The sequence below is a fragment of the Gasterosteus aculeatus genome, chromosome 2 (genome assembly GCF_964276395.1).
Source record: "Gasterosteus aculeatus chromosome 2, fGasAcu3.hap1.1, whole genome shotgun sequence".
NCBI classification, from domain to species: domain Eukaryota; kingdom Metazoa; phylum Chordata; class Actinopteri; order Perciformes; family Gasterosteidae; genus Gasterosteus; species Gasterosteus aculeatus.
Window position 1 is genome coordinate 8,429,433 of NC_135689.1, and position 101,693 is coordinate 8,531,125.

General features: G+C 41.7%; 4 protein-coding genes across 9 annotated transcripts; 1 reads left to right on the forward strand and 3 right to left on the reverse strand.

Moving 5' to 3' along the window:
* The first annotated feature begins 4,426 nt into the window (after positions 1-4,426).
* On the forward strand, positions 4,427-8,126 carry LOC144388737 (uncharacterized). 3 transcript variants are annotated; one of them, XM_078090229.1, is made up of 6 exons: positions 4,427-4,552; positions 5,748-6,101; positions 6,467-6,637; positions 6,711-6,855; positions 6,949-6,986; positions 7,068-8,126. In XM_078090229.1, the coding sequence occupies exons 1-5, from the start codon at positions 4,513-4,515 to the stop codon at positions 6,965-6,967; spliced, it is 729 nt and encodes a 242-aa protein (XP_077946355.1). In that variant the 5' UTR covers positions 4,427-4,512; the 3' UTR covers positions 6,968-6,986; positions 7,068-8,126. The 3 variants fall into 3 exon arrangements, with proteins under 3 accessions (XP_077946355.1, XP_077946354.1, XP_077946360.1); XM_078090228.1 differs by having other exon boundaries at positions 4,437-4,552; positions 6,763-6,855; XM_078090234.1 differs by having other exon boundaries at positions 4,437-4,552; positions 5,748-5,867; positions 6,763-6,855.
* Positions 8,127-9,785: 1,659 nt separating this feature from the next.
* Positions 9,786-29,298, reverse strand: cables2b (Cdk5 and Abl enzyme substrate 2b). Its single transcript, XM_040193564.2, has 10 exons — positions 27,688-29,298; positions 19,514-19,609; positions 15,224-15,301; positions 14,492-14,600; positions 14,236-14,404; positions 12,900-12,997; positions 12,059-12,165; positions 11,794-11,913; positions 11,357-11,441; positions 9,786-11,175 (listed from the first exon to the last, which is right to left on the reverse strand). The coding sequence occupies exons 1-10, from the start codon at positions 28,260-28,262 to the stop codon at positions 11,023-11,025; spliced, it is 1,590 nt and encodes a 529-aa protein (XP_040049498.1). The 5' UTR covers positions 28,263-29,298; the 3' UTR covers positions 9,786-11,022.
* Positions 29,299-31,440: 2,142 nt separating this feature from the next.
* On the reverse strand, positions 31,441-39,518 carry ccm2l (CCM2 like scaffold protein). 4 transcript variants are annotated; one of them, XM_040193563.2, is made up of 11 exons: positions 39,251-39,518; positions 37,407-37,574; positions 37,226-37,309; positions 35,973-36,156; positions 35,032-35,672; positions 34,474-34,603; positions 34,132-34,195; positions 33,627-33,783; positions 33,108-33,246; positions 32,219-32,366; positions 31,441-31,846 (listed from the first exon to the last, which is right to left on the reverse strand). In XM_040193563.2, the coding sequence occupies exons 1-11, from the start codon at positions 39,278-39,280 to the stop codon at positions 31,714-31,716; spliced, it is 1,878 nt and encodes a 625-aa protein (XP_040049497.2). In that variant the 5' UTR covers positions 39,281-39,518; the 3' UTR covers positions 31,441-31,713. The 4 variants fall into 4 exon arrangements, with proteins under 4 accessions (XP_040049497.2, XP_077946275.1, XP_077946277.1 ...); XM_078090149.1 differs by having other exon boundaries at positions 31,441-31,849; XM_078090151.1 differs by having other exon boundaries at positions 35,973-36,159.
* Positions 39,519-43,357: 3,839 nt separating this feature from the next.
* Positions 43,358-85,074, reverse strand: xkr7b (XK, Kell blood group complex subunit-related family, member 7b). Its single transcript, XM_040193871.2, has 4 exons — positions 83,493-85,074; positions 52,056-52,255; positions 48,834-49,053; positions 43,358-48,281 (listed from the first exon to the last, which is right to left on the reverse strand). Exons 1-4 carry the CDS (start codon positions 84,092-84,094, stop codon positions 47,474-47,476), a joined length of 1,830 nt encoding a protein of 609 aa, XP_040049805.2. The 5' UTR covers positions 84,095-85,074; the 3' UTR covers positions 43,358-47,473.
* Positions 85,075-101,693: the final 16,619 nt, after the last annotated feature.

Below are 101,693 nucleotides of genomic sequence, written 5' to 3' on the forward strand. Positions count from 1 at the left end.
TACCAAAACAGTAGAATTAGTGAAATGTAATGCTAATTTATGACAGTAATAAACAGCATAAATGTAAGATACACTTCACACTTCTGAAAATTGGTGATATGCCATCTTGTTTTTCATTCAAACAAAGGGAACAAAAAGACAGAACAACTTTGCATTTCTTCGATTTCAGTCTGAATACTCCTGATCTGTGCATTAGATCCACTTTATTTCTCATGGTATGCTTCAAAGCATTGCTGGTTTGCATTCAAACACAGGAAAATGTTGCATTTCTGACATTTCCATCTCGACACACCCTTTGGACACAGGTTGCACCTCCCACGCTTGTCACATTGAAGAGGCCAATGTCCACAATTGTCGTAACGCACATCTGGTTGTGGTTGTGAGGGTCTTGGGGTGTAGCGTTTCTTCTGAGGTGGTGGAGAGCATGGACGAGGGGCGGCCAACTTTGGGTGGTGGCTTGTTGAATCTCATCAAACTGTGGGCAACTGCCAGGCGGAATCTTTCGAGAGGCATTGGGTTCTCATTCAGTAGACCACAATCGCTCTTGTAGACCAGCCAGGAATTTGTGATGCACAGGTCAAGGATGTATCCAAAGAGGGGAATGTACCATCGTCTTGACTTGGCGGGGGTCTTGTACAGGTGTACCAGCATGTCAGAAATATCAATGCCTCCCATATGCTGATTGTAGGCAGGGATGAGTGATGGCCACGGGACATTTATCTTTGCATGGGCCTCTTTGCTCCACCGTTTGACAGTTGAAATAGGCATTGCTCAGAAGGTTGACGCATTTGTTGTCTTACCATTTCACTGCGATCACCCCTTCAGCAGACCTGTAATCAAAAGCTCCACGTCCTTTCTTCATCAGCTGTTTGTCTACCATCAAGGTATCTCCACCAATGCGGTTTGGTCGTACAACAGCAACATTGAAGAATGTGGATGCCCCTTGATAAAGCAGAAGGTCATGGATGATTCCAGATGAACTGGCTCGGCAGAACAATTTAAAGCCCCATTTGTCTGGCTTGTTGGCAATATATTGGCGGAGAGTGCCAGCCCTTGTGCCCTTATATCCCACCATGACCTCATCCACACTGTGCTTGTAAGTGGATGGAATCAGGAGACACTTCACGAAGCATATCAAAGAGGGGGCGGATTTTGTCGTATCTGTCTGGAGTGTTGTTGCACTGCTGATTATCATTAAAATGAATCATTCGGCGTAACAGCTGGAATCTCTTCTTCGACATGATATCAGGTATCAGATCAAAATGTGACTCGTGGTGCCAGTAGTCTTCCAGGGCTGGGAAGTTAAACACACCCATAAAGAGTAGTATTGAGAGGAAATCTTCAATCTCTTCAGGGCTTGTCTTGATTGGATCCCCCAACTCATGGGCAGAGTACAGATTGGTATGATGAGCAATATGTTCAATCATCTGATCAGTGAAGAACATTTTGAAGTACTGGAAGGGTGTCTTTACAGCCTCAGGGGGTTCAAATCTTGATTCAGGAACCTGGAATTCCTCAATGTCTTCATGCTTCCAGATTCTCCTTGTGCATTTCTTTGGCCCAGGTGGGTCCTCTGCCTCCTCCAAGGAAACAGTTTTTAGGACGTTCTTCCCTTTTCTGCTCTTCTTGCAAGGAGGAAGTGCAGAAGATGTGCTTGTTGAGGCAACCTCTTCCTCATCCATGGATTCAAAAGAAGTGTCCCCAGTCTCTTCTGCTTGTGTGGGCTGATAATCAGGATCCTCAATTTGATCATCGTCATCACTCAGATCAGAGTCTTGAGGATTTTCTGGTACAAGTGCCAAAACATTGCGTTGCCTTGTAATAATAATAAAAAGTAATAATTTTAGCATATATAAGATGAAATAACATTAACTATATCATATTTACAAAAATGTATAATCAGATGTGTTTTATTTCAACGCAAATACTGATTTTCATGTACAACTCGCTACCATCGCTACCTTTAGTATGAACTGACAATTCAACCGTTTGGTAAAGCATGTTTTTAGGAAATTATTTTACCCTTATTCATTCTTTTTTTTTATATCTAGTTACATAATTCTGTTCAGTTAGACCTCAAGTGCTGTAATATTTCAAAAAGATTCACTTACCGTTGAGTTTTTCCCCAAATAATGTCCACATGTCCGGAGGAAAATTTGTCATGCTAACTTCCTGTGAAGAGGTTAGCTGACAAGGCCTTCTTCTAACAGTGACATCAGGTGGATTCTTTTACAATTACAGTCCTCAATCAAGTGGTAGAGATGGCTCAATAAGGTTAAGTTATTTTCAATATATCTTTCAATAAGATATAGTGACTCCAAATGTGCTCTACCAAAAGGTGGAGCAGGCAGTTAAAGGGTAGCAGTAGAAAAACTAGTAGTAGTAATGATAGTAATATTATCATTTGTAGTAGTACTACTAGTTGTAGCAGTAAAATGAGTAGTTGTTAGCGCTATGCTAGCTAGCACCATGTTAGCGCTATGCTGGCTAGCGCCGTGTTAGCTAAAGCTTGCATGTGTGTCTGTCAGACTACATAGGGGAGGGAGAGTGAGTGTTGTCAACGAGGCTGTGTAGTCGTCATGGAGACGGCGCAGCTGCTGTTTTCGCGGGCTGATCACAGACGTGCAGAGTAAACGGATTTTATCATATCTGGAACCACAAGCTTCTGTTGATTAAAGGAAGACGTCATGACATGTGAGAACTGCTCTGCGGAACTTGAGTTCAAAACATCTGAAGTTTAAATGCTGCTACGGTTTTCATGATACGAGGAAACACACACGCTGCAATGATGCATATGTGACCATAACGACCAAAGTGATGAACTTTGACCCCCCGTTGTGTCATCGCAGGCTGAAGACGCTTCTAATAAACTGATCTACTCTGAGGTGCACTTTGACGAGGCCTCGCTCAGCTCTGCCGCTTGTGGTGAGACAGATAACGTGATCTACTCGGTGCGTGGAGCTGAGGGGCCGCCGCGCTGAAGACTCACTTCCTCCGTACGTTAATTGTTACTCCACATCAGCAGCAGCAGAAGAGGCCGCCGACGCCCCGTTCTCCACCAACATTCAAACGAAGGGTTTGAATGAGTAACAATCAGGCCACGATCCGTTTTTATCAAGTCAGAGGACTTAACACGTTATTTTGAGAACTTTTATATTTGTTAACTGTTTTACAGTATGATTAGAAATGTGACACCGAGCAGCAACGGCTGCTGGAATTGAGAGATAATATATATTGTGATTGCAGTCAGACACTGTATTTATTCTTGTATTCTTTGTTCTGTGTTTTTTAGATTATAGTTGGTTTTGTTGAGTGCATTTATTTAACATGAGGACAATATCGGGGGAATTGAAAGATAATATATAGTAATTGCAGTCAGACACTGTAGGAACAATCAGTTTGGCAGATGCTGAGAGCTTGTATTTTGTTTACAGAATTGTCTCATATCAATTGTCATCCGTTTTTATTGTACTGGACCAAAAACACATTTAGACACAAATAGATTAGTATGTGTAGGGGTCGTCGTGGGGCAGGGGTTGGAGAAGGGGTGCTGGGAAGCACAAGGTTGGTCGTTCGAGTCCAGGCTGCCACATGTTCCATGTCGAAGTGTCCCTGAGCAAGACACCTAACCCCTAATTGCTCCCTGGGCAAAAATGATAAAAAACCCATGGGTTTAAAGTAATGTAAGTCGCTTTGGATAGAAGCGTCTGTCAAATGACCTGTAATGAAATGTGTCAATGCTGTAGACACGATTTGAATAAAAATATGTTTTTGAGCAGGTAGATACTGTAATCCTTTGTTTTCCTAAAAATGAAAGTCTCATCATGACTTCCTATTAGTTAATGCCATTTGAATTTGCAAACAAATGCATTTTCAAAGTAAAAATATACATACTATCAGATAATGGCATTAAAACTATAATGAGTTTGCACAAGAGGCTCCATCGTGTAGAGAAGCAGAAAAAAACACGGTTAAACCATCAAATCCTCAAACTTGAAGAGCGTTTGACTTTGATCTGCTTCTTCCTTTGCGGAGAATTCAATCACTTTATATTTTTATTTTTCATTCATCTTATTTATTTAAAATGAATACAAAATAAATTAACTAAACTTTGCAAAGGATAGTGCATATTTTTTCATGATTGAACTTTCTTTTATTTCCTATCATTTCAGTCCAAAACATTTGGTTGGTATCTGTAGTTCAACGGTTAAAGTTAGTCTTTTTGTTTAAATAACACACAAGAAATGCCATCTGTACATAAATGACCGTGGATTCATGAGAATGATTGTATTTATTTTTCTTGTTGCATATTTTATAGACAAAACATTACATTACTGCACAAGTTACAGACGTATTTCTGACGAACAATCATACATAAAAAAAAGTACAAGGACATAAAGTAGAGAATGTGACGTGTTTGGAGGAGGGGCTCCATCATGTAGAGAAGTGAACACTTCCTGTTTTGTTAGTGAAGCCTGAAGAGAGGCTCCGTTAACCATCAGAACCTTTAACATGAACGTTTTAGACACTTCGATCTGCTTCTTCTTTTTCTGTGAGTACGCTGACTTTCTGTTTCTCCCATTCTCTTATTTACATGCACATACACCTGTCACTTTCACTTGTCTCTTTCTGTTCGCTGGTGCACTTTTTAACTTTTATTCCTTTATTTTTACACTAACCCATAGCCTTCTATTTTATTTTATTCCTCCTGCACTATGTTGTCTTATCTGTCTTGTTGTCCTTTGTCTAACTGTCTGCTGTTATGCACCAACCGCCAATTCAAATTCCTTGTATGTCTGACATATTTTGGTAATAAATATTCCTGGTTGAAATGCTATTACTAAAGGGTCAGTTGAGCTTTGCAATATAAACTGTTTCTCACGAGTAGAGTTTCATATCTCAAACTGGTTAGAGTAATACTTTCTGTGGTTAAACAGGATGTGCAGAGTTGGTATGAGTCACTCAGTGGGGGGAGAAGTACTGAGTTCTTGAAATACTATGAATAACTTTTAAAACATTCTGTTCCAAATAAAAGTTCAAAGTACAAAAAGTACTTACTATTACTATTCACTATTCTTTCCACATTGTTGTCCAAATCTTGTCAGAATAACTACAAGTATGAAATGAATGCAGTTGAATATAAAACACTGCTTGACTACTTGTAAATGTACTTTCAATTTAGCAAATACAAATAAGACAAAAGTCTTGAATCAAGAATGAATTAAAGGGTCAAACTCACGAGTAAATCCGACTACAGCTGCAGATTTGTGAGAAGAAGATCTATCTGGGAAAACACGCTGCATGCATTGGATGAGTTGTATAATTTAATTTTATCAGCATAAGTTCTCTATTCTGTGTGTTCAGAAGAGAGATGTAACTCATATTTCCGTTGTATCATTTTTACTAGTTTGACTGTGTTGATTCTCACTAGTAAATAAACCAACTGAACAGGCTTTATAGCTACAAGCTACCAACAGATATTAATATTACGTTTTATTTGTTTTTAATACTGACCTTGGTGATGAAGTGAAATCTTAAATGAAATTGTTTATAAATGAACAAAACAATTTTTCAAATTTTAGTGATCTGAAAGCTTTTTTAATTTGAATTTGAATTTATCTTTTCGATCTAACCTCAGACAATATTTCTTCACATACACAATCACAGACTAGTGTAACTGGGTAGTTTAATCCAGGGGAAGAAAGGAAGTCCAGATAATAACTATTGATTGATCATCCTTTCAACAGCACTGGGGAGCAGAAACACTGGTCTCATCAATGCAGAGATTCTCGTCCAAACAGGAAAGGAAGGAGGAAACATCACAGTTGCATGCAAATTCAAACTCTCTGGAAAAACAAAGATCTTCTGTAAGGAACCGTGTGAACAAGGAGACATTCTCATTAAAACCACTGATGTCACAGCTGAGAGTGGCAGATACAGCATTGAATATAAAGAAGGAAGGTATCCAGTAAGATCTACACGTCTGTATGTGAGCATCACAAAGCTGAATAAGTCTGATGCAGGAAAGTACAGATGTGGTTTGGATAGATCTCTTACTGTCTCACCATCATACAGGGGGATTGAGATCACAGTTGAAGAAGGTGAGTTTCTACTGAGAGAATTAACTGTTCACTGGCAGCTGTTGATGTTTCAAATACCTGCATGTGTTTAGTCTAATGATTAACGTTAGAGCTGCATATTTCCATCATGGTTTCATCATCACTTAAAACAACAGTTTAACTGTAAATATCTGATACATTCAGACTGTCACTCACTGCAGCTGATTTGAGTATTTTGTTGCACGAAACGCATTGATTACCTTCACTGTGTGATCAGAAATACATTGATACATTTGCAGATGATTCAGGTTATTTAAGTGAGATGTTACCACAGATATATGTGTATCTGTACAATCAGTATGGTGTTGTGTAATTGTGTCTTTGTTGTTTCGTTGTGTGTTTCTCAGCTCCGATCTCTTCTCAACCAACAACGACTGTCCAACCTCTATCAGCATCAGTCCCATCAGCCTCCACAGAGACTACGACACAGAGTGTGAGCTCCAGCACAGGAAGCTGCAGTCCTCCATCAGCCCCACCTGAACCTACCAAGACCACTCAGAAGACACAGACAACAGCAGGTTAGACTTTTTTTTTGTGATAAAGAATTTATTTCATCATTTAAATATTAAATTGATATTATTATCTTGGCAGTTATGCAGGCTCTCAGATATTTCTCATCATCAACCTGCTCAAACAACCACAGGTGTGCTGCTGTATGTGCGTCTGCCTCTGGTCGTCATGGTGATCGTTCTATCAGCGTCAGTGCTGATAATCTGCAGCAAGAGGTGCAGCAGAGGTGAAGCCACAAGAAACACACACACAGCAAAAGGAACTGAACATCCAAAATACTCTTTTATTTTTCATGTTAATCCTCTGCACTTTTTTTCAGAACCTCCTGTAGAAAGTGATTCCGTTAATGTCTCGCAGGTGAGTTTGAGTAAATTTTGAACAGTGAGCATCATTAATATTGACGCCAGCTGATATTAACACAAACCGTTTCTCCTGCAGGCCAACGAGGCGTCTGATGAGATCTCAGAGGAAGAAGCATCTCCTGGTTTAGAAATGTCTGCTGTTCAAACTTTCCACTGAAGCCACTTCTCAGGAGAAAGTAAGAATACATGTTTGAATTTAGCTTTGGGTTCAGCACGCAGTGTCTTTAATACGATACTATTTAATAATAGAGCTGGGACACATTTAGTCATGGCAGGTTCTATAAAGAAGATGTGAACAGGTAGAAGTTTAAGTTTCGTTGTGCACATTTGCTCACAAACGGTATTTTGTTTATTGTGAACAGCTGCTTACTTTGTGTGTTGAAATGAATGTTGACGTTTGAACGGTGTTTGTTTGACGGTGGATTGATGCCGGTTGCGTTGATTGAGATGTAAGACGAATAAATCTGTAAATCTCTAAAGTTCTCAATTTGAGAAATATATACCACAATGTGTAGCGACAAAAGAGAAGTACAGATACGCTGTTTAATACCAAGAAATAGTTAACAGTTCCCATGAGGTAGCACACATACTGAAATCATACTCATGTGACAAACAAGCAAGTTTACTCAGAGTGCTGCATCATTTATGCCTGTTTGCTAAATGAATCATCCATCAATGCAGCACTCCAGCAAGCAGTCTCTATATTTCAGATTCAATATGAACAAACAGCTATAAACACAGTCCATGGGTATTTATAAATAAGTGTGACCATTATTTAACTGAGTGATACATTAAAACATAATAAACTTGTCAGTGCTCTCTGGTGGACGAACGTTTTTAGCACTTCCTGGATTGTACTTAGCAAAAATACGCTCAAGAAACGCTAAATAGTAAAATACATATTCAGGCTTGGAGAAAAACATTTGTAGGAAAGCCGCCTCATTGCAGCCGCTGATACTGATTAAAGGTGTGAGATGTTTCGTACATACCTGCACTAATTGTGTTTGTTTTGTACAGGTTGCATATCGTTGTTGTTTTGAAAGGATATGCAGTGTGAAACTCTTGTTATTATCTTGAAAAGATGTACAGCACAAAACAGGTTAATTACAGTGAAAATAAACTATTTTTTGCCAAATATTTGTTGTGTTGCAGGGATGAAACTTTGGTCATTTTATTCGTTTCTGTGGAGTAATCTAGTTTTTTGGTATTCCACTTTTTTAAAAGCATAGATGGAGGAGTCACAAAACGTTATTTCAATAAAAATGTAACATTTCATACAACATTTTTGTTGGGACGGTGTGGCATGAACATCTGTCTTCCTCCAAAGTGGGTCGTGACAGAAAACGTTTGAGAACTGCTGCCTTAGATTCAGCATAAATGTCCCTTTAGGTTTCCATAGTAACGTTAATTGTAACTAAACTGTCTCTTTGACTTACTTTGATAAAATAATACTGGACTAGAACAGAAGTAGTAATTCATATTTTATTAAGGAAAATAAACGTGACATGACATTGGCAGTTTAAACAGTATATGGTCATTATTCTTTGCCAAATATTTGTATAAATATTTTCATTCAGCTTCAGTTTTGTGTCCAGTACCTTACTGTTGAGTTGAGACACAGCAGCTGTCACTCCAAACACGCTAAAAAAAATCTGAATGGCTCCAACCAAAATTTATTGTGCCTCACCTTTGTTGTTTTCATCAGTATTAATATGCAACAAGGACCAAAAACAATATAAATAATTCCCCATTAATAACATCATTTAAAGCCAAAAAGGCAATGCTGCCAAACTGCTGCATGGCTGCATTGTCAATAAACTTAAAAGAAATGTAAAATGATTGTACTTGAACAATAATCATGAATGGAAGATAAACACATTTCCCCCCACAGCTTTACATTACTTTAAAGAACAACACAAATAGTAGTTACTTGATAAAAAAACAAAATAAATACAACACGTAAGGTCAAAATAAAATAGGTGAAAATAAACGCACTCAGTGTCACAGTGCAAACAATGAGGCATGGATTCTTCTTTACTTAAAACAGCAGGAGAGAAAACTGCAACCAAAACCTCCGTCTTTAACAGGAACATCTCTTCATGCTACAACATGTTTTAGCTGCTTAACTACAAATGATTCATTTAAATTTCAGCAGAGCCGTTTTCAATGTATAAAAAACAAAATACATTATTTTTAATGATAATAGTTTTAGTCCAAATTCATTTACAAACTTTGTACTGCTGTACTGTAATGTTCCTCACAACAGTCATTTCACTGAAGAGAAGGAGATTTTACTATAATCGCTGCATGGTTTACTGATGACAATGAGTGGCTGCATAGAAGGAAACACAAACACGGTCTCTCCCTCTTCTGACTCGGCAGTTTTTGCATGATTGTCCCACTCAGAGAAGGAGAGGACACGTTTGAAGAAACATACAAAACTTAAAGCCTGAGCTTCAAAACAATCTGATACCATGTGACCCATCGACTCTTCTAGTCAACATCATCAGCTCCCCTGCTCCAAAATACAACAAATTACTGTCAACACATTAGATCAGTGAAAGACCATTTAACACATTCCATGGAAAAAAAATATTATCGTCCTTGATACTTAGTGATTAAATAAAGAGTCAGGATTGTGAAACAAAAAAGAAAAGTGCAAAAACCAGACAGGAAGTATTTGTGCTTTATTCTCTCATCCAACATGGCCGCCGTTAATAAAAGCTGACCACTTCTAAAAGAACTCATTTCGGTTTTGGACAAAGCAGATTTTACCTGGTTAAATATTTTTCCCTTTTATGACACAGTAAAATAATAAATAACAGAATAAATAAGGGGAGTTTTCTAAAGTAGTTAAAGAGCAGGAAGGTACTTTTGGTACTTGGTGTTGCCTCAGGAAGTCTGCAGCTACAGCGAGCTGCCTCCAACAAACACGAACACCGTCGTTGTCCAACTCAAGAAGCCGTCCTCTCCCAAAAACACGATGACATGAAAGCGTTTTGCTGCAGCAGAGACGGTGCCGGTTGCAGTGTGATCGGAACAACGCTTCTCGTCACCATGGCAGCATCTTTGTGTAGATGCAGCGCTTCTCTGCGACCACCAGAGGGCGCAGCAGTCTGCTGCTGGAGACACAGAGGTCCAAACACAGAAGACAGGTGGAGACAAAGATGCCCGCTTGAACCTCTGGATCCACGGACGGACGAGATAGAAACAACTGATATCCGAGTGCCCTTAAGCAAGGCACTTAAACGTGTAAATATGTGTTACAGTAAAGCGGCTTCTGTGAACCAGTGAACCCTCCCGCGACAGTTTAAAGTCAGAGCTGCACACAGAAAGGTACTGACGCTACGTCATCAATGCGAGGGAGAGACCCAACCAGAATCCTGACCAGTGAAACCAGTTTAAGCTTAAATGGAAATGAAAAATATACAATGAAAAGGGAATGTTGTTCAAAATGTTGCTACTTTTGCTGAAATCACTCAGAAGTTCAGATTAAAGATGCTTTGAAATGCAGTGATTGTCAAATGCAAACAACGTCTTGTTTAATGATTGGACACATTTACACTAAAATACGTTATCTTTGGCCTTTATCGCTAATTTCTCTGTTATCACAGTCTCTGCGTCTTCTTCTTCAACTCTTGAGTTATCAAAATATTTGGAAACCCAAGGTAGGAACGAACAGGAATATGAAAGTTTATTTAGCTTCTATTCCTAAACCCTCTGCAAAGAAGATAGTAAGAAAACAAAACATAATTTTGTTTACGGAAGACATGATTTTGAGCCTCATGAGGAATTTGACCAGGAGTGATTCCCACGGTGCCGTTGAGCCAGGCATCGGCGTGCTGCTGAACCATCAATCACAGTGTGCCGTCGCTTTGGTTTGAGAGGGAGGGACGCCGATGTGCTCTGTGCTGTCGCGCCATTGAGGGGTCGTACACACACACACACACACACACACACACACACACACCTGTCCATCGTGGGTTGGAGGTGAAGGTTGCAGAGAGTTCCTGGAGGGAGGGATCAATGTGTCACTGCTTCGACTGCTGCAGCTGCACCAGCTTTCTGTAATGTGGCATGACTTTGCTCTCAGGGAGGTAGAGCGCCATCTCCAGGGCGACCAGGATGGTGAACTCAAACGATATCAGCTCCCTCCTGCTGATCCTGAAACGCTCCTCCAGCTTCTACAGAGACACAACGCAGACTGAAGCACTAAACCACTACTAAGCTTGATTGTTCTCTAATGTGTGTGAGGACGGCTGAGAAGGACAGAAAGTGTTGTTTTACATCTGCTCATGTAGATCTCTTATACAGTCAGAGGTAACTTCTGTGATCATATAATGTATGTGTGTGTGAGTGACTCACATCAATGAGATGTTTGACCTCCTGTTTCTTGAGGTCACTGCTGATCTTGGCAGCCAGCAGGATACAGGCAGCCGACACCAACTTCCTGTGAAACCACAACAGAGCGGAGGAGCTCATGAGGGAAGATTTTTACTAATGGACCTGAAACAGGTCAGATTCACGCGCATGTGTTCATTCACAGCCCTCTGCTCCTAATACGTTAGAAATGAGTGCAATGCAGAGGGAACGCCTACTTAATGTAAAATGATGATTGCAATACATTTGAGGTTGTTTAACGTTTATACCAAACACGATCAATATGAAGGAAACAATGAAGCCGCTGTGAACAGAGATGGGTGAATAGCCTATATGTCTTGAATAAATAATTCAAACGGTAGTAGAGAAGTTATACGTTGATCATTGGAGCAGTCTGACATGAGGATCATATGTTAAAGGACCTGTTTTGTTTATTGAGTCGACCCTGCAGCACCAGCTTCTCAAAGTAGACCAGCGCCATCGCGATGGTGACGGGCTGCATCCCGCAATCCTCCCCGACTACTCTCATCTCCCTCTTCAGACTGGGAGACAAACAGCATGAAAGTCACAGACAGTTATTAAGTTTCAGCCTTTCTGAATGTAAAACAAATTGGGCATCCGATTGGAATGATAGTATAAACTTAAAATACATTTTAATGTTTTTTGTCAATTTATCTCAAATACTACCTGCGTATCTTGCTGAGAGTGAGTTTGATGTGAGGAAACTTCTCCTTAAAAGTCTCGTTCATGTCTTTCTTCAGATCAGATGGTTTGACGTATTCTATTACTGTTGTCTGGACGATAAAAGATGGGAGGAGAAGATTTGATTAAAATAAAGAAAGGATGGAAAGAGTGGTGGAAGAGAAGAATGCAACAACAGGTGCAAAAAACTATAATGTGATACTAATGTCTGCCACAAGAGGCTGAAGTGCACCAGTACCCAATGACTTTCAGTCGAAAGCATTCATGATTTCCCAAATAGCAAATTAGCACCTATTCAGATATATTTCAATCCATGAAAGATGTGACTTTACATAACTGGTAAGAAATGATTCCACTAGGAATGAAACATAAATGCTTTAAATCGTATTTAGAATGTTGCAGAGGTGGACGTCAGCCTCTGGTGCCCAGAAATGTGTATTACAACAACAAAGACCGATGATCATGACAAAGAACATTTTTACATTGATGTGTAAACACAGGAGAGAAAAGATCTTATCACAATAAATACAGACTTTTCTAAATTAAATTTTTTAGATTATATTTGTGGCTTATTTTTAAATTACTGTGTTGTGAACCAGGCTTACGTTGCGGTTAATTCAGTGACTAATCATACACATATAAAATGTGTAACACAAATTCAGAAAAGAGAGAGACAAAGCTACCAAACAGTGGTGTCGCCACACATAAATACTCACTGAACATTTACTGCTGTTTCAAAAATATAGTGGCAAATGTCAAGTATATTTAATTGTAGAATGATTTGTGATGCCGCAGATTGTTGACGTCACAATAAGTGTCTCTTTACCATGTAAGAGGCGAAGATCAGAACCCGTTTGTGTTTCCCACAAGGCCACTGGGGGTCACTGAGGAGGTTCGGGTCGTAGTCCGTCACATCTTCAAGACCTTAACACACACACACACACACACACACACACACACACACACACACACACACACACACACACACACACACACACACACACACACACACACACACACACAATAAATAGCTCATTCATATGATACTCAGAAATGACCCATTTTGTCAATATCTATTTTTTAACTCATGACAAATCAGACATCTAAGCATTATTACTAAATCACATTAATTATTATTCTGGTGTACGGTGTTTATATCTGCTGCTATTAATCGCACTTGTTACTCTACCATGAAATGTTCTCTCGTATAGTTTCTACATTTACCTCTAAACATCTCTTTACATCGCAATGCATTGCAATTCCCTTCTGGGTATCAATAAAGATTAATCTCCTTTTATCTGAAGAGCCTGACAATGTAATAAGTGAAAAGATAAATCAGCAGAAAGATGTCATGCAGGGAGAAATGATCCCCGCTGAGAGCTATAAAAAAGAACCAGAACAATCTGTGATGCGTTACACTCAGAACTAAAGGAACTGCTGGCCCGCCTCCACTTCAACTCTTAAATTCAGGCTGTATTAATTATACTATTGCTATTTAACCACGTGCATATGTTGACGTTGAACCAAACCACCTGATCGCTAAATGCTTCTGTGATTAGTTCTCCAAGCAACATAAGACGTGTGAATACGGCCGCTTTGGGAGAGACACTTAACAAGAAGACTATAAATTTAAACCTGCCATCAATGTGCGCACACACACACACACACACACACACACACAGCTGTGATGTTTTAATGAAAGGTTCCATATTAGAAAAGGACGTTTAGGGGCTAATACGGGGCTCTGTCACTGTGGGTGGGTGTTTGTAGATTGTACGTACACACACGTGTTTAAACTATAACAAGAACTCCAGTAAATCTCTCTTCATTCAAACCCGAATCTCATCCCTCTATCATGTGTTTATTCTCTTTCCCTCTGCAGCCACAATCACATATATTCTCAACAATATTATCAGGCCGACTCCAAAAGCAGGGACACGTCCACTATCAATATTACATTCATTTGGTATGATCCAATATGTAGCGGTATGACGTCAATAGTGTTGAAATTAGAAGCACACTTTCAAATGTATTTCCAAGTCCGATGAACATCAGCCATGCTGTTTTTCCACAATCCTGCGGACAAACGGAACCAACAACGCGTGTGTGTGTGACGTGTGTGTGTGTGAGTGTGACGTGTGTGCGACGTGTGTGCGCATTACCCAGGTCCAGTCCCACAGTGCTGTTCAGCCTGCTGGGCGGGCAGCTCCTGCCCGGCATGCTGAGCGTACTCCTGGAAACTGGAATCTGCAGCGTCAGGTCGCAGGTCGACGACGGTTTGTGCCTCACCAGGGCGTTGGTCGGGTACAGGAACTGGGCGTACGACACAGACTGAAAGACGGAGAAAGAGATGAATTGATGAGATCCAAATCCAAAAACATCATCTCCCTGAGCGCCCGGGAATGTGTGTTAATCTACCCGGCCGTAGGTGTCCAGTTGAAAACCCTCCAGGCCCGGGAGCATCTCCAGGGTGGTGGAGATGTTACCAGACGAGTGCCTCCTCCTGGTGTGGTTTAACGTCGGGTCACTGGCGAGACAGAGGCAGTGCAGGTTAAGAGGGACGTGAGAACGGTCGCTCCCGGCGGCCCGTCTGCTATCTGGAACTTAAACTAAGGACGACTTAGAGAAGAAGGATTCACAACACGATACACAAGTTTCTGTAACAAATAAGTGCCCGGCACACCGCTGCAGAAAACTGATGTCATTTCCATGTGTACTGATACTTCCTCCAGCGTGCACGAGTGTGACGTGTGTGCAGATCGGTGTTTGTGTGTGCGACGTGATAGAGGGAAAGGGATTAGGAGAAGTTTACATAACTGCAATAACATCTGCGCTTCAGCTGTGTTTATACAGTATCTGCGGTGTATGTGCTGGAGTCAGAGAGAAGAGCAGAACATGATAAATGTGCACCATGTTTGTCAGTGTGTCTGAAGGTTTAAGAGTTTATCCATGGGAAAGTTTGTGTAAAAAAGTCCTCAGGTCAAGTCAAGAGGCTCATGGGAAAACGTGTTTTTTTTCTTTTCACTTTCCCTCCTTCCTCTTCTTCGTCTCTCAGTGGCCAGCGCGGGCTGTTCTCCCACGCTCCTCTCTTACATTCAGCTGATTGTGCGTGTGCAGGTGTGTTTGTGCATGTGCAGGTGTGTTTATTACCTAAGGTAGAAGCTTTCTCCGTAGGGCAGAATGGAGAAGGCCGCACACAGAGACCTCTTTGCACAGATCAGCACGATTCTGAAAGACAAACAAACGGGTGTTCTTCGTTACGCAGTTACGTCTGTCCGGTTGTCTGTAAATAAGAGAAACTGCAGCAATCAGCATCGTCAAGGTGAACAGCAACTCCCCGTATGACACATTTTCAGCGGAATGAAAACACAGAAAACAAACGTTGTGGCACAGATTTTCAAAAATATTCGTTTGTGATGATGAATTGTTTCTTTCAAACCGGCGGCTTTCTTCCCCTTTAAGCAAACCAAAAACCTGGATCTACCATCGAATAAATAAAATTAAAATAACTTTTAACTGTAAATAGGAGTTCCTCTGTTTTAACTGTTACAGAGATGAATGTGACAACAATCATGTTTAATCGTATTGTTTTTAGGTTTTATTGCCCTTGTTCAGAGATACGTGTGGATATTAATGTTTTCTAACTAACTGAACCCAATTATATGCCTTGACTGATCTAATATTACATTTACCAATGTTATTCTTTTGAATGGGTATTTCTTTTCACGATTGATGATGTAATCATTTTGCCAGGAAATGGAGAAAAAAAATGTAATAAAAGTACTGAAATTTAAACAGATGGTAAGCAGTACTTTGTTATCAAGCAATTATCGATATATTATTGCTATTGTTTTACGACTGATTTTAATAACATTTTGGATCATGTTAAGCACACATTTACAATATTACACTTCCAGGAAATTACTCAGCTCAAACAAACCGTAACCCATTTATTTTTTGCCATAACAACATGATATTTTATCTTATCCTTGTTCTACTTTGATGTAGATGTACTGCATGAATAGCATTCACCGTGTTATTTACCTTCTTGTTGCGGAACAATGAATATCGGAACTAAACCGAAAAGATTTTCTTTTTTAATCAAACTCAAACGTTCTTTTTGGATTCACAGTCATTAAAACACAAAGACCTTATAACGTGATCACCTTTCCAGTTGGTGGAAACAGAACCTGTGGATGTGCTCAGCTCCAACATGAAGACAAAATACAACCACATGTTGAAAAAAAAATAGTCTGATAGAAAGTTTGATCAGGAGGATTATATCTCTCACTCAACCCTCAGATGATAATAGAACAATATAATAATAATAATACAAATAATAATAGAAGTGTTTCACCTACACCTGCTTACCAGAGCTCATTAACAACTTGTTTAAATGGGGTTTCGATGGAACAGAGTGTGTGTGTGTGTGTGTGTGTGTGTGTGTGTGTGTGTATTTCGTTGCAGATCCTCTGAGTATGAATCCCGATGGAGCAGAAACTGCACATCCATCGCCTGGTTTGTTTCTCAGAGGAAAATGTTTACAGTCATTATCTTTGGCTCAGGCACCAAAGAGACTGGAAGAGGATTCACAGTGTGTGAAAACATAAACACACTCATCTTTGAGAGTATGAAGCTTACACACACACACACACACACACACACACGGCCAATAGATCTCCAACCACTAACCGTGACTATTTCAGACAGCCTTAAACATTAAAAACAGGCTGCAGAGTGTTTAAGCTGCAGCTCCACTGAGAACTGAGGACCAAAGAAATAACATCAGGTCGATCCTGACACTGTCAGAGGGAACGGCTCCAGAGGCAAATGCAGCCAAATCAAAACTAAGACACCACTGCACAATCCTGGCAGCGAGCAGCAGATCTACCGAAGTAGTTACATAACCTGGATTAAACAATTTGAGCAAATAAAATACAAGCTTTGAAAAGGAGCAAATCCGGATCTCATAACTTGAGGAGCCAGCAGGCTGAAGGCCTTTACACAGCGGAGGCGTGACTAATAAGACTTCACAAAATTCTAGTTTCATCTCTTTGTACCTCAGTACCTGTGACAGCGTCGTAGTGAAACTGAAGTGGGCGCGTCTTTAGCTTCTGTACCGTGAAGCATTCCCCATCGGGATGAAATTTGAGCGGAGCAGAGTTACGTCGGTTTTAATTTAAATCCTTCACATTCGATCGGGCCTTTGAAAAGCGGGTGAGCTCAGAATGTAGCATGACAGAGCAACAGAGGAGGTCATGGCCGCTCTGCACACCCCCCTCTTGTCTCCTTGTCACTGAAAGGTTGCAGCAGAATGATGAATGGATGCCATGATATCATTGGATGGAAGCACACTAGCAAAGCAACATTTAATTAAATTATGAGCCATTTTATCCACTTCATTTCCAAAGAGATTTTATCTCAGTTCGCAGGAACCATCAACATCAAATCAAATGATGGGATCTTTTGAAAAGATTCAAATAAGCAGCTTCCTTTTTTATGTAGTGGAGTCCTGTTTTATATTGAAGTTTGATTAGAAAGTCACATTGAGAAGTCAATTCTCTGTGGATATTCTGCCAAACATGACATGATCCTGAAGAGAACAGATGCTGAGAAGAGAATTCTGCATACTTTAATCCTAGAATGAAAAGAGGCGTTTACATCGTTCATGTTGTGGCTGTAATTCATCGTCCCAGGAGGAGGTTCTACGGTTTCATGAAGTGACTACCATTCAAATGGAGGAAGTAGTAGGTCAAAGTTGACTAACAAGAGCTAACTAAATACGTCCTGGGCTTCTGGAAAATGATCAATGTTGGATTTCACCGTTATTTTCCATAATTCCTAATTTAACTTTATAACCTGGGAACCTCCTCCTCTATCCATCCCTAGGGACGGATGGGTTTGGGTGTGAGGCTGCAGTTGGTTGCGTGGGCCACTGAGACGCAGCTCGTTCCCTGTGACTCATGTGAAACGTGAAGAGCAGGAAGAAGCCGGGAAGCTTGGCGGAAACAGCAGAAGCCTCAAAACAGGCCCGCTGGAAATGAGGCTCTGCTGGGAATTCTGTCCCCTCCACACATCCATTTATCGCCACACATTTCGGAACCCCGGGGGCAAAGTATTCCATGATCACACTGAAGAAAAACTGTACTAATCCCACTGGGACAGGACCCTTGGACCGGGGTTTGTAACCTGCACAAAGAACTGCACACAAATCAAACCAAGTCAACATCCGAACGGAATTCAAGGAAAATTGTTTTTAAAAAGTCGATTTTACTAAACTTGGTGATGCAGACAAATCTCAAGTGTGAGGTAATTGAGTTATGCCTTATAAACGTGTAACCCGTTATTGACTTTAATTTATCCGGGTGGAGGTCATCATCACACAAGTGTGCCCTGGCAGTATTTTCTTTATTGCGTGCTGTTTCTATTCAGTTATCCCCCTGTTATTTACAGTTTTATGAGTCACAGTCACAACCTTTGTATATTTGGAATCGTTTCTTATAGTTAGTAAATCCTAACGAAAAAGACACGGCAGTTTATAGAGAAAAGTGAATATCATGAGTCTGAAGCAGGAGGGCTTTTCAGTCTTAACCGGGAGATTTTAAATGGAGGGGGCCAGTACGAACGTGTACAAGCTTGCTGCTCCCTGCGGGGCTACAATTCTTCTAGTGTAATAGTCAAAGTACTATAGACACAATCATTAATAAGATTATTTGATCTGAACTGATCTTACATGGAGACTTGGCAGATCCACAAACAACAGCTCTGCTCTTAGCTGAATCTATTCTAAAACAATCAGCCCTCAGTCTATTATTATCTGACGTGTGTGTCTGTGTTCAGATGACACAGACGTCAGATTTATACACTCAGCAAGGAAGGACAAGAATAGAATACAGGAAGAAATGGACGGAAAGACATTGTCCGGCCTGCAGCTCCGTTCTTCTCCACTTGTGGAGGACAGGCTGCACACTTCAGCCTGGCAGCCTGGTTGGTGAAGGCTAAAAGTTAGAGACCAAGAAATGATGGAACACTCCAACATAAAAGATATGACAGATTATATTTCATGTTTTTTTGTGGCGTAAAACATTCTTATGGTTTTTCTTCCAGTTGGAAGTGTTCAGAATAACTCCACAGGGGTTTAGAGGAAGTGCAGTCTAGTTGGACAACAGCGTTCACTGATTGGATTGAAAATAGCTCCAGAAACAGCTGTGACTTTCTTTGAATAGTTCACAAGACCTCGTACCCCCCCTGCATGCATGACCGTGTTGTGCAGGGATCAACGCGCTGCTCAGGCCTGTGTAAACTGGCACAATGTGGCTGTGATGGTTTAAAACTTTCATAAAAGTGATAAAAACCCACCACTAAATTAGTGGACCGTTCCCAGGATTCCAGCTCTTTCCGTCTTTCACCCTGTGAAGCTGAATAACGTGTCCTTCTTACCGGCTGCCTCTCGTGTCGTACTGTTTCATGTTTTTGATGAAGTGGATCTTCTTGGTGTGTCGAGGTCTTGGAGAGCCACCAGAGAGGTTACGAGTCCTACGGTGAGACAGAATGGAGATAAACACAACAGATCAGAGAGGCTAGTGCTAGGCTAGCTAGGAGTGGAGAAAAAAAAAAAAAAAAGATGTGATTGTGATTTTTACTAAAAGATGAATTCATTAATTTACTCTTGTAAATAATGTGTCTCAGGGAGCAGCGGCGGCGCTGCCTCGTCCTGCGTGAAAGGTCCAGGAAGCAGAGATGTGTTTTTGTTGACACGGTTGGAGTAATAAAGCCAGGCTGGGTCAGACCACCGAACCGCAACGTTATTATTTCAGAACCTCCATTAGGAATCAGCACAATAGAACACTCTGCTGCACAAGCCAAAACACATGCTGGCTGTGGCAGTATCTTGAAAACTGGAAAGTCTTGTAAACCTCACGGCCCTTCTCCTTCACATCAGAGGGACCGATGCCGCTGTTCCTCTTTCTATAGGAATATGATTTTAAGCATTAATAATAATAAAAATAAGTCATACATGTAAGAAATAAAAAAACATTTAGTGATTTTCTGTTTTACATTTACTCTGTTTCTGAGCTTAACCTACTAAGAACGAGCTGTGTCACCACGATGAGTCTGATGACGTGTGTGTGTGTGTGTGTGTGTGTATCTGCTGAAGGTCAGGGGATGAGCCACGGATTGTGATTGTGTCGACCTTGTGGATTAAAACCATGGACCTCAACGAGGAAGCAGGCCAAGAAGGTCAGCTCTCTGACATCACAGCAGTTACATAACATTAAGATAGCAGCATGGACATGGACACACACACACACACACACACACACAAAAGGTTATCAGTTTGGTTTAAACAAAGTTCAATATATCAAAATATTGATACTTCAATATGTTGTCCAGTTATGTTTAAAGGACCATATGAAAAGATAATAATAAAGGTTTCAACATTGAAATATACACACTCAAAAACAGAGCTGTTACACAACCGAACACAATGCTGCTCGCACACGTTTAAAAAGACACAGAGAGAGAGGGAGAGAGAGAGAGAGAGAGAGAGAGAGAGAGAGAGAGATCTGCATCTGTTTCAGTTTTTCGATGGCTGACCGGGTCCAATACCACATGGGGAATAAACACACACACACACACACACACACACGTGTGAAGCTGGTGTGTGTGTGCGTGAGTGTGTGATACAGCAGTCACATCTGGGTAGCTTAATGGTCCTTAAATGTTCCCCCACCAAAACAACCCCCTTGTTTGTTTTGTTCATGATGTAGGAGAAGCGTCACTCTGCAAAACCTCTCATGAAGTGTGAGAAAAGTCACAGTCATGATGCTCATCTTCAACCGTTCTTCAACCATGATGCTCATCTTCAACCGTTCATCTAAAAAATGTCTTCTTTTCCAGATGAAAATAAAGTTCAAATGTATGAACAGTCTGAGCTGTCACTTCTTTAGTAACATTAAACCATGGGTCTATACATAACAATTCTACTTTTATTCTATCCACTGTAACCACGGTCACATGACACAATCCTCTTGGCATTCGTCATTCCGGAGCATTCCGGAACGTTCTGGAATGTTTCCATTGTGTGGGAATGCAAAGAGCCCAACGGCCCGACACTCCTTGTAGAGGATGACGATGGTGATGAAGAACAACGTGGCCACGCGAGGTCGACGCACATTCAGCGCTCCAGGTTTGATCCCACAGTCAACGCATCTGCTAAAGTACCTTTGAGCAACCCGAGCCTCCACAAAACCCCTTCAAAAAACCGCCAACATGTTTCTCTAGAAACATCTGCCAGAAGGAAATGCAGAACTATGTCATGAAATAAACAACAACCGGCCCCGCACACACCTGGCTGTCGCTTACTCGTCTCACAATCTGTTGCTACAAACAACCGTCAGGACTTAATTTAACAAGTTTGGAGGAACCAAACAAACAAAGCCTGACACGCTGCGAGGATCACGAGGTTCTTCAACGGAGACTAAAAACAAGGCTCCTCGCGGTAGTTAATAGTCAATAAAAATCTGTTATCTTTAAATCATTTCTCTCAGCTTGGGGGCTTCCGTTAGGAAAACGCCGTGATCATAAACACCCACCGTCTGCAGAGAAGAGTGTGATAGCTGTCAGCGTTGCTCTCACGGCCTTTCTAAATCTGTCCCAGTATCTGAGCTTTGCATCTGTAGACCAGTGGCCCAGTTCCATGAAAACCAGACGGCTATTTCTCCCTGGGATGTTATGGAAAGTTTCCCTTCTGTGGGAATGGAAAGATCCAGTCTGCAGTTCCCTCGCTGCAGAGGATGATGATGATGACGATGATGATGAATGTAGATACTTTTTTTTTTTTTTTATATTTTCATCCATGGCCCATTAAGCGGAGATCAACGAGCCAAAACAAAAACAGTGACATTCGGTTCTTCAAAAACAGCTCACAGGTGTTTGAGCAGGAAAGCGCTTCAGGTCTATTGTTGCAGAGTGTGAATTAACGCATGACTATATGAAAGGAAACAACGGATCATATTTACTTTAAAAAATATATAATTTTGGTGGCTGAATCTGCTTATTGTTCAGTTCAACATTAGCATAGTGGGGGCTGCTTTATGTCTCCAGTTATAAACTACGGGTGCCTTTTCATCAGAACATGTATAATTCACTAGGAAGTCAAATTCAAATTACTGCCAGTTGTGTTACACTTCACTTTATGTCATCACTTTCCATTTTTGCATATTGTGAAGTCACAATGACGTTTAGCCTGGAGTCCAGGAGGACATTTTTTAGCTTTACATAATTTCCTTTAGTTCCCCTCTGATGTCATTTGGAGACGACTCAGCAGACAGAATCTAAAGATCTTCCATTTAACTGCTAATAAACCTTTAGACTAATAAACGTTATTGATTGAATGCGGTTAAAAGAAATAAAAAAGCATAAGAATAACAACAGTATTTATTCACAAACGAAGAAAATATAACCACCCGGCAATGCAACGTTCACAGCGATCTCTCTCCCTCGCTGGCAGAACCCCAGGCGGAGGCTGCCGGCCAGAGGCCAAACTAATTGATGCGCTGGAGACTTACTGGGGACTTGGTGCACGTGTCCATGACGATGCATGCAGGAGGGACTCCTGCATGATATTATATAGTTTCACTGGCAGTAGGATTACTGGCAGTGAGTCACTGCCAGTAATCGGTTTCGCTTTGTTGTCATTGCCGGGTCGGTTATCGAAGTCAGCGTACGTAACATTCACGTGACGCACATTCACGTGACGCACCCAGAAGTACTACACTCAACTAAAGGACATTTTACTAAAATGATTACATTTTATGCTGCACGACATCTGGAGGTTAAACATGTTCTTCACAAAAGCTTTTAGGAATTATACTACAACCAATGCTACTTTAAAATGTGTGTATATAAAATGTGGGCCCCAACTATAGTGTTTGAGAAAAATTCAAGGTAAATGAATTCCCTTCAAACACTAACAAGAGCTCCATTAAATCAAATAGGAAGCACTGACTTTGCATTTGTCACTTAGAACCAACTGCAGGCTGTTCGGGGGACTTTTGTTTAGCTGACGAGTCATTTTTTTCAGTTCAAAACTCATGTACAACACCAGTGTCTCAGTAATAATAGCTGGTGTTGTTTCATCTTAGAATCATTTCTTTATCTCATCTACATCCCATTTTTTTTCCTTGTGTCACCGTCCATCCCTCCTTTCGTCACTCTAAAAATACCTGCTTTCATCCTCAAATTAAGATTATTTTAGGCATCACACTTTTGAACAAACACCGGAACCACACCGACTTGATTAGTGATCTGACAGTTCCTTCCATCTCACATAGAGCTTTGCTAAGCAGAGGCAGTGGTTAAGCTCTACACACACACACACACACACACACGCACTCTCACACACACACCCGCCCACTGGCTTAATCAGTCTCTGCAGATGTCTTGCTGTTTTTGATCTGTAGGGACGACGATCCATTTGAACTCTCAAGGCCGTCTACAGAAGTGAGCGTGTCACTTCAATGTGGTTTTACTTTGACTAAAATGACAATAAACACAATTACACAGATTCTGGCCGGTGTGATTGGTCTTCCACGACTGACCCTCAGAATAGTCCCTTCCAAATGTTAATAACATTTATGGTCTAAAAAGGATGCTTGTGCATAAATTCTTATCTTAAAGTAACGGTTTATTAAGTTACAGCCTCGATGTCACTTACTCGTGCGGGTTTCTTCCTGTTTATGCAAATACATTCATCACATGCGGTCCAATAAAACTAATAACACTCATGATTGCGTACAGGTCATCCTACTTCTAGTGAATGGTGATCAGTCCTTGACCTGAAATAGACTTTATTATCGCCACAGGGGTAACCACTGTGTGTGTGTGTGTGTGTGTGTGTGTGTGTGTGTCCACAGCCATTCACACATACAACGGGACCCATCAGCCTATATTTTCTGCTGTCATTCACGATGAGGAAACGTTTTATTGAGCGTTTAATACCATCACAGACTGCTCACTCCTCACTGCTCTTAACTGGCCGCAGGTGATCAATGTTTACTTCCGTGCTGAAAGGCATCCGTGGCATCCGGGTCGGCTAAGCAACAAGCTGCGCCACGTTTTTGCATTTTTCATGGTTCAAAAAGGGGGTCCATAAAAAAGGGTTGTCTCATTTTGAACCAGAGCATTTGCCGATTAACTCCACACGTATCTTAATAACGTGCAATATAATGTAGGTTTTGGAATTTCAGGATAAAGAACATATAAAGTTGCAGTTGAAGCAATATAGACTATTTTGTGTGAGTCAACCTAAATTAAATTTACACTTTCATTTCAGGTTGTAATACAAAAAACAGAAGAAAAAACCCAAGTTAAGACTCGTGTAAGAGCTCTAGGTTGGTGCTTCGCTAACTTTACTTGTAATAATTAATGAGTATAATCGCAGCCCTTCTGAAGGTGAAGGGTCTTATCAATCATCCACATTCATGAGCACATGTTCGAGGAAAAGGTGATGATAAAGAGAGTTGTGCATAATCTAGAAACGCACAACTAAAACTTACATGCATGCAGCCACTTTTTGTGTGTGTGTGAGAGAGAGAGAGAGTACACTAGTGCTTTACAAGATACACAATAAGAATTCATCAGTAATTTACATATAAGGCAAATAACAGTGCAGTTAACTATATTTCTGTATGATATTATATAGTTTGTTACATTACATTATTAGTGTAATTCAGGCTTTAAAACAAGAAGAACAAGACACACAGGGTTCAGTTACGTTATATTAAATTTGTCCCTTTTACGAAGACCTGCTAACCCAAAATATATCTTAACATGTTCATGTATTAAGACCATATTTCCATGAAATCCAAACAAACTATCATGTTAGTCCCGTTTAGTGACACATGTGGTGATTTGATTCTACTCTGAGACCAAGGAGTTCCCTCCAATCGGTGGTCATTTTGGTGTTTTATAAATTAGTATCTATGCATTGCCATTACTGAAACAATATTTAAAAAAACAATATCCTCTTAAATTTGTCTCCCGAAGGACGTTTCAATGCACCAGTCTTGGTTTTCTGCAGCCAGCTAACTGCACAGTACATTCTGTTCACCATTCGGAGTTATATGGCTGTGTGTTGAAGGACCTCTCAAGGTCTTAAAAAGAAAACGTTTCAAATAAGAACATTTGCTCTCATGAGGAGGAAACTCTACCTGATTCAAACCAGGAACAACCCTCATCATTGTCGAGCCGTCGACTAAACTGGTCACTGAATCCATGATGTCATCGTGGGAGGACTTGACCACAGAGGCGCGTCACAGACCACGAGCGCGGCTCATGATCGTATCTGACGGCGTCACACCAGGAAGTGTGTGGCTGAGGATAAGGGTGCTTGTTAAGTCACCAACAGTCTCAGCCAAGGCTTGTACTTGCCTTTCACAAATATATTGTTGTGCGATGCGTTTGCCATCAGCAGGTCGGAGAATATGAGGCTTTTCTCCTGTTTTACATAATTGTAAATATAGGCCTTTTGCAAAAGAACCTTCTTTTAAAACCTTCCATTGCAAAGGCCTTGTCACAAACCAATACTATACTTAGTGGGTGAGTTGCACGCATTTGTAACACCGACAACAACCATCTGGCCATGCGATGCAACACTGTCTTATGCACCAGCGCACAAAATGAAGTCAACGCATCTGCTGTTTTGGGAGCCGGTGCGGCGGTCGGATGAACTGTTAACCGTCGCTAATTTCCCGGCCCGGTTGTTAGGTGTAAATAGGTTAAGCTGTCATTATCCCAGCGCGGCGGATTGTCGGGGTTTGATACGCTGCCAACGCGATGACAAAGCTCATCCATCAGCACTCACACCGGTGCTGCAAGTCTCCAACCGCGGCTACCGTGTGCCACACATCCCCAAGAACGCACAACTCTTCACAGTTCATCTCTCACCCCTTTTCCACTTTCTGATCTAAGCTAAATCTTTCCCCCCCGTCAGGAAACTAATCCAAACTAATCCTCAATGACTGTAGTAAACGCTGAAATGAAAAGGATTCTGGGTTACTGGGCCACTGAAAACGCTTTGACTTCATCACGTTGTCTGTTGGTGGTTCTTAACCGTCACCAGGTTCGCTTCCGCTCTGCAAAACCACAAGCTACTCTCTTCAGTGACGTCTCCTGTAGGCTATTCAGGCTGAGGGTAACGTTATTGATATTCTTGCATTACGTTTGATCTGCTGTATCAAGATCAAAATGGGAAGTCCGTGGGTGTTTTATAAAAAGAGGAACTCTCGGCCTGCTGTTCAGTCCCACGTTAATAACGAGATGAGATAAGCTGCAATTTTTTTTTTAAATAGACTCCCAGATGCTCGTAAATTAAGAGCGGCACAAGAAAACGATGATTAAAGTGAAGATCCTTCCATCCATCATCTTGGGAACATTTATCCTGTTCAGGGTCGCGGGGAGCTGGAGACGGTCACAGCTGGCCTCGGCCGAACAAAGAGTTCTTCCTGGACAGGTCAGGATTGGTCAGGATTTTTGGAGGACCGACGTGTTTAGACAGTCAACCGCTCACGCTCAAGCTCACGTTCACGGCCAACTTGGATTCATCAACCAAGGCCGCATGTGTTTGGAGTGTGGGAGGATGCCTGAGAACCCGGACAGAGCCGACACAAGGAATACACGTACTCCTAAACAGAAGGGCCGTCCCGCCCGGGAATCTAACCCGCGCTGCGAGTCGGTAAAGCGACTACACCCGACAAAAGTACAGGCCAAAAAGGATAAAACATTGTTGGTTTACAATGAAGAAAATACCCAAAGTTGGGTGGCTGAAATGAATGCGGTGCATTCACGTTTGTGATTAATTGGTAGAAATACAGAAGAACACTTTAGATTCAACCCATACTTACGCAAAACCTAAAAACGATGGCCATGTTGCAATATTATTCACTGTCTTATTAAAGACACAGATGCAAAATTAAAAAGAGACTAAGAGCATTTAGAGCCAACTTTAAATACCTGCTAGTAGTTGTGAAACAAAAGACAAATTGATTGGTCAGTCGAGGGAAAAATTATCCCCATTTTGATAATTCAGTTAAAAAGCTGGCTCTGAAAATTGGCTTTGCGGGTTAATTTCAATGTGTCTACAGTTATAAATATGATGCAGACGAGAAGCTTTAACAATCCACTGCAGCACCAGGCTGCTCCCATCAGGACGATGAAGATGCATCGGAAAGACCTCGTTTCCTACTCTAAATGTTATCTTACCTTTTCCACATGCAGCAAGTCCGATTACTAGAGAAAAGTTGCATCACCGCTACACACACACACACACACACACACACACACACACACACACACACACACACACACACACACACACGCACACACACAATAAAGGGCATTCACAGCCTCATACAAGTGTCAACCAGCCCGTGAAGTGCGGACGGCAGTGTAAACACTCTCAACTCCACCAGCCCCCCACCCACCCCCCACAAATGACGTCATCGTCTCCCCATACCTGAAACTTTCAGGTAACGGGTCGGAGCTTAGGGGGGGGGGAAAGAGCACGCGCGCTCACCCGGCAGTAGAACCCACGCGCCCGGAGCTGCTCTCACCTTTGCCGCGGCTCTGAGGACACGGAGTTGCAGCTCTGGACCGACAGCAGCGTGGAGGACTTCCGCGGTCCCAGAGGCGACGGCAGCATGCTGACGCTGGACGGGGACGGCAAGAGCAGGTTGAGGTTCCCGGGCGACGGGAGCGAGTCCCGGCGGCACCGCAGCAGGACCTCCGCGCTGCCCGCGCCCCCGAAGCCCGCGTCCGACGGCAGGACGAGGATAGGCGGTATGCCGAGGAGACCGGTCCTCGGTGCCGGGGACGGATTCACGTCCCCGCAGCTCACGGCCGCCGTCAAGCCGGAGAATGTCCCGTAGCTTCCGGCGTTCGCGAGCTCCGGACACAGCTCGGCCAACACCTGAGAGCCGGTAACGGCTGCCTCCAAGTCGGTGTCTCCGTGCCGGAGGCTCCCGACGCGGTCGGTCGAATCACTCCGCACCGGCCGCCCGTCCAAAGAGATGTTGCTGAGAAACAAAAGAGCGGCTTGTCTCCGGCGCGAGTTCTCCCGGTTCCTCCGGCCGTGCTCCCTGTTACCGTGCGTTTTCTTGCCGCTAACGGCGGCGGTTATCGCCGCCATGCCGCCGTCCCGCTGAGGAAGTGCGCCGGTGGCTCGGCTGGAGACCCGCTGTCACATCGCTCCTCCTCCCCCATTGGCCCGGACGGGGCGCGCGAATAACGCCTCGCCACGCGCCGAGCGCTTCCCGCTGCCCAAGCATGTAAATAGACACAACACGAGGGTGAAGAGTGCACTTTAACCAATTATATTTATCTTTTTCATTAAAAAAACATTGATTCTCCTTTTTAAAGTAGGCTACTATTTAAAAAAAAAGATGAGAGCAATGTCACAAATACACAATATTATTTGTATCATAAGCAGATTGTCTTTCTACTACTTAGTATCAGAGAGTGTAACGTTTTAGGATTTACTTTACTTTAAAAAAAAGATAGCCCTTCAGCCAGCTAGCTCGCTATTAAACTAAGTCATATGCATGGTATTTAACAATTGCCCTGATGGTGACTGTTTGTAAAATTCTCATTCTGATGAAATGTTGATTTTTACTATAGGTCAACATTTGTGGCTTTCATCCTAGATGATGTCATGGCTTCAGTATCTGTTTTATAAACAATCTGATAATCACAATAGTAGTTATGCAACAATAGGTTCTATATAGTCTAAAGCTTGAGCTCCAAGCCGTGTTGCCCGCCTGTTACTGTTCACTGTCTGCGTAATTCCTCTGACATGTTCATCTCTGCAGTATCAGGTCTGCTGAGGCATTAAGCTCCACCTGACAGCGGCTTTGATTGGCTGTTGCCGGTTTGTTATGAAACCTCAGTGGATTTTCTCTACACTGATCCCTGCAGTCACACCAACACATGGGCTGAGTGGCACCTGGTCAGATCAGCAGGATGACCCCTCAGTGTTGTATGACTGTTAGCTTGCTAAATATAATCCGTAGGGCACGCCGCCATGTAATCCCTGCAGACTGGGAGTTTGTTTTTTTACACTCACGCCCTGATCCCCTTCATCTGCAGAGCAACAAATGAACAAACGACTGACCTTGCAGCTGGAACAAAAGCAGGATGGAAATCAATAAAATGACATCATTTATTTCTGTTTGATCTCACTGGAAAGTTTTTGTCATTTGCATGATGTCATGTTTTAACAGACTGTACAAAAGCTGGCCAAGGTTTCAACTACAACCCCCGCAATAGAGGTTGTAATAGAAAAAGCTTTGAAAGCCGCTACTTGTTGACATGCGGCCTGTTGAATTATGATAGCATTAAACTACAGTGCAAAGGGCTGAGCTGCACATGGTGTGCAAAAGACACATGAAGAAAACAGGTAAGCAACATTATTTTCCTGGGTGTAATTTTAATTAATATTTACGTATTAATAATTAAATATCATTGTTATTTTTTTTTTACAATAGTTCAGGTGAAATAAAACCGTATAATTTGTCGACTGTTTCCACAAGTCAAATTAGATTTCAGAATAAATATGACCTTATATTTAAATATGGATTAAAGTATTAATTCCAGTCGCATATGCAAGTCATAACAAATATGTGTTTTAAATAGCACTGTGTTGTAGCAGAACATATAATGGGTATTTCCCTAAAGGACTGATAGTGAAGCGACTATCCATGATGACGTGAGGCAGAGGAGATTCTGTTAATGTGTACGACAGTAAATAGCCACCACACAATGATGGCAGCGGTTACACAGCTGTAATCCGATGATGAGGATTAGGTTCATACAATGGGCCTGCACACACACACACACACACACACACACGTTGCTCTGAAACTACACTAAATGACCTCAGAGTTGATCTCTGATAATAGAACTGAACATTTTTTCAGCACCGTGTCGTATCATTTTTATTGTTATGGATTTGGATGACCTTTGACCTTTGACAGCAGTCCAAGATGTAGCTATAATATCATCTTCAATAAGCCCAACGTCCTCCAACCAAAAAGAAAGATTTTCATCATTTTCCATATACCTTCCGCTCTATCGCACTCTATTTTATTATCTCACCCAGTGCTCTTGTACAAGTCCCCCTGCATTTATCTTTAATATTTAATTTCTTTGGAACGTTCTGCGTTTGTTCCATCTATCCTGGTACATCTACCGTCATGTGTTTCACTGCTGCTCTTAAACAAAGTAACTTGGTGGTAAATGAGTCAAAAAGTGGTTGCGCACAGTGTGGGTCTATTACATAATGCGGGTGAGGAGACTAGCATGACTCGGGTGAGGCCCGTGGCTGTTCTGACTCTGCTGCTGTGATGCTCAGTCAGGCTGGCAGAGAACAGGACCGGGGGGGGGGGGGGGGGGGGGGGCAGGGGGGCACAGCAAAGCAGTGCACCATGGGAAGGTCGTGATGTTGCTGTCAGGATAACGGGTCAATGCAGTGTTAGTATCATAGACTACACGTTTGGGGGCGAGAGTGTGGAAGAGGGGGTGGATCTCATCGTACTATTACCGACACATTCACAAATATGATGTCAGCTTGTACTTTCTTTGATATTTCTATATAAATGCAGTTGCATTTACAAATGATATGGTACATCTATCCATCTATCAATCAATCTACCCGTCTGTCTCTTTTTTTGTCCATCTCTCTGTTATTTCTTTACCTCAGGCTTGAATTTCGCACTAATGGCCCATGCAGCCTTTGGCTCAGCAGCGAGGGAACCGAGCTCTCTCATCCTCAGTCGCCACCACGTGGTCACTAACCGGTATTACAGCTGCTACAGAAAAATATCAAACAGGAAAGAAGCTCCATGAATGATTTAGGTGCCCGATCTTGTGCGAATTTAGTGACATAGCCTCGATTTAAAATGGATCACGGGGTTCTACAGGATGACATATAAATATTAAATGTATTTAGATTGATCACAATTTGTTAGTTACATTCTCAGACTCTTATTATCGTGTAATTACTCATATTATTGAATACTTTTGAACCTCTACTACCAAATAAGCTGTGGGAACTAAGGTACCGCAATAACCGTATGATGTATAATTTTGATATCTTTAGCAGAACAAGATATTTAGATTAATTATATCTATTTTGGATAATTTTGTCTGATCCTAGAGAAAACTCTTTGGATTGTGAGATCATGATGATCACAACGACAAAACTGTACCGCCACCTTCTAAAAATGTCTGTTTTCCTTTCATGTTGTGTTGAGAAGATTAAATTAAAATTGAATTGATTTCCCACCTAAAAAATAGCCAGAGGATGAACATTCTGTTTCATTCAGATACATTTTTATAAAACTGAAATACTGATACACGTGAATACACAATCATTAGAGTTTTGATTTTCATTTGAAATGGCATTGCCAACATTTCAAAAGCTGCCTCTGTCAAGTTTTTATATTTACGGTTAAATGTCCAGTAATGAGCATGAAATGAACTGCGGATGCGCTGCTCTTGCTCAGGTGCACGGTGGCAGATTCAAAGTTCAAACGGAATTTGACAAGGATTCGATTGATCTCCCTTTTCCTTTCGTAGCTGCATCAAAGGTAATAGTCTTCCTCCAAAATGTCCCCATGCTTGTCCTGGAAGCCGAGGGCCTGGATGTCGTGGGTGATGTCAGTAATGCGTCGGTTGAATTCCTGAGATCCCGAAGCCAGAGAGCCGTTATCATACCTGCTGGGGGTAAAACAGCAGATTGTGTCATTTTTAATGCATCTCTCTGACTTCCGGCTCGCTCGAATCTTCAGTTTAGAACAAACAAGCTTTTACAAAAAGCAGGTCGAGCACGTAGAATCAAACCGGAGTGGTCTTGCATCAAAGTAAAACAAAACGTGACCATTATGTCAGGAAAAATAGGGCCTCTCTCCTACAAGGTTTTATACAATTTGAGTCGGATGACATTGGTGCTAAACAAAATGCATCATATCAATAAGACACGATGAAATGTAGCAGCAGGCTGGTACAACCTCACAGATCACGGCTGGGTTTCAAACCAAAGCCTCGAGAAGACCACAAATCGGACGCTACCCCTGCTGACCTACATACCCTCTCATGGCCGTGGCTGATGTGTTGCTCATGCTGCGTTTGATGCGTCCAAAGCTGTCAGTTAAAATACCCCCCTCACGGATCCCGATGCTCTCCAGGAAACTCTCAAACACCCCAACGTCCTTGTCCGGGATGAAAGGACGCATGCCTTGGGGAACAAAGATAACAAGTCTGTTTTTTAATAAATAAGTAGGACTCTGATCAGCAGCGTGATTGGGTTGTGTCCTCTCTTACTATGAGAGAGCAACAACAGAGCAAATTTATTAAAAGAAGGATAAAAACTGAAATCATTCCAGAGTTGTTTGGATCATTTCACCTCAGAGTGAATTTGAATGATTTTATATTTTAGTGGTGTGTTTGTTAAGCATTAAACATGTATGAATTGCGTCGAGGTTCAAACAAGGGATATTTGCTGTCAATGACAAATCACAATCACTTACAATTACAATAATATTTATAAAAGATCCCCTTTGCTTTAGAGTTTAAGGAGTTTTCAAGTTTCAAGAATTTTGTCAATGTGTTAAAGCTTCACTTTGAAACTTCTTGCTTTCAAACTGTCACTTTATTGTTTAAGAGACAAGATTTGTGATCCTAACGGCAACTGCAAGATTCCAAAAACAAATCAACAAATCAGAGCAACAACACAATATGTACACAGCTTTTGTTTTCCCCTAAATGCTGGATTTTACATTGTCTGGCAATGGCGGCTCCTATAATAGTGTTTGAACAATATCCTCACAGCAACACATGCTGCAAATGTTCCACACACTTCACTGACGCTATGAGGAAAATATCAATTTCCCTTGTAACCGATTTGATTGGTTAGTAATGAAGATGCCTCGTCCGAATCACCCAAACTGAGCGCCGTGGCTGTGAAGCTCTTTCTCACCCATCAGCAGGAACTTGCGGTTGTCTCCGTACAGATGCAGGAGCTCGGAGCAGAAGTGGTCAATGTTTGATGCAAGTCTGTATTCCCTCAGCAGCACCGCAAAGTGCTGCAACTCCACCGGACTCAGCTTGTTACGCAGCTACACGTGCACACAAAGAAAGACTCTAAAGAGCATCCAAGCACACCGAGCGATACTCTTTCCTTTTTTCTATTTTGTTTCCTAGTCCAACTAGTTGCACATTAATAAATGGATAATTGAATAGAACATTTTTTACAAAAATCAATGGAACGTATTCCTGTTTTAGCTTGCAGACGCACACCAAGAATCACTCTTCCTTTTGTTACTGCGACCTGTGTATTTGGAGTAAAGTTGAATTGCTCTTCTAATAAAGTAGCCTAGTTAATATTGAGCATTTCATACACCTCCAGGCTTCCGTTGGCAACTAAGAGACTTTGCTTTTACCGTTCATTCATTACACTTCTTCTGTAGGTAACACACACACGCACGCACATACTCACAGTAATCATGTACTCCTGCATCAGCACCAGGGCGGGGTTACTGTCTCCTCCTTCACTGGCCGAGGCCAGGCTGCGATGGGAGTCCTGCGGTGAGAGAGATGAACTCTCGCTGTACGTTTCGCTGTAGTAGAGCTCAAAAGCATCCTGGGATCCATCACTGAGAGCATCAATACAGAGTATCAATATCACGTACCGTTGATGGTGATCAAATGTCAACTACAAGAGTAGTAAACACTAAGCTTTTCTTCAAGGAAATTATTTACTGTGTTATTCTTTAAGAAAACTATAACATTTGGATCCATAATAAAATCAAATGCAAATAGATCTTCTGCTTTAAGGTTGTTAATACATTTATTTCATGCTGTAAAGATTTTCAAGGCTTTGTACTTTGCGTCTGTGCTAAAAGAAAAGTCTAAATATTTGAATATTCTGTGAACTGATAAAACAATGCATTTATTTGGAGACCTTGAAAGTTAAGAAAGACTTAAGAGAAAATGCTACTCACTATGAGCTGCAGCAGCTAAACTCCGGATCATAACCGTAGGACACGTCAGTCAGACAGCTGTCACCTGCACAGGGACAAAGCATTTCAAATAAACATTTTCATTAAAACTCTGCAAGATCTTGAAATATGAACCCAGGCTGGCTGTGTTTGGATCTCTGGTGTTAATACTAAGCATGACGGCAAAATGTGAAAGTAGTGAGTTCACACTGCGTCTATAAATGTATTATGAGACTGCATGTTTGCTACAGTAGGACGCGAGTTTACTGAAAATACACAACGGCTCCACAATTTTGAACACAAAATCCTTGAGGGACGGAGACAGAGCGCTCATGTGTCACTCACTCCTCTCCAGCCAATAGCGGTCTGGCATGGAGTGGTGGAATCCCGCTCTGTCGACACACTCGATGGTCTGATGGCCGTAAATGATCTGGAACATCTGGCAGATCAGAGAACAGTACTCCTCTGCAGCATCCTGAACACACACACACACACACACACACACACACACACACACCCACACACACACACACACACACACACAGATAAACACACTGAATCGGTTAACAAATCATTTTCTCTGACCTTATTTTTGTGACAGTAATCCAGCTTTTTTTCCCTTTAATTGTAGTGAGTGAACACTTTTCAGCGTTAGTGCCTTGCACGGTTACAAGATTTGCATCTGAAAATTACATTGTGTCCCCAATTCACTCCATAGGAAAGAAGTGAGAAAAACATGATATTCGGGGGACGCTGAATTCATTTTTCAACTTTGACTGGGGCGCTAAACATACTTTCCACATCACTTTGTGAACGGTGTAGATGTTCTCACGTGAGAATGAGCCATTGGTCGTACCAAATGAAGGTGATCATGACTTGTACTGATCTGACCCGGTGACCCACCCTGTTCTCCACAGCCAGCAGCACCAGGTTGCAGTAGGCGTCGGGGCAGGGCGTCGGCTCCAGGGGATTGTGGTTCCTCCTCTCCCAGCTGCCGTAGCTCTTCCCCCGCTCCCAGCTCCCGGTGCAGGCCTGCCGCCGCTCCCAGCTCCCACCGCCACTGCCTCCCCCCCTCCTCTCCCAGCTCCCACCGCCTCCCCCTCCATGCCTCTTCTCCCAGCTCCCTCCGCCAACGCCACCCACCCCCACCCCCACCCCCCAACTGCCGCTCATGGGTCGTGCCCTGCGGTTCTCCCAGCTGCCTCCGGTTTTGCGTGTTTGCTGCCTCTTCTCCCAGCTCCCTCCAACTCTCTTCCTCTCTAAACTCCCCCCGCCGCCTCCTCCTCCTGCTCCTCCTCCTCCTCCTCCTCCTCCTCCACCACCTCCTCCTCCTCCTCTCTCCACATTCTGGTTCTTGTCGTGGTTACTCCTGGACAGCGACGGCCTCCAGTCGACTCCACAGATGGTGTGCCGTCGTTCCATCGTGCCCCCCGCAGGCCGAGGGTCGGCGTTGTGGCTCATGGTTTGGCGTCGGCCATCCACGCCTGTCGGCTTTTTCCTGTCCAAGCTGTCGTCCCCGGCAACCACTGTATCCACGTTAAGGCCTGCGGGAGGAGGTTTCAAAATGTGTTAGGTAAAACAAACAAACAAAAAGCAAAAACATTGATAATCTGCTTCAAAATTCCCCCTCCGTGGAGGGATTGGTGTCTTTTCAGTAGAGAAAGAAAAAAAATGAAGGAATGGATTTGAATGTGTGTCTGTGTGCAAATATTAGCCTGCCAAGCCATTAAACCGTAACAGCCGCAAACCAACTTTACTTCAAAAGGAAATTTTCAGCTAACAATATATATTTATTTTACTCACTTTAGTGAGTGACACTGTCTCTCAATCAGGTGTGTCCTCACCTGTCTTGAGGACCAGCAGGTGCAGCGCATCGTCTCTCAGGTAGGAGGCAGCAGCGATCTCATGTGTGGGAATCCTCACCAGCAGCTTCTCGTTGTCCCTCCATGTGAGCAGCAGACAGCGAGCGGACAGACTCAGAATGCAGTCCTGATCCACGCTGGTCTTCAGCGGGAGCAGCTTCAGCTGCTGCTGACCAACACACAGGGACGTGTGACGACAGGTCGAGGATCAATGAGTATGATATGAATGACCAAAGTCAAAAGTAAAGTCAATTTACTGTTTGTTTACATTTGTGATGATTCAAAAATGTAATATGAATATTTATGACCTTCAAGGCTTTAAATAATCAGGCGTTTCATTATAAGAAAGGCCTTCTAACCCCTCACAGGCTGCTGCAGTTTTACATCAGGTGATATCGCTCTCAGAGCCCGACTGAGGATTAAGGGTTATTGGACTTTTGCAGTCCGGGTTCCCAATCTCTGGAACAATTCTCCAGCTGAAATTAGGTCTAAAGCCATCTCCCCTTTTAGGTCTATTCTTGAAACATTCTTCTTTTAAAAGCTTTTCTCTGTGTGAACAATTTTTTCCTTGCAATTTATTGTTCTATACTGTATTACAATGGCAGCCTGTGCATTTTCTACTTGGGCCTTCTGTGCCTGAAGTTGAATGACCTAATAACCTCCTCATGACGTTACAGTTGTAGGTTATTATTGGTTTTGCGTGAACACATCATATTTACATGACACTGTAACAAGTGAAATTAATATGAAGCTCAACACCAACAAAAGTCATGTTGGCCCACTGACCAATCACGGCGCACGTTAATGCAGACGTACCTGTGAGGGCACCTTGGTACTACTGGCACGTCAAAGAATACGGCCAACATGTCAAAGTAAAGATCTGATAGGTTGAAGATTATGACGATGAACCATATACTTTAATCTGCTAGAGGACCTCGGCCCCTCTTGTATGGGGGGTGAATGTGATAAAAGCTCTCTTTAAAACAAGCTGCGCTGGAGGTGGAGCAACAGTGGAAGACAGGAGCTGTGCAAAGAGAGAATAAGCTAATGTATTTCTAAAAACAAAATTGTATTATTGTTATTGTTGTTATAAATTTATGCAATAGTGATTCATCAATGACATATTGACTTTTTTTGTTATAGCGGTTGATTATCGGCTGTGTTTGTGTTTTAATACAGATATTTTATTGATAACCAAGCAGTAATAACTTTTAGAAAGGTTATTGATTACTAACCCTGGCTGTGTCCAGTAGTTGAAGCAGCTCGTCTCGGCTGGAGGGGTTCAGTGAAACCGACACCCACGTCAGGTGACCAAGGAACTAAGGTGAGAGGTTAAAAATCAAGCTGTCACTGTTGGCATATACTGTAAATATATATATATATATATATATATATGTGTGTATTTTGTTGTATCACCTTGACCTCCTTCTCCACATAGTCGAAGATGAGTCTCTCGGGGTGAATGAGGTAATCCGGGGGATAGAGAGGGACAGTGTGCAGCGGGCGCCGGTAAACGCTGCCTCGATCCACCGGCCTGCGACCAGATTTTGACCAGACGAGCCGCTTGATGGGCGAGACAAAACTCTGAAAAGAGATGGACGCATAAGCATTGGGGAAGACAAGACAATAAGACAAGAATGCACCAAAGAGAAAATAATGTGGCCAATTCAGCTGATTCAGATAAACTGACCTCTTCTGGGAACCCTCTCTGTTGTCAGTTTTGCACGCGTTAGGAGCGGCGTTCACCGTTCATTACTTACAAAGTGTACTTTCCAAATAAACTTCCAACGTACGTTTACTTTGTTTTTTGTTCCGTGGCAAGAAGGTCAGGTTTAGGCATCGGAGGAACGTGGTTCAGTCTGGGAAAAGATAGGTGTTTGGATTCAAATAACTATGTCTGTTACATAAGATAAGTCTGTAGCTTTATGCTAAAAAACTGATGAGTCTTTAAAAATTACTAAATCGTGAGTATAATGTTCAACACTAATATGGCTGTAATTATAACTGAAGTTCCTAGTCCCTAGGTGGGTGTTTTGGCTTTGCATTTTAACTACATTATCTCAGAAGACAGTTAATTTGTGTGAACACGCGTGCCCCTGTGCGTTTGTGCGTTTGATTTTGTGTTAATGCGGCACATCCCCCTGGCTGTCGGAGCTGTGATTGACAGGTAAGCAGTAATCTTTGACAGCTCCCTGCTGAGACTCACTGTCAACACAGCTCACACTGTTAGACACCCACTGTCACGCACACACAAGAACACACATGATTTAATTTGTCCAGAAGGTGTGAGTCGAATGGATGCAACACACACGCACACACACTGAATGGAGAGAGGAAATGAGCTTTTTCGGATTAAAAACCTGTCTGGGGAACAAGGACAGGTTTCTGTATATCTCAGGTCTGATGAACATCTCTGCACTCAGCCTGATTTCCTTCTAAGACACAGCAGTCTTATAATGTGTATTGTTCTTCCGTTTGCTCCAGTTTCTTTTTTTGGAGAAACATAAAAAGAGAAATAATTGGATTTTTTTTTCTTTTTCACAATGAATATGCTTAAAAAAAGTGCCTTAGAGCAAATTAATTACGAGGTGAGGAGGAGATTCTCCTAATCTAAGGTTTTTAATGAGTCGACTTTGGTGGAGGTGTCTTTTGATGGAGTCACATGTTGCATGAAGAAGTTTATCCATTAGGAAAATGCAGCTACTGAGCTAATGGCTAATAACAGAACTGCACGTCAGGGACGTGTATATGCATATTAGTCACAGTCTGTCATGTGCTATTGTTTACTCTCTATTGGTATTTTAGTCTCAGGAATCATTTCGTTCGACAAAGAGATTATTTAAGTATTTTGGATCATCGACGCCTCAGACCGTTCCTCCTCTGTGCAGCAGCTCCAGCATCACTGATAATATGTTGCCACTAATCTGAACTCTCCAGCTCTTGTTCCTCCAAAGGTTACTGATGTGAAACAAATTGCTCTCAGTCAACAGCGTAAATTTGGCTTTCAGAGTTGACCCAAACGGGCGCAAAAGCTTTCACACTGATTCACTTCCCTCCTACTACGCCGACAAGGTCGCTTTTCTCTCGATAGCAACTCATTGATTTTGCCTCACAATTTATGCCGTTTTAAACGCTGGCGTGAACAGGCCTCACGCTTTGGTTTGATTGAAACTCAAAGATCCAGGATCTCTGGAGAGAGACAATTTAAGAGACACTAAAGAGGCACTAAAGAGGCCGAGCACAAGGGATCGTAGGCCTACCTTCTTGGATTTCTTGGGTTCATAGTCCATTGCTATTCAGGAACCCCCCCAGAAAGGTCCTCTTCTGGGTCAGATGAGTCCTGGTTGCTGCCAAACTCTTCCTGAAAGTAATTCTTTCCTTTTGTTTCAATCTGTCTTTTGTTGACTTTGTATCTGTCTCTCAGTTGTTTTTTCCATCGTCCCCGACGTTGAGAACTTCTCTCTCTGTTGGAGTTATTTTTGCTTCTGTCTCGCCTGCTTCATTCTGGTTCTTTCTTGTCTCTACGCTGATTGTTCTTTTGGGGCCGTACACACGCTACCACACACAAACACACACCTACACACACACACGCGCGCGCAGGAAGCAGAGGAAGCCCATTTCCTGTCCAAGAGGAAACTCCACCAGAGGCTGATAAGGGCCATTCTCTCTGAAATGTATTGATGTATTTTCAAGTCTCTAAACCCAGAAATTGCCTCAATCCAACTAAGAAACAACTAAATCGAAATAAACCTTCAGCTTCCCAAAGACACAGAGAACGTCTCCTCAACTAAGTTCACCTGCCTCAGCAGAACATTGCAACATTTCTTTCATGAACACAAACAGCACGTAGATCCAGTTTCAACTTCTCTCCATTATTCTTGACGTACACAACATTTCGTGGTTAGGGGGTGTTTGGCCTTCTTCCAGTAAAAAAACGTGGAGAAAAATGAGACGTGGTAAACGCTGTGAAATGATTGGTTGCGCTTAGACGAGACAAAATACTTAAAACAGCAAAACATTGCATAACAAAGATATCCTGATTTAAAGGAACAGCCAACTTATTCACTGGTTTATCCCATTCTTACCGTCCTAGATGAAAAAAACTACTCCTCGGAACAAAACATTTGGGAGTGTATTTTAGGCTTGTTGGAGTCGTACGGTGCAACGAGCAGGTTTGGCCACAGAGAGGCAGAGCTGTGATGAAGGAGGGAGGAGGGGGGAGAGGGGGAGGAAGGAAGGAAATACATATTTCTTGATGGAAGCAGAGAGAGATGATATCAAACCGGTGACCTTTCTCACACACATGCATGCACGCACACTCACGCACACACTCACAGACAGAGACACACACACACACACACACCAACACACACACACACACATTATGTCAGTATGCAGCGGATGGAAATACAAAAAAATGCAGATTTGTGGAGAAAAACGGTAGCAAGCTGATAGTAAATACGACATAACTTCAAACACAAACACACACACACACACACACACACACACACACACACACACACACACACACACACATATTGTCGAGGTATTGTCAGGGTAACCACTCCATGGTGACCGGAGGGCTAACTGCTTAACGATTGCCCAGTTACCTAGACAACGAGAGGCAAAGATGGGGCATTTATCTTGAGTCGTTTTTTTCTTTATTCCATGTGCTCTCTCTCTCTCCCTCTCTCTCTCTGCCTCTCTCTCTCCCTCTCTCTCTGTCTCTCTCTCCCTCTCTCTGTCTGTCTGTCTTTCAGCAATGAGAAAGTTGCCCGGGGGCTTAAAGGTGTCAAAATGAAAGGCGGATAAAGTTCTGCACTGACCTTGGATCTTCCACCAGCTCAGTGTCAGATCAACCAACATTAAAATATGTCATTTCAAAATGTTATTTTGATGAAAAATGTCTTCGTCTTTGTAACTGTTTCCCAAAAGACGTAAACCGAGTCATGTGAGATGCAGTTAGTGACGTGCTTTGAGACCTATGACGTAGCCGATAGGCTAAGTGAGTGGAACGAAGATTCTGTTTGTGTGTACGTGTGTATCTGTGTTTGTGTGTATCAGTGATATGATAAAAGCAGAATCCTTCAAACACCTAAAAATCCCACATGACGTCTGACTCAAGAGGACAATAAGCATCACGGAGAAGACGAAGGTGGAAGAGGGAGGAGAGCAAACAAGATGGAGAGAGGGGAGGAAGAAGAGAAGGAAGTTGTAGGAATAAGAGAGGAGGGTTGATTGGAAGGTCAGATGAAGATCAAAGAAAGGGAAGCAAGAAGATGAATGGTGAGTAAGGAAGGAGGAGATGAAGTGGAAGGTAAAAGAGGGACTAAGACGGGAAAAAAGCGCGTAAGGAAGGAATTAAGAAGGTGGCATTGAACCTACACAATCTCCTCATCTCATCTCCTCATCTAGTCAAACAAAGCTTAATCGGGGTGTGTGAAAGTGTTTCAAAATCAAACATCCGGGAACATACAGTTTGTCACACGCATACCGCCTCCTCCTACATAGCGTCAATTTATTTTTAGACGTGACAAAAGGAAGGTGGCGTTGACTTGGTTTTAGAGGGACAGCGGTCTCAGCTCCTGCGTAAGTGGACTTTATCGTTCTTCACACTAGTTCAGGGACTCTGACCGTCGATTAATGAAGCGTGTGGGTTTACATTGGAGTTAGCAGAAAGCCCGGAGTGTCTCAAAGGTCTCAAAGGTTGGACGCTGGGAGGGGGGCACTGAGCAAGTGGGTGAGAACGGAGTTTTGAAAAACAAAAGGACAAAAAAAGAGGAGGACTACTCTGCCTTGAGTGGCTTCTTGTAATAAATTAAAACAGAGAAGAAGAACAGACTGAAAACAGAAAAAGCAAAGGGAAAAATAGGTGAAAAAGGGAAGGAGGGAAAGATTGTTGTTTACTTTCTAGATCTCTAGAGACGCCCTACCAAATAAACAACAACTGGAGGGACGAGGATGTGAGAAAGACATCAAAGAATGTTGGTTTGAGGGAGAGATTTGGTGCTGTTGCCTCGGGAGGAAAGACAGAAGAGATGGAAGAGGAAATGTGGGAAACGGGGCGGGAAGATTCAGCAAAAAGTGTTGGATGAGCTCCAGCTTCCCTTCCAGATCTGCCTCGCTCTGGTATCACGCCTGGGAGTCCTCAGTAGAGTCCAAACACACAACCAGGCGGCAAACAGCCAGTCAGAATGAGCCTCATCCCGTCCCAGGGACGCTAAGTTAAAGGTTTTGAAGAACTATTTGGATATTTTCGGTTATTGAAGTAAAAAACAAAATTGATCATCAGTGGTGCATTGATTTATGAAATACAGACCCTTGAGGTTCAGTGAAGAGTTGTATTTAGAGAGATTTGATAAAAAACTGACGTTCTTGATGGATTGTACAGAAGGACAAGAAAATGTGTGTCCTTCTTTGCTCCTTTGTCTCCTCATATTTGGGGGAGGTCTGTTGAAAGAGCCTGTGACTTCTTAGGCTGTCCTGTCACATTTCTTCATTTGCATTATTTATTTAAGTCTCATTTGTGTGCAAATAATATTTAATACATTAAAGAATAAAAAGGAAAAACTAAAAATGTTTTATCAACTTGAGTCACAAAATGTCTATACTTAATTGTTCTCATATATTCTTTGAAACAAAATAATTATTGAACTATTCAGTGTTATGTTCAGGCACTTTAAATTATTCTTAAAATACAGTTAGGATTATGGAAGGTTAATTTATGGTATTGATAAAAATGACAGTGACCTATATTTGTTTGTTTTACAAAATTTACATTTACATAATGACACCATAATCCTCTAATATGAAATTCTTTTGTTGCTTCAGTCTAAATGCATGCAGGAGGAAAACCTAAGTCTGTGCATTGTATGTCACTGCATGTTAAAACGCAATAAGTTAAGCAGTTAGACATGAAGTGAAATAAAACACTCAGTAGTTTCCTCAGAAAGCTTAGTATAAGTATATTCAATAATTATTTTCACTCGTCACTTTGTCACTTGTTCGCTAGTGCACTTTATTTTTTAATATTTTTCAACTTTTTAAATATTTTAAATTAATTTAACTTTAACTTTATTCTCTTATTTTATACTAACCCATAGCCTTATTCTACTAACCCATAGAATTAGCATTTCATTTTATTCTATTTTATTTTATTACTTGTGCATTGCTGTCTTGGTGTCTATTGTTACACCGTCTACTGTCACGCACCAACCAAGTCAAATTCCTTGTATGTTTGACATATTTTGGCAATAAATGTTTCCTGATTCCCGATTCTTGATATATTAAGCATTGCTCTCACGTGCAATATATGACTTAATATTTACTTTTCATGTCCACCGTAAAAGAAAACACAGACAGCAGAGTATTTGGCCGGCTGTTGAGCCAAGTTTACTACAGTATTATTCCCATCTACAGTTATCAGCACATCTTGAGCTCTTTTTTTTTAACAGCGTCATAGATATTTTCACCACTAGTTTATTTTTCTGCTCATTCACTCAGAGGATGGTAAAGCAGCATTATCAAAAGAACTTCCTTACATACGTACTGTACATACGATACATACATACAAACCAAAGCACACACACTCATGAACATCCTAGTATAGCGCCACTCTGATATATACAGATATATAGAATGAGTAAAAAAAAAAAGACTATTTTCAGTTTTTACATCTTAATATAAGAGTCATACCAAAGACATGGCCACTGAGAGAGTAAACAATAAATAAATATATACATAAAAAATACAAAAATAAATAAACATAAATACTTGCATCAATTAATAAAAGATGATTTGAGCTTTTGAACTTGCTTCCTTTTTTTTAACATGTTTTTGTTTAAGTTGATTTACAACTAGCGCACCGCGTTTTCGCTTCTATTTGACTTCAACCACAAAAGGCTTCACTATCCAATCAGAGAGAGCGAAGCCTCGTCCTCTGCCCATGACCGGGCGGTTACATATGCATTGTCTGTACATTGTCATGCTCGACGTGGCATGGAATTGTTGTTTTCAGCACCATTAACATCGCAGTGGCTGCCACCACTGTGCCGACATACACCAGTTCAGTTAGGACACAACACTGTCAGGATAACACGGTCATACAGAGTCTTTAACAATATTTGTTTTAAATTTCTAATCTTGATTTTTCATATATTAATTTAGACCCACCACAGACACTGTTTTCTTGCAGAGCATGAAAGAGAGTTGACATGGATATGCTTGCCCTTGCCGTCTAATTGGGCATTATATAAAACCCCCGTGAAGATCTGAGCGCTTACATACTTGCTTCTAACACTGCATGTGTGTGTGGACGACGATGCTCCACAGCGCGGACATAACAGTGCAACTCACCGGCAGAATACAATTAATCTGCCTCCTTGGCAGACTCTGACACCTAAACAACAGATTTAAAAGACGAAATAAGTAACTAACTAAAACATACCAACTTGTCGAATACTGACGCTAGATGTGCGGCCCTGTGCTTGCGACTTTCTTTGCAGCGCTCCCACGTCAGTTTTTGACCAGTGAGTTTCTGCTTGTTACATGCAGGTGACGTCTTTTGAAATAAACTTGCCATCTAATCTCATCCATTTCTAAACGATGCAAATAGTTTTTACGTTGGAATTTGTTAAAGCTTGTCGGGTGCCGAGTGCCATCGACCAACTGTTGATATTTGATATTGAGTTGGTAGTGAGAACAGGTCGGACGTTGCATTGGATGCAAGCATGTGAAAAATGCTGCAACTGAATGAATGCATTGTTTAAAAGCAAGTATATAAACCACTGTGACTGCATGGACCTTAAGTACACATTGTTGGAAATCCTGGGAGTCCCTTCAGAATATCCACATGCATCATCAGCATAAAGGTGATAATTAAACCCACACTGGAGACTGCAACAACAATGACATCTGCGTTGGCCTCAGGTGGCAGCAGGAGGAAACTGAGGATAATTTCCTAAAACGTTAATAGTACATTACTCGAATTAAGGATTTTTTTAACTTACTTTCTGTCAGCGTGTTTAAGGTCACGTGGTTCATACACGTTGAACAGCTGAATTTTTTACATTTTGACACAGGGGAATTGCCAAAATGACAGTTGAGATGGCATTTAAGTAAAGCAGAGGCGTTTTTACTTGTTTTGTAAAAATTAGAATCTAAACATTTTTGACACAAGTTCATAGTCAAACAGGAGTTCTTATTGTGCCAAAATATGTTTGTGCTTGTGGCAGTCAACCCTTGGCGACACCCTGAACAATTTCATCCACTAAATGCTTGTTGGGGTACAATACAAAAATAAGTTAAACTGCATCATGTATCAGTATCTCAAATGCATCTTAAAGGTGTGTTGAGGAACATGCTTTTTGAGATGCATCGGAGTGAAACAGGGAATGTAATGATTCTAAGAGAAATGCTTTTGAATGCTAATTGCTAAAAATGCTAACGTCTTGTGTTTCCCTTTCTCTAAAACAATCACAACATTGGTATAAATGTTTCTCGGATGGACTCGAAGAACTTTCTTCATAACAAATCACAAGTCACCTTATATGCACACACTAAACTATGGCTTTTAAAGATGAAAAAATATGTTTTTAAAGAACTTCAAAGAGAGATCTGTTGTGTAATATGAGAGAGGACAAAAGTTAGCTTTGATGCTAGTGTTTTGTTCTTTTAAACTATTCTTTCTCCAGGTGCTGTTGCCCACCACGCTGGAATGTCTCAGCATCTCGCTGCTTCTAGTTGATAGTAACACATTCACACTGGGGAGTCGGACGTTAAACCTCAACCCTTGAAGCCGTCTGCTGAACAACTCTGAACGGTGAATTTGGTGGTTCCTTTTCTTTCAACAACAGCAGGTCGAAGGAACAAAGAGGATTTCTCATCTGTCGATTGAATCTTCTTTGAAGGCCTGTACATGGTTTTATTTTGTAAACATCTTTCAAAAATCCAAACCCTTGTCAACATCCTATTTGTAACAATGAACAGCAGCTTTTTCTAACTCGCTAGCCTGCAAAAACAATCAATGTATTTTTTTTTTATCAGATACTGTTCTTGCCAAAGATTAAACACTGGAGAATGTTTTTCACATCATAATGAGGTTGCTAATGATACCATTTCTACCTCTACATCTCGTGTATTTCAAGAAAACATTTAGACTCTTACGCGCAAATGAAGCGTCTTCATCCAAAAGTCATTCACCAACTACAGCTTATTATAGTAGCTTATATATGACATCCTTATTTATTCAACTGTACATCACAGGCCTGTTTGTGGCCAGTTAGAGCATGGCATATGGGAGAGGGGGGGTGTTGCAGGAGTCGTCCAGCTTACATCCAGACCGGTTCTGATCTCTTCCAGGTGAGTTCTTGATGAAGTTGGTGGGTGACGGAGCAGCGGGGATGTAATTCATTTATCTCAAGACTTGAGTCCAATGTGTCGGTCCATACGTTTCTCTTTAGACGCCGCGGACAGAACGTTTCAAAGGATGGTTACCAAAGTCCGCGAGGGACATGCAAACCTTCGGAGGCATGATGGTACGGCAAACTGACACGTGAACAGTGTGTGTGTCGTGTGTGTGTGTGTGTGTGCAAAGCGATTGCATTTCTTTAAATATTAAAGAGTACTTAATTGGCAATGAGTCGGTGATGTTGGAGGTTAATAGAAATCCAGACGCCTTGAGTCAATCCATGTCGAATGGGGTTGAGATTTGTTTGTCATTGTTGAATTTATGTTTTCAGTATATTTTTATTGTGCGTCACTTAAACTAACTGGAAATAATTGAACTTATCTTTTTGTACGTGGTTGGATATAAAAAGCTGAATTCAATTATTTTCTGTTAGTTCCATAAAAAAAAGATTGAAAAAAACTACGACTTCTCAACTCAATTTTACTCAGTTTTAACAAAGATGTGAAGGCGTCTTCGCCCCCCCAATCACTTGAGTAATATTTTCATTCATGTCTAATTTGCTACCAAACCAAATTGATTGCATGTCCCGTGCAAACTACAGCCTCTAAAAGTCCCCGTTGTAAGTCTCTGTTGAATCTTCGGGTCCGAGGCTCAAGTTCATGCGGCGAACTGTTTCTCAATTACCCTCAAATCCTTTTACTTCTTGCTCTAACCATGCAGGATGAAACTAAATCTAACACTCCTGGGTCCCAGGATGAGGGATCAAATGTCTCACCTCCGAGCTTTTAGAAAAGACGAAGATTATCTCCCTCCAGTGTTACTCCCTCTACTTCCCACGGCTCATTCATGCTACGTTCTCCCGCACGGCGCCTTAAGGGGAGAGATTTGTTCCCAGATTGCGCTTCACATTTTACAATCAAGTTTGACACTCTTGTTGGAGTTGATCAGAGTTGCTTGAAACTCTTGTCACCCTTCCGCGCTTCTCCTGGCGTCGGGTGTTTCTAGGATGAGAGCCGATCCCAGGCTGAGTCTCGGGTCTCAGGCTGCTCTTTTAAGTTTAGGAGCCCCAGCCGGCTTAGACGGTCGTCTCGTACTCTAAGACCTCTTTGCTGCCCATCATGCTACTCCTGTACTGGATCCTCGGGCTGGCGGCCGACGTGGTCTCCAGGAGCAGAATGGTTTTGCGAAGGCGCCTGTCGATAAAGTGCGCGTCCCAGGCCGGGTATCGCTTCCTCGGCAGGTCGATCCGGATCACGGGTCCGTCGAGCGCACGAGACGAGGAGGACGTCCTGTGAAGGAGCGCGGGGGACGACGAAGGGGAGGGGCGCACCTGGAAGATGGGCAGGCAACTGTCCCTGTCCCTGTCCTTGTCTCGCTCCCCGGGCACCGGCTCCCCCGTGTCTTTAGTCCTGGGGAGAGTCCTCGGAGGGCTGGTGATGACCATGTCTGTTTGGGACCCTTGGGACGGGGTGAGGCAAGCGTCGATCACTCCCGCTACCCCTCCCGCGCTCACCCCACCGTCGTCTACACAGCCCCCCCACTGGGAGCCCAGAACGGGCCCGTCGGGGTGCAGCCAGCAGTAGTACACCAACATGAAGAAGGTTCCCAGGGCAAAGCTGCAGGCCACCAGGCACACCACCACCAGGGCATAGGAGTCGGAGGTGTGGGGCCCGCGGTAGGTGTACCAGGCCGCGGTCAGGGCCACGTTCTCCGCCAGCGTCACAGAATAGTAGACGGTCATGCGTAAGCGGCTGGGGCCTTCCTTGACGTTGAACCAGCAAAAGATGTAGATGATGCCCACCACCATGTTGTAGATGATCTCCTCCCACTTGGACATGCAGAAGTCAGTTTCACCTTGGATGATCCAGAAGGTCATGACACACCTGAGAGACAATGAACAACACCCTTATTAACACTGGGAATGTTAATAACACTGCAGAACGGCTGCTAATAAGAACAATGTAGTAATTTGGAGGGACAACAAGAAAAATGACTTATTTTATTTATTATTTATTTTCTAATTTTTGTTTTTGTTTAATACTGACATGCATTTTATTACAGCGATGGCCTCTGTTAAAAAGTTCTGTATACAGCGATTAATTATGCTTTAAGCTGTTTTCCTGTACAATACTGTAAACAAAAAGGTATCTCACTAAATTCATTGTATGACTGTGAAGACTATTTTGGAAACAGAGCGAGAATAATTTATCTTTCCTGCTACAATATTCTTTTGAAGTAAATGCAGCAAGTGAATGGCTGGGTAATAATTGTAAACTTAATAAAGTGAAATTCCAGTTAATAGAATTAAGAGAAAGTTTTTCAGATAATTTTTCAGATAATTATCTTTTTTAAAATCCCATTGCTATTCATCATTTTGTCAAATAATAAGTCTGTCATTGCGGGTCCGGCCTTTTGCATCAGGTCACATGTCCCACCAGTGGCTGACGATGAAAATGCCGAAGTAGAGCTGGAAGACGGAGGCGAAGAGGGCAAAGGCCACGGTCCTCGCCCCGATGGTGAAGAAGTGCCACAGCATCTGGGTGATCACGGCCTTGTAGGACATGGGCAGCTTGTCGTCGCGGGAGTCCCGGAGAACCTTCTGGTAGGAGGCAATCATCCAGGCTAGAGACACCAAGGAGGCCGAGGCAGAGAGACCTGGGAAGAGCGATGAAGAGAGAGACAAACAGAATAAGAGGAAGGAAAGAAAATATGGGCCGGATTGAAGCACATTCGGGGATCAAGAGGTGAAGGAAATAAAAAAAGGTACCGGCTGGCCAATTATAACAAATACTCATCGACATGAAACAATACCCCTTCCACCATTAAAGGAGACACGAGCAGGAGCACATTACAAACCATATCCTCACAGCATGACAGACATGACAACAGACGGCTTTGTAACACTAAGATGACCTTGAAAAAGTTGATTATATTATGCACATTTCTAACAGATGACATTTTGATTAAAAATTTTTTTTTTGTTTATTGTGTTTTTCTTTTGAATGTTCAAATGTAGACATTGGATTGGATCATTTGTAATGATCTCACTGCTTATAAGGCGGTGTTCTTGTCCTTGTTCTATTCTCCCTCTTTACCAATAGCTTTATGATCAATCAAAATCAATTTAGAATAGTTAAGTTTACGATGACCCGGCCTAAGCGAGGTTCTAGAAATCCGACACTCCAGGAGGCGGACTTTTAAACATGGTCTTGTAATAGCACAATAAATAATAAAAATAAATCTGCCAAAACAAGTCAGGTGAAACGGGTGACCAACTGTTGTGGAAAACTAACTAACTTAAAATAAATTCTATGATGACAGCTTTTAAATGTTTTGCTCCCTAGCTCACTCAAGTAGACCTGGTCTGGTTTCGATTGAAGTAAAATGTAAAGCCATTAGCCTGCACATGTAACAGTGAGGCGCACTGAGAGACGCCCAGAGTGCAGTTTAAACACATTAAACATTCATGCCTTTAATCATGCAGTCTTGTCTCAAATTAGCTATAAATCACACTGAGAAGTCATTAAAATTTGAGCAAAATCCTGCACAGACTTTGCATTTTAATGTCATTTTGATCATTATAGGTTTTCCTTGCAAAGAAATTGGGGAGAACTTGAACATTCCTCTCATGTAGAAACTTACTGATATTTTAGTTACTTTTGACTCTTTAAAAAAAAAAGTATCCCTCTTAAAAATGACTCAAATGACCTTGAAGCAATGCATAACACTTGCTTCATTACATTCATATTGTATTCAAAGGATATGGAGATTGGCCTGTTTTCTTCTAATATAGTTTTGTGTTTTGTTGATTAAACACCTTGAACGCTCTTTAGCAAAGACATCATGTTGTTAGAAATCAGAATAAAACAATTGTTGATTTAACCAAACACAGATAACTTCTTTAGTTGCGTAATTCGCTCCTATGTGTTTATGTCGGGTCGGTGTTGTTGAAAGCAGGACAGATTTGAGAAGTTTTTTTATTCATCTTCTGTTTCCTTCCGTTGAAAACACAATTGACATGTGACGTCAACCTAATCTGACTCTCAGGAAACATCCACCTCCTGCTGATGTTTACAAGTAATGACATCACTCGTTACGTGGAATGCAGCAAAAGGAAATGAACCGAAGCGGCAACCGAAGGAAATGAAGCACAGGGGATTACTGGCGGAAAGAGACATATGCGGTTTGTTAGGCTTGGAACACCCAGTAAATGCCAAACATTTGGAGGAACTATTAGCAGCAAATGTTTAGGATTTCTAGTAACGGATGACTGAATCTGGTTGGTTCATTTGATTTTGCTGATCAATAAGCCGCATCACCATGTGATATAAGCTAAGTGGGAGTGCTGTTTAATGTAAAGATGTGAAAAGGATATAAAGCAACATCATGATCAAAAAGTATTTCAAAACGTCACATAGAGAAGTTTTAACGTGAGTTAAGAAAGTTAAATATCGGAGCACTTTATGCACGAGCAGCAGATTTATTCCTCTTCTGTGGCAATAATCACAAGAAAAGATATTGAGACGTGACAAACAGCATTGCAGCCGCTGGGTTACGATGATACTGGCTCTCCCCCTGCACACCGCTCTTAGCTAATCAATCTATACAGTAACACTCTCAAAGGGCCAATAAATGATCTGACGGTCAACGCTCAACCACTCTAAATGTCTTTTCAGCTGCCCAACAGAGGCCGCGGTTACACGTCTTTTCAATGCGTCCTTTGGGGTCGTAAGCGCCAGATCTGTTCACAGTTAATAGTTCAGTGCAACCTGCCAGATCCGATAGTAGGTGCATATATTCAGGGACAAAATTGTGGCTCTAAAAGGGTGGATAAAACCACTTCATTTCAAATGCATTTTTTACAGTAAAAGCCCCCGTTTACGGGTACTGTCTACTCTTCCTCAGTGCAGTGTTTGGTAGACTTCTTTTATTGAAGGATAGCCGTTAAATGCTAAACATTTTGTCCTTTCAATTCTTCACAATTAAAGCCCCCCCCCCCCGGTCCCCTGCAGCACAGTGTTATGTATGACGAAGCAGTAACCTCCTCCATCACACAACAATGACTTTATAAGAACGATCATCAACATGATGAAGAAAAATACAAATATTGCTTATTGTCAGTAGTTTAAGGACCGCGAAAATGTCCCTTTCCAAAAATAACCTCATATGTTATTAAGAGGAGCTCCTTGGTTCCCCTGAGACATCAGGGTCAGTCACTGTTCCCGTGTCCCCTCAATGAATAAGACTAAATAACAAAGGATTCCTTTTAAGTCAAGCGTTTGTCCCTTGTTTGTGTGTGTTGTGTGTTTAATCTTTCAGATGTGTGAATTGTACAACTCAAATATGTGTCTGACCCTTCACTTGTGTGTGTGTGTGATTGCTGAGTGGGTACAGTGAGAGAGACACAGAGAGAGAGAGAGAGAGAGAGAGAGAGAGAGAGTTTTGTTTCTTTCATCAAAGGCCAATCTGCTCCTTGTAAGCGGTGCATTTATAAAAACATTCCACTGTAAAACTGTTGTAAAAAAAGTTTTTAAAATAATTCAGCTTCCTGCTCAATATTACTTGGTGGGGTCAAAGGTCATCATATGGATTAAAGGTAATCCGTCAGGGGAACCCGCTCTCACGGACGCGCCCCCCTTCGTCACAGCGTTACCCACCTTGCAGCGGGAGGACGATGTTTCCGTGGATCATGATGCTCAGCTGGAGGACGAGCTGCGGAGCCGACTTGAGGAAGGCCTCCAGCAGGCGCAGCATGGTGATGTCAGCGCTCTCAAACATCAGCCGCCAGTGGAAGTGACGGCGGGGCCCGTCGCCATGCCAACGGCTCTGGGCACCAAGGTAGAGAGCGTGGATGTACCTGAGGGCGAGAGAGGTTTACGAGGGTGATGCTTTATCATTTGTGAAAAGATTTGGGCTGAAATGGTCTCTTAAAACAAATGGAGGGAAAGGATAACATGGGGAAAAAGTACAGTACAGGACTGTATAAAATATCATTTTAAGAGTGAAGTAGCTAATTATATCCCCCGTAAACCATTGTGATAGGTGACACGTCACTCCTGGAAACTCCAGATGAACGGGTAAAGATGACTGCCTGCCTTATTTCTCGCCTCAAAAACATTAGAAAAGAAAACTTCCAAAACTCACTGTTAACCTGCTGTTTATATACTGGGAGGAATCCCTAATTAAAACAGGACAGCAGTCAACAAACGTCTTTGTTTGAGGTGTTTCTGTATAATGATGGTAGTAAAAGTGCATCATTAATGATAAAATCAATTTTGTTTTCTTCTTGCATATGTTAAATCTAAATTCAAACGCAAAAACGGCACTGGAATAACATATTGAAGAAAGAAATATGACCCCCCGCTGCTCTGTTTTCCAGCGAGATAAAAACACCTGAGACTGATGTGTGATTCTCCAGAGAAAGACCTTTGCTCCCACCTGTCACCGTTTAACTCTGTTGTGCTTTTGTTTTGCTGTTTTCCTTTGTGTCAGCGACAATATTGGTCACCAGGTTACAGCAGGTCAACCAGCGCAGAGCATCCGCCTTTTTTTGGAGAGGAATTTGATGGGAAGAGAGGACGAGGCAGCAGGTTGGAGGTTTTATTCCACCCTGCTTGTGCAGCACAACGTCTGCATTAAAGAGCTGTCAGTAACAGGAAGTGTGAAGAAAACAGGTTGTCAGAAGTGGTTTTACTTTTGTGGGATTTCAGCTTTTTTTGTATATATATATATATATATTATCTACTTGCACTTATTTAACAAAAATAAGCATGGAGGTTTTAAAAAAAGGAACGTTACTTTATACCACTGAGGTAAGAATCTGTCACTGTTGCCTCATTATAGGGGGTCACATCTGGGATACAGATGTAGTAAAAAACTTTGGCTGAGTTGCATCTGCTATTGGTGTTTGTTGGATGAAAGAGTGAGGCATCATGAGAGTGGAAGGCTGCTGCTGCAGAATGGATGAGGACGGATGGAGCTCGCTGGAGGAAAATGAGACACTTCCTGCGCTTATGCATTTCAAGCAGATTTTAAATTGGGGGGTAAAAATAACCTAGAAGTGAATAAACATGCACACACATACAGGCTCTCTATCTCACACACACACACACACACACACACCTACGTCAGCATATATGACGCTGTTAAAGTCTGCGATAAAGACGAGCACAGATACACACGTGGACGTGTGTGACATGCGCTGTTTTACACAACTCAATTCACACACACACACACACACACACAAACACGGTGTGCCTCACATGCACATTCACACACACGCACACACACACACACAAACAGTTACAGCGACGGGCAGGAAGGCCAACAAAACAGACTAGAAATCTGTATCTCTGCAAATAACTTGCCGGAGGCGCTCCTCCATTCGCTGTCTCTGTGTCTCCGTCTCCACCTCTACACGCGTTGGGTGGGACTTTTACTCTTTTTCCATCTCGCCCTTACTATGAAAACCACTCTAATGCTGCAGGGCTTGATGACTACCTGGATTGTGTACTCATAGCGGTGCAGAAGTTGTGGAATGCTGGAAACGTCTTGGCGATGCAGTGTGACGTGCAGGTGTTGTAACATCATTTTGGGAAACCGGCGAGGAAGCTGACGCGGTTTTGTTTGTTCCAGTGAATGCAAGCCAATAAATATCACGGAGGGAGCGTAAATTGCTGTCCAATGTTTGCAGGAAAGCGTCCTCCTGCTTCTAATTAGCCGTTTGAAGAAAAAAGCAGCTGTTTATAGATGCTGTGATCGTCTTCTCTAGTAAGCACTAGTAACAGACATGTTGCGTCAACATTGTTCCGGCTCTATGAAAGTAAGTACATTGTGAAAACAGTGTAATTCATATTCCAGTGTAGGATTACTCACAAAAGCATTTGAATTGAGAAACATTAAGTTCCCTCATCGTCTCTATTATAAGAGCTCTCTCTCCAAATTGATGTGTATCTCTCTGTACTCTTAGTATTTATCCATTCAGACATTGACCAACAATCACTTGTCGTTTCTTAGTTGTTGAGGCTTTTCTCTTTGACATTTATTTTTTTCTTTCTCTGGGAATAAATTTGAATCCTTTTTCTGCCTCCTTTCCTTTGCTTATCTCTTTTTTCCCCTTTCAATCCAATGTCGTGCAGCTATTGTCTCTCTCTCTCGCATCCCCAACCAATTTATTTGGTTCTTCCCTCGAGCGCCGTCTCTTCCTCCAATTCCAATCTAGATAATCTAACGTCCCGTGAATCGTATTCTCCCTTCTGCTCTTATACCTCGTTCATTTCTCTCTCTCTCTCCTTCCCTACTCTGACTGTCTCCGCCTCCCCTTTCCTTGCCTCTCCTCTGGGCCAAAACTCAGGGCGACTATCTACAAGGACACAGTTGGACCTCTGAGACCCTGAACATTTGTGAAAAGAGCGAGAGTGGCTGCTTTGGAGGGGTTTTCGCAGCGATGGTGGGAGCGAACCCGAGAGAAGAGATTACAACTGTTGTACACACTTCATTTGAATCTCCTCTAAATGGATTTTACAGGTCAAGAGAAAAGCAGCTATCAGCAGCAGGAAGGAAATGGGGACACAGATTAGTAATTGAACTGAAATCCTTAGCATCTCTTTTAACGCCAGCGCTGCAGGAAACAGTGGGATTATTGCATCCTCGAAATGAAATAATTTGCAGTGATATTTTAGAAAAGCAGTGGCGGTACAGAAGTACAAATTGTAGGTAATTATAATCTACTTGTCTTTTTAAATTCTCAACCAAAAAATAGCACTTTCTACCTCAATATATGTTCACTTTTCATGTTCAGGTGAAAAGCACAGTGCATTTTGTATATTTGCTGCACATTGACATGCTTATTATTTGGCTACTTACTAAAACAAAAATCATATTATTTTGAAAATGCTTCTAGTGTAATAAAAATAACAAAATCCAGGCTTTGTTAATAGACTACATGGCGACATGAAACATGGTTCAACCAGAATGACAATTCAAAAGCACAGAAAAATGGACAAAGACACCTCTGAGCCACGAAGCAATCAATGGTATGAACATCGTTTAGCGCAGCTTCAAAACCTGTGCACATTTAAAAGGAAACAGCGTCGTGTTTCACTGTCAATTGCAAATAAATGGGGCAGCGGTCGGCCAACAGTTCGATGAGCAAACTCGTTAACGGGAAGGTTGTCTTTTCAGTTCCCATCCAATATACCTCGAGCGAGGCCTTTAACTAATTCCTTTCCGTGAATAAATAGATAAAAGGCAAATCATTACAGCCTACAACAAGCAGCCGTTCTGAGAATTTAAATGATGAGCATTTACGTTTGTATAATTACAACAATGATCTTAATAATTACTGACACCGTTGAGGCATCAATTGGCTGATCACAGATTTCTCATCAGCACGGCTCATTGACTTGAAATTGATCAGCATATGCGGCACACAGCGAGAACTAAATAAAGGTCGGGGAGTAGATATCCGATATTAGGAATTATCAACGGCTTCTTTACCTCTTGGAACAAACCAGCACAATGAAAACTATGGTGATTATAAGAAGGTGGATGGTTGGCACCACGAGGCTGCTGTGATGTTAAATCACTCCATTATTTTTATATTTACTGCTAATGGCATCTCTGCAATGTTGTAACGACATCTTAACCGCAGTGAAATCACCGACAGCCAGGCCAATAATGTAAATCCCCCATTGATGGGAAACAGACAGTGTTTTTTAATAACATCATTCCTGCGTTTGATCAAAGGCTCGACTGGCGTTCTAACCCCCCCCCTCGTCCTTCTCCAGCACCGAGCGTTAAAGAGACGCTGATCTGTTAGTTGACTCAGTCACATCCGCAGCAAAATTTCTACAGATCTGCCGATTCTTTTATTCGTTAACTGGAGAGTACGACAACGAAAGAGAGAGAGAGAGAGAGAGAGAGAGAGAGAGAGAGAGAGCTCTTTAACCTTCACTTGTTTGAAGAGACTTTCAATCAGCCCATTATCATGCCAGCAATCAGCGGCATTTATGTGTACACACACACGCTCTGTGATCAAATGTCTTTTAACAAACACACAGTGCTGCTTCTCACTGATCGAGTCACATCGCAAGACATTGTGTAATGACCTATGCACATACGTATATATATATCTATATATATATAGATATATATAGATATTTTACAGTGCATTTGTCGACTGGAGGACGTGGTGTTTCCCGTTTGAATGAATTGCTTCTTTGCTCCAGAGCTGACTCTGGGGCAAAGGACTCTGCTGCACCGATGCCTCTGCAGAGCTCAAGTTATACAAAAAAGAAAGGGTCATCAATTTGTCCGAGGGACAGAGTATTTCAAGGCAGACCTGAGGGTCAGACTTGCCTGTCCGTCCAAAAAGTGATGTTTACGTCACGTTGTCCTTATGGAAATTTGTTAGAAATTCATGGCAAGCATATTCATTTGTGAGGACATTTAAATGCCCAAAAGTTCATGTTGAATTTTTCCCCAAACGATGGCAAATACACACGTATACTGTATATATTTGATACTTGCTACATATGTACATATACATTTACAAAAGCACTGGTGATATGGAGCCAAACAGGCATACGTTTGACATATGTTTGACACACGATGACAAGCCCCCCGCAGTGGGTGGATGGAGGTTAGAACAGTCAACCTCCTGCTGGTCTGTGAATAATGCAGCTGTCAAATATCTCAAAATTAAACACAGTGAATACACACAGGACTGCCAGGGGCTCTGTTCCACTCTACAGCGCACACACACACACACACACACACACACACACACACACACACACACACACATGCAGAAACACACATTGTTCAATGGCCTAACTGTAATTCTATACATTGGAGTAAAGTCCGAAAGCAAAACACATTCTACTTTTTACTTCCCATCTTAAAGAATATATATCTGGTTCATTTGGTGTTTGAAGGAGCGCTGTGTTGCATTTAGTAACAATATAATATTTATAACTTTTTTCACCTGACACATAGGATTTTAAATTGGCTCCACAAGGAGAAGGTCCTCTTTCTATCTGGACCTTTTCCCATTTTCCAAACTACGTGAATGCAGGAATCGGTTCGGAACACCTCAGAATTAAGTATCGATGGTTACTGGTGCTTCTCAGTGAAGCTAAAAGATGAAGTGTGATTTATTGCCGTCTCCTCCGCTCTTGCTCATCCACAGTCTCCCAACCCTCCCCTAAAGTCTCAGAGGCCTGGACAGGTCGTGTTGCGTCAAGTACAAATCGTGGATCTCACATGCAGCTCAGCAGTTTCGTCGGTTTGGATCTGCCCACAGATCTGTGCGCCGAGAGGTTGAGCCACTAACAGCGTGCGAGTGTTTATACGGGAGCCCACACAGAGCAGGAATAATGTCGCCTCTCTGTCTGCGTGGAGCTCAGCTGTCAACAACGACCTACTTAGACCGCCGCACCGAGGAAGCCAGCGCGGAGGGAGGAGGACGGGAGATTATGGGAGAGTGTGAGGGGAGGAAAGGGAGAACGCAGAGAGGAGAAGAACGGAAGAAAAAGAACATGTGATTGAAAGATGGGAAACTGCAAAAAGGAGAAGGAGGAAAAAGTGAATGAATGATGAAGGGAGAGCGAGGACAGACAGGAAGGTAGAGCGTGATGTGTGTGTGTGTGTGTGTGTGTGTGTGTACAACGGAGGCCAACGAGCATCGATCGCTGCTGCCAAAGCTGCTGATCAGATAAGATCACGTTGAGTGCTGAAGTGTTTAATTGGAAAGTATGCGCGTGTGTGTGTGTGTGTGTGTGTGTGTAAAGCCTGCGATGTTATCACTTGACTCAAGGGCTCAAGTCTGATCTTGTATCTCTCTGCTGCCCTGCGTCTCTCCCCCTCTCACCCTCTCATGTCCCTCATTCAGGAGACGCACGTCGTTCTGCTGTGCGACGACTTCAAGGATGAAATGAGGGGGCGGGGGAGGAAGAGGAGGGTGAGGAGGAAGAGACGGGAGCAGAGCAGAGGGCTGTTTGCAGGTTAGGAGGGAAGCGTAATCTCTATTTTAGTACCATCAGGTAATATGTTAATACAAATAATGTTTGCATTCCATTGTCTCTGCAGCGTCATTAATCCTCAACCGTGAAACCGTGATTACCGGCAATCCCCTCTTCGTCCACTCGAGCCATTTAATAATAATAAAACCACCCCAAGAAGGCTCTGGAAAGGCAACGGCTTTGTGAAAAATGGCAACAAATCAACAAAGTTGTGCTATTTGGAAGATTTGCAGTGAGAAAAACCCTCACAAACACCATAAATAATCCAAATTCTGATGACTATGTGGGACTTGGAGTACAAATCAGATAATCTCTTTCATGAGTTCATTGAATATCACCCTGCTCATGTTGCGTGCTAAATCGGTCAACGTGTACTTATTTTACTCCGGTTAGGTTGGCTTATTTTCCTTAAATGACATTCAGGTGAACATAGAAGTAAATTCTGAAAAGACAGAAGGAACGTAGCGGGCAAATTGAAAAGGGGGATGATGAGAAAGTGAAAAAGACAGGAGGGGACATAAAAGGAATTAAGAGCTAAAGGCGGGAAAATAGGACTTAAACAATGGATTAAAGGACAGGTCAGAGAAGAAGAGTGAGGATGGAGGAAGGAAAGGAAACGTAATAAAGATGAAAATCAATTGAGAAAGGCAGGGAATAAAGGAACCGGGATCGGTGGGAAAACCAGAGGGAAAAAGAGAGAGAGACAAATTAAAAAGGTAAAAAATAAATGAAAATAAAGAAAATAATGGGAAATCAAACAGGAAAAGCAACACGAAGTTAGGGAAAAGAGAGTAAAAGGCAAAGGAAATAGAGTAGGTTGAAAGAAAAACAGAGAAGGAACAATTGAAAGAAATGGAAAATATTTCAAAAGGAAGAAAGTAGACAGGAACTCAAAGCCAAAAGCCGAGGAGATGAAGAGCTGAAGAAGAGCCTGAAGAGCGGACAGGAGGGAGGACTAATGGGAATAAAAGCATGAAGAGGCAAGGAAAGAAGCTCAGGACTGAGAGACGCCAGGTGAGGGAGGACGTGAAGAACTGATGATGAGAGGGGAAAGGAGCTGAAGAGGAACAGGAGAGAGAGAGAGAAGAGGAGGAAAGGTAAGGAGATTTATGGCACGAGGAAAAGGTAATGGAGGGAGAGAAGAAAAGGTAATGGAGGGAAAGAGAAAAGAGGAACGGAGGAGGAGATGATCGGTGAGCTGCTGCCTGCGCTGATCAATCACTGTTTATGGAGCAATCAGAGACAGAGGGAGAGCAGGATGGATGGAGAGGGAAAGATATTTATTACACAGAGAGAAATAAACAATAATGGGGCAGTGAAAGAGAAATGGATGCTCAGAGTTGAATTCCTATTTATTTTTTGTATTTCAGTCTAGTTTCTGCATCTTTCTGTCCTTATTCTCTCCTCTCATTTATCGATGCAATTCTTTGTTATTTCTCTTTAGCTTTTCTAATAGGTCTGGTGTTGTGTTTAATAATGACTATTTCCTCCACATTAATTTTTAAAGAGGTGAAGGGTGCGAATACTTAAAAAACAGCTTCACAGATTGTTGTGTACTGATTGATCAAGACTTAAATTACGTTAAAAAAATTTTTTCCATTAACGTGGCTCTCCCTTTATTTCGGGTATGACAAAAAAACACCATGTTTACACAAATATGACAAAGGGTCATATTTGCTGTGTGGGACATTAATTCTCAGTCCGGCTCCACATGGATGGAAACAAGAGAGACGGATACAGAAAACGTCTCTGATGGAGGGCTAACTGATTTACTGTCATTCAACAAAAGATCAACATCTGGAACACATCTGTCCTTTTATTTAGCCCACTGAGACAGACAGGACTCTGATCGCCTCCTAAAGAGTTGTGAACTAAGTGCAACAATAATGCATAAAGTCTGTTTGCAGGTTAGGGGGGTTTAAACACGTATACTGCTCCTCTGATTGCAAAATGTGGATTAAATAAATCACTCTGTGTTTTTATTAGCAATCAACCCCCTGTTTACGTAGATGTTGTGGAAAAAAATAGAGTGGAATAAACATGCACGTTAATAAACAGGTCGCAATTATGCCCGCGAGACAGAGCTGAGACAGAGTCATAAAATACCACATTAAATGCGAGCGTGTCTTCCAACATACCCGGTGTAGATATGCCTCCGGTGGAGGGGAATAATTCAAACGTATATCTATCATATTACAATTTAGAGGCATTTGCTGGGATTTGCAGCCTCACGAGAAAGTGGGGCAGGGCGGTAAACCTGGGGGCCAATTGCTGCTCGGGCCCTCGATACTTCCGGTACCCATGATGCAAAGCAGCTACATGGACATGACATGAGGCTGAATAATAATTCAGTCTGATTCTCTTCCGTCCGTTCTTATTTCCCATGTCCGCCCATTTATTCCTTTTCGTCTCCCCCCCTTTCCTTCTTTACTGTCCTTTCTTCCTCCCTCATCCATTTCTTTCTCCTCCTTCCTTTGTTCCCTCCCCCTGCCATTCCTTCCTCACCTTCCTCCCCCACTTTCATTTTTCAGTTCCCATATTTCCTTTCTTTCATCTTTCACCTTATTGCTGCAGGTCGAATAGGGGACCAATTCTCCTCTCCTCTTGTCTCCCCTTGTCCAGTCTCCTCTCGTCTCCTCGCTTTGTCCCCACAGATTTTGAAGGTCGTTACTTTCACAACATTTAATCACAGTAGGTGGCAGAGTTTCTGCTTGGCCTCCTGCAGCGAAGGGTTATCCCAAAAACATTTCAACATCACTCCCGGTTTTCAACATATGAAATAACTGCTGTTCCCTTCCCACTCGTCCTAGCTCCCTCTGCAGCTTGAGGAGGTTTATTAAAAACAGTCCTTGTGCTTTTTAATCACATCCATCTGCAAACTGCCTTGCATGAAAAGAAAATGAAATGGGACAAAATAAATTAGAATAATCTCACCAGGGACGCAAAAGAATTATTACAATTAGATGATAAAAACATGTAAATGAAGAGAGTGAATAAAAAAACAGGAAAGACAAATTAGTTCACATGAAAAAGCCTGTTTTTATAAAACAAAAATATTGTAAGCCTCGATGAACGTAACAAAAAGCGTTATACTGGAACTGTTGTGATAATATACTGTATATATATATACGCACACGTACTGTATGAACTCTATTTTCTTTGCTCTGTTCCAATTCTTCTGTGGAACAATTTCCTCAAAAATTCTAATTCTTATGATTCAATGGTCCGCTAAGAGTTTAATTCTCCTGAAAAGTCTAAAACGAATGCACTTGTGAAGCGTCTCGCTTGCTGAGTGCTGGCGGTATTTAGATGTTTGTGATCTCTGAAAACGTTTTGGCAAACGATCAAAAACAATCATTTCATCAGCGGTTCACGTTGAGACTATAATCAAGAGCTGATTTCATCACTGCAGCAGAGAGCTGAAGTTTTTGTGGTGCAAAGCACTGTAGGAGTTGAAATGACTAAAAGGCTTTTCAGGGTAGTCTGATGTTTTGATTCTATAGTGTCACTCCAGTATTCAGCGTAAAGTAAAGGCACTAATGACTCACACATTTCACATCTGCAAGGTGCAAAGCAGCAGGACCTCCATGAAGCTTCAAGAATTACAGTTCAGGGAGGTTTTTCTTTTCAGTGTGCATCTGTGCTTCATGGTATTCAATGTGAGCCAAATAATCCTTTCAGTAATGGATACTATGCACATTTAGATCACAATGCGACGCGTGAAATTCATCGATATTGAATTATCTATTCATTTATTCCAAAAAACGGGATCGGCTTTTTCATTTAACTTCATTCAGTAGGTCTTATAACCCCCCCACATAAAGAGGTATTCATTTTCTGTTATAGATTTTGGTGGCGTTTTTAAAGTTCACTTGAATATTCTTCATGTTTACAATATTTAGTGACCGTTAGGGGAACTGTGCCTTAAGAAACTTAATAAATGGTTTCTATATTTAAACATTATTGTTGTCAATCAAGCTAAACAAGTATAATTGCGTAAAATGATATGAGTGCAGGTTGAATCAGTGCATCTGTGACAGACAGAAGAAGAACTATAAATGCTTTTCACCGATCACCGTCCTCTGTGTGTGTCTGTATGCGTGTGTGGCGCTTCGGACCCGCACTGCAAGGAAGCTTTCCCGACACACTGCTACCATGGTAACCCGGGCATATGAGGTACCGCGGAAACAAACACACAGAGGCTTGAGCACGTGCGCTGCCAATCACCTGGTTGTCAACTCTGTCGCACCAAACACACACACACACACACACACACACACATAAAAACACACAAACACATGCACGCAACACACAGTATCTTTGGAAATGATACACATACACAAATATAAAGGCATATGAAATGTACTTTATGCACAATATCTGCAGCTGCTATTTTGACAGCACCCATCACCTGCTGTGTGAGAAACACACACACACACACACACACGCGCTATAAATACCAATGTGCCACTCAAACCGTTCAGTTGTCTCTCCCCAAGCAGCTGTCCCATATAGCCACTCAACTGAGCTGCGTGAGAGAAAAAGCCCTATTTTAGGTGTTTGAATGATGAGAGCGGGGATGAGGAAATGCAAGGAGAAGAAGAAAGAGGTTTGACGTCAGAGGGAGCGTGTTTTGTGGTTGCAATGCATATTTCTTGAGCGTCGAAATAAACATTTCATCCCTCTACAAGTGATGCAGGCACCCCCTCGGCCAGTCAGTAATGAGTAAACAAACGCCGCGCCGCCCTCGGGGCCCGCCAGAGCAGCTTTAAAAAAGCCACAAGGAAGTCGGTACGAGGCGGTTGTGACGGCTCAGATAAACTGCTCGACATAATGCAATTAAGCTGATGATTGTGTTGCCCCCCCTCGGACCAAACATTCCAAGCTTTGAAAATGCTGGAATAAAACGGAATAAAAATGAATTTGCATCAGCATCATCGGCCTTTTCCCCCGGCCTGCTGTGAAAAACTGACACGTGCTCTACAGTACATTTTTCTGCATGTCAACGAACCCCCCGAATAGACCAAAGATCAGCCTGGTACAGTACGGTGTTTGTTTTAGGACTTTTTTCAGCGGTTGATTAATGCATATTCTTTACATTTACACCGCAACAAAAACTACACCTGGAAGGACACTTATATAATGGTCATGTGACTGCATTAAACTTCACAAAAAACTCCAAAACAAAAGGTCTTTCTGAGTAGGATTATTTCAATCTATTACTTCTCACTGGATATTCATTGTCCCCACATTCCATGAACGCACCGCAGCAACAGCTGTCAGTCGTAATCACAACCAGCCTGAAGCAGACTTTAGAAACGACGTGTAATAAAAAGAGATTCACTCAGAAACGCTGGTAGTCTTCTATGAGGTCATTGAGGAGCAAAGAAGAGGAATTCATCGCTCAGGAAGCCAAGAGCTCAGCAACCCCATCGAGAGGCTGTTTGACAGCAGATGGGTGATGTGTTAAATATCTAAGTACACACTCAGGGAGACTGCGTTCAGGCACTAGTCATATTTCCTGCCTCAAATGCTCCTTTTGGAAAAAAATGTTTCATTTGTGCACCAATTGAACTTGATTATCTCGCTTGTGGAGATACGTCACTGGCGAAGCTGCTTGAAAGTCGCTACAGAAAATAGACAGCAACTCCCCAACAAGTGCAAGCTGACAGCCACAGTTCAGCGTATAGGATTCTTTAAGCATCACAAAATGTCATCCCCCCCCTCCTCCATCAAACGGTCGCCATGGATACTGACCCATATATCAGCCAACACGGAGATCTGCTTCTCATTTACATTCACCTCAAATAAATCCTCTTCGCCCCATCATGAACATTTTTCTTAAAGAAATTTAAAAAGGTAAGAAATGTCAGAAAAGTTAACAAACTTCCTCCATACATATAGTATAGTCTGGTACTCTCACTCTCACTCACTCTTGTTGTTTTTAGCCTTGTTGCATTAACGGGAAGGGGGTTTATTCAAGGTTAAGGCCTAATTGGCTTTCAAGTGTTTAACTTTTGATATTTTGAATTAAAACCGACAGTGAAATCCCAAAGTGATGAGTCACATGATCAGAAACATTTGAACAAAAACGTAGTCATTATCTAGGGAGGTAAATTGAACGTCAAGGTCACATGGAGAACCGCAAGGAACGCGCCCTTGTTACAGGGTAAGAGCCTTCAAAGGGTGAGAAGAAGAAGAAATACCCAAGCAGAGGCAAAATGTGTACAAATGACGGAAAGTAGCTGCTGCTCAACCAAATAAAGTCAAACGTACCGATGGTTCGATTTAATCAAAAGATCTGAGCAGCAAAGAACAGCAAAATGTTACGTCACAGTTTTTGCGATTGTGATCATGTGAGATTTTAAAATGGATTTCAGTTCCATGAATAAAGCCAATATTAAAAAAAAAAAATCAAATCCCTTTACATGTGACTGAGTGAGGTGTTACTAGAAGTCGTTGCTTTGTTTTTTATTTTTCAGCAGGGGCTTTTTTTAAACTGCAGCAATTCCATTTTGGAAACAAACCGGCGAAATGTTCGGCCAGGATTAGAGGAGGCGTCGTGGTGGCTTCAGAGTGTTAGAAAAAAAGCAGCAGCCACACCGGGCGATGAAGAGAAAGATTGATTCTCATCATAAAACTTAGAGGCACATTGAGATGAGAAACTGAAGAGTTGTGCATTACTGTTTTTTATCGCAATGTCAAGCACTAGACACACACACACACACACACACACTCTCTCTTTATAGTCGGCTCGGTGTTTCCAGTGATATGAGAAGCCATTAAACCATTAACAGCCTGCTAATTGTCGCTGCGTGAAGAGAAGCTGTCAGTTGTGTGTTTTGCTGCAGACTGACTAAAGGTTCAGCATAATCTGCCTCAGTAGCGACGCAAACTGTTTAATCACCTTATCACGTGTTTCAAACACAGCAATGGCTTTCCATCCGTCACTTTTATTTATGTTTGGTGAAAACACAAACCTAAGTAGCATATTTACACCCAAAAACAATTTTAAACTTACTGTAATATGAAATTAATGCTATTTGGATTTGTCATTAAAATGAGTCGATCCAGATTTAAAAGCAGAGCTCAGTTGCACAATTTAAAACTGGGTCATGACAACCAACCGTTGAATACAATAGTTCATTCATGTAACACGTGCACTTATTTAAATACAAACTAAGGTAATTTTATGAAACCAAATTGTTTTGTTTTCTAAAAAAAAAAACGTAAGTAGTTTTGTTTTAGTTAAATCGACTTCAACCACATGGTTGAAACTGCGATGGGCGTCTGCACGTGGCATGTGTGTATGAGACAGGACGTTAAATAAAAATGAAAAAAGTGTGCTATTCCAATGAGACAAGATTTGAACGTTAGCTACAGCAATAATAAGGTGCTGTTGCTAGGCAACCTTGCAAAATCCTGATGGAGCACATATTCCCGCATGCACCTGGACCACAACAGAAACACGGATCTATATGCTGAGGAAAACCGCTGATGGAATGGAATGTCATTTTTGCAGAGAAAAGGAGCACAAAGAGTTTAGTTTACAAGTGAGATGAATTTGTTTCATGGAATTACTCAATTAGTGTACCATAGACTTAGATTATTTGAGTATTTCATTGTTGATGCAATACACTTCTCCATTTGACAGAACTGCTTTAGATACATATTTCCTCTGCAGATTCAGATTATTAACACAGTCTAATCATAACTATATTGTAATGTAACAAATAAAGAAAAGTAACTTTTGTTCAGCTGTGGCCTCCGATGCTACGTGTAACAATTATGTAATAGTGCTTGTAGCATTTAGCTAAAACGTAGCATATTAATGTAGGAGACAGTGAGATGACTCAGTAATGTCTGTCACACAGCAGGTTTTGCTCTCATTAGCCGCCACAAGCAACTGGACGTAACGGACCAAGTCCGGCTTCAGCAGTCAAACCCCCCCCCAGTGTGTGGAAAAGCAATTCATTGGATATGAATTCTTGATATTTCCGATCAGTTAGCTGGTTTTGTTACGGGATATGAGAAATGGGGGCATCATTCTAAAAAAGGAGCAGAGCTTTGGGAGGAGGAGGAGGAGGAGGTGGGAAAGATCTATTTGCAAATGATATCTGCATGAACTGCCGGGTTGTTTACACTCTGTGTTTCTCATTTCTTGCCCACTAGAACTTTGCCTAATCTACTCAGATCAAAGCTATTTTTATAATGCAAACAATGTTATTGTAGTTGATTATGAATAATGTGTGGGGGGGTTGGGGGGGGCATCCGTTGGCCTGAGCCATGAGCATTCTCCTTCCATCTCACATTCAGCCTTTCAGTTTCTGATAAAAGTTTCCAAGCTGCAGCGTCTTCAAAACTACAACGGCGTCTGTGCTGCTGCAGCTGGAAACTCGCCAGATCACAGCTGGAGGTGAAAACGCGGCACGTGTTGAGGTTGGAGGTTCTAGTTCAAGAGGCCAAGTGAACGGGGAAGGATTGTGCAGAGAAACAGGTAATAGAGAGAACAGGAAGAGGCCGAGGAATACCAGGGAAGGAAAGAGCGAGTTATAAGGAACCGTGTGAACATCGTCATGTTCTCATAAGCTGTTTACATAAGAACTCACACACCCTCCGTTTTTCTTTGCACCTTCACGCACATTTTCCTCACCTTTTTTACCCTCTTCTTTTTCTCTCCATGCACCCAGTTGTGCACAAAATGTGTCCTCGAACTCATCCGTGCTCCCTTCATCGCACACAAACCCCCCAAAAATTGCACGTACACCAACGCACACGCGGGGGGGGGAGTGAGTGAAACAAAAAGAGTCCTTATCGCTGCAGCAGCTGCCAGTCCATTCACATCATAATAATGACACTAATGAGCAATACACACCATGAATAGACCGGGATGGGACTCTGTGTTGTTTGAGTTTGTAAAGTAAGTCTTAAATATAATAAATAGGCCGGGATGGAAGGATGTACATCTGTGGTTGTGCACATATGTAAATGTGACATGATGTGTTTTCTTGTGAATGCGTAACTGCGTCTTCTGGATAAACAAAAGCACAAGTCATCACAGAAAGAGTGAGAGAGAATGACTCAAAAGTGGGACAGAGAGGAAGAGATGCTGAAATGGACTTTGACAGGAAACCCGTCTTTTCATCACATATGCTAAAAAAAACAACGTGTTGACCTGTTGTGTTTTTGCTTCTTCGTTGGTGTGTGTTTGATGCATTCTTTCTACACAAAGCAAATAGGACTGAAGACTCACAGGAATACAAACTTAGTTCCTGTGTCCCCGGATGATTAAGCAGAGTTTTCATCATTCCGTGTGGAAACTTCCCCTCATTGCTCTTCTTTTTTTAGGCAGACAGACAGAAGTCGGCTCGGCTTACACCTGGCTGACAGCGTCCTGCGGAACCCCGGGGAGCGAGAGGCGGACGCCCGAGGGCTACAAACCGGGTGATGCAAACGGAGAGAAAGTAGAATATGAGCCGATACAAAAAGCGACAAGTCTTGCGGACGGTGAACCGGTGGACGATTTGGTAGACGATGGCTGGAGCATTTTGCGTTAAATAGATCAAGGGGAAATGGCATTTATCAGCTCGAGGAAATTCACTCTCCAACCACATCAAAAACATCAATCATGCGGTTCCCCTGTTAGTGTGCGTCTATGTGTGCGCGTAGGACTTTCTGGCTCAGTTCCCGGGAAACAAACGGTGGTGGACCCGAAGGTAATTAGAAAGGAAAACTTGTTAAGAGCGAGACGCACCCACTGCATTCCAGTCCCTCTCTCTAAAACACACACACACACACACACACACACATAAACGCCTCACTTTGCAATCCCTCATCTGTCAAACACACTTGTACGGATGTAACACGTCTCTCTCTTGTGCTCACACACACACACACACACAGTTCATTGATTTCTATTGTTTCATCCATCCATCTTTCTGACAGTCACTCCTCCCCCCCTATGACTCAACTCCCCGATGGGTTTGTGAGTGTGTGCATTTGTATATCTGAGGCATCCTGTTCGTTCTGAGGTTCTCAGCAGACATTTCTAACACAGTGAAGTGGGTTGAATTTCTGGTGAAGGCTGACAGTTTGATCGGTGTGTGTGTGTGTCTCTTCACTAAAGCTACAGTCCAATCAGAATTCATCTATTCATATAATGTGGTGACATGGAATAATGTTGATCCTACAGAGCGGTAATATGTTGGATAATAGGTCCAAGAATGAATATATTTTTTATTGTAGCAATGGATCAAACGGCTCCACTCAAAGAAACCCGGAGAACTACCAATCGTTATTTCTGTGGATCCTTTTTCTGCCTCTCGGACTGAAGAACCTCCATTAAACCCATTTGACACAAGAAAAATGTTGCGGTTCGGTTAGAGATTCTAAAAAAATGTGTTCAAATTCACACATGCTAATAAATTGAGAATGCGAGGAAACTTCATGTTGCATTTTCCTAACATATTCACTACATCCACAATGTAAGGTGTTAAGATGATTTAGCAGGATTCATTACTTTATTTATTAATATTAACTAAAACAACAACATTAACAGATGTCCTGCACAGGCAAAGCAACATTACAGTTTTTCAAGAAAAAACCCCTGAGGGATCTCAGAGGTAAAACAACGTGGTGTTTACCTGCTTGTACGTTATAATATATGAAAGTATGTTCACATATTTAAGTTCCAGTGGTCTACAGTCAGAGTATAAATAGTACACACAAAATAAAACAAGATAAGTTAGCAGTAACTCTGAAGCCATAAAAGGGCTCTAAAGCAGCAAAATGCTCCTCTGCCAATTACAAAACAGCAGGTAGTGGATTTTTTTTTTTTAGCTTTTTAGCTGAATAAAGCTGCTGCTGGAAAAGGAAATCAAGGCAATGATCCAAAAAAACATTAAAGGACAGCAAACGGCTGAAGCAAACGGTGGAGTCCCCGGACGGCTCTCCGTCGGGTTGATGCTCACAAGCGATACCGTTCACACGGCAACGACATATGTTCAGTCTCCTGTTAAAAATAACGTGTGAAACGGATTCTATGGGATTTCACTCAATCAACCATTTTTTAAAAACATTACACACACACATACACACTTTGAGCAAAAATATAAGTGACACTTTACAGTTGAAAGTCATTTTAAATATAGACTGTATACACATTCATGCATTGTAATGTCACCCATTGACTTGTGGACTGGTTCTTCTTTAGATGATTAAAGTTTTAAGACCCTTTTGCGTCGTCTTCACTTGGCAATAGTTGAGGAGGCCGTCAACATTCAACACAGCAGATGTTCCACTGCTGGTAATGCTTAGGGGAGAACTGTGTGTGTGTGTGTGTGTCAGAGGATGATACTGCTGACAGTAGAGAATCTGTAGCCTGGAGTCACATTTTTACTGAAAATGTCACTATGTGTGTGTGTGTGTTCTTTGGTCAGTTATCTAGTATATGAACACACACACACTCCCTCAATAACTATCAATCCTATATTTTGTATTTACTTCTATACTTCTCTTTTATATTCCACTCTGCTATTTACTCAACCCCCTCACAAACACAGACTTTACATATTTTTGCCGTCCGTCTTCCTGCTCCTTCGTTCTCACTTCGTCCCTTCACCGCTCCTCTCACTCATCTTGTCCATCACTTCCCTCATTTTTTACCCATGCAGTAAATCACGTACGCTCGTTTCCCATCTTCTCCTCTGCTTCTTTTTATTCATCTTCCCGTTTGATCTCCTGCTTTGTATTCTGCATGCGTCTCTTTCTCGACCTCTCTTTTCTTCCGCCGTCTGTCGCTCTTTCTCTATATTCTCTCCTTCTCTCTCAGTAGCCTTCTCTCTTTTTCACTCTTCGCCGTCTTCACCTTCATCACGTTTCCCTCTTTCTCTCCTCCCCTCGTCAGTGAGCAGGCTTGATGAGGGAGATGTAAATGTCAGGCCGCGTTTCAAAAGGGGAAGGAGAGCTTCAGAGCAAACTTCGGTAAAGCCTCGGGTCAGAATCAAAGGGCGTTTCTCATTGGCTCCTCATGAGGTTCCGTATCAAAGAGGAAAGTCACTCAAATGAACTCTTTTGACCAAACAGGGGTTTAGGAGTAGCCAGAGCTAAAATAGACATTAGACATTTTAATATGATCAATTGCCTTTGTGGAAATCTGCTTATTCGATCTACTCCGCACTCTACGGGTTGTATGAGAACAGAAGCGTCCATGGTGACAGTCATGTGACATGTCAAAAACTTAACATGGAGGGCAATATTTTACCTTCAATGTAATTGATAATGACATTTTGTTGTATGAGAGGTTTCTTATTAGGATCCAAAACCTTCAGCGCATGTTTCCTTTACTTGCAAAGAAAACGTTTCTCTTAATATTTTTCCTTAATGCAGTCATCTGCTTTCTGAAGAGAACAGCCAGGTTTTGGCTTCTGATCTTGTATGCATCATTTAATAAAGGGATTGAATCCATAACAGTTTAGGCAGATAACTGCAGCTCCTCCAGACTCACGTCGGGAACCAGTGTAGAAAGACTCACTTTCCCCTCTTACTCATGAACAGAGGGCACGTCTTTAAGAACCGTCTCCTAATTGTCTTCTTCTGGGCAGGAGCCCATCCCTTCGTCTCCCAGCAGCGCTCTCAGGATTTGAACCTCTGACCTTGACCTCTGTGCCGCTGCAGCCCTCAGCGCGGGCTGCAGGCTCAGGCTGCCTGCTTCTCTGTTATCTCCGCTCTCTGAGTGAACAGAGAAAAAAAGAGGAAAACGGGAACATCGTGACCCGCAGCGGAGAGACCAACGCCTGTTTCTCTACACAACTGCAAGGGATTATGGGACATTGTGACATTTTATTGTCTATGCCTGAATCATCTCTTTATCTTGTGCGCCTTTCTCCCCCGCACTCTCTTTCCCTTTTATCCTTTCCTCCTTTTTTTGCCCTTTTCTACCTCCTGTTTTCCCCTCTCACAGCCATCCTTCACTTATTTCCCATTTCGGCGTCTGTTCCTCTCCTTCTTTTCTCTTCATCTGTCCGTCCCTCACCTCCTCATCCTCGCCGTCATCCCTCGCTTCCTATCTTAATTGCTCTGCCCACGAGGGGAAAGCGTTAGGCCGGACTCCCTGCTGGCTGAATTGTTAGCACAAGTTCTACTGTGAGGAGCGACTAGAAGAACAGAGGGAGAAAAATAGAAAATCGTAGAGACCTTTGTTTCCCTTTCATTGTGCCTCCCAGCCTTCAATTATACCAACAGGTACTGCAGCAATGAAATTAAGAGACATTTTGTCTAACGCCTTCCATTTTGGATGCTCACGTTCAACCAAATGTGAAACTTTCAACTCATGAGGCCGGTGTTACCGGGGACACTGAGGCAGAACATGTAATGACAAAGGCTGCCAGGAAATGTTTTGTAGATTATTTTTCAAAGAAAACGAAAATCTACTCTCTCAGAGTCGCCAAAGTAAAACGCAGTCACCTTGACTTGTACTTTCTCTGTCAAATAATGCATTAGCTGTGGAGTGTCGGATGCTTCTTTTGCTGCTGTGCTAAATTAGAGTTGAGACAAATCTAGACTGAACTTGAAAACCGACAAATATGATTCAGAGCACAGAGTGATAGAATTATGAACCGCTCCATAGACTTATCAGCGCCTTCCCACGGGATGCTACAGTCCGGTTTACCTCAAACATTGTGTTTGAAGAGACAATGCTAGCAAAGTAAAGCAGTGACATTGGACAGAATTTAGCAGATGTTCTATCGATGCTGGGCTCCTTTTCATTATTGGGATCGTAACCTCATTATTGGTGTGTATTACCCATAATGCACAGCAGAGGGGGCCGCCTGTGCTGAGGGAAATAGGTTATGATATTGTATCCGTCACTGCGTCCACAGCTTTGGTTACATTATAAGTCAAACGAAGCTTTCGCCAAATCACCAGGTAGTTGTGTTGCTTAAAGCACCATCAATTCACAATGTGAACCACGTGCTCCCCTCCTGTGTACACGATACTAAAGGCAGCTTTTCCCCCACGAGGTGAATCCTGGCGTAAAGATTACTGACTGAAAATCATTAACAGACTCTATAAAAGGAATTTGTGTCTTGAAGTTAATTATCTGCAAATCTTATGTTCACTCTTAACAAATAACTGAGGTATTGAAGCTCGGCAGTTAATCAACTTTTGCCAAACATTGTCCTGTAGTTTGTAAAGATTAATGGTCAGGAGCAAGATTCTGGACGATGTGATGTTGATATAATATTTGTTTCTCGGTTCACTTTTCACTTTTTATTTCAAAATTAGATTTATTTGATTGTACTTCTTTGTCTTCAGGGTATTTATTTCAAGCTTTTTCCAGTTTTTCAGGATGGAAACTGTTCTGTCTGTGTTGTTTGCCGTTTGAATGAAGAAGTGAGCCTTTAATTCATCAAGCACCTGTCTCTGTTTGTGTTCTAATTGGGTTTAAGGGATTATGGGATTGTGTGTTTGTATTCTGTATTCATGAGCCTCTCAGGTTTACAATAACCTGAAAATGTGTGTGTTTGTGTCGTACTGGATTCCCTATTAACTGTCTTTATAAAGTGGACATGTGTGCTTTCAGGTGTACCTTAAATAATTGGATATTTATTTGTGTGTGTGTGTGTGTGTAAATAATGGACTGACCGCTGCATGTAACTTATAAACACGCACACACACACACACACACACACACACACACGCGACAGCACCACCACAAATGAAGCCAACAACAACGACAACAAAAGAGCAGATATGATATGATGTAACGTGGGGAGAAGCACGGCTGAAAAGAGCAACGAAGCTACAAACTATTTTTTCTTTTTTCGGTCCCTGAAGAAAGAGTGAAGGTGAAGGCAGGAAATTACAAAATAAGCGAGAAATGAAGGAAAAAGGGCAGAAAGTCTCACACAGAAGAGACTTTCCCCTTTTCAGCTGTGTTTCTTGATTGTTATCAATCATATGTTTTCATCTTATTGCCTAACTACTTGAGTTACGCACGCACCATCGCACATACAGCCGTCCATCAGAGAACATGCATCAAATCCATCCGTTCATCCGACAGCTTCAACTCAGCGGCGGAAATATAAATAACTGCTGACCTGATTGTGCCAACTCATTAGAAGACATCAAGTCAACTGTGATGAAAGGACAAAAGGAAAAAGAAGAAGGTCCGGCTACTACTTAATCAAAATGAGTGGCTGCAGGTGATTCTGTCTGCACCGACTAATCTGTAAATAATGAAAGTACTTGGGAGTATTTATTATTACCAATATCATTCAGGCTACATACTTTAGTCGATCATCCCATGTAACTGATATATTTAATCTAAATGAGTAAGATTCTAAATTGGGAGCCCATCAGCGTGATTGAGGGATTGCTCTCAACATGGGGACGGCCGAGACGTCCGCGAGCGTCTAACCGTGCAGGAGGCATGAACAGTGACAGAGCCAACAGTTCTAACCTGAGGGGGGGGGAACCAGAGGCGTGCTGCTTTTCTACGGATGGGCCGGGGCGGTAGAGCTGCAGAGCGGCGGCAGTGGGTCGGCCCGCAGTGGGTCGGCCCGCAGTGGGCGGCGGCTCACCGGCGTCCACGCGCTTTAACGTGCACTACGAATAGCAAACAGGGAACGTGTGGGGGCTGTTTTCAGCCTGTTTGGGTGGGAACGTTGTTTTTGTGGCTGACACGAAGCAGCAACCCGCTTAACAAAGAGTGTGTGATTTTTCATCCAATAGCTTTCCATAAAGTCGCAAGCAGCAATACAACGAAATTAATTAAAGTTTTATTTTCATTCTTGAGCAACGATTATCCATGTAAATACAACGAGCCGCTCAGTTACAGGATATTGTCCTCTGGTTTCATCCTTATTTTCTTTCTTTAACTTCTCCACCTTCCTCTCTCATCTCGCTCATAATGAAAAAAGAATAATCTAGCCACCAAATCTCCGCTCTCTCTCTTTTCTTTTCTTTTTTTATTTCCAAACTATATATGGTGCTCTTTACATTCTTTCCCAGTAATCTTCTTGTATTGATTGTGAGCATTTTCCCTTTTTATTCCCCATCAGCCACAGGCAACACATTCACACATCCTTTCACTCTCCCTCGCTCTCTTTTAGATGAAAGGATGTCTGGAACGTAAAACACGGGCGTTCTCTCAAGAGGGCGGCTTGACAAAAGGTATTTATTCAGTCAATTTCAGTCAATTGCCGACAAGTCTCTTCGCTTTCTTTCACCCAGCAAAGCAGAAGACACAAGGAAACAAAGAGCGATAAGTTGGGAGGGAGGCGTGAGGGAGGACGAGGTGAGAGAGAGAGAGAGAGAGAGAGAGAGAGAGAGAGAGAGAGAGAGAGACACGAATGGACGTGCAGGGCGAGTGAGAAACAAAAGACAGAATGAAAATGTCAAATTTGACGTGATTGTCTGCATGTGAGGATTTGCAATCTTCAGCCGGTTTGACTGACAGATTCATTTTGTAGATGCAAAAGCAATAGAAACTAGATGGCAGAGAGCAAAACTCCAGTGAGGCTGCACAACGCTCTACACTTCTTAATGAAAGAAATGTACCGTCATGGAGGATCAGCAACAGAAACATGAATTCAGGTCCGAATAATGTCCAATTAAATTGACAGAAAATCAGAATTCAAAAGTAAAAATAATTATTACTGTTTTCCACCAGATGAAACGATCATTCTTTGTTGTATCATCTGGTCTCGGTCAAACCAGGTCAAAATGCACAATGTTAAAAAGTAGGACCCGTCCACATATGCTCGGACATGAGTCATCTCCCTAAAAACAGGATGCACCATAACGTTTTTGTTTCTCAAAGTATATTCGTCTGTTACGGGATGTTAAGTTCATTATGAAAAGGAAATTATGCATGTGACCATTTTGTTTTAATTAAAAGACAACACATGCGAACACTGACATGACTTTGCACTGACGTGCAAAAAGAGATACCTTCATTTGTAGTTTGTGAAGGAGTGTGAAAATAAATTGTAATTTAAGAGACACACATTTTGTTCAAGAAATGTAATTTCTACAGGGCTCTTCAAAGACAAACTGGAGCATTTGCAGCATCATAAACTGCGACATGGGTTGAGATGGTCGCAGTAGGAACTATCAACATCTATTCTTTGTTGCCAAAATGTTGAATGCACAGTTAAACGACTCAGTGCTGTTATTCAACTCTAATTCAAATTTTAAATTGACAAACGGTATAAATTACAGGAAGAAAACTTTAGTCCTTCTTAGACAGACTTTACACACCTGATCACATTTACTTCAGGGACTCTGGATAATAAACTGAATGGAGAGCATGACGGGGCCACAGACAGGAGACACTGTGATCTGTGGGTGATTGATCTGAAAGGTCTCCTCCCTCCGAGCCTCGTTTCTCACTACAGACAGGAGAGAGCTGATCACATCACAGACACAATGCTGAAAATGAAATAAACTGTACTTCAGCCTGCTGCATGAAGCCGCTTATCCAGTTGTTGATACAGTACAGTAGTAGTATTTTTTTATATTAAACTTTTTCGTGTTCGTCCATCAATTCAGATCTGTCGGTAAAGAGAAAAACCACATATATTTCAGAGTTGGAGGTTCTTACTGCACTGTTTGTGAAATAGCATACTGAAAATATAATCAAGGATACTTTATCGACACTGACAAGAACCGTGCATTTCATGCTCGTGTATTGTGCAGCAGTCAGAGGTTTAAATCTTGGATGGTGATCAGCGACTGTATAAAAGGTGCTTGGCAACCTCAGACTTGGGTTCCAATGTCCATATCAGCGTCCATTTTTGCAAAGATGACACAGAACTTTATTTATATTTTGTCCCAACCTGTCGTATTCAACTGAATATAAACCGACACAATCTTACTTTTAACTCGCCAAATGCCAACGTTTAGTACTTAGCCCTAAACTTAAACCATTATGCTCCTCTCGCACAGTTGTTTGGACACGTCGGAGATGGCTTGTTGAGTCACTCGTTCATTGAGAGAGAGAGAGAGAGAGAGAGAGAGAGAGAGGAGAATTCAGAGAGACGGATATGAGAGAGTGAGTTCAGAGAGCACAGAAAGGGAAAACTAGAATCCACAACGATACAACTGATCCTCTGGGCTTGGGACATAAAGTTGACACAATCGAGGAGAACGTGTCTGAATGTGTTTGAATGAACGAAGGCAAAAGATCGAGACCAAAAGAGAAAGAGAAATGTGTGTGTGTGTGTGTGCATCTGCAGGGTACATGCTAATAACATGCGTCACTGGAGCGCACACAGAGATAAACTAACAAACCCTGTGCAGGCCCCAGACCATGTTTTGTCCCAGATAAACCCATCTAAAGATATCTACGAGTTATATCCATCCTGCCATCAGCTTTCTGTCGTTAGACTCTGAAACAATGAGGAAAAAATATCGAGGTTAACATAAAATTGGTTAATCCCAAATACCAAAATCCGACACGGGAAAAAAAAAAGATAATATTCTGAGGCCTAGATTGATCTTAGTGACGATGTCGGGTAATTAGTGGTTTCTATTGACTAAGAGACTATTACTGATCATTTTCTTCACAGGATGGTTGTCATGTGTCATGGGTTGTCATATATAATGGATTGAGACGATTGATATGAATTGCAAATGACCTGGAACCGGCATCTGCCTCTTCAGCTTCACAAAAGATATTTTGCCCCATGACGTCAGGTGACACCCATCATAAGGGGCGCTGCCTCCAATGACGTGTCACTCTTATGATGACAATATGTATATGACAATACGTATGCTGATATTGTCCAATGTCAAGTCTTACGAGACCATTTGCGAGACAATATGGGAAAGTGAGCGTAGTTACTGTCAAAATTGACAGCTAAACATATTTGCAAAAACAGGCAGCCTTTCAAACATAAAAGTGTCAGAAGTAACTACCGTATCCCATAGTGAGCGCCTATACCAAGCTTTGTGGAGGGGACTGTTTTTAATGATTATCATTTGCATAGAAAAAGGCCAATTTTGCACCAATTGTCTGCATATTACTTCATTTTAGTGAGTAAAAAAGGCACAGGAGAGACCAGGCGCGATCGGCAGCACAGTTAAGGAGGCACTTCACCCTTTGCAGGTGCTTTAAGAATAATAGTTTCCCTAAATTGTCTTATTTGTGCAGCTGCAAAAGGGCGACAATAGTAGATACATACATATATATATATATATATATATATATATCATACATAAGGCATTTTGGCAAACGTGATGCCAGGCCAATATAAAAACGTATTTATAAAACGCATTTGGGGATTTTTCAGGAATGCTTTAAAGGGACAATTAGCCAATCATCTTGCTTGGCCGTGCACACGGTTTCTACCTTTGATTGATATATCACTTACTGGTAAAAACAGTCCAACATTGGAACGTGTTGGAAAAACACATTGTTTCCCCGCGATTAGTTTAGCTTCTCACCCCGCTCAGCCTTAATGACTTTGTGTTTAATTCCACACTATCAGGCAGTTTGGTTTCACCATTAATGACTGCAGTTACAGCGAGTTGCATGTCACCATCACCAACCACAGAACTGATAATATATCGTAAAACAAGATTTAACAAATTGATAAATATTTCCTAAAGGAATCAGTGTGTAGGATGTTGTTTGAAATCTATGCATCATTTAGATCTCGTGCTGGAAGATCTCATTCAGTCAATTTAACCGGTGCAGGTTTGGATGATCGCTGGCTGCAAGACCGACACCACGTTAAGCTTTCAGTCTCATTAGAGCGTATTGGTATGAATGTGCAGAATCTCGTCTCGTGTCTGTGACTTCATTAGTAGCTTACTTAAGACTGTGTGTATGTGTGTGCCCACCTGCGGTGCACATGCTAATGAGCATTACTGAACACGTAGAATAACTACATGAGCTCTTCTACATACAGCACACAGATGCACAAACATTTTTAAACACAACATGCCTGCACCCACTCCCACCTGTGTGGATTCGAGGTTAAATAAATGCCAGTAAAAGCAGAGAGGGGGACTGTAAGCACAGACGTGCAGAGGGAGAGAGACCGAGACAGAGACGTGACGGAGACAGATTGGATGGCAGGGGAAGCTAGCAGGAAATGCTACATCCCTCCACACTCATACAGGCACATTGGAAATGATTGACAGCTCCCTCAAGAGCTGCAGTGAATTATTCAGCACAATCTGACGGACCGACAGACAGGAGAGCATACAGATGGACACCAGTCAGAGACATAGACGGGGAAAGAGGGACAGATGGTGAGACAGGCAGACAGAGAGCGAGAGAGGGAGACACAAACAAACAGACACGATCGGCAGCCAGAAGGCTGTAGATCATCAAAACCTCCCTCCAGGCATATTTCTATTCGAAATCAATAACTCTATTGAATTTTACATAAACCTATGTGCATTTACAGTCCCAGGACTTTAAATTCTTAAAGCCATGGTTGTTTCTTTTTATTCTGTGTGTTCCTTCACCTGCTGCTGTCCAGCACAAGGCAGACAACTCAAACATCAAGCAAAAACAGCGTGTTTAATGAAAAGGCATCACAGCCGATAACAAACAATTCTCTGAATCACATTCTGCTGTTTTACAATAAGATTGTTTGAGGTGAAGCGATTGTGGATTGAAGCTGGAGTTGGAAACATGCTAAAGAACTGCTGTCATGTTTGCAGAAACAGAATCCCAAAAAGATGTATATGAAAAGCTCATCTGTGAACCATGTGTGTAAGTTGATGAGCGTTGGTCGACCGGTGGGCGGGACTCGGTTGATGCTTGACTGTTTTCAGCAGGGCTGCAAGGGCAAACCCGTTTTACTTAAAAAGTCCGTAAAATATGTTGCTGAAACATTCTATGGTGAAAAGGGGGGGTATTCATATATATCAGGTCTGCCTAATTTGGTACTTTCGTTGAAGTTTACAAGCTGCATGCAGGTTTTTTTTTCTTAATGTGAAGCAACCGCAATTGATTTTGTGTTATTGGTGAAGAAAAACTAAGGGACAGATTTGTTGTCGGGCATTTTTTAAGTTGTCATAAATAATTGTTTCTTTTTTTAATCTATGTAAGACTACATTTTGCCATGATAAAACCGTTCTATTTATTTATACATCTCAGCACAAAAAGCTCCAAGCCCTTGCAGTTACTTCTGATAATATATTGCCAGCGCTTGGAAATGTAATACAAAATGCAGCCCAAGGCTAAATGGAAGTACATAGCAGGCATCCCCATGTTTGTTTTTGTCGAGTTGGTCCGACCCAGCAACAATAACTACTGACGGGGTGGACTTAGAAAGGATCGATTGGGACACAGTACAATACTGACCATAAATGTAATCATAAATGAAAACAATCAAAAATGATCTCACACAAATACATGAGGAGTGACACAATCTCGGGCATCAGTGAATCTTCTTCCCACGGCGGTTCAGTTTATCACGGGACTCTTTGCAGTAGATTACTGATTCAGCAGAACGAGGCTTTGTGAAAAGGGCTGATGTTGAGACAAAGATATATACGATAAGAACCCTGTGCCTGTGTTTGACCGCACCGACACAACGCTTGATGAGCTCTCGCTCATGTGACAGAAAGGATGATTCATGTATTAATCTAGATATGTTATAAAAAAGGCAAAAGATCTAGCATTTCCCCTTTTACTGTTGCATATCCGACATGCATGCAACCATCATACGAAGACTCTGAGTGACAGCCCTTGAAATGAAATGGAGTAAGAGCAGTAACCACTAAGAGTCCCTTCATTTGTGAATGAACAGTGAAGGAAACCTTCCTTGAACTTTCTAACACACACACACACACACACACACAGCCAAGTGTGGTCAAGATTTGAATGATTCAGCCACATGGAGGCTGCCAGTTATCCACTCGGACTGATTATTATCCGCCGCTGGACGGACAGACCACCTGGGCTGAGTGACCATGTGGAACCGATTCTATTATTTCTGGGATTGATTCATCTGGTCTGGCACAAGAAGGGAACCAATGGGATTCTCCTAAAAACTGCAACGTTTTCCTGACCATTGAACCCGAGGAGTGGCTCAGGCTGGTCTGCCCACCGGTCTGTCCACATGTCCCACGGTTGTGAGACATGGCATGGACCAAAACGGATTTGTGTTGTCTCCAAAGGATTACTTCCTGTGAAGACACAAGTCTATTTTAGAATGACACTAAGCATGTCATGAATATTGCCACATCGTCCCTCCCTCATCAAAAGAGACGCTAGAGAGGCAACTAGAGCCTCTTAGTTTAAAGCTGAGGGCCACTGACCAAGCTGTGGTAATTAACTAAAACACCAGCAGGGGGTTACTTGCCAGTTTAAAGTCAATGAATCCTCTTAGAGCGCAAGACACCCAACTACTTCAAGATCACTTATTTAATGCAAAAAAAATCCCTTCTTGAGTGATGCACATTTCCCAAAGTGCTTCATCAGCTTCAGAAAGTGCCTTTCAACAACCTCGCAGATAAAGAGATGTGACCTTGCTTCTCTTCCGCTGTGGATTCCAAATGTAGATGGAAGCAGCGATACCAACGGCACAGCGAGAGTCTCCTGTCGAGAAAAAGGGGATTTGACCTTGATTCAAATCGCAACCTGTCTTCATACTACAATGCATTATTGGCTCTGCCTGGCTGCCGGCTACGGACACCGGTCCGTGCATCTCCTTTGCGGAGACTTATTGATTGATTCAAAACATGTGGTTTTCTTGTCAATGTCTCTGCACTGCCTAGCTGCTGAATTCCAAGAATGATGGCACATTTCCGCAGGTGATTGACAAAAGCCAACAAATCCCAGCTTTGAGTGTTAGAATAAACGTCATAGTTTTTCACACTGCAAGGTTATATTTTACCAACCAAATCATGTGCTCCAGATCTAAATTTAGAAAATGGGATATTTTACTGTTCACACTGAATAGAAGATCAGATTGGAATCGCAGTGAAGTGAAAACAAATCTGACATCAGAATTTTCAGCTGCAAGCAAAACTTACGAGACGCTTAATAAATCCGGGCTCATTAAAATTCTAACTTGAGTCACACTTAAACCCCAGTCACACTGAGCACTATGCAACTCTCCTGGTTGCAACTATCACATTAAAACCAACTCATGCTCATTCTCCACCTCTCAGCATCTTATTGTTGTTCATTAACGCAGCTCATTACCAAATCTGCATGTAATTATGCTTGTGTGAATTCCCACATGCTCCATTTCTGAATTAGTTGAGGCAACATCCCCTCATGATGATGTGTTTTCATGCCTTCTTCCACCATCACAGAGAGTTCAGAGGGCGGCTGCAGCGGCAGGCTGAAGGACACTTCTGCTAATTCAGTCATCCAGAGGTGATTTTTTGAGAGGTAGAAATCACCAAACCTGCAACCAGAGTGTTTTATCCGTTGTTCTCTTTGGCCAAGGCACTTATGCACGGCTGTCGGAGTTTGACCTTTGACCTTCATGTAAAAAAATAAGTCAAGTTCAAAAGGTACAGACAGCTTGTAGATTTTTTTTTTATACCAGTTCTGTTTTACAAAAAGTTGACAGAACATGCAACTTACTCCAGCAGCTTTGCACATTGACAGAACACACGCAGAAGATTCGTGTCGAACTGGTGCCGGAAAATAGTAAATCGAATAAAAGAATAATGGCGCAGCTGCGTGAGATGTGGATTGTGAAGTAGAGACTACGTGTTATTCGAAGGCTTCTAGGGTGCGTTACATTCACGTTTTTAATGATTGTGTATGAGCACTGAATTACTCAAGTTGTAACTATTTTTCTTTCTCAGACTTGTCTTATTCTTTGGTCTTGAGCATGTTCAGTTGGATCGTTTCATTTTTCTTTTTCTTTGTTCATCAGTTTGGGCTTTCATGCTTCGCATCAGTCACAGGCTGTTCTGCTTTCATTTAGGTGTCAGTTCACGAAACGTTCTTCGATTTTACAAGTGCAGGTGGTGATTCAAGCTCATTCTATGGGGCATCATTGCCACGTGCCTTCATTTTAGGAGTCTAGTTTAATGCAAAAATGTACAGAAAGATACTTTAACTGCATTAGCAGAAGGAATACTCAGTAAAGGTACTTATGTACTAATACTGTGATGTAAATATACTGCTGTAAATGTATTAATGAAAGATTAAAATGCAAAAGTATTATCAATTAAATGTATGGTAAATGTGTTAGATGTATAGAAAATTAACCTTTGACTGAAAAATATTAAAATTTCTATTTGTCCCCATGAATGGATTAAAAGCCAAACATGTTTAATCATTAACACTAAAATGTTGTACTTTTATTTAGCACTCACTCGCTGCGTCAGAGGTTGTGTGATGTTAATTACTTTTTAAAGCGTCTAAAGTCAACACGTTGACTCACACCAAGCAGACGTGGCTCAGGAGGACTTTAATCAAAGTAAACCACATATCCATCGGAGAATTCCCACACAGTTCAAAGCACAAGGGAGGACCATTAGTGCGGACGCCTTGTGGGTGGAATGCTGCCTTAAAGATTTAGACGATGCCTCCACTCGTTTTACATTTTGTCAATCTCAGTGTGTGTGTGGAGGAAGAAAATATTCAGTTTCAACATCACTAACATGACTGGCAGCAAGAGATAGCGGAACACAGAGCTTTGATGATATTCTTGTCAGCTTGTCCGGACAATGTGAGACAGAAGTACCAGAGGCTCAGGCACCACAATCAGGATGAGAAAGGATGATGGGCAAAAAGCCAGTAATCCACATATTTACTATCACTGTTTGAAAGAAATGCTACAAGTCCAACATTGTGGCAAGAGAATCTCACTCTTTCCAGGTCACTTTCTGCACAATTCTGTCACCGGTGGATGAGAAGGACAGGCAATGTTTGGGAATATGAGCATGAACACACATGCACGTGAACGGGGATGCACGTGCAAACACACACACACGCGCGCGCGCGCGCGCGCAAGCTGCAGGCACACACACACATATCCGTAGAGGAATACAATGCTCACATTTGCACCGCGCACAAATTAAACACAACAGCGCGCACACCCCTCCTGTTCCACGCACCAGCCCCTGCGGTCTTACCTCCAGACCTGCCCCAGCTGCAGGACGTGAAGCACGGTTTGAAAGACCCACATGCAGACGGTGCAGCAGCTCCGTGGGGTTCCTTTTGTCCCTGCCGTCGCAGGCGGGGCAGAGGACGCGCCAACCGGGGTGGCATTCGCGGCGTCACCCACCGCCGCGCTCCCACCGCTGTCCTTGGTGCTTAAAGTGTAATCGCCCGCCGCGGCTGCACCGCATGCGTCGTCCGCCGCCGCCTTTGCGCCGGTGCCGCCGCCGCCGCCTCCGCCGCTCGCTGCCCCGTCCCCGCAGCTCAGATCCGAGTAGTCATACACGAACCACCTGAAACTCAGCACCTGGACGACAGCCGAGGGCACCACCACGAAGACCAGCGTCAAGCCGAACCACCAGTAGTCACCTCTCAGGTAGTAGTCGGCGGCCAGCCACAGGTCGGTGGCGCCGTCGGAGAAGAAGACGAGCAGGGCGCAGAGCACCCAGCAGCAGTCCAGCAGCGTGTAGGGCTTCCCGCGGGGCCGCCCGGTGGCGGGGTTCCCCGGCTCCGAGAGGCTCCCGGGCGTGTTGTCATCTTCCACGGACACCGCTGCTCCATCCGATTTAGCGGCCATGTTGGTTGGGATGGGAGAGAAAGACAAGAGAAAGAGGTGGGGATACGTGAGGGTGAGGGAGAGAAAGAGAGAGAGAGAGGGGGAGAGAGAGAAGGGAGGGGGCTGTCTGTGTGCAGGGGGGGGGAGAGGCGGGGAGATTACATCATAACATCATTGACCGGTTAATTGCGGAGGAATCGTTACTAACTGCGCTTTTAATACATCGACACCGCGCGATGTTTTCGGGATATTCGGCGTTTTGGAAACGTGTTTTTAATCGGCGGTGTTTCCAGTTTACGTTGCTGGCGTTAAAATCTCCCCAGTTAAATTGCAGCGGCGTCAAGACTGCACACGACAAGACTGCTGTTAAACTCATTTTAAAACTGTTAATACGTGTATTGGGTTTGTTGTGTTTGTGAATGTTATCAACCGGAATCCGGTCCGCTGCTTCCTGTGCTGCTTCCGCCAGATAAATATCGTCTTAATTGATGAAAGATTATCAGGCGAAGAACTCCACAGTCTTTTTTTGAAAGTAACTCCCAGCAATATTTAGGGATGTATTTATTTTGCAGAGGTTTTTCCCATGCTTCACATTCTGCCAGTATCAATTATTTTAGGCTCTAAAATCCTGATATGCTGCCAGGGGAACAGAAAGGTTAAAGGGACACCTCAGTTATTTCCCTCTATGGGATCTTCTCTCGGCAAAGAAATCATTGGCTCGTTTTCTTCTTTCAGTGGAGAGATAATCTATCACAAAAATACTCATTGGGACCAAAACCAACAGTGTTTTAGTCCCAACAAATATGTAGTCAATACATATTGTTTGTTTTTTGTATTTTTTGGAAGAGTAGTAATTTGGTAAAAACAACCGGACAATGGAGTTTGTTTTGAAAAATGGTGCGATTAAAGCATTTGATGGCAAGTCGATCCAGCAGCAGGACAGTGTTTATCGAATTAAATAAACAGTTCATGTGTTCATGGCAATAAAAGAAGATGTCACCCAGTGCAACACTGTGGTTCATCATTGTGTTGTTAAGACAGCAAGAACACGGCACAGAGGAAGAAGATGTGTCAGGCATATGCACAGAGTACTTATTAGTTTGATTTCTTCATTGTTGTTTGTTTGTTTGGTAGCACAAAGGCAAGAATAGTATAACACATCCATGGATCCTCAAAGAGGGAAGTTTATTCCTCACTTCCTCAGCTGGTCCCAGACCAGCAGCTTTTTCTATTAACAGGTTGACTCCATTTTCCCATCAGGGCATTTAAATTGCATTTCTCTGATTGTAACGAGGCAGCGATGCATAAAGCTGACAAGGGACTGAACAACATGGTTAATTTACAGCAGTGACCGCGCTAATTGAAAATATTCCTGAAACTCTGAGCAAAATAAGGCAATAAAACTCTTTGGTGATTTGCGGCTTTGCGCTTCACTTCCCCACAATAAACTAATCAGTCGCTGCGTTTCCATGTGGGTGAAAAATAAGGCTTATCTGAACAGTGCTCAATCCAAAATGTCTGTGCAACAAGATACACGGCCCCGTTTGCTAATCTGAAGCTGTCGCCGCACTCACGAACATCCCATCGCAGTGGGATTTTGGTCCTGTGTGGCTCTGGTGTGGAGATTAACCAGATCGGAGATCGGACCTGGAATGACAACGGAAGGCGGTGTTACGGCAACTTGCTAACACTGGAACTGATGAGTCAATCCTATCTTCAAAAATGTCCTCCATGGACTGAATTTCACATCATCTGAGATATGAGGGATTTCTTGCCTGAGGATCAGGGCTAAGCACATATTCCTCAGCATCAATTTCACACAAGTGTCTAACATCTGCTCACCCACATATTTCACCCATCTAAACGGTTTTAACAACAGAGACCAAAATTACCCCCGAAGACGATTTATAACGGCTCAGTGCTGCTTAATTCAAAGCTGGAAGAGTTTTTTTTTTTTCACGTCATATATCAAAAATACATTGACTTGTTTTTGATAAACATTACCCATTATGAGTTTGAGACTAAGGGGAGCTAATTAGAGATCCCAGATCATCACAGCTCAGACTCACTTTGGTAAATCAGAGCAGAAGTTCTGCGTTCAGTAAAAAAACACTAATTTTTTTAGTAATTTTATCACTTATTTTGTAGTTTCCTGCCTCTCGTTGTACCTTGGTTAGCTTCACTTCCTGTCGCGTTGTCCCCTGTGATTGTTTCCACCTGCGTCCAATCACCTGCACCTTCACAGTGTATTTAAACCATGTGCGTGCGTCTCTTGTCGGTTCATTGTATGTGATTTCAGATTTTGGTAATCAAAGTATTTGTGTGCGCAGGTTTGTGTCTCCTGCCACCCTTACGTGACAGAACGAACCGAGCAGAGAAAAGAGACTCACATGGTTTAAACACACTGCAGAGGTGCAGGTGATTGGACACAGGTGGAAACAATGAGGGACCTCGGGGGACAATAACGGGGGACAACACGAAAGGGCAGGAAGTGAATCGAACTGAGGTACAACGAGAGGGAGGAAACTACAAAATAAAACAGGAAACAAACCACAATGTGACAGAATCAAGCGTTTTACACTAATTGTTTTTCAACAACCAACGATTAAAATAGTCTCCATAGTCTGACCACTGGTATGGTTGATGGTTGGGGCGTGAATCCACTCTGGCTAAACATGAAGAGTAAGAATATATACCTTCATGTTAAGAAGGTAGAGAAATATTTTGCTCTAGAACTTAAATGAATGTCATCCATACCAAACTATGTCTATTACATACATATTTCTGTCGTTACCTGTGAAAACATTTGTAACTCTGAAAGAGAAAGAAGAATATCAATTTCAGTGCAGAATCCGCTTTTGTAAAACAACTGATTTTGTATGCATCGTTCACTCACTCACACACACTCCAGTCAGAGCGCCCCCATCAGACCAGGGAGTGCACATCCTCCGCGTCCCTTCGGGAGTCGCAGTTCTCTTCATTCTGCTTTACCTCAACGCACGCTCTGTCGTATCGCTCACAAGCTGCACGTTCCCTGACAAATGAGGGTCATTACGAGTTTGAGAGCACAGGGAGCTAATTAGAGGTCTCAGATCAGTGCTGCTGCTGCTGCTGCGATACGCTTTGGTGAATACACACAGACTGCCAGCTTCAAAGCGACTCTTAAAACATCTGCACCAGTACACCATTATTCCTGAAATAATGAATTTCGCTTTAAATGCTTGGTAACTTTCAGTGGAGAGTGACAGAAAAGACGTCTGTCTCATAATGAATGTCCAACTTCCATACGGATCCATACGTTTGGGAGTCTGTTAAGCTCTCAGGTGACAAACGTCCGTCACTCGGCCTGGTCAACAATATCGTTGTTATCAGAATATACATATAAATAACAAAGTGACAAATTATAAAAACCTCAACTTTATTTCAACTTGTAAAGCATCATCTGTTGTACACTGAAAAAAGGGGGAAATGGGGGTTGTTCACTTAACAAATGAACAGTTCGTATACATAACACAATTGATTTATGTTCCTCCTCTAAACATATGTAAATCGTGTAGAATTCTTGTAATCTTCAGGGATGTTTAATTTTTATGTTTCAGTCATGTTATAAAGAAAGGAAGTTGTTATGTTTCATCTGGAAACTCCGCCCATTAGGAGCAGGTTTTTTAAGGGAAAACTTTGTGCGCCATTTCTTCAATCCAGTCGGAGGAATTCATCCGTCTGGACCATAAAAGTCTGGACAGCTTTTCACACGGTAAAGTTAATAACACTGTATCATTTATTAGTCAAAGACAGACGTAGTCCCGTTAGTCGCACAATTTTGACTAAACTGAGGTTTTTATCTGCCAGTATAACATCGAGCAGGAATTAGTCAATGTCAGTCAAAGTTAGCTAACGTTACCACTCGCTACATGGATAGTCAATGGTAATGCTAATGTTGCTACTCGCTAGCGTTAGCTAACGTTATGCTAAAGATAGTCCTGTTCGAGGCATTATTTTCGTCGAGCAGAGATTTTTAAATGACTAGCAAAAATGAGCAATGCAAAGGTTAGCTAATGTTTCTACTCGCGTTATGCTAGTGAGGGCAACTTGCTCATGTTTTCTAAACTAAAGCTGAGTAAAAGGTAATGTTAAACTGCTCGGTTATACCAGCATGGGAGTTTTTCGCGCGTCATTGACTTGGGCCCTGTCCACACGAACACGGGTATTTTTATAACAGTGACTTTTTTTACGCGGTTCGGCCTTCAGTCCACACGAAAAGGCAGTTTCAGGGCACAGAAACCGAACATTTTTGAAAACTCCGGCCAGGGTGAGCATTTTCAGAAACGACGGTTGCAGTGTTGTGTGGACAGTATAACCGTTTTTTTGCCTTGCGACGTCAGAGTGTACGCCTTTATCCGCTGTGTTTGACGTCAGAATGTGCGCCGCTAACTGCTTTGTTGACAATTCTGTGCAATGGCGGATGTAGCCCAAATCGTGCTTATAATAAGCTGTGCCGCTAACAGGGCTTCTAACATGTATACCGATACATGATCAGTTATATCACTATGCTGCCATGTTGTTTTGCCTAATGTATGCCTTGAACCTCAACTACCCTCCTGAAGTTAAGTACTCGTTTGAAGTGCTCCAGAAGGTTGTGATGGAGCTGGACGGCAACACACTGTCAAAGAAAGCCCCGGCTCTCAAAAACAGACTCCATCAGTGAACTGTTGCCATTTGATGGCAAAATGGATACAACCGTTTCACCATCTTGTTTTGGAATATGGACCATTGCTGCTTTTTCAGTAGGATTATTGGAACCAGTCACCTGCATGTTCTGTGATGGGCCGCTACCAAGTGTAGTGTATTTTTTTTTTCTTTTTTTTTCTCAGGGTCATGTGCCTTTTTCATTTAAGTGTCAGCATTTGTCAGATGTGTTTAATAGACCTCTAACCGTTTACCCTATTTTCAAATTTGGAGGTGATTTTTGGATTTTGCACATTCTTAACTGACTTATAGTAGTGGTGGGAAAGCAAGCCATAACTCTTAATTGTATTACTTTATTTTCAAAACCAAATGTAGTTTTCAAGCACAAGATCTACATTTGCCAGGACAATAATGGTTGTTACATGTGTCCTTTTCTTTTGTTAAGAAATTGTAAATGTAATGTTTTTTGCACATATTTTGCACGACATTCCTGCATTAGCCTGGCTGTATAGTATTCTCTTGATGCTGGCTTGATGTAACTCAGAAGGTGTTTTAAGGACCAAAATAATGTTGTCTCAGGTTGTAGCAGTCATGAATGTTTACTACACACTCTTGATAACTTGCATACCAAGTGTTTCTTGTGAAAGAAAAAGGTGCTTTGTTCTAATATGAGATTTGTTTGTGAATGTGTGCATGTGTTTGTGTATACATTACACTGAATCTTCTATTGTTCTATGACAATACAGTTGTAAACTAAACGTTTTTGTTTTGCCTTATTTATTTTAAAAATGTTAAAGGAGTAAATTCTGTAGGTAAGAGATTAGTAGAAATCGCCATACAGAAATAATTTTAGCATGTAGAATTTATACAGAAAAGTATCCAGGATCATTATCAGACTAACTTGAGCAGGAAGCAGGAAGTTAATTTAACAGAACAACATTGCATATACTTCACATAAAAATCTCATGTTGCTTCAATAGGTGAGAATTGAATACACTTAACATAAAAGGGACATTTTAAAGTAACACAAAAAAAATAAGTTGGGTTATCAGAATAATTTAATACAATTAACATTAATAAAATATTTTGAATTTACATGAGAAAATCATGTTTGTTTTACAAATAAAAATTAAGTACATTAAATAGAAATGAATCATTTTGACTAAACATGAATATAATATGTGCAACCGATGTACATATTTTTTTCATGTAAATTCAAAAGACTTTTTTTTTCAGTGTATATGAATCGTCAAATGTTGTGATAACAAAACAGTCTCAGCCAAACAATTGTGCAATTATGTGGGCTCAAGCTGACAGCTGTATGCGAATTGGATGCAAACTGCTGAGTGGAGAGCCGCCCATTAGCTCGGCCCCATCAGCTAGCGCAGCTCATTACTGCCCCTTCGCCCTCACGGATCCATCCAGCAGACTTTTCTGCCTCCTCATCAGAGCACATCCAGGCTGAGCAGGCCGGGGGCTCCTCTGTGATAGCGTTCATGCTACGAAATTGGGTCCAACAAACACAGGCAGCACATTATTCTTCTGTCTCTTTTTTTGTGTGCCAAACACAAAAATGTAATGTTGTCTTTTTTTTCTGTCTGCTGTTCCTGCAAACAAAGGTCAAGGTGAAAGTAAAGGAGCTAAACGGGATGAATGTCACATGTTGATTTTAGGTAATAGCATTTGATGTTCTGTTAATAAATGTGATATGTTGTGCAAAATGTCCGATAGTTATGGAACATAGAAAAAGTATACGTACATGAAATACTTGTTTAAAGACCTGAACTAAAATACTGCACACATTACATACACATGAAATACTGAACACACTTGTAGGTTTCCTTATCAAGAGCCGACAAAGTATATTACTTTATACTTTTCATTAAATGCTATGAACTTGTTCTAAAAGTGTCTTTCAACATTAGATGTTTGTTGTTTGCTCAATCTCATACTGTGTATGATGCATATTTAAGTTTGTAATGTAAGCATTTTTATTTTCAGTGACACGTAATCCCCTCAAACTATTCTATGCCATACTAGATAAAAGGTGTTCCCTCTGAAAGATTGTCTACGGTGCAAGATGGCACACAGCTGTCATTCAAACCCCCTCTTAAATGTGCACGCCTTAGAAGCCTTAACTTCAGATCACCACAACACTAAAATCCACAAATATTTTGGGGAAATCTGGATAGAAAGTCATTCAGCCGAGTGGAGCTCTCTAATGAGTTTTCATAACTGGCTAAGAGGTTTTTTTCAACTCCCCCACTCTCCGCCCGCTCGACTCAAATAACTTATTCCAAAAAATGGAAAGAAGCTGAGCAGTATTTAGATATGGGCTGCAAACTACCGCAACATTTAAATCTTCTATTGAGGTGAAGCTTTTTTCCTAAAACTATAAAATGAGTCATCAGATAAATAAATCTATTTCTTTTTCTTTTTTTATTTGCTTTTATATTTGACTTGCCAGTTTTGAGGAAATTGAGAAATTCAGGCCGAAGATGAAGCAGGAGTTTCTGTCACGGCTGTTCAGCACAAAGCTATTTTTCATTAAAGCGATGACTGTTACTAGACTCACGACTGAAGATGAGACCGTTCTCTCCCGTTCCCATGGTTGTTGTTTGTTTTTGCAAAGTGACAACTGTGGTCTTTCACTGGCCGCTATGCTGGGCTGGAGATGAGAGGGGAACAGAAAGGCCAGTAACAAAGTGTTAATGTTACCATTAGAAAGGCCCAGTACGGCAATCTGACTGTGCAAAACAGCAACGTCCTCTCACGATTTAGTGTTACGTACAATGCTATGGGTATGTGTGTGTCCATGTGAGTTCATCTTGGGAGGGTTTTGGTGTTTAATTTCAAACGTTCGGGCATTCTGTCCAGTACTCAGTTATTTCAAGCTCTTTGGAGATTAAAGGCCTTCAGGGGGGCTAATAAACAAAACAAATATAAACTAATCGAACTGGGAGGGATGGAAATGATCTTCTGCTGGTCTGGGGACAGGTTGAGGGGGTTAGAGGCTTGGTACCGGTATTCCAGACGCACAAAATGTTCTTTGAAATGCTCATTTTGGCTGGAATTCAAGTGATTTTTGGACCTTTTTCTTGAAAATGAAATATTGGATGATGCATTTTTGAAACGAAAACAGCTAATTAGAGTGAAACACTATTCCGCTGGTTCATTTCTTTATTTTCTGACAAATGAAATGAAGATCTAAATTTTTACAAATGATAATGACCTGAAATAACAATTTCATTAAGACGAAGCTAACTAATATTACTGAATATACAGTCCAGTTAATTATCGTTTTTATTCGGATTTGAACAAGAAAATGTCTTCAGTAAATCAATTATTAAAAAATGAAAACTTTTTACTCTTCTTACTCTTACTGTTTTTCATTTGTATGGATTATTGGCTTCATGGTGGCTTTTTCTGAAATTGGGTTTTGGTTAATATTGAGTGTAAGGGGGCTAACGCTGTATTATGCAAAAGAAGTGTGTGTGTGTGTGTGTGTGTGTGTGTGTGTGTGTGTGTGTGTGTGTGTGTGTGCGGTTCATTCGAGGAGAGTTTGTGCAGCATGGCAGCTGTCATGTTCACTTTTTTGTTTGGTCACATACTGTTCAGACACAAACACACAGAGAAAAACAAATATATATTCAAGAACAATCACATACTGTACAGCCTCTACACATGCTGGCTGGTGCACACACACAAACACAGGATATTGTCCAGCTGACCGGCCTCAGAGACTTCACTGTCTCACCAATTGATTCTTAAAGACAGCCTGAAATAAATAATGAACACAGAGAATAGAGCGAGCTAGAGAGACGTGTAGAGACGGTGGGGTGAGAGGTACTTCCAGAGAAGAGTACAACTGGGAATCTACAGAGGAATGGTCGGGATGGAGGGCAGGGGGATGGTGTTGAATTGTTTTAATCCTATTGTAATGTTTATATTAGTAGTAATTACTCAACCCTTCATTGGGATTTTGTTCTTCGTGACGCTCGCTGGAGGACTGAAGAGCAGAGCTGCAGACATCCACACAAACAAAACAGCTGCTGTGTTTCCAACGCGCTCTGGGAATTATGGATTTCTTTTGACACTTTCTAACATGCAGGAATTTATGCAAATATCCCCAACGCACAAAAAATTACTTTTCATAGACTTATCAAAGAAAAACACTTTTTTACAGTTAAACAGGGCAGCAGGAAAATAAGAGCTTGGAATCAATACATCTAAATTGATCTGGAACTAAGCACAGTTTACATGCACCTCTAAATGAATACAAATGTCTTAATAACGCAAATCCAACCACAGTCTTACACTTCTTCCCACATTTAACAACTTTGTCACGAGCATTGGGAACATAATCAATACCAATGCACAATGCAGATTTAGAGACAAATCTACAAATTAAATTAAGCACAATTATGAAGTTGCATAGCCGAGATTTATCCATCAAAACATATTTGCTTTTATTTTTGCTGTTTGGTTCAGTTTCCCCCTGTTTTTAATAACCCAACTGATTTTTCAGTGAGGCTGAAGGAACATTTTAAATAATTCAATAATTAATTATTAATGACTATTAATGTTAATATCTGCTTCAAATAATGAGTGACCTGATCATATATGCCTATTGAACCTTGTCAGACAGCGACAGTAGCAAACATGAGGGGCTGTAATAGTGCTGGATGGCCACAATTCTAAATAGAACCTAAACCTTCTTCATTCACATCTGGTTTTACCATTTACACAAATTTAGTTTTGTCTGGGAATTAGAGGCAGAGAAGATATATAGATGGAAAAGAGACAGGTTTTAAAGACTGTAGTCACATAAACTGCTTATAATGTTAAAAGCTAAAAGAAAAGCTGATCGGGTTTATAGGCTCTTTTATGTCCAACAGCACCTTGCTTCCACTAACACATTCATACCCGGAAGGCTCCCAGAAGAGTGCAGAATTGCACCCATGCTGTGCCAAAATATCTGTTGGCGCCTTTATGTGTGTTGAAGAAGAAGTGAGAAGAATACAACAATATTAGATAAAGGAGTAGGAATGCGTTGATTGTTGAGTTAATAACAGGGCATCGAAAATTGGATTCAAGGGATATGGCGTGTTATAACATATTATTATTTTGTCTGTCATTTTACTTTTGCCAAAAAACGTTTCCTATTAGGAACTAAACTGCAGCAGATGTTGTTGACAACAGTTTTGGAGATGCACAAAGCATAGGTTACAATCCGCAGGTCTGCACAAACACACTGAAACGGAACAATTCAAAAGTAATTAATTGGAAAACTGTGATGCAACTCAGACTGTGTGCAGACAATGTTGCATTCACATGCTGCAGTTGGAAAGTTGTTCTTCTGACTTCTCTGTAATAATTACATTACAGGTCATTTAGCAGACGCTTTTATCCAAAGCGACTTACATTACACTTAAAACCCATGGCTTTTTACATTTTGCCCAGGGAGCAATTAGGGGTTAAGTGTCTTGCTCAGAGACACTTCAACTTGCAACATGTGGCAGCCGGGACTCAAACCACCAACCTTGCGGTTCCCAGACACCTGCTCTACCCCCTGCGCCACGACGACCCAAGAATAATGAACTTTGAGTCGCACAGTGGAAACAACAAGGACACTTTGAAAAAGACCTGTTGTACTTTATAGCTTCTTGTGAGTTGTTCTTGTGAGATGTTGTTGGCTCCTTTAGGTTGTGATCACAGTAACCTTTAAAGTAGGTAAAATATTTTGTGTAATAGTGCAGCCCCAAATGAAGGAAGGGCAAATGCCCCATCTCCTGATGTCAATGAAACTTCTTATATTGTGAGTGCTATTAGACAGGTAAAATGACTGTATGTTGTCTTATATATGTTGTGGAGCAGCTGATGTTCCCTCTCCAGGCATGGAATCTTTTAATTGTATGGTGTTACCAGAGGCTTTTTGGTCAACCCTTAGTGTTTGTTTCTTACTACATGAAGCAGTAAAGGTGAGTGCCTTCACTACAGCTGCACTATGGGCTCTTACCCATTTTTATACCAGTTTCAATTAGCCGTCCACTGACGCGGGTCTGCTGCTGTTCTCAGAACTCCCTCATCCTCTCAATTATTTAGCTTTCAGTGAATAGGGAGGATTAATCTCCCAATCAGTTTCCAAAAACGGCAACAGTCTCATTATGATTTTAATGGACCAACTAATAAAAGGATGAGACGAGGAAGATGATGGAGAACAAGTTGGGTGTGAATCTATTTTTACTATCACGTGCAGTTTGGAGATAGATATTTTTCCTTTTTTGGAAAATTTTTCATCAGCTGTCTGTGTTCAATTTGCGCTCGTTACGTGCATAGTGTCTTTTGAAAATAAACTAGGGGTGTCAATCGATTAAAAAAAATTCACAAAATTAATCACACATTTTAAAATTAATTAATCTTGACTAATGGCAATAAATTAATCTTGTTGTTACAATGTTGTTTTTCTTCTAAAGACAAGTAATGAGTAATCACTTTAGATAACACTGTTGTTCGTTGTTAATGCTATTTTAAACACAAAACTACACACATTTGATCATCTTGGAGGTAAAATATCACTGGTGGAAAGTGGAAAAGGTTGATTTAGCAACTTTTTTCAGCTAGCTTAGCATAGCAGCTAGTAAACCGTAAGTAAACAAAGGTACGTTAACTACATTAAAATATTTTGTTGCATTAATCTTGGCCAAATTAATCACATAGATCCGTTTATGTTGACAGCCCTAAAATAAACTTTTGTTTTTACTGGAACGAGTAGTAAGTTTTCACTTACTCTTAAGAATAGAATTAGATGGATCTGCAATTACCTGCATTATAGCATGTCATAATAACTTAATAGATTACTCTTTGCATGCAAAATTCTCATCTGCAAGTCACAAATGTGGTTGTATATACTCCATACCTGAACATATGAAGCGTCAAACAGCTAACATTATTATGATGCAATCATGGGGTATAATCCTCAGCATAAAAAGCCTTTTTAGTGTTATGCTGAGGTGAGCCACGGAGACACTATGGGGAAAGTCAGAAGTGCTCATTGGAAAATGCCTGACGACGGGTTCCCTCTTGCCAACGTTCTCCCAGATGCTTTAATATCACTTACGGTTGTTTATTTATGACCTGCATGCTTGTTTGTGTTCTTAGCTTAATTAGTTCAGGGTGGGCTATAATCACTTATGGAGGAATTCAAGTCAGAAGAGAGAGATGAAGTGAGGGGGAATGAAAGTGAGAGGTGAAATCGGGCGTGAAAGATAAATGACAAAAAAAAGTAAATTAAGAGGCCTCATAAGGCTTCTAAAGTGATGCGTAATCACGTGGTTGAGTGCATGATGATCATTATAATCACAGAACCTCAATCAATTCGAAAATGGTTTGATAGTGGAATAATATAATATTAAACAAGTTGTAATGCCCTCATGTTGGATATATTTGTTTTGATAATGACATGTGGAAAATATTGTATCTCCTTCAGATGGACTGAATTACGTATCATTATACACTTAATTCTTTGATTTGAGCTCAACATTATAAGTTGTATGTCTGCAGTATGCACACTCAAATATTGCAAATGTGATGCATTACAATTAGTAAAAAGTATAGAACGTGAGCAGGCAGAATCAGTGAATCATCATTGATTGATTAATTGGCGAATTTGCTAGTTTAAAAAGTCTATTAACTTAAAGTCTTTTTGTCTTTTTGTCTCTTGCATGAATAAATCTTCCGCATGTTTCTTTACCTGTTTAGCTGCTGTGTATTTTCTTTCTTCTAAAAAGCTTTAGACTCAGACCTAAATCAAAATGTTCCTAATGCAATTTTAGTTGCAGCACTTTGGCTCAGCCATTTTTGTTATTTTCAATAAATCATTTGTTCGCTATACATTTCTTTCTTGATTATTATTCAATTAAACCGGTCTAATAATCTTTTAATGCCATTTCTCTGGCCTCAGCTGTGCGATAGGGGTGCTTGCAGATTACTGTCAGCCGATTTACCTCTACTCCAGCTGGTTTCTCTGTCTGGTAACCATAGCAACTTGTCAACGCTTCCTCTTTCCAGGCTCCAACAGAGACACACTGAGAGAGACGTATTCCTTGATTACAGTGATTAGTGAATACAAAAAAAAGCATTGTTTTGGGTCATGTCTTTTAACAGTTAATGACTTAATTATAATTAATTAATAATAATTACATATCTTGATTGCAATTAATTTTAATTCATTGGATCCGAAACCAGCGACAATGCTACAACTGAATATTTGACCTGGTGAGTCGTCTCAAGGCAGCATTCTGGAACAACCAGATGAAATAAGTGAGAAGAAAAGCGTATTACAGTAGTCAACACAGGAAGAGATGAAGACATCCCTAAGCATGTCTACGTCAAGTATTGCTACAACAGATTTTCAGATGGAATTAGTTAACTAATATTTCTTAAGTGGGAATAAAAACACATAGTGCTGCTTAACACGGACATCGTGATCATAGCTGGATCAAATATTACCCCTAAATCACACACGTTGAGCCGGGTTTCAGTGGAAAGCGGCCCAATGCTGTGCATAATCACAGGGGGAAACCTTTCCTGGAGCAACGACCACAAGCTCAACCTATATTTGAGTAATAAAAATATTCTGCTGTCAAGTCTTTAACTGTGCTAAACGTCTATGAGCCTAGATAAACTAAATGTCTCACTTGAAATTTTAATGGATTTGAATAAAAGGGGAACTTTGATATAGAATATCTAATCAGCTTAATGTCAGTTCCAATGGACCTCTCAGCTGGTTACATAAAGACAGAGATAAGATTTTGAAATGTCACTTTTAGCTTTAGGAAAATTGGGATGTGCATTTAAGTCTCACTTGCACTGACTTCAGCCTTTCAGAGTAACAGACAGAAAGGGTTTTGAGTTTCCTTTGCAGCCAGTACTGGCTGTAACTCATACTGGTTTCGGTGGCGTCCTCAACAACACAGATCTCTGTGTAGCGCTGCTGCTGATACAGCTCGGATCTTCAGACTCCAGCAATAAGGCAGCGCTGCTTCATGCCGCCAAAGCAATAAGCTAAACACGTCTCTCCTCGGAGTCTGAAGCCCTAAAAACCAATAAACCAGAAGCAAAGCATAATGAAATGGGCGATTCAGGGAGAGCATAAGCCCGAGTCCACAATCAATAAAAGAAGAGGGATGCTTTTTTTTCCACCTGACAGTATTTGCAGTCAGAGACTCGTAACTTTGGAAGAGCCTGCCGGGGGGGAAATGATTGGCAAGATGTGCACTGTCATTTATAACTCATGCACCTTGTGCACTTATTTTGTTTGGTTTAAAGTGGTCGTGTCAGTTGTGTTATTTGTTTTTGCTGCAAAAGGGGGGTCGCTGCTGTTTCCTCACCGAACTTCCCGGAGATGTTGTCGGCCAAACATTTTGGCAACTTGGCATTTTCTGTGGAAGCAGTTTTCTGTTGAATCATTTCAAGCACTTTGCTACCATGTTTCAACGGATTTAGACAAGACATGACATTACATCTTCATAGGATCTAGAGGAAAATACTATATTCGAATCTGAAAGAATTTATAATCTAAAATGTATTTGACGAAGGCATGTGAGTTAATATTAGAGTTAGACTGATTAAATGTATACAATAAGATACGTTTCTGTAAACAATCTGTACATATACTTTGTGTAATTTTGGCAAATAAATAATTGATATCCTGAAGCAGCTGTTGATTTTTGATTTAGATGAGCAAAAACAAATTTAAAACTAACAAAATTCATTGTCTCTCGCATAAGTTTTAAAGACGACCAATACCTCTGTCAATCAGAACTGGATCAGCCCTGTTTGTCAACACAACGTCAATCCGAGATCTGCAATCATATTAGGTACCAAAGGGTTTACATGGAGCACATGCAGTGCTCTCCCCCCAAAGGAATTGTGTCCCATTTACAACACTTCGCACTCATCGGGAAAATACTGTTAGTTGTTGGATCTTCAGCATTTCCCAGGAGCCGTTTCCCAGAGATCAAAGACAACGATGCCCTTGCTGTTTGCGTCCCTTTATGTATTCATGACTTTGCCGTGTTCACTCCGACTGCAGCGATGACTTCATTCTTTGAAAGCGTGTACGTATTTACCACTTTGCATGTCCATTCATTTGTATGTTAATATGGATTTCCATGTGAATGCACACTGTATTTGGGTGAAAACACAGCGTGCCGGCCTGCACCTGTGATGCTCCAAACCGTGACCACTGGGTGAGCGATACAGATAGAACGAAGACGGAAGGAGAGCGCGACAGAGGAAGGAGAAGCAGAGGTGAGACGAGAGACGGAGCCAAGCAGAGAGGGGAAAAATGACGACAGGTTGAGCGAGGCGTCAGGGAGGGAGAGAGAGAGAGAGAGGAGATGACATCACAGCAGAGCGGTGGTGTAACGTCTGGCATAGAAGCTGAACAGGTAGGAAAAAAACAGCCCTGTTTCAGATCCACACCTGCTCAATAAACCATTCTAAGACTTCTTATTCAAATGTACAAAAATAGTAATAGTACAAACTGTGAGCACAAACGAGACAAGGTCAATTACACTTAAACTGCTGACAATTGTCATCCGCTGCTATTAGATTCATGAAGAAGGGCCTTAATGATTTTCTCTATTCACTACAGTCATGCATGGACTTCTGAACCGAGACCATTTTTGTCCACATTGCATTTGTCTGAGGGAGGGTGATGTGATGTGAACCCAGACAATGACACCAGCACCTCTTAAAAGGGTGTCTCAGTCCTCTAAGAAGAGAACTTTGGTGCACCATACGAGTCATTTTGGGATAAATAGACGGAAGGGACACAGCTTTATATGTGTCTTGGGTATCATTTTTAATTCTGTGTACAGACACTGTAGAATAGATGAGAACCGATACTCTGCTGCTGTCTGCTGGCTACATCTAGTACTTACACCCCAAACAAATCCTCATGATAATAAACACTGAAAAAATACATATATTATTATCTACATGGATTCATAGAAACCCAACCACACACATACTTTTGTCCTTCGTACTGTACTTACATGCCCGAATACACGTGCGGATGGCTGTGAACGTCCTCATGTGTCCTAATCGGACACCCGCTCTTGGATTTGTGGCTCTCGGTGTCTTCACTGTCTCTGCGGGCGACATAGACCCTGAGATCCTGGCACTGCGTTGCTCTCACACTCTGAGTGACCCCCCCCCTAAAGAAGGGGTTATCATGCAGCAGAAGAGGAAATACGTTTTAACATTTGTTCACTTTTTATTTCTCTTTATGAGAGAAATAAAACACCTGTCATAAAGCACAGGGGGATTTCCATCCAACAGGATGTTAGAAGCTGAGAACAGGATGTCTGAAATCTCTCTCTTTCTCTCTCTCTCTCTGTTGTGCTCACCCAAATCCCATTTACCAAGTTACAAGATCTGACCTCTGACACTGTGACAGAAAAATCCTTGCATTGTTTTCACATTTCAGCATAGACTAGCAGAATGTCAGTGACTTTAACTTAACTTATTAACTTAACTTTAACTTATTCTGTTTTTTGTATGTCTCTTCTTTTGGCCTTTTTACTTGTAACTGTACTTTTTATATATAAAACATTTTAGTTTGAATGTTGTCAAAGTTAATGTTTTCTATCCAGCTGCAGATCACTCCCAGTCCCCCTGCTTTGTAAAAAACACTTACTGTCAATATTTCACAATGAAAAATTCAGTCTGTTTATGTTGGCGAGCCTTCAAAAAAAGAAAATCTTCCAAAGAAATGTGAAATGTTTAGAGACTTCTTTGGAGCGACTGAGGAAGGTTCTCTGGTCGCTGGGAGCCTTTCAGCTGAAGATAATACCTTGATCAAGTATTTCATACAAGCCCACACATCTGAATAATCCCTTTAATGGATATTTCTTTCCCATTGGAGCTGAATCTCTCGGGAAAATCTTGTAAAATCTTGACTACATCAATTAGTGGTTTACATTTTCCTTAAATATTGCCTCTGCAATCCTATTAGAGGTTTATGGACTGTGAAAACACCGGGGTTGGTATAATATTATTGTTCTATCTCTGACAATATTATATGACATGTTGTATTTTAAAACAGTATTATTGCAGAGCAGAGACCCAAATTAGTTTATCTAGTCTCACATGCTGTGTAGTTTTAAGACAAACTGCTGCCACGTCTCCAGGTCACTTTCTGTGGCCGCGTGGACGTCTTGGCTTCAGCAAAGTAGCAATAAAATCCTGGATCTTTCTAGAAGCCCTTTTGGCGTCAAAGCCTGAGCTTCATATTGGACCAAACCTGAGGAAAATACCAGTTGAAATACATACGTTTTATTTCTTACTGTCTGCTGTCCAAACTAAATAGTGTTTCATTCATCTGGATTAGAGGGAGGCAGTGCTAAACGGCACTAGAGATGATCTTTAAACTGAAGAGAGGGTTGTGTTTTTTTTTCTCTTTTGGACCGAACGCACCATCAGTTTTTCAATTACTTTTACTCTTTGTAGGCGAGCCGGCTCTACAGACAAGGATGTGTTTTTTTGTATTTTATTTCTGCTTCAACTTCAGTCCGACGCCAGTGCACTCACAATAATGACTTATTAAGCGCTGAAGTTCATATCTTTTTTAATACGGTTGACATCAGTTTCAAGAACTGCAGTTTGACTCAAGGACAGGTATCAGAAAATAAATCTTTACTGCCACCAAGTACAGTGCTTGAGGCCTACTTGCAAAACGAAGAACCGTAACCCTCCTTTTCTGTGACAATGACAGGCTGAAAGCAGCTTGCTGTGAATCCAGAATTTATTTCACGTCGGCGGACAAAAAGCCTGGACAGCAAAATGTCTATATCTGCTAATGTGCTGTGCAGTTTTTTAAACAGTTAAATCAGCATTAAAAGTTGCAAATATTGAATAATTGCTT

Excerpts from the sequence above, each read along its gene's own strand:
- LOC144388737 (XM_078090228.1), top strand. The coding sequence starts at position 4,513 with ATGAACGTTTTAGACACTTCGATCTGCTTCTTCTTTTTCT. Across the intron at positions 4,553-5,747 it reads GATCTGCTTCTTCTTTTTCT|CACTGGGGAGCAGAAACACT; the intron begins GTGAGTACGCTG and ends TCCTTTCAACAG. Across the intron at positions 6,638-6,762 it reads GAAGACACAGACAACAGCAG|GTGTGCTGCTGTATGTGCGT; the intron begins GTTAGACTTTTT and ends AAACAACCACAG.
- cables2b (XM_040193564.2), bottom strand. The coding sequence starts at position 28,262 with ATGGCGGCGATAACCGCCGCCGTTAGCGGCAAGAAAACGCACGGTAAC. Across the intron at positions 15,302-19,513 it reads TACGACACGAGAGGCAGCCG|AATCGTGCTGATCTGTGCAA; the intron begins GTAAGAAGGACA and ends TTTGTCTTTCAG. Across the intron at positions 11,914-12,058 it reads ACTCTCAGCAAGATACGCAG|TCTGAAGAGGGAGATGAGAG; the intron begins GTAGTATTTGAG and ends TTTGTCTCCCAG.
- ccm2l (XM_078090147.1), bottom strand. The coding sequence starts at position 39,280 with ATGGACTATGAACCCAAGAAATCCAAGAAG. Across the intron at positions 37,575-39,250 it reads AACCCAAGAAATCCAAGAAG|AGTTTTGTCTCGCCCATCAA; the intron begins GTAGGCCTACGA and ends ATCTCTTTTCAG. Across the intron at positions 34,604-35,031 it reads TGCTGGCTGTGGAGAACAGG|GATGCTGCAGAGGAGTACTG; the intron begins GTGGGTCACCGG and ends GTGTGTGTTCAG.
- xkr7b (XM_040193871.2), bottom strand. The coding sequence starts at position 84,094 with ATGGCCGCTAAATCGGATGGAGCAGCGGTGTCCGTGGAAGATGACAAC. Across the intron at positions 52,256-83,492 it reads CAGCTGGGGCAGGTCTGGAG|GTACATCCACGCTCTCTACC; the intron begins GTAAGACCGCAG and ends TCTCGCCCTCAG. Across the intron at positions 48,282-48,833 it reads ATTTTCATCGTCAGCCACTG|GTGTGTCATGACCTTCTGGA; the intron begins GTGGGACATGTG and ends ATTGTCTCTCAG.